The sequence below is a fragment of the Colletotrichum abscissum genome (genome assembly GCF_030869225.1).
Source record: "Colletotrichum abscissum strain IMI 504890 chromosome Unknown Scaffold_22.1, whole genome shotgun sequence".
Lineage (NCBI taxonomy): Eukaryota > Fungi > Ascomycota > Sordariomycetes > Glomerellales > Glomerellaceae > Colletotrichum > Colletotrichum abscissum.
In genome coordinates this window covers 424-132,744 of record NW_026850121.1, presented here as the reverse complement: position 1 = coordinate 132,744, position 132,321 = coordinate 424, and the positions used below count along the sequence as shown (strand labels likewise).

The following is a 132,321-nucleotide window of genomic DNA, read 5'->3' as shown; positions in this document are numbered from 1 at the left end:
GCTGCTTCGTCTTCCATTGCCTGTGGCCACCGCACACCGTTAGTGAGTTACCTGCCTAGTCGTTACCGCTGGCGTTCCGGCTGGCGTCTACGGTTTGCATCCTTCAATACGCGGGCTGTCTTCTGCTCTGTTAATTCTAACGATAAATGGGCGTTACATGATGCACTTGACAACGACCTGTGAGGAGTGGATTCGAGTGCCAATCAGTAACATGAACAGCAGATTGTGGACACCAGTCGACTGGAGGAGCGTTCCAGGTTGAATGCGGTGCAAGTGCGGTAACAGATTCAAGACAGTCGGGGGACTATCATGATGCCCGGATGGAATTGGACGCAAAGATGCAGCCAGTTGGTTCGCAAGTACGGCACCGTACGGATAGGCTGGCAGAGATGGTGGAGTGGATCGCGACGGAGACTGTTGAAAATTCCCCCGGTAGCCAGTCAGGACTCAGGAGGCCGTCAACCACACCTCACAACTCACGCTCCAGAGCGAGCACAACTGTAGGGTACAACATCCCCAGCTGGACGAGGCAAGAGAAACACGGCGGACCACTCGGAAGCAAGGGAAACGGGAGAGAAGACATGTACCGGCGAGTACCTGCCGATGTACATCCACTACCTACCTCACACACACACACCTTACCTAAGAAATGGATGAAAGGCACTACCACAGTTCCAATTGCTGCTGTGTGCTCCTTCCCTTCTGACTCTGACTCTCACTCTGTCTATGTCTCCAGACGGAACCCAAGGACCCTTTCGTCTACCCTACCATCAGCAAAGCACCTGGATTTGGACATTCACAGATCATTCCTAGCTTCCCGTTCCTGTGACTGCTCACGGGAGCTGCTTGCCTCAGCCAAACGCCCCGCACAACATGGATTTAATCCATTGCGCGTGAAGTGTATCGAGGCCCGGCATGCACCAACTCCAACTGCATCATCCCAGCGCATTCGAGGAGCCGAAGAACCGAGCTCTTATCACGACACAACCACCAGTGACCACAAACTCCCACACAACTATTACGGGATGCCGGCGGGCAGATAAAACCAACAACATTTTCAACCACCAAAGCGGCTATTGTCTATACTATTTTGGCCCCAAATAGCCCCAAAGACCCTGTACCTGCAGCCCTGCATTTGCTCGCGCGACTACACTGGCACTCGAAAGTCGACGTTGACACGCATACAGAAAGAAAATGGACAAACCACAGCCGTTTCCATCTGCAAATCAATCATTTTGGTGCCGCTCTTGCCGTTGGTGTCGGTCACCGCATGCCACAAACAATCAAAGGAAAAAGTAAAACAGTCTCATTACATGTCCCCCGCCGTGCCGTCTTAGCCTGCACATCACACGCCCACGGATACACGGCATCCCCAGCCCAATCCCTCGCCCGACGCCCATCGGATCGCATGTCATCATGGCTAAGCTTTTTCGTTGCCTCGATTCCCTCGAAAGCTTGTCTGATCTTCCAACGACCTACCCAGTTCCCCCGTGCCGGCTCCCGCTTCCCACCCTCGCCAGATCGGCTCAAATCACTATGGCACCCGCTTGCCTTCTGCCTTTCTCTCACTAGCTATGAAACCTCATAGGCTGACATGATGGGCCCGTTCCACATTGATAGCCCCAGGAGAATGGTCTTCCTAGTCTTTCTCATCCGGGGAACGATTCGTGGCCTCCTTCTGATTCCCTCCCGCTAAAATAGCAGGCTACTACCGTCTACGTACCACATGTCTTAGCGTGGAAGACAGAGATGGAAAATCAAAAGGGTCACCAACTGCTCTGGGCCTTGCCGCTGCCGCCTTCGGATACGGACGCCAGCATCTCTCCGTGCAGGCTGACCAACAGAGTTGTCGAGTCTTCTCTGGTCCATCGTCCGTAACGACGGTATCCGTGACACGATGCCCGATCTGATTACGACCAGTCCTCGACGGTCGAGATTTTCCTCTTAGCTTCGTCGCATCGAAGTCTCTCACACCTCCCCTTTTCCACTTGGGATTTTGAGTTTCTCCCACCACACGGGCCCGGTCTACAGTCATGGGCAAGTTGTGCCGACAGTTCCAGACGTTTTGCACCAGCCGATGTGCGTGACAGCTCGACCACGCCCGCCCGGTCGTTCTCGGCATTCACTCTCTCGGGTCTCCCGGTCTGACGGCACCTTTCGCATGGCTGTCTACTATACGATCGACGGTCGTTATACATGTATAGCGCTTCACTCAATATCAACAATGCGCAATTCGCGTCTCGGGAAGTATTCTTCTCAGCGCCACGGAGTTGACAGGGTTCTTGCTTCTAGAGGAAAAAACATGGGCGGCTTCGCATCATTGCTCCAAGGCACAGCGTAAGATCGTACCATTTGGGCGCGTAGTACGACGCCAACCAAATTGGTGGTCTGCGGCTCAAGTCGACGCCTTTACCAAACAGCACCGCTGCAAGACGCTCGACTGCATATGGCCGCCAATAGCCTGGACGTGTACTCTCAGACCGCCCACTTGGCGCTCGACCATGGGAAGCGCACATTGCGTGGCCTGCGTGCTGCTGTCCTCCACAAGGGCCAGTGCCTTTCGCTGTACCAAATCGGGATGGTACTGGCCGGCACCAACAACAGCACCCGGGATCCTACGATGTCTCTCCCGCTGCAAGTCAATCAGCGGGAAAAGCTTCTAGCCACCGGACCCTTCTCTTCTAGTCCCGATGACTCGACCTCCGCCCGTTCTTGGCATCCCGACTTCATACCTCATCAGGTTCGCTATCCCTTCAGATGGCAACGAGCCTCTCAGAGACACCATGTCTGCATTCAACACCCCTGATCAATTCGGAATCACCCAGCATACCATTTGGTTTTCTGACTTTCCCACTACTCTTTGCGATGCTACTCTGCAAACTTCCTCCGGCCTCCGGACTTAGGCTCCCTGAAGCAAAGGTACATGAAGAGTACCAATGCTAGGTTCCCCTCACAAACGCGGGTGCCCAGACAGACGTCATTGAAACATTGGCTGCTCCCTGGGTCAGATCCACCGGGGACAGGGGCCATCTCCCACACCTACGGTTGGCAATTTTACTGCTCTACCCTTGCCGGCAGAGAACACATTTTCCGGCGAAACTGGTCTGGTCTCGTCCGGAATGTTGCGTGCTTCACCAATCTGAATAATTAGTTCTTCAACAATCACCCTGACTCCTTCCATGCCAGCCGAAGATGCCGGACAGCCGCTCTTGGTTCCCCAGCGCCGCTCTCGGCAATCTGGAGGCTCCCGGCCGTGGCGGTCTGGCGCCGTTCTGTTGTCTCAACCGGCAAAAAAAGCCGATTGACCCTCTACGTCACGTACTAGTCCGTCGTGTGATTCGTCAAAGCATCTAGGCTGGCTGCGACATTGATACGCCCGAGAACAATGGCAACGCCAGAGGAATCTTTTGACGGGCTGCCACTGAACCCTACTTTTGACCGCGCGTCTTTTGCACAACGTTGGCGGATTCCACGATATGGCAGGTGTTCGCCTTTTTGTGGCTGTGTCAAGATTGCTGAGGATTCTTGGGCAAGATTTAATCCTCAGGTGAACATCTTGGCTCTGGCTTGGCTTCTTGTAATCCGCAATGCCATGGCCTCAAAAAAATCAGGCAGGACGGTGCCTGTTACCTGCCCAGCACACAGCCACGGAGCACAGCCAACCTTGACAGCGCTCATTTCAGGAGGCAACAAAATGGTTAGAGGAAGTATGTTTCAATTGTGTTGCGAGATCCATACGTCTGTTTGGCCGCGCTACGAAAGATCAACGGCGGAAGGGGTCAATCTGCTCGCTTGTGTTCATGCGTCGCCACCACCAATGTGAGATGGGCGTCTTAGATGGGCTGATTTCACCCCTTTCGTGGACTCATTTGATGACTCTGTAAGCTCGCTACGAAGGCTCTCTCACTCAACATTGACACCAAATCCTGCGTGCGAGGCTACGAGGTAAGAAGGCTTGCCGATGTGTTCGAGCCCCAGGTCGCCCAGGAACATCTCTTGGCCTTTAATTCCAGATGGCATATTTGACTTGCAGCTACGGACGTAGAGTAAATATACGTGCTCCGGCCTCGACGGTCAACTCAGTGTGGGCTCCGAACTCGCGGAGCAGATCGGAGTCAACATCAGCGCTGGAACTTGAACTTGAACATTTCCAAGTCCCGGGCAGCGAATTACTTTCCCCGGTCCATCACTGGCGCCTACAGCCGCTCTTATTGGTAATCTCCGCCGGACAAGTCACCTGGCGGAAGGAGACGCTCGGGTTATCGGCGCCCTTGAACCAGTCGAAGCGCCAGTAGCACCCGGCCTTGAGCTTCGCGGGGAACCCGTCGCACTCGGCGCGGGAGCTGACGCCGCCGTACCGCTGGCCCCACCCGTTGGCCGGCGCTCCGTACTGATCCGTGCAGGCGTTGAATTGGCCCACGCCGCCGCCGGGGATCTGTTGAAGCAATAACGTCAGCATACTTCTCGTCTTTGTACAGCACTCTGTGCTTCGGGGACAGGCAGTTCTTGTATCCCTGTATCGTATGAAGGGGCTCGTCCTCAACATGTTGTGTCCCTCCTGTAAGTTGGTTTTCGTGATGTACATAGCCACCCAGCAAGGAAGCATCAACAACATCCTCTCGTCTCCTCTTGCATCTCCGACAGTTTCCGGCATACCTTGTAGTCTCCAAGACGAACAGGCCGAAGGCCGGGTACCAAAAGAAAAAGTTCAAAACGGAGAAAAAATAAAACGAAACTCACCGCGATATCAAAATGATTCTGCCCCAAATCCCCCCCCGTATTCGTAGCCTGCACGACCATCCTCTTCCCCGCCGCCGCGCCGCTCGTGAAGGTCAGCTCGTAGCACGCGCAGCACCACTGCGCCTCCGTCCCGCCCGAGACGCGCACGGCGGCGAAGCCGTAGGCCAGGTCGTCCGAGACGGCCCAGGGGGACTGGGCGCTGCACATGTAGGCCCCGCCGCCCGAGTCGCACCCGCTGCGCGTGGCGCCGCCGTCCGAGAGGGGGTTGTCGCTGCGGTCGCAGGTCGTCACGGGGCCGGCGGCGAGGGAGGAGGCGGGGATCTTGCCGGGCCAGGCGCAGGAGGGTTTGCAGCAGTCCCAGTAGCGGGTTGTTGAGCCTGTGGATGTGGATTGGGCTTGTACTTGGTGGGAGAGGAGGATGGGGAGGAGGAGGGTCAGGGGGCGTGTGAGGTGCATCTTTGGAGAGATGGGTTTACGGCTTGAGTTCGGATATTGGTGATTCAAGGGACGTGGATAGTTTCTCCGTGGTACGCGGTGAGATGTGTGACGAGGGGCCCGGGTTCAGTTGGATTCTCGTGGGCGTGACGGCAAGTGTTATATACGGGTTGAACGCGATACTCTTGAAGAAACTCGAGGAGAGTGGTGAGCTTGTGTATCATATATTGTACATCGTATAATACAAAATAGCTACGATCCTATGGCTAATGACGGGGAAATGAGCAGGAACAATATACACAACACCAAAAAAAGGAGAGCTCGCCGCCGCTCCGTTCGTCACCTTGTTAAAGATCCCAATCCTTCTCTTTTTTCCCCTCCGCTTTTTCCTCTCTCGTTCAGATGGTACCTTATCACCAGGTGTCAAAGTCAAAGAAAGGAGCGGGATCCAAGGTAAAAACGACCATTTACCCAAATTTAACCGTACCAAAAGAACAACGATGATCCCCCATCGTTCACCCTCTCTAATGTTGCATACAGTTGACCAGGCGGGTTAAAACAGGTCTGGGTCAATTTACCAGAAACGAAAAAAACCACCAGGCCAAGACATGGAATGAAACTCTCACTAGGATCTTACTGGTGTTTTTTTTGTGTATCGTCAAAAATCACCTTCATCAAATCCATAACCTAGAATCTCCCATTCTCACCACCTACTCGGTAAAGCAACTTGGCGAGAGGAAGAAAAAAAGAATTCAACCGTACCGAATGCTTCGGCATCGCGGCCACACGTCCCGGCTCTAGACCAGGTTGACCACGACTCTTCCCCGCAAAACCCGTTCGCTGGCGATGGCTGCCGTGCCCTCCATCTGGACACTAGGCAGGGGGGGTTAGAACGAAACAGAGTCACATTCGGAACGTCTCTGCCATGTCCTCCCTTCTCCATGTGGTAAGGGATCAATCAGTTCGGCTCAGCTGTCCCGTTTCTTAGTTGGCGCGTGGGAGTAAAGTCACGGCACTTGATAGCCGTGATCAATGGTTGACTTCCAAACCGACCATCATCCGAGCTGTCAACGATAGTAGAAGACTGATGCCCGGAACCAGCAATTCGTTTACGTGTTTAAATGTCACCAACACATTGTGATCCTCACCCTGTACCCCTCAAATCACATGACACGCACAAAACATCGGGACTCACAGTTAGAAGCAAGACTTTTTGTTATTGTTCTTCGTTATGCCTGTATCCGTAGCTTAAACCCCAAAGCTACTCCTGTTCATGAGCCAGTCGTCATCATCTGCCAGAATACAACCGGGCAGCAATCTTTGCCAAGAATCAAGAGAAACAGCCGCAGCGGTCCTACCATCTGCGGTTATTGTTGTTGTTGTCGCCAAACTGCTCAGCGACCTTGCCGATGAAGTCGCCGAAGCCGCCGCCGCCGCCCTCGCGGCGCTCATCGTCATCGTCACGGCGACGACCGTGGTGCTCCTCCTGGCGTCCATAGCCGCCACCCTCGTTATCGTCGCGTCTACCGCCGCCGTAGCCGCCCTCGTCTTCGCGGCGGCCACCCCCGTAACCACCACCGCCGCCACCATATCCGCCCTCGTCGTGACGACGTCCACCGCCATAGCTCTCCTCTTGGCGTCCACCGCCATAACCACCCCCGAAGCCTCCCTCATCTTCGCGGCGCCCACCTCCGTAACCACCACCGCCACCACCATAGCCGCCCTCGTCATGACGACGTCCACCACCACCATAACTCTCCTCTTGGCGACCGTAGCTGCTCTCCTCGTGGCGACGGCCACCGCCGTAGCCGCCCTCGTTATCATCGCGTCTACCGCCGCCATAGCCGCCGCCACCACCGTAGTTGCTCTCCTCTTGACGACGGCCGCCATAGCCGTCGTTCTCGTCACGTCGGCCACCACTGAAGCCAGACTGGGTGTTACCCTCGTAACGGTGAGTCTCGGTGCGCTGCTCATAGCCACCACCGTAAGAGGGACGGGTCTCCGTGGTTTCCTCGTACTCGCGGCCGCTGGTTCGGCGTCCGCCAGAGCTGTCTTCCTGCTCATACTTGCGGTACTCGGTACGGCTGCCGCCACCGGGGTACTGGGTCTCGCTGTACTCGGCCTGACCATACTTGTTTCCGTGGCGGCCGTACTCGGTCGTAGTCTGGGTGTAGCCACCATCGTCGTCACGGCGGCTGCTGTGCTGTGTCTCCGTTTCGTCCTTCTTGAAGACACCTCCGAGAATGGATCCAATAAGACCACCAGCGCCACCGCCGCCACCACCGCTCTCCTCCTCCTCTTGCTGGTGCTTGTACTTGGGGACCTTAACCCCAGTCTGCTGACCAACAAGGTTTGCGATGGCACCGGAAGCACCTTCGAGAATGGCGCCGGCAGCTTGGTCGGCAACCTTGTCTTCCCAGTTCTTGGGCTCGCCGAACTGCTTGCGCATGTGGAGCTTTCCGCTGCAGCCGTGGCCGTGTCCAGTGTCGTGGACACCCTCTTTGTGGTTCTCACCGCGCTGAACACCCTCGCGACTCAGCTTGCGGCGGTAGTCATCCTGCTGGCTTCTGTCCATGTTGCTCCACCACTCCTCGAAGAACTGGAAGATTTGCTGACGGCCGTCACGAGCGCCATCGTCTCCCATGTCACGCTGTGCAGGGTGGTGCAGAACACCAAAGATAATGCGGTTCAAGGTGCGATTAACATCGACGCTGTCGTTATCGATGGCCTCCATGAGCTGGGGCACAACCCATTGGAGAGTCTTGGCAGCACAGCGGCCAGCAACCTCGTTCAAGATCTATCAACATGTTAGCCACCAATTTCGCCTACTGAATGACGTTTTCCTTACGTTGGTGAAGTGGTCCTTGGACAACATGGAATGGGTAGGGTCAGTGCTACGGTCATCGTCAAAGACGACGTGCTGCTCCTTCTCACTGCTCTCAATAATCTCAGCAGAACCAGTGCGCAGCTCGTTGCGGATCTGGCTGATGACAGGAATAATGAAGGGGGCGATGACCGAGAAGACAAATTTGGACAGCTGCTCCTCAAGCTGCTCAAGAATCTTGGGCAGAACGGGAATCTTCTCAATGGCCTCAGAGATACCCTGCAAGATCTCGTCGTGGAACTCGATGGCAGGCATGATCTGCTTGAAGACATCCTGGATGTACCGGGTGTACTCCTCAGGCTCCCTGGGAGAGACCTGCATGTTCTGGAGCTGCGAAGAGGTCGCGTTGCTCTGAAGCTCGTCCACCCGGTTGCTCTGGTGCTTACCGCCAAAGATACCATCGGGAATCATGTCCAGAAGGTTACGCAGAATGCTGGTATCGTTGTTCTTGCTCTCCTGAAGAGTACCCTCGAGCTCCTCAATCTCGTTCTGGGTCAGCTTGTCGGAGACTGGTCTTGTTAGCTGCGATCTTGTGTTGAGCATTTCAAGAATATGTACCTTCGCCAGTGACGGAGTGAAGGAAGTCAACACCTCCAAAGGTGCCGGTGACAATGGGGTAAACATCGCCTCTAGCTCCGTTCAGCTGGATCCGAGTGTCACGGCCGACGTGGGGGAAGACATCGCGCTCGCCAAGCTCAATCAGGGCAAGCTCGCAGTAGTTGCTGTGGGCGAAGAAATCTGTACCACACTTCGTTAGCGATATTCTCTCATGGTTTCATGAATCATGTGATCGAGCAACGTACCCTCCAAGCAGTGAAGACCAGTACCCATGAGGCGCATGGCCTCGTAGAGATCAGCCTCATTCTTATTGCGGGAGTATCCGCGGGCCAGCTCGATGCAGCGGGAAAACAAGTTGCGAACGTGGGCGGCAGAAGTCATGATTCCAGCCTGCTCGTTCGCAATGTAGTTCTTCATGCCGGACTCGCGGTCAATGCCAAGCTCGACGTTCTCATCGACGGGGCCTCTCAGACGACGGTCGTACTGGCGGGCATCCACGTTGTCGGCATAGTTCTTGGGATTGTCGATGTGGTCTTCGGGGCGGTAGCAGCCAAGACGGTCGGCCGTGACCTCGAACTCCTTCGATCCGTAGCCAAAGGTCAAGAAGCCCAGGACACAGAGAAGGAGACGAATGGCCTCGGCGGAGACGGACTTGACGGTTCCGACATCGATGGCCTGGGAGTAATCCCTGAGCCAGTTGCCAAAGTAGACACGGGAAACCATCATCTTGCTGAACTTCTTGCCGCCGATGGCGCGGGCCATAGCAAGGGTAAGGAGGGCATCTTCAATATCGCCGTGGCGCCCTGTGTGACAGAAGAGTTAGCGGACCTGCTCTCCCCATCAGACAATGGCGGGTGGGGGGGAAGGAGCTCACAGTTCTGGCCCTCGATCTTGGAAATGCTGGCAATGTTACCAGCTCCGAAGGCGTAGGTTGGCTGGGCAAGGCAGACCAGCACAAGCAGGCCGACCAGCAGCGGGTAGGACCTGGCGTCGAGCATGTTGATTGACTTGTACCTCTCGTGCTGCTCTTCTCTCTCCTCTTCTGATACTTAGTAGTGTTTATCTGTTGTAAGTCTGTAGAGACTGTTTAGTGACTTGGTCAAGGTGAAGTGGGGTTTGCGCAGAAGCAAAACAAAGTTGTGATGACGAGAGGGAGGGGGAGGTCATTGAAATAAGGAGGAGAGATATGACACAAGCAAGGGGCAGTAAAGAAAAGGAGGGGCCTTTGATGAGGGCTGGAGGCGGTGGAGGGGCAACACGACGGCGTAACTGCGTTCTTCCAAGCTTCGGGAGCATGGGGGAGGGGGACTGGAACAGGAACTTGATGGAGCTATCAGAAGCCAGGAACAGGAGGCGGCTCGAGTGAAGAGGAGGGCGCCGACAGACAATCTTGGAATCGAGACCAAGCACCATACTCCGTACACACGTCTGTGAACGCTGTGTGACGGTCTCGCCATCCAATCTTGACCAGCCCAGTCCAATCCGCCGCCATCTGAGGCTTCCATCTTGTCACTGCCCCTCCTTCACGCGCACACACGTTCCTCCCACCTTGGTTCCCGTTCTCTGTTCGCAGCGTGTTTTGCGGGTGGTTTGTGGTCCAAGCCCCCAGGTGCCATGGCATCATACTACTGCGCGATAGCTGCTGCCAAGAGCTTCCCCCACCAATGCCAGTGGGCGGTGATGGAGGGGCTTGCGGATGCCGATTGGGAGCTCGAATCAGAGACAGGGGGACGGTTGCCAGTAGCGCCATGGGTTGGGAGTTGGGAAGATGGTTTGAGGTACTTGGAGAATGGGTGGCGAACACGTACAAGAGTGAAGTATCGGTAACGGGAGAAAGCCAGGTCGGACGGGGCAGGGGTCTGCATCAAGCTCAACGCAGCTGTGTGGATTCGATTCGGCAAGGTAAGGTAGTTGGGTAGCTTGATCGCCGGTCCTTTCGGGAGGCCTGGTTCACGGTGGTGCTAACTGTCCGACGTGCGGGTGCGGGTGTGGGCGCGCGTCAGGCAAAGACCTTGGCCAGCTGAAAATAAACCTGCGGCGACGATGGAGGACGTGGTTGCCTTTTTGGCTGGTGATATGGACTATCTGATGTTTCTGTCAATGTTGGGTTTGGTCGAGTATCCGAATTGGAAGGAAAAAGAGTAAAAGTTCGGACGTCTGCAACAAAAGTGCAATGAACTATGACGCAGCCTTCGCCGACAAGAAGTTTGCTTCCTGAGGTACCTGGTATTGAGGGCAGTCGTTGCTTGGGCAGGTGCAGATAACGTTGAATGAAGTGGGAATTGGAAGCTGCGGCCTTGTCCAGATCCTTGGCAGCGATGCGAGAGGGGATCCATACGTACGAATATGAGTACGAATACACATCACTTTCTACGGAAAGTTCCCAACTCTTCATTGCTAACGTGAATACGAATGCTTAACATTGCAAGATCACACTCACACTGGCATACCCTGATCGGATGGGGCACCGGGTAGGCAATCAGGCTTACACCTCTGGCCGGCGCTCAGAAGGCAAGGAACCAAGCAAGAAACTCATGCGAACTCGATGCGCTGAGAATATTCGCAGGCATCTCAAGACTTGAGAACTGCTGGAATGCTTCACTGCTCCGCTACACTCTCCTCCACTATTCCACGTCGCCTTTTGGCACCTGGGTGGAGGCTCCTCACCGGGGCCGATCCGCTGCCAATGGAAATCGGCGACTGGGCTGGGCTGCCTCCGGCCGCGACTTTCTTCCTCTGTCAGACCTTGGACGCCAGTCGTCACCTCAAGTTTCGATGGGGAGGCCGGGAGGGGGGAGACCCTCGTTTCAAAACGGGATGAGACGGTTGGCGGTCAGGCCGGTTTCTGGCGGCGGGGTCGGGGGCCATGAGGGATGAGAGAACTATTGGGAACTCTTCCATGTGTCACGGAGAGGAGACTTGGAGAGGAGAGGGGGCATCATTTTTGGTGCGGGGCTGAGCTCAGCTTTCCAGTGTGGAACGGCCGCTCAGCTTTCTGGGCCTTTCTATTGGCGACAGCTCTACGGCACCCTAGGTACCAGAAGCTTACTGATCTCATCTCGTTCTCATCTATGTACCTACCATGGGCGCGTAGGACGAGGATTCATGTCGCGGAACACTGCTGCAACTGCTCATCGCCGATTTCTTGGGGCCATGCTGTCAATGGTGCATCCTCTACTGATCTTGCTCCTGTTATAACTCCCTGTACTGATACCAAAAGTACCCAGTGATGATGCCGAGGATTTACTGCTGCTCTCTCTCAAGCTTTGATAGCTAAAAAAAAAAAAAACAGTTTCGAAGCGGGACTTGAGCTACCCCGTCATAGCTATCCTGGGAGCAATAGCTATCGATGAGTTGAACAAACTCACCAATTTGTGAATCTAGCCACCTACTGTGTAGACAACATGAGACATACTGCAAACCCCCTTCCAGAGACACCTAATGGATCCAGTTCCCATGTTCTGTGATTGCACAGGTTGGGATGAGACAGGCCGTTGCAGAACGTCTACAAAGTCGCGTCTGAGTTGTTATGATTAGGCGAGAAACACGCGTTGGTAGCCGTTGATCAACGCCTCGCAGGGGTGCGACTCACCACAGCAAAATCAACTGGATTACCTATGGATGGGCAGTCCCGCATTGCCTGCGTCTGATCACTGGTCAGACCTGCCATCTAGTAAAACGTAGATTCACATTGTCTATCGTGCGCCGTGAAATGATTGTGTACATTGCTCATCCCACCTGGAAACCGAGGCTTTATATGCCAAACAATCACGAGCTGCAGTGTCAGAATTCCGTTGCTCATTCTCATGGATCAGCATCTCCTGTGAATTTACGTGAGATCAAGACTCTAGTGTCTTTCCCTGACACAAAGATTGAGTTGAATCAATTCCATACTTGATCTAGTGAATAGAGTTCCACGTCCCGTGCCTTGAAACTTATTCACTCTCGAGCCTCATGAACGGCACATGTGTGCTCGTTATGAGGCCCGTCGGAGTCTTCGGCCTGGGCTCGGTGTGCCGTTTACAATGGGTGCTCTGCAACAACACCATGCCGAAGGCGATTCTGTGGCCACGAGTGTGTAGGAGGCCCTATTGACTTGACTTGATGTACGTGGTGCAGATGGGCATGTCTTTCATCAACACATTTGGGTATTGTGTACTCTTCGTATGCTGATATGCTTGTCAAGACAAGCCCGTCACGCTGTCTTCAACATAGGAACGGGTGAGCTCTGCAAATCGATAAGGTATCGTGCGAGAGCTTCTCGTGCCTCTAGGGTAAACCATCGCAAGCTGGACACCAGTGGTGGACGAGTACCGTGTGGTCGTCCAGTCGGAGCTACACCTCCCGAGAAAGACCAGAGGATGGGAGTCTAGATGGATGTCCGACACCTCATTCTAAGGGCCTCAGAGAAATGGTGGCCGCCTGAGCTCCGTAGAACACGGGCAGTTGTCAAAGAATAGAACAGCATCATGCCCGAAGTCCCAGGCGTCCGTACAAGTGTTTGCTTCTAGTGCGTCAATGTAAATGCTTGCTGGATGACGGTGAGCCTTTGAATGACTTCTGTGGGAGATGCTTCTTAATAGCCAAGGCCACATTGCTTGTGAAAACTCTCTAGGTGCCCAGTGAGTCTTGACGAGAGCATCTGGCTTCAAGCAGGGCTTTTCTGCTTTCCAGTAGTTGCCAGCGCATGAAGACCTCTCAGGCCAGGAGACAGTTGGTTCAGGGTCATTTACAACACCACCGGTGATGATGGTGCCCCAGGCTGGTGAAGAGCTAGAGCCGTTGCCCACCAAGCAGGTTTCTGGAACTACCTTAGGTACAAACGGCGTTGACGGAGTATTACAGGGAAGCACCGAGGGATAGGTCCAGTCTCTTGTGGACGAGAGAGCACACTGGGTAAGGTGACCTTGGACTGTTCGGACATGAAAACAAGTCGCGGGTGTACCAGCTGAAGCGACGGCGGGGAAAAGGCGGCCACTCCAATAGTGCTGGGAAAATAGCCTCATGAGAACTGAGACTGCCCGAGAACCAGAATGGATTGCTGGGCGGCCGGTTAGAGAGCGCTCGCTGTCATCGCTGGAGCCGGAAACACGTAAACCGAGATGCTCGGTGCTGAGTGCGAGTGAGCGGGGAACCCTCCGTGCTGGACTTCTTGGGGGTCCAGCGAACACCGCCGACGAGACTACGTCCACGGTCTCATTCTTTCTTTCTGAGGCCTAATGGCTGCTGAACGACCGACACGATAACCAAGTGTGAGAAGCGCGGCAGTGGTGGGCGAGAATTCAGCACGTCAGTGCCTGGCAGGACCACCTCACTGATGATGACTGGGTTCCTGGTATTTGGCCGAAGGTACCCGTGATTTGGGAAGGGAAACACGAGGGGGGCCTCGGCTGGAGCAGGCTTTCAGCGTCCTCGGTGTCGACTCTGAAGTCAGGTTCTGAGCAGACGGGAGGATGAGATGGGTGGGCAGCCTAGAGTCCAGAGTCCATACTGGCGGTCCAGGCCAGCAGAAACGGAGTCGGACAGAGCCAGCTGCGATAACGGGGGCAGAAGCTCTGAAGTTGGCGACAAAGAGGGATCTTCAGGCGAAGCAGTGGGGAAAGGCCTGAGAAGATGGCCGCTGTCGGGGGAGGCAGACAGACGAGGAGAAGAACGAGAAGTTCCCGGGGACCAGAGCGAGTTGAGAACGGCGGGGGGTGCGGAAGAGTACGGTGATGGATGGGGTGCCGCTGCTGCTGCTGCACCTGGGAGTCCAGGACTGGAGGTGATCTGGACGTGCCCAGTCAGTTTCAGGCAGACATAGGCGGGGATAGGCACCCGAGTCCCCAGAAGCCTTGCTGCTTTTACAGCCTGGAGGGCACAGCACTGTGAACCTGTCAAGCCGGCCGATGGAGGACAGCCCGACTGACAGAGGGAGAGGAGTGAGGGATCACAATCAGTGAGTAACGGGAGGTGGATGAGGGGAGTCAGAGATTGTCGGTCGGGGATGGGGGCAGTGCAATCACCGACGGGTTCTAAGGTACGGTACGGAGTAAGGTACCTACCTACCTGAGGAATCCTATCCCCCCGGTCATTGTTTCCCCCCCCTTGTGCACAGAATGCAGGCACGCTGTGGGCGTTGTGCTCTTTTTCTCACGAGGCCCACGGGTGGCTTGGGAAAACGGGCGGGACCCGACGCTCGCTCGCTGGCACTGGGCAGAGAGGCGAGTGGGCGCCCCCGATTGCAGGGCCCTCATTGGGCGACAGGGCATTACCGCTAAATGATGGGGAGGCGAGGTGTGTGTGTGTGTCATGGACGGTGCACGCCGCAGGTTCACACACAAGAAAAATGTGGGCGCCCGCCGCCGAAAATCAGCGATCGAGGGAGGAAGAAAAGGGTGCAAAACTCCAAGGCATCCCGTCACCACCCAATACCACGTCGCTAAAAGTACAGTGAGAGTACCGCCAGAGCATCACAGCGACAAGCAGCGCACCAGATAGCGCGATTGGGGCACTACAGTGTCCGCAACGACCACGAATAAGCCATGCAGATGCCCAGAACAGGTCGGGGATTAATATAGTAGCAAGAAAAGCATAGCCTTGCTCCCAAGAAAGAGGATTACTCGACGACCAGTTAATTGACTGACAATAGCAAAGTACAGCAAAGAGACAATCCACGAGGCTCGATATATACTCAGGTCGAGTCCAGTTGTGCTGGGCGGCAATCAACACGAGCGCCGATGCCGAGGGGGGGAGCTGATGGCCAGCGGTACCTTTTGTAGGTACCTTTTTCGGTGAGGTGAGGTAACCAACCTAGGTAAGGGAACGAGAGGAATGGCGGGACGCAGAGGAAAAGCTTGTAGACCGTAAGGTACCTACCTTACTTATCCTAAGGTAAGGACGGTATGGATGACATGTGGCCTCTCTGGTGTTCAAATTGTCACTCTCTTCTGATGCCTCTTTCGTGTTTTGGCGGCCGGTGCTGAGTGGGCTGGCGCTGTATCATCTCTTTGCGTGAAAGTGTTCGTTTATTTTGCTTCACGGCTCTGGTAGAGTGGATTAAAGTGTCCCATCGGCCGTCATTGACAGTGGAAAACGCTGGAAGCCCTGGGCTGCCCTGGGAGTTTACAAGGTCTGCAGGCAATGTGCTTACCACATTTGTGCACAAAAAGATGATGCTGAGAATGGCATAACCTCTCCAGCAGCCAGCTGGCTTGGCCAGGCGCGCTGAGGTGGGCGAGACTGATCGGGCCAGGCTGGAGAGGAGCCTTTTCGTTTTCCATTACTGATTAGCAGCGCTGCGGTGGATGCATCCCCTTGAGTGTTGCAGGGGTGTCGGGCACTTTTTTTTTTTTTCACGCGTCGCATGATGTGATTGAGGGAAGGTGCCAAAGGTACATGAGCTGCTAAGGTAGGTAGGTACCTTGCCTCAAGGCTCAGAGGCTCAGAGGGTATTCAATATTGGCGCAGAGAGAGTGTGGGAACATGGGAACCAAGGTTTGCATTAGGTGGCACCAGTGTAGACAACCTACCTAAGGTAAAGTATGCAGTGAGAGACGGTAGACGTGGAGACTTTGTACTTCCCGCCCGAAAGGGACGGGAGAGGGCAGTCGTGGTTTAACGGTTTAACCGTCTGGCGGCACGGGCGACAACTGGAGCGACATCACCGCGGATTCGCCAGCAAGGTGGAAGACCGGGAAAGAGGGGGAACAAACCTACAAGCTGTGGGCTGGATCGCCTGCTGCTGCTGCTGTTGCTGTTGCTGCTGCTGGAGCCTTGGGGGGAGAAAAAGGACAGGGCAAGAGAATGGGAATATTTTAGGTGAAAGAGAGGGGGGACAGAGCAGGCCCCCCAAAACTCGTCCAGTTGGCTTTTTTTTTTGGGCCGGGCAAGAGCGAAGTGCCTGAATTTTTTTTCTCTATTCCCCTCTTCCCCTTCCCACTTGGCCCCCCCGGAAAGGTGCCAAATCACTCCCAAACCCCTCCCACCCCGTCTGCACTACATATTCGGCTCAGGCCCTCCCCCAAACCTCCCATCCCCTTCCCTCTTTTTCCCCCATTTCTTCCCTTTCCCAGGCACCAAACCCCCCAAATCTCAACCGCCCTTTCCTCCCAACCTTGCGCCACTTTGTGAGTGCCAGAAAAAAACAACAACTCCACCAAACACCAGCACACCCTTTTTTGCTTCTCGCCATCGTCGCGTCAAAGCACCACTTGATTTACAGCGCCCATCGGCCCTAAATCCTCTCTACCTCACCACAACCACCAAAAAACACAACCATCACAATGCCTCGCCCCTCAAAGAAGGCCCTCGCCGCCACCCCCAGCGCACCCGTTGCTGCCGTTCCCGTCGCGCCTGCTCAGCCCGTGCAGCCCCTCCAGATCCCCCAAAGACACATTGATGTCGAGGGTTTCATTCGCGTCCGCGACTCGGTAAGATACACCCTTTCCACCATTCCCTCAAAACCTCAATTCTCCGCCGCCATGTTTCCCAAGCTTCACTCTCCGTTCCACCACGGCCCAGCTGGCTATCCTGGAGTCGATATCGCGCCAGTTTCTTCACTGGCTTCTACTGCCATGAGAATTTCAAGCATCTGATTGTCTTGCTATTTCTTCGACGCGTTTCTCGGCCTGAACTGTCAGCCGCGCGTGCTTGTGTGCTTGCTATCTATTCAGATTCAAAGCCGGCACCGCGAAAGACGAAACGGGCACATTTTGCATTTGATACGCCAAATGTGCTCCGAGAAAATGGCAGGGGAAAAACACGCTGCGTCAGAACGCTCGTTTTTGTTTACATGGACCAATGTGACCCCGCGTCTGCCGCGGGAGCTGTGACCCACAGAAGCTCTTCAAGCTCAGCTCAGCTAAGCTTGGCTGCCCATATCCCACTACATCTTTCCTGCTACACACTTTACGCATCTCACCACTCTTTGCTCAAGCGCATCTGATCAGACAGAATGCTAACACCACTGTCAGGTTCACCAGCGCCTCATCACCATCTTGGAGTTGATCAAGAACTTCTCCGAGGACTACTACCGCCAGACCAGCCTGCTTCTTGGCGAGTCTGCACACGAGGCTATCCCGGGCATTGACCACCCTCTGAACACCTTGGAGCATGCTGCCCAGAGCATCGCTCCCCTGGCCCTTGGTCTCCAGCCCGGCGTTGCCTACCACCCTGCCCCTGTTGAGGAGAAGAAGGAGCGCAAGAAGCGCACCCACGACCCCAATGCTCCCAAGCGCCCCCTGACCCCCTACTTCCTGTACATGCAGACCGCCCGTCCCATAATTGCGAATGACCTTGGTGATGCCGCTCCCAAGGGTGCTGTTCAGGAGGAGGGCCAGCGCCGCTGGAAGGCCATGAACCTTCAGGAGAAGGCCGGCTGGAACAACGCGTACCAGTACAACCTCCGCCTCTACCAGGCTCGCGTCCACTCCTACAAGCAGGGTGGCAACCTTGAGGCCAGAAACATGGACGATGATAGCGCTCTCAAGTACGCCGAGGAGCACAACATCCAGATCAACCCTGTTGATGTTGTCCCCGATGTTGAGGATGCCATCGCCGAGCAGCTCAACCAGGCCAACACCGTCGATGCTCCTGGTGAAGAGGAAGAGGAGGAGGAAGTCCCTGCCCCCGTCAAGACCCCCAAGAAGCCCGCTTCTACCCGCAAGCGCAAGACTGCCACTCCCGCTGCCGAGCCCGAGGCCAAGGCTGCTGCCACTCCCGCAAGCCCTGACAAGAAGCGCCGCCGCACATCCACCAAGGCCGCTGACGCCACTGAGTCGGCGGAGCCAGCCAAGAAGAGCAGAGCGAAGAAGGGCAAGAACTAAGCATTCTGCTTCATTCGACCCCCCTCCTTCTACTCATTTCTTCTTGTTTCTAGGTTTCTGGGTTTTTGCAAAGATGATACCTCGTTGCGCGGCGGCTTGTCGCTGATCCTTACCCCCTTCACTGTCCCTATGTTGGCGCAGATATACACGGGGGTGTGAGGTTCTGGACTGGAGGGGGAAAAAAGGAAGGACCACATCTACTTCGGTCCTCTGTCGTTGCGTGTGCCTGCTGCGCGCGAACGCGGTGTGTATGATTTCACAAGGCGTGCGGTTTTGGGACGGTTTTTCCAACGGACACAATACGCGTGAGAGAAAGAAAGGAATACAAAACTCCCGACTTGAGTGTGGGCGGTTTATGGATCCAATGGGCTTTCGGTTTGGGCTGGCTCTGCTTGTTTTCCGGTTAGTCCTGTATGTATAATGACGGACATGAGAGAATCAAACAATATTGATCTTCATATTGACAGTGCTTGCCTCCGATGAAGAATGTGACATGTATCGTGACGAGATGTAGTGTGTATCTTCTCGCCCTGAGAAGATAGCCTCATGGACCAGTGTATGCGGAAGGAGTCTCAAGCAGAGACGCTTCTACCCAGGTCTATTGTACGGCAGAGTCAAGAATTCAATACGTCCATCTGTCACGTTGACGTATTCAATGTTCAATCAAACTCTAGACGCATAAGTACGCAGAAACGCTCACCCTGTTGGCAATTTCCCTGTACGTAAATTACGTTTTTTGTTTTTTTTTCAGTATAAAGTAGCAGATACGTATCCCTTCGAGTGACCAAAAGAAGTTGATACATCTCACCTATCCAAGTTCGCTGCTCGACAAGTCTGAAAACAATCAGACGCCTAAGCACGATTCTACGTACGTCCCTCGCACACATAGTCCATACACGGACGCGTACATGCGACGCGCGGATCGTCGAATCTGTCCGTCGACCCTGTAGGCTTTTGGGGGGAAACGAGAGAGGGTGTTGGCATTACTCTATCAGAACGACGGCCAAGACTTTTTCTTAAGCGCCCTCCCCCCCTCATGACACTCTGACACTGTACTGCATGCTTTCTGATGTTCTGGTTTTTAGTCATGAAATAGAAAATGCTGTTGCTTTTGCTTTTTTGGAAACCTTTCATAACCTAGCCAAGGTAAGGTGGCTTCTCTTATATGTCATTAATAATAAGCACCACCCGATATCCCGTCCCAACTACCCGCCCGCATGCCGCTATGCTTTGAAATGTTTCTTCCCTTCCCCCTCACTACGACGTGCCCTCTCATCATACTTTCATCTTCTCATCAACGCCAAACCTCTTAAATACTCTGTTGATGTCCATCCCATCAACACCATAAAAAGTCCGCCGCCGTCGTCGTCATCATCATCACGCTCAGTAGACGTAGAACGCCTGCGTCAAGGGAAGCGTATCAGACGGCTCGGCGGTACACACCTCGCCGTCCGCCTCGACGGTGTAGCTCTCCGGGTCGACCCTCATCCTTGGCATGCTGTCGTTGAACCGCATGTCCTTCTTGCCGACCGTGCGGCACCCCTTGACGGCCTCGACGCGCTTCCGGAGGCCGTACGACGCGATGGCGCCCGAGGCGATGGAGGCGGCCGAGACGAAGAGCACCGACGAGGCCGGCACGAGGGGCGCGAACATGGGGCGCGCGATGATGGGTTGGACTGTCGGGATGGAGGCGTTGGGGTCGCCCTGTGAGGGGTTGGTTAGTTGAACCTTTTTTTTTCTCTCTTCTTTTTTTCTCGATGAAATACATGAGAGATCAGAGGGGGAGGGAAACTTACCATCTGCGCGGACGCGATGAGACCGCTCTTGATGACCAGGCTGGGCTTCGTGCCGAACCACGCCGGGTCCCAGACAACCAGGTCCGCAAGCTTGCCGACCTCGATACTGCCCACCAGATGACCGAAGCCCTGCGCGACAGCCGGGTTGATGGTGTACTTGCTCACGTAGCGCTTGACGCGGAAGTTGTCGGCGCCCGTACCCTCGTCTTCGGGCAGGAACCCGCGCTGGACCTTGTTCTTGTGCGCCGTGTTCCAGGTGCGGAGGACGACCTCGCCGCAGCGGCCCATGGCCTGCGAGTCGGACGACATCATGCTAATTGCGCCGAGGTCGTGGAGCACGTCCTCGGCCGCGATGGTCTCGGCGCGGATGCGCGACTCGGCAAAGGCGACGTCCTCGGGGATGTTCTTGGAAAGGTGGTGGCAGACCATAAGCATGTCGAGGTGCTCGTCCAGGGTGTTGCGGGTGTAGGGCCGGGTCGGGTTCGTCGACGACGGCAGGACGTTGGGGTGCTCGACGACGGAGATAATGTCGGGGGCGTGGCCACCACCGGCGCCCTCCGTGTGGTAGGTGTGGATGGTGCGCCCGGCAAAGGCGTTGATGGTGGACTCGACGAAGCCCGACTCGTTGAGCGTGTCGGTGTGGATGAGACACTGCACGTCAAGCTCGTCGCAGACACTGAGGCACGTATCGATGGCCGCGGGCGTGGTGCCCCAGTCCTCGTGGAGCTTGAGGCCGCAGGCGCCGGCGATGACCTGGTCGCGCAGGGCCTCGGGCGCCGAGTCGTTGCCCTTGCCCGTGATGCCAATGTTCAGGGGCAACGTGTCGCAGGCCTGAAGCATCTCGCGCATGTAGTTTTTGCCGGGCGTACAGGTCGTGGCGCTCGTGCCGGCACTATAGGAGGTTGATTAGTCGACGGAACAAGCTGACTTGCTCTTCAGGGGAACGCTCTCTCACCTTGGTCCCGTACCACCTCCGAGCATGGTGGTGATTCCTGACGCGACGGCCTCGTTTGCCTGTTGTGGGCAGATGAAGTGGATGTGAGTGTCAATGCCGCCAGCGGTGATAATCTTGCCCTCGCCAGCGACGACATCTGTACAGCTACCGACAATCATGTTCGGGGTCACGCCGTCCATGACATCCGGATTACCCGCCTTCCCGATACCCACAATCATACCGTCTTTCACACCAATGTCGGCCTTGTAGATGCCCGTCCAGTCAACAATGAGCGCGTTGGTGACGACCATATCCAGAGACTCCGAATCCGGCCGGCCCGTTGCCTGACCCATGCCTTCTCTCAACGTCTTGCCGCCGCCAAACTTACACTCGTCGCCGTATACGGTGAAGTCCTTCTCCACCTTGATCCAGAGATCGGTGGTGCCGAGCCGGACCAGGTCGTCCACGGTGGGACCGAACATTGTCGCGTACGCCGCCCTCTCCATCTGGTAGACCTCGGCAAAGTTCATGACAGCCTCGGGCTCCGGCGCATGGGCGAAACCGGCCAGCTGAAGCTTCTCCACAATCTCCTTTGCGCGCCAGAGCTCGACGCCGCCTGAGGCGAGCTTGTTGCCACCGCGGATGACCTTGTGGCCTCCAATCTCGACGAGCGTCACCGTCTTCACGTCACCGGGTTCAAAACGCACCGAGGTTCCGGCGGGGATGTCCAACCGGTAGCCGTACGACTTCTCACGGTCAAACTCGAGCTGCGGATTTGTCTCGATGAAGTGGTAGTGCGAGCCGACCTGGATAGGGCGGTCCCCCTTGCTCTTCACCCTGAGCCTGATGCGGTTGCGCTTCTCATTGAGCGCGACCTTGCGCACCGCGGTGACAACGGCGCCGGGTGCCTTCTTGGGCTCGTACGCCGCGACTTCGGGCATCGAGAAGAGGTCGTTGCTGGGCACGGGGAGAAAGCTGCCGTATAAGGCGCGCGCCAGGTCACCATCGTCCGTTGCGATGGGGTTGTGAACAGTCACAAGATAGGTCCCTGAGGGAAAGGTGCCCTCGACCTGAATCTCATGAAGGGTACTGCAGACTGTGGGGAGCACATGCCTCCTCCCCAGCATGGTGGCACCCAAGCTCATGAGATCGGCCACGGTGTGGTTACCATCGCGGATAAGCTCTTGCAAGTTGCTGGCGATGAGTGCCTGCGGTTGAGTCGTGTTAGTGCATACAAACTCTGAGTGCGGTGATAGCACCGCAAAAGAAGGTATTCGTACCGTTGCTTCAGAGTGGTTCAACTTGACGCCCCGGGCAAGCCGCCGTTGAGCCAGGGAGCCTAATTGAGAGATGACGAGCTTATCGAGCTACAATCACGACGTGCCGCGTTAACACTACTGTCTCTACCAAATTCTGCCAAGGCGACAGGGATGTGTAAGAGGGAAACTTTGGGCACAATGGGCAAAAAGTACATACCTCCTTAGGAACGAGATGCATCCTGACAAGATTGTTGGTGACTCTCGGCCAGATCAACTCGTCTTCATGAGCTGTTGTAGGTGTCGGTGAAAGAAAAATCCCAGATTACGGGTTTAGAAGGACTCGCTGGCGCCAAAAGGGTAGTTAGACATTACAGGTAGGTGGTCGTCTTCGATAGTGAGGAAGCGGCCGTTTGCGCCGCCCACGGGCCTGGACCGGCGGCCACCTGCGAAAAAGGTGGGATGATGATAAGGACCAGCCGCTTGGGATACGTCCCCCCAAATGGAGGCTTGATTGGCCCTCCACTACCCCGCACAAGGAAGGTCCCTGAGGAAGTGACTGCCAAACCGCCCGCGGACCAATACAAGGCTCTCGTTTGTCTAATAGGCATTACGTCCAATTTTAGGCGATAAGCTAACCAAGAAGACTTCCATATGAACCGCCTGCAGAATTGTATGTAAACTCCCCTGCCGTTCCACCGAGCCGCTGCAAATGCCGGTACAACATCGTGGGGATGTCTGTAGTCTGTATGCCTCATCACGAGAAGTCGGTCTCGTGACTCCAGTCATGATCAGAAACTGACCTCTCAAAATTGAGGTTCCCCATGAATCCTACATTGTCTGGTGAAGAAAAAATTGGAACTGAATGCAACGACTTAGTACGCAGACGCACGTCACCACCCATCTGTAGGGACGGTTTCCAATATACGGTACTATGACAAGTCGGCAACTGTTTAGATCCTCGTAAACTCCCACACTACCTTAGCTAGACATACCATGTGTACCCAAATTTTCGCAGCTTGAAGAAAGATGAAACTCGCAAAAATTGCCGCCCCAGCAAGCTCGTTCCTCCTCCCCAGCAGCCTACAGACCAACGCAAAGGACAGAGCCCACACGAAGAATTGCGCCCATCTTACGAACATGGAGCTCTCGATGCGGCGCGTGTGAGAAGGTGCCCATTGCGAGAAGAATCCGAGGTGGGGCGGGATGCCGAGGAAGTTGATTTGCATATCATAGCCTCGCTCTGCAACGGCGTCGTGGACAGAGGCGCTCTCGAGACCGGTGAGGAGGGCACCGTAGCTCAGGTAGTCTATATCGAGAGACTTTGCGAGAACATTCATTGTGTGGCTTTAAGCAGTAGCGGTATAGATGTGAGGAAGCTCAAAAGCGCCGGATGGCTACGCTCGAACCATCAAGCGCAATTTGCTGGGGATCAGATATCACATCTTGGTTGATGAGAATCAAGCCTCTGACGTTTCGGAGAAAGCGAGGACGCGGTTGGCTCGACAAGGCTCGCAATAGGGTAAAGTTGTGCGCTAACTTATTGGATTTCAAGAGAGGCACCCAGGTACCCAGAGATACCCGTTTCCTATGATTCAGTTGATGGAGATTATGGCCGTGTAAGACCAGGGAAAATATTGGTATCTCAGTCTTTTCATTCACACAACCAAGTATTGATCTGGCTACAGGCTAGCCTCATCAACTCCAGGGCAAGGCCTTGTCACATCCAGTCCTCTATGCTGTTCCTAACGCCGTCCACCGAGTCCAGTCCAATGGTCGACTGCCACTCCAAAGTTTTACCTCCCAAAACCGAGAACCCAGGATACCAAAACATGTACCAGTGCTAGTCGTGACATATTGACAATCATCCCATTTTCCTCAGCCGGGTGAGCTGAATACCTTATTCCTCCTCGACCTCTTCGTCCCACTGCGACTTCTCTCTCTTCATCAGATCAGCCATGACGGGAGCCTTGAAGATGGAGGATTCGGGATCTGAGCCACGCGGCACCTTGCCAAGGCTCTCGTCGTCGAATACAGATCCAATGGTATCGATCCAGCGCTTCCGGCGCTCCATCAGTGTCTTCGTCATGTCGCCGATGCCTGGTCTTGCCATACCAGCCGCACCACCAACCGCGTGGCTACCGCCTCCAGCGCCGCCAGGTCGCTTATTCTTCTTGCTCTTGCCCATTGTACGGGTTCGCTTGAGATAGGCAGCCTGCACTTGCGTGTCGAGATCCTCCAGAATTGTTTGGTATTCTTGGTGCGCCATGCGCTCCTTGACGAGCTCCGTGAGTCGAGACTTGCGAGCGCCGTTGATGAGCATTTGCTCTCGAAGGCGGCCTTGCAGCAAGCGCAATCGTGCTGCCACCTCATCGTCGAATGCGCCATCGTATTCCGTCTCGAAATTACCTTCCTGGGGAAGGAAGCCAATGTGCTTCAGTTCCTGCTTGATTCGTTCATCGACCTGGGTGTACTCCAACTTTGGATGCGAAGCCTTCTTCCATGCCTCGGAGTTCGATTCGGGCATGAAAGATGCAGGCGGCACAGTCGGCGGGGCCTTATCATCGACGAAGCTCTGCTGCGTATCTCCATTTTCTCCGTTGACGCTGCCGCCATTCATGACAGTATCTCCGTTGGTGATGCCGTTAGGTGCTTTCTCTTCGTCTGCCTGGGGTCGGTTCTCGGGTCGCATCGCTTGCATCAATCGCGACAATAAGGGGCCGACAGAGAGTTTGTCGGTCTCGGCAACCTCGTCGTCCATGTTGTCAATCGCGCCACGAGCCTGGTTGGGTGCCAACTGTTCGCGCGCACCTTGAGGTTTGTCGAGTGCCATGGCGCCATCCTCCTCTTGCCAGATCTCAGTGTAGTGCTTCTTGCCTCTCTTAGGCATGTGGAAAGGTGTGACGCGATCGCCGCGTTCTCGAAGGAAGCCGAGGTCTTCCTCAGCAAAAGGCCGGAAGTAGGGTTCCATGTACGTTGAGAAGGTCGAAAAGCTGATCTGGTTCGTGGGCTTGGCACTACTAAAGTCCTTGTCAGGAGGATCACCAGCAATGAGATCCGCCAGATCAGTCTTTGGAAAGACGGCGACAGAGAATATCTCCTTCAATTCGTCCTCTGGCATGCCTGAGTGTGTCGGGCGAATTTCGTAGACGGTCGGGTCGGGGAAGGTGGAGGGATCGTCGCCGAAGGTGTGCGCAGCGGGTTGGGCCTTTTTGGGCGGCGCGCCCTCGTCTTCCGAACTCTCCTCTTCCTCCTCCTCCTCTTCGGCCTCTTCTTTTTTCTTCTTCTTCTCGTCGACTTCCATTGCTGATGGTGTTGCAGGCGCGACGGGTGACAGGGAAGAACTGGCCGAGTCGCGCGAAAGCTTTCGTGGTTTAGTGGATTCCCTAAGCGGGGATGATCGCTCTGTAGTAGCAGGCGAGGTCAGTACTCAGATTTAAATACGAGGAATCCAGGTTAGTCGTGCGGTGACGAGGTGAGCATTCGGTGAGCATCCTATGCCCCACGAACAAACCAAGAAAAAGCGTGAAAGAGCACTAGACCGCACAGGGCCAAAGAAGGGTAGTGACCTACCGACTCCCCCTTCCTGGGGTGGTGCCAGGGTATCGGCCGCCTTTCTCTTCTTCTTGTTGGTCTTGCCCGTCTTCTTGCCGTCCCCCTCGGCCTTCGCGGCGGGTTCAGCAGGCTCGTCGACGTCGACGTATTGCTTGCGCGTGCTGGCTAATATGCGCATACCCCTATCGCAGAAATTGCTTCGTCTGTCGATGGTTTCCTGCAGGCGCTGCAGGCGGGCAATCATGCCATCGAGACTCTTGGAGTCGGGCATGACGGCATTGGAGGCGCCTTGGTCTACGAGGTCATCGTAGTTAAGGTTACGGAACTGCTCGACACGTAGCTCGAGATATTCGGTGTCGACAGCTTCGATAGGAGGCAAGCTGGCGGAGGGCACGACGGAGCTCGGGGTCGTGTTGCGGCTGCGCTGTCGCATAGCACCGGGCCCGGCTTTCTTGCCGGTGCCCTTTTGGCTCGCAGCAGGCGGCATCGCGGGCAGCCTGTGATGAGCGCTCGCAGGTTTGGTGTGGCTTTTGATGAGGTTGGATCTTGCGCGTCGTCCTTGTCGAGGGTTGAGATGGATCTGATATGTCGAAGTGAAGGTTGGGCCTTTGATGTCAAGCGTCGACTGAATGGCACTCGAGATCGCGCCGCCCTGTATCGGTAAGGTACGCCTAACCTGCTTACTGGATTGGTCACCGGTCGCGGAAGTATGGGTCGAATCGCCCGAGCTCGCCTGTTGCACGCACCCTGGGGTTACCCGCGGAAGTCTGGGGGAAGGTACATGTGGAAAGTGCTCCGCCAGCGCCAAAATGGGAAGTGTCTCTGTGAACCGGGTACCTTACCTAAGGAAAGCACAAGGACCAGGCAAGCTTCAGTGCCTTGGCTCCATCAACTGCCATCTCACGAAACCGACATCTTGCATCCCATTCAAAGAATCAAGATCTAAGTACCCCCTTTCTTAGATCAGTAAAGTATTGGTCTATGGCCATGACGTGACTTCTCGCCTTGCCATCTTTGCGAGCCAGGTTGATTCTCTCTTGGTAATATTACCTTAGTCACCGTTACTCCCAGCGCTTGTAGTGAAATGCTATGCTCTCTCATAACACCGGAGCACAAAAGCAAACGATCACGGGTAGGCAACAGTGCTGATATCATACTATGCCGCCATCGACCAGCAATATCATAGAAACTGGCTAGAGCGGTGATTCGATTACGATGGAATATGAGATAATCTTGAGAAAAGCGTGAATATGAGGGCATACACGGCCAGGTTTACAGGAAAGAAGACTCCTGCACACTGATATGGTTCCCCATCTAAGAAGTTTGACGATCTCGATGGGTGGGCAAGATCAACCGAAAGTGAGAACTGTGTTGACTTGTATATGGCTCATTGATCAATCAGGACTATCCAATCTACCTCAAGGCGAGTTGATCAATGAAGGTACGCTGTCCGAGTAGAAGGCGTCTCTCAGGTCTTTCTTTCTCTAATAATGCAGCCCGTGGACGAACCTACCTGAAGAAGTCCAATTTTGCCGAGAAGGCCATTCTCATTCTTCCCTCAAATGACTTCCCATAGAAGCAAAATTGAATCTCAATTCGTTCTCGTTCTATGTTGCAAGCCCTGCTTATGATGCTTCTGGGCCTTGCGAGCAGATTACCCCAACAGGCACTACTTCAAGGTGTGATAGAACCTGTTCACCAAAGTACGGTAGGTACATCTAGCTACACGTATGTCATGAAGTCTCTCAAGCCAATAGGTCTAGATTTGGATCTTTTGGTCGCCGAATTGCCACGTCCGTGACCTTCTGTACGTGTTCTAATGCTGCTAGATCAGATCTTATTGCTCCCAAGAAGCGAAAGTGCATTGAGTATACTATGCGATGCAGACCTATCTAGCGATTTAAACAGTAGAGAAAAGTAAAAGAGCCGCCCCAACTTCACAGCTCTCTCTCACTTCCAAGCGCAAATTTGCTAATTGCTGATGCTTATTCAATCTTTTTGTCAAGAATACCATCAAAGCCTCTCACACTTTTGGATTATTTGGTCGCGGATAGCAACATTGGAAGTACTGCCACAGGCGGTGATATTTCGGCCAGAGACCTCCCCATAGGCTGACAAAGACGCGGGTTAAGAGCGACGGAGCAGACGAAACTGAGGCCCATGGCAGGGTTGCCACACATCGATATGAGGAACATCAAGCGCTTCTTGCGAGTGCAAAAATAAGTCAACAATGGCCGGCGTGGCTACGCGTTCGCAGATGGCTTCAGGAAAACCGGCTATCACGTCTAGTTGAGTCGGTAGTGCCCAAGAGCGGAACTTAAAACCCCTCTCTCAATACTCTTTGGATGATCATCAAGGTAGCATGAAGCTCCACAAGAGATTAGGGATTCTCGCGGGATGAGGATGTCTATGAGCTCCTGAGTGGCGGTCGATGGAGCCATGTGCTCTGGGGCGCTTCTCTCATTGGCATCGTATGGTACTCACCCAACCCTAGACAATCTGTGGTCTGCACATACCGAAACACTACGTTCCGATTTATGCATGGCAACAAGTAGTTTCCTAGTTCGGTTCGAACGGACGATCTGTCGTCCATCGATTGAGTGGCTTTAAAGACAATCTGGAAAACTAGCATTCATTCGCAGGAGCCTTGCCCACTGAAAGAAATCATCCAGATTGTGAGATGGTGCTCACAGAGTAATCACTCACTTGACTCTACTCCATAAATTCGTCATGAAAATCAACTTGCTCGAACTTTGAACAGGGTCGAAATCACTGCTAATTAGCTGAATTCTCAAGCAGTTGGCTTCTAGGTGATATATTCGCTGATAAGAACACTGAAGCCTTCGTCACAGGCAATGCATGGGAGTGCAAGGTAAAGGCGATGTCATTGTCCCCACGCATTAAAGACCCAACACCCCATGGGAGCGGAAGCAGAAGGACTGATATGTCTCGCAACCTCCCGTGCCAGTAAACTAACAGAGGATTGGCGCAGGCGTGTTGGCTCTGGCGAATTCCATTCTACGAGCACCAGAGGCTGATGCCCAGATGGTTTGCCCATGTGCTCTGGCCATTGGTCGACACGACTTGGTCCACAGGCGCTGGCATGGACAAGCCGTGTTTTACCTCACCCACGCGGCCGCGCTAGGAGCTCGACAACGAGCTGGCGGGGTTGGCTCAATTGAGAAGCTCATGGTGGGGTTCTCCCTCTTTCAGGGTCCTAGGCCTCAACCACGATCTTCTCCTGAACACTGCGGTTATGGTACCAGCGTTTCGTTGCACGCTTCCAGAGCGACTCACGTAGATACTACTTCACCCTCCGCTGTATTGTTCAACGCTATCCAATGTATACCATACAACATGTTCGGTCGAGTGACCATCGAAATATAACGCAGCCGTTTTGTGTAGAAGTCTATATAGCGCTGCTGTCCTTTTGCGATTTGTTAAATGCTGCTTTTTGCTTCTTCAACGTATACGCTTTCTTTAACAATTCAACTTGCCAAGAGTCTCGAAACCGCTTCAACGCAATCTTCTCTTAGCCTCGAGCAATGAGAGAATACCATGGCTTCTCTTGGTGGTAACATTTTGCCCCTCGACCTTGATCTCAAGACTACCTTTGCTGGATTAAGTGCAGTAGCCCTTAGCGGCCTGCTCTTTTCCAAGCTTCTTTCAAAGAATGACGCGGAAAGCCTAGAGGCACCCGGACTCTTCAAGTCTTTCCTGCTCTTCTTTTACTCCTGCTTCATCAAGCCGCACAATGGCGACAAGAAGGGCAACCAGCAGGATGCCCTAGAAAGCTTCTACAAGAAGCAAGCCGGCGCGTATGATGCTACCAGGAAGGTCCTCCTGCAAGGCAGAGAGGACATGCTTGCGCTCGTCGCAGCACAGCTGAAGGCCAAAGGTCCCAAAAAGGGCAACAAGGCCAGGCGAGTCTGGGTTGATGTAAGTCATCCTAGCAGTCACATTATGTTTGTCGAACCTCGACTGACAATGCTTAGGTTGGTGGAGGAACGGGATGGAACATTGAAGCTATGTCTAGCTTTGTCAATGTGCCTGAGTTCTTCACAAGCGTCTACCTCGTGGACTTCTCCCCGTCTCTATGCGAGGTCGCCCGACAGCGCTTCGAACGCCTTGGCTGGAACAATGTTAAGGTTGTTTGTGAGGACGCGAGGAAGTTCCGACTGGAAGATTATGAAAATGGTCTCCCAAGTAATCGCGTTCCTCCTCGCTCACCTGTGCTGAGCTACTTCTCTCAGAAGCGTGCCGAGCACGGCGGCGCGGATCTCATCACCATGTCTTACAGCTTGTCCATGATCGTGAGTCACCTAAAGACGTACTCTCTGAAATGACTGTAACTGACTGTGGTCAACAGCCCGACTACTACTCCGTTGTCGAGTCCCTTACATCACTTCTATCTCCAGATGGCATCATGGGAGTTGTTGACTTCTACGTGCAGTCTAAGACCGACTTCTCCTTCCGCAACTTCACTGGTGGACTGGTTGGGCGTCACGTCAACTGGTTCTTGAGGACCTTTTGGCGCGCCTGGTTCGACCTCGACCGTGTTGGTCTCGAGGCTAGCCGCCGCGACTATCTCGAGTACAAGTTTGGCAGTGTCCTGAACATCAACACCCGTAACTACAGCCTTGGTCACATTCCCTACTACATCTGGGTCGGATGCCACAAGAAGCCCTTCTCAGCTACCAGTCTGCCGCATGAGATCATTGAGAAGATCGATGCCCTTGCTACAGAATCGCCGTACCTGTTGCCTGCTAACGCGGGCGATGCTCTCACCCGCGCCATTGATCGATCGGCCCCCGAGATCCGTTCCAAGGCTTTCATGGCAGCCATCCAAAACTTGTCCGCAAGCCTCCCACTGCCCTCTTTCTTCTACCAGAACCACCACTGGCGCATATACTACGATGATCAGCTTCAGAAACACACTCAGTTCAACGATGAGTACATCTACGCGTTTACATGGGAAGACTCGAGAGTGGACGAGCACCTTCTGAAGCTCGGCTCTGACGACGTGGTCCTGGCAATCACCAGCGCCGGCGACAACATCCTCTCCTACGCAATGCAGAGCCCTGCCAGAATCCACGCTGTCGACTTGAACCCTACCCAGAACCATCTCCTAGAGCTCAAGGTTGCGTCTTACACTTCTCTTCCCTACGAGGATTTCTGGAAGCTGTTTGGAGAGGGAAAGCACCCTGACTTCCGCTCTCTGCTCCTGAACAAGCTCTCCCCCCACCTCTCCAGCCGTGCATTCCAGTACTGGCTCAACAACGTCCACGTCTTCACCAACACCAAGGGCTACGGTCTCTACGACACTGGCGGCTCCCGCCATGCCATTCGCGTCTTCCGCTGGATCTCACGTGTCTTTGGCTGCCGCGCCGCCGTCAAGGAACTCCTGTCCACAAAGACCCTCAACGAGCAGCGCGAGGTCTGGCGCACCAAGATCCGCCCCGCCCTGCTGTCCAAGCTCGTCTGCAAGCTCGTCGTCAGCCAGGAGAGCTTCCTTTGGGCGGCCCTCGGCGTCCCCAAGAATCAGCTGGCCATGATCGAGAACGACCACGCCGAGAGCGAGGCCGTCAGGGGACCCTCCCCGACCGCCCGCAAGGTCCGCTCCCACGCCATCTGGCGCTACATGGTCGACACCCTGGACCCCGTGGCCGAGCAGACGCACATCGCCGCCAATAACCCGTACTATCACGTCTGCATGACGGGCGACTTCACGCGGCGGTGCCATCCAGACTACCTCTCGGAAAAGGCCCACGCCAAGCTCTCGCGCGCCAACGCCTTTGACGGCCTGCGCATCCACACGGACGAGATTGACGAGGTTATCAATCGCATCACCCCCGGAACGCTGACCGTCGCCGTCATCATGGACAGCATGGACTGGTTCGACCCCGGCGCGCCGGCCGCGGCGGCGCAGATCACCAAGCTCAACCGTGCCCTCAAGATGGGCGGGCGGGTGTTGCTTCGCTCGTCGGCGCTGAGCCCTTGGTACGTCAAGGTCTTTGAGGCCCACGGCTTCTCGCCCAAGAGGGTCGGAGCTCGTACGGACGGAGCCTGCATTGACCGTGTCAACATGTATGCGTCGTGCTGGATCAACACCAAGGTTGAGAACCTTCCACCTCCGACCCCTGAGATGGACCATATGGGAGGTTCTGAGATCACCAGTTTCTCCCTCTAAGTGTAGAAGAAGTGCGTCTTGGGAAAGAAGTGCGAGCGAGATAAAAGTGATGATTGATGAGTAGGCTGGTGGTTGGAAAGTACTAGTTCGAGATATGTGACCCGAACATGAATTAGCGTACAGTCATTTTCTTAACAATGATACTTATTGGAATGTTTCAATGTTGACCGAGCGCGTTTTTGGTCCGAGGTTGGTGATTTCAGCATTAAATTTGCTTCTTAGAGACTTTTTGCGAAGAAATGTGAAAGCTGCACCTCAATACGGGATTAGACTCTCGAAAGCTTCGCTGACACACGCAAAATCTGCACTAGAGACCAAGATCTCTAGCAAGTTGTCATTGCGGTTACTTGTTCAGTCGATTTTCTCCTCCGTTGATTGCTTCCGACCTTACACACCGCATTGCGGTGATTAGATCTGCCTAACATCGAACACCTCATCCATCTCGGATAAACATTTAAGCTGTCATCCTAGAGCCGACTCACATTGAATTTCACTTGCAGAAATGTCGCACCAGGTTCATTGACAAAGAATCCAATTTTGCCTAGACTGGTGATTATACACTGGCCGTCCCAATTCTAAACCCTGGCGCCCCCTGAATCACATACAGTAAGCCGACTTCAGCGCCATTTCTCTGGTACTGATATCCTAGCACGACGTCTCCGCCTCCTCTGTCGCATCCTCAATCGGATATTATTCCCAGGTGACCAGCCTTTCATTTGCTGTCAAACAGGACAAAACGACACCTCTCTCCCATCTCTCCCCCGAATTAAGCCTTCCACAGACGCGCGACAGCCTCAGTAACACCGACGTCGCTGGTCTCGAACTCGTACAGGCCGAGGCCAACCAGTGCGGTGACGACGTTGAGACCCCACATGGTCGCCTTGCGCGACTTGGGGTAGTGCTTGGTGGGGACGTAATCGATGATGATGTTCTGGAAGCCGGTGTGGGAGTGGATGAGGATCATGGCGCAGAGGACGGCGTCGGTTGTCGGGTTCAGGGAGCCGGCGGCGAAGGGGGCGATGGTGATGGGGACGAGGCCGGCAGCGAGAATGCGGTCGAAGCTCCAGTGGTAGGAGCCATGGGCGGGACTCGGGGGAGGGACGGGGGCAGGGTCGTTCACTGGAGGTTATCACGGGTTAGGATGTCTTGCGTTTTTTCCAAGTTTTGACTTTCACATGGGTTTTCGTACCTCCACCCTGAATGACCTCTGCAGTGAATAGGTTAGCAATGATTCGATTATAAATGTATAGCATGCAAGGTGACTGCGACGTACGAGGACCGACGGGCAACAGATCCCTCTTGGCGGTTGTGTGGAAGGCGGCGACTCTTGACGAGTTCTTGACGAAGGCGGAACGGATCGGGGTGGCCTGGGCCATGCGGACCGCCGTGGCTGTTTGCCGGAGAAGAGCAGGGCGCACAATTGAAGCCATGGTGATCGCTGGTATTTCACGGGCGGTTCAATTGGTATTCGCGGGTGGAGGGAGGCGGGATGTCGTTGTTTGGAGGCTTGGAAGTTGAGAAGGAGAGCTAGGTTTAGAGTGCCGGAATCGATGATGTCCACTTAGCCGAGGGTAGGCACAGGTTCCGGATCGCGAAGACGGGCGTCTGACATTGGAAGGGCTGTGATTGGCTAATGAGCCCCCGATGGCTCCACGTGATTTCGGTCGACGAAGAAAGTCGGCATGGGCCGGCCATCGGGCCAACGTACATGCGTGACAAGTCTTATCGACATTGCGATAAGGGAAATTTTTGGAGCTTGGAGTGGGATCAGTTGCGCGACAGCTCTGAGTGACCTGTGTCAGTCATTCTGGTTGCTGGCAGGGTTGGTTTTCACATCCTCAGACTCCTATCCAGTGCTGAGCTTTTCTTTGCCGCTCTTTCTTCAATGCATTCAAAATTACAGATCTTCTAATTACCAACACACATACCCCATCATGTCGTCGACATTGGTGGCCCGCCTCCCCGAATTACGGCGGAATATTTGCGTTCGATGCGCTGCGCTCCCAGTAGCCCATTTCAGACAAAACCAAGCGAGATGGGTATCACAAAAGGTCGTGGAGAAGCGCAAGACAGGGGAGGAGGAGTGGGCAAGACGCGCCACAGCAATTGAGCAGGGTGAAATTCAGAACATCTGGGATGTATTTGAGGAGCGAGGTTACGTCAAGGACGTCGCAGGGTGAGTCGAGGCGCCCCCCCTTCGCTGTCGCTACTCGAGATAATGTTTGCTGACCTGACCGAACTCAAGGCGCACACCGCAGGTCAAAGAACTCTTGCGGACCAAACGAATAGGCGCATACGTCGGCGTCGATCCCACGGCGGCGTCCCTCCACGTCGGCCACCTTCTCCCCTTTATGCCCCTTTTCTGGATGTACCTCAACGGGTACACGGCCGTGTCGCTGGTCGGAGGCGCGACGGGCAGGATAGGTGACCCGACGGACCGACTGAAGACGCGCGAGGTCATGGCGAATAGCGAGGTCTCAATGAACATCACAAAGATCCACTACCAGCTGAAGAAGATTTGGGCAAATGTGGAAGCCCTGGGGCGAAAGTACGGCCATGAGGCGGACTGGGCGGCTAAGAGGCATCTCGTGAACAACAACATGTGGTGGCAAAGCTTGCCATTGTACGATGTCATGAAGAGACTGGGCCGCTTCATGCGGATAGGGCCCATGCTCGGCCGCGATACGTGAGTCCTCATATAGGAGAAGTCCCCCTACCCCTTTTCGACAGAGTTGCTGACCCCCTGTCTAGAGTCAAGAACAAGATGGAAAAGGGCGACGGCATGTCCCTCGCAGAATTCACCTACCCCTTAATGCAAGGATGGGACTTTTGGCACCTGTACTCCAAGCTCGGCGTCCAGATGCAAATCGGAGGCTCAGATCAGTTCGGAAACATCGTGACGGGCATCGAGGCCGTCAAGACGATCCGCGCGTCCGAGGAGAACCCCAACATGCGCATGCCCGAGACCTGGAGAGACGACCCAATCGGCTTCACGGTGCCCCTCCTGACGGACAGCGCGGGCGCAAAGTTTGGCAAGAGCGCTGGCAACGCCGTTTGGCTCGACCCCTTTATGACGAGCGCCTTTGACCTCTACGGCTATTTCGCCCGGCGGTCCGACACCGAGGTTGAGCGGCTCCTCAAGCTCTTCACCTTCCTGCCCACCGCCAACATTGAGAAGCTCATGGTCGACCACGCAAAGAACCCGCCCGCGCGCGTCGCGCAGCACACCCTCGCCTTCGAGGTGCTCTCTCTCGTCCACGGCGCCGACGTTGCCATCAGGGAGCAGCAGCAGCATCAGTTCATGTACAGCAAGGGATCCGGCACCCAATTCGCCGGCGCCTCGCCCGAGAAAGCGGGACAGGACAACACCGTGGCCCCCTACAAGGCCGTGGAAGGCCACCCGACGACCCTCAACAACGCGCCCAAGATGGACATGCAGCTCCCCGAAAACCTCATCTACAACCAAGGCATCGCCCGCATCCTCTACGCCGCAGGTCTCGCCACCTCCGTCAGCGAGGGCCACCGCATCGCCCGCGCCCAGGGCGCCTACGTCGCCGCCGCGCCCGGCAAGGACATGCGCGGCCTCGTGCCCGGAAACCTCGACTGGACGCCCGTCAAGCTCTGGTACCCGCAGGACGTGCCCAAGTTCCTTATTGACGGCCGCGTGCTCATCATCCGCAAGGGCAAACACAACGTCCGCATCATCGAGGTCGTCAGCGACAAGGAGTGGCAGGACAGCGGCAAGGCCTACCCGGGCGAGCCCTTCAAGGGCAAGACGCGCGTGCTGATGCAGCAGCTCAAGGAGCTCGCCGCGGCCGAGGGCCGCAAGCTCTCGCGCCGCGAGCTGGAGCAGATGGTCAAGGAGAAGCTGGCCGCCGAGGAGGAGGAGGTTACCGTTGCGAATAACCCGGATATCAAGTTCCCCAAGAAGAGCGAGCGCCAGCAAGCGTTCGAGGAGGGCAAGTCGCGGGAGTAATCGAGAGACTGCCGCAGTCCTTGTCGTCTTTCGAAATATTTTGATGTATCACATCCGATACCATGTGCAAATATCTGTACAATGACCTGTACACTACCAAAAACTTAGAACAATGTAAAACCACCATGCTCATGACAACTTCTTATAAAGACACCCTCAACGATAAAACACAGTCAGATCCCCGCTCGGCACCGGCAAAGCCTTGAGCTTCTCCATAATCTCCCCATCCGTGAGATTCTTCTCCGTAATAATCTGGTCAAACGAGTGACACCCGTCCGTATACACCTGCAGCGCGTCACCTCCTCCCCCGCCACCAGCCCTGGGCCGCGCCTGGCCCGTCGCTAGTCCCGCGAGGTAATGCTTGGACACGACGTACTTGTGCACGCGGTACAGGCACCCCTTGATGACGCCAAACTGCACCAGCCGCCTGACGTCCACGTACCTCAGCACGTCGAACCCGGCCTCCTGGTGCGTGCGCAGCCACTCCATCACGCTCTTGCCCACGCAGAAGCTCGTCATGAGCTTGATGAGCATAAAGTTGCTGACGCGCTGCCGGGCGTGGATGCACACGTACGCCGCGCACTCGTCCACGATCCCGTCCCGGTCCGCGACGAAGTCGTGTATCCCGGGGCGGGGCGCGTAGCAGCTGCCAAAGAAGAACATGTCGAGCAGCAGGACGGTGTCGTAATACAGCAGGTGGCGGAGGGCCAGCGTGGCGAGGTCGAGCGAGACGTCGGCGAGCCAGGCGATGCGGCGGACGTCGTTCACACCGTCAATGTGCGCGACGACCTTCTGCATCGTCAGGTCCCAGGTCTGGTCGACGATCTCGGCGAATTTCATCTTGGCGACGGGGACGTGCCAGCCGCGGACCTGGGGCGGGCTGGCGTGGTGCGGGAAGAGCTTCATGTTGATGGTGTTTGCGTCGTCTTTTGGGACCCTCTATGGTCAGCGATGTCTCGAGACATTGGCGATGCGCGGAACCGGAGAGCAAAAAAGGGGAGAGTGTGTAACTTACCAACAGGAATCATGCACTCGCCATAGTTGTTCAAATCCTCCTTGACAATCTCCAACAAACTCTCAATCGGCCTCCTCTCCCTCATCCCAGCCGCTCCTGACCCTCCACCGCTGCCCTCCTGGCTCAAATACTCATTCTGCTTCTCCATCTCCTTAAACGTGACCGCCAACCGCCGCACAACGGGCTCATACTGCGCCAAATCCGCGTCGGCGTCCAGCACCAGCCCAAAGTTGAAGATGAACTCGTTGCGCTGGTACTTTTGGTGCGGGATCAGCACGGGGAACCCCAGCACCGCGTACTTGCCCTCGGGGTCCTGCACCGTCATGTACCGGTTGAAAAAGGCCTTGCGCGGCACAATGTACTCCTGCATCACCTCCCAGTCGATGAGCGGCGGCTTCATCGCGGCCGTCGCCCCAGAGCCGGGGGGCGGCGTGGTGATGCAGCCCGGCGGCGACTGGGCCACGATGTGCGGGCCTACATCGTGGAGGTTAGTTTGAGGTGCGTCGTTGAGTAATGACCTTCTGCAAAGTTTAAAAGAGCGAGCGCGTTGCAGCCTCTTTCAAAAGGAAAAAAGAAAAAATAATACATACCCTCCTTGGGAAAGAACCTAGCATAGAAGATTCCTTGAATCATTTTCGCTACAGCTTATCCGAACACGTTGTTGTGGAGGAAGGCTGATAGACTCAAGCCGCCATGAACCATGGTTTGTGGTTGGTGGTGAGTTGAGTTCCTTAGCCTGCAGACGCTACGGCGCCGATTTCTGGGCCGGCACACCTCAATCACCCGGGGCCGATCTAAGCCGGATCGCGCCGGAGCTTGGGAACGACCATTCAATCAAACCACCACGTTTAAATCAAGCGCGGTACAAGACGTTTGCTTGATCGGGATTAATAGCAAACGCTCTCCGTATTTCTACTTCCGTCAATAACAAGGCTTCACGTGGTCTCCTTAGTCACGAGAGGATCCAAGATATTGGGTTGTGAACTTTCATAAACATCATGCCTGGATAATTTCCATATCGCCTCGGAAACTGCCAGAACCAAAGCGCGTGACAACTAGGTATGGTATGTACTTCCCTCCGTATCCTGTTCACAGGGCATTAAGTCATGCGTCCTCGTGAGACGCTTCCTGCTACTACTCTGCTCTCTCTCTCTCTCTTTCTCTCTCTACCCCCCGGTCATGTATTTCAAGTCATAATCAACCACTCAGAAGATGCTCAATCGCGCCTTGCACGCTGCCACCGCTACGACGCAGAGCGGCTACGTTCCTATCAAAGTCGAAAAAGCCCATATCGTTGAGCTGGCGCAGTTGCTCGGCATAACGCTCCTCGGGGGGACGGTTGTCTGGGGGAGCCGGAGAGCCTCCACCAGCACCGCCGCCTGCACCGAGACCCCACATGCTCATCATCTGCTGCATCATCTCTGGGTTGATCTGACCAAAGGGCGAGGCGCCAAAGGGGTTTGCGGGTGCCTGGCCTTGGCCTTGACCCTGAGCTTGGCCCTGAGCTGCGTAAGGAGGAGGGGCGAACAGAGCAGCAAAGGGGTTGGCCGGAGGTGGACTCGTTGTAGAGTTTGCGCCCTGTCCACCTGCTGCCGTGCCTGTCGTCCCAGTAGCTCCGGCACCAGCTGTAGTCTGGGCACTATCGCCAGTCGCCGCTCCCGCACCGGGAGCTGCACCTTGAGCACCGGGTTGCTGAGGCGCAAACGGACTACCAGGGCCAAAGAGCGCACTGAGATCACCGAGTCCCTCCATGCCCATTCCACCAGCGCCGCCACCAAAGCCTGGGAAACCTGCGGGGAAGCCGAACGGGTTGGGGGGCTGACCCGTGTTGCCGCCGGCAGCCGCAGCTTCGGCAGGAGTAGTGTCGGTGGCGCCAGGCGCAGGGAAGGCAGCGTTGCCGCCTCCGCCGGCCATGTTGCGCTGCATCCTCATGACATTGCGAAGCATGTCTGGGTTGGTCATCATCTGGCGCATGAATGGCGACTGGATGATCTCTCGTGCGTTGGGGACATTGCGCAGGTGTGGGTTGCTCTGGATCATGTAGTTGATGAAGTCGGGGTTGTCGAGGGCGGCGTTCATGGTCTGGAGCATGGAGGGATCGGAGAGCATCTGGGCCAACTGGTCGTCGGATGGCGGGGCACCCATCTGGAAACGTAAGATTAGTTTATGCCACGCAAGACTCGCCGCGGCATTGAAAGAAACTTACTCCTCCGTCAGCTCCAAATGTCTCGCGACTGGGCAGGTTGATGTGTCCGGCGTATCTGGCTCCGGTGAGGCCAGCGAGAATGTTGTTGGCAGTGCCAGCGGCCATGTTGGAGGGCACGGCGGGTGCGGCAGGCGTGGAGGCTGAAGTTGCGGGCTGAGGAGCTGGGTTACTGGCTGCGCTCTTGACCATGTGGATGGTGTTGTTGGGCTTGATCTTGTAGGTGGCGAGTGTGTCGTCGTTCTTCATTACGCGACCAGAGTAGATAAGACGCTGGCGCTCGACGGGAACGTTCTCGAAATCTTCGCCGGCCAATTTGGTCTTGAGGTCGAGTACGGAGGCAGATTCAGACATGGTGATGGTATGGTTGCTATCCTGGCCCGTCTTCACCTTGAAGGTGACCTGGGCATCGGCGGTGCCCTCTGCGTTGTCGGCCATGACCTTGTGTGTTGCGGGTGCGTGGGCGCGATCGGTGGAGGTGCTTGATGGTCAGGCAATGTCTGAATGTGTACCTAGTATATGACGACGACTTGGTCTCTGGAAGGCCTGAGAATGGCTCGGAGGGGTGGAAGAGAGGCAAAGGCGTGAGATGTTGGAGGGAAAGAGAGAAGTTGTTGGGAGTATGTGGACAAGACGACCGAATGCGAGGTCAAGCTGGGGCAAGGTGCAAGTCAGTTAGGCAGGTGAAATATGGTAGGTGGCCGGAGGGGAGTTGCGCAGGATTGGGTGTTTGTGTCGTTGGTGACGGTTGGTGGGCTCCAATGATGGCGTCGGGGAGGGGCAGCAGCCAGCAGCGAGCAGCAGCACTGGAGGCAATGAGGTGCCCAGAAGCAAGCATGGGCCAGTTCTACGAGGTGCGGCGGAACGGATCCAATACCTTACGCAATGGAGCGGGAGAGTGAGATAACTACGGTTAGCGCTGGGTCGTGCCCACTGAGGGTGCTGTCGCTGTGCGGCGTCGGGTACTTTGGGTGGTGACTCGTAGTCCTGGCAGCCTGGACTCAAGGATGGTAGTCCATAGGTAGGTGGGTTGGTAACATCAACAGCAGGTGCCTCACGAACGGAACAGGTCGAATTAGGCACCTTTTGCCGCAGCGCGCTAACGCTGGTGGGAGCGGAAGGTAAGGTATAGGTAAGAACAGGGGGGTTCTCAGCTAAGGTCACTTTTGACAGCGCTGTCAAAATCGACGTCTCTGCTGGCGGCGCACTCCCTCCCATTTGATGCAAGACAATCCGCAGGAACTACATTGGCACTCTATTATCTCTGACATCAAGGGCAGAGAAATGATTCTATTGGGGAAGAAATCAATGCTCGCCCGCGATGATCGACCAAGCCGCATTGTCAGGATTAGGTGTAGGTATCGAATTCCACGTCCCTCAATTCCCATGCGCCAAACGACCGCCCCCCCTGGACGACCCCAACTTAAAAGTAGCCTCAGGTCATAACCACAGTCATCTCTTCCATTGTCATCCATTGACTTCTACCTCTAATTCACGATGGCGATACAACTCGGCAACAAATAGCGCGCGAGCAATCCGGCGTCCATCCACAAGGGCCTGGAGCTGCAATACCTAATCTCTTGAAGGGAAAGTTTGTGGCCAATTTTGGAAGTGTGCCTACCCTCGAGTAACGGAGCAGCATCATTCAATCAAACATTCACAACAAGTGTGAAGTCGTCGATGACAATTCAGGTAGTCCATAGGTACGGAGTATTGATAGCGCAGATACAAATACGACCTCAATCAGATGCACAGAGCATAAGCAACTACCTATTGCAACCAATTCATCTACTAGGGCCATCCACACGCCACATTTGTAGCCAAAATGACGACAACAGCTGATGCCGGTGGGCTGGATCCCTCTGATTACCTAGATACCTGCCAAAGAACCTCCAATCTGCATCTAGATCTTGTACTCTAAGGCAGGCGCTTGGGCCATGTCTCTCTCTGCTGCTCACCGAGCCTCCTCCACATCCCCGGAATTCGCACACCGAAAAGGCCCCAAATCTAGCCAACGAGGGGCCACAGACGTTGCCTCGGCTCCCCCCCTCCTCGGCGTCTCCAAGACCCCCGGTCCGGGGTAACAACGTGTAGAGAAGCTCGAGACTAACGACAGCTCATATCCTCAATCTTAGGTTCATACAAACTCACAATATTCATCTTCCATCTCATCCGGCTCTTACGGTAGTTTCTTACGTATAACTTCGGCCAGCTTTACCTCACATCTGGCCTTCAATCTATCTCAAATCAAGTACCTTACCTACGAAGAGTACCAGACATCACAGTAGAATCCATCTTCACAATGCGCGGCATTCAGATTAAGGAATATGTCAAGGTGAGCTTCATCACCATTGAGGAACGATTCTCCCTAAACGAGCACTCGATCTAACGATTCAAAAGTCTCCCAAGGAGCTCCGCGTGACGGATCTCCCAGACCCCGTCCCCAAGAAGGATGACGAGTACCTCATCCAAGTCCACGCCACGGCCGCCAACTTTTTTGACATTCTCCAAATCCAAGGGAAATACCAGACTCAACCTCGTACGGTCCTCCCCTTCCTCTCCTTCAGAGACTTGGCACACATACATTTCAGTATACCATACTAAACCGAAATACCCTAGCCTTCCCCTGGACATCGGGCTGCGAATTCGCAGGCATCGTCCTCAAAGCCCCCTCGTCAAACGCAAAATACCCCGTCGGCGCCCGCGTCTTCGGCGCAACCCAAGGCGCCTTCGCCTCCCAGTGCGTCGCCCGCGAAAAGGAGCTCCTCCCCATCCCAGACGGCTGGTCCTACACCGAGGCCGCCGGCCTCTTCATCACCGCGCCCACCTCCTACGGCGCCCTCGTCGTTCGCGCCGGCGTGAAGCCCGGCGACATCGTCCTCGTCCACGCCGCGGCCGGCGGCGTCGGCCTCGCCGCCGTGCAAGTCGCAAAGGCCTTCGGCGCCACCGTCATCGCCACGGCCTCGACGCCGCGCAAGCTCGACGTCGCCAAAGCCTTCGGCGCGGACCACGTCGTCGACTACCGCGAGCCCGACTGGCCCGCCAAAGTGAAAGCGCTCACGCCCGGCGGGCGCGGCGTCGACATCGTCTACGACCCCGTCGGCATGGTCGACGCCAGCACCAAATGCACGGCCTGGAACGGCCGCATCCTCATCATTGGCTTCGCGGCCGGCAAGATTGAAAAGGTGGCCATGAACAAGGTGCTCCTCAAGAACATCAGCCTCGTCGGCATCTTTTGGGGCCAGTACGCCGTCAAGGAGAAGGAGACCGTCGTCGAGGTGTGGAAGGGCATCATGAAGCTCGTCGCCGAGGGGAAGCTACGCGGCACCGAGTTCACCGACGAGGAGTTTGTCGGGCTCGAGCGCATCCCAGACGCGCTTATTGCTCTGGGCAGCCGGGGGACCTGGGGTAAGGTCGTTGTCAAGATCCCGCAGGACGGTCAGAGCAAGTTGTAGAACCATGTTAGTGCGAGAGTGTCGTTTTCTTGGCGATTAGAGCGAGGCATATCTAGATCGACTTTTGAATCAGTCACTTATGCCACCAATGTAAGTCTTCAATAAACACTAGTTCTCTTTGGACGGGTGCTTCCGCCATTAGGCGTCAAGTCGTTCTTGTATTCACATTTGCCATTGCCAGGAGATACGCCATGAGCACCTCTCTTTCTCTATCTGACAGCCTCGTCATGAAATCATAATCATTCCCATGTTTTCCCGTCTATTACAGCTCAATCCCGACGAACAGCTCACGCAGACGCTGCTGCTGCAGCACTGGCTCCCTAAGCGCCAGTGATCTGCGTCAACGACCAAAACTTCTGCAAAACGTCCTTGTCCACATTGGCAGCCCACTCCTGCTCAAACTGCTGTTCTCCACCGGAGCGTTGGACGATGTCCTGCAGCCTCTCCTTGACGAATCTCATGGCGTTGATCGTGTGGACGGGATCCTTGGCGCCAAACTCCGTCTCCTTGATGCTCTTGGGTGTATCGTAATCCGTGGGCTCGAGTTCGCCCCAAATGAGCGAGTCGGTGCCGTCCGTCGTACCGTCCTGGAGCTCGGCAATGGTGCCAACCCACAGCGTGAAATAGTCTTGCAACTTGCTCAGTGTGAGGTTCTGCATGGGCTGCGAGAGCTCCATAAGGCGCGCCAGGGCCAGGAGGGACAGCTTCTGCCTAGGAAGATGGTCCAGCCCGTCGAGGTGAGAGAACCACTCGCCGCTGAGCCAGGCCCAAACCTGTTCTAAAGGCCCGAAAGATGTGAGCATGGTGACGAAGAGTGTCGGGTCGGCGATAAGGAGTCGTGAGAGAATTGCAAAGTAGTCGCGTTCTGTTATCGTGTTGAGCTTGCTGACCTTCCTGTTCGGTCCGGTCGTCTGGTGTGCCTCCCAAGCATCGTGGAGAGCCTCCATAATCTTCTTCAAGAAACCAAGTTCGAGAAGATCCTGCATAATCACCTGGGTTCCGCCGAGCTCGGAGGCGGCCCGAACCAGATATTCAATGCACACGGTGCCGAGCCTGACCTGCTCTCGGCTTCTAGAGTCGAGAACGCCTGACAGAGCGACCAAGAATGGACGCCGCAGTCTATCTTCCATGACAGCTTGTGTGCCAAGGAGAATGTAGGACTCAACCACGGACAACGCCTGCGCAGCGGTCTCTGTTTGATACTCCAGCAGGGGAAGTGATAATTCCGCGATGCTCATAATATCTGCGGATAAGGGCGGGTTGCTCTGCATGAGAACAGAGTTCCATAGCTCCAATGCCTCGTCGATCAGGTACGTGTGCAGGTCGGAGCCCGGTTTGGCTGCTTCTGAGAGCAACGGGACCATCAGGTGATGATACCTCTGAGAGTCGCTGCCCATGGACATAACCAGCGCGGCAAAGATGGCGATGATGGCCTGTTTAATCATGTACTCCTCCGTTCCAGAGTTTTCCCAAATGCTCGGTAGGCTTGACATGATAAAGTCTGCGAACTGAGAGACGTAATTCTCTAGTCTCGTGACCAAGATACGCATGGACTCCAGCACGGCGAGCTTGGTCTCGTCCACGTCAACATTTTGAATGAGCTGAAGTAGCTCATTAAGCACATCGGCTGCGTAGGGGAGGAAAGCCTCTGCGCTGAAGGCAAGCTCGTCTACGATCCACCGCAGCTGACGCGCGGCTGTGATTCTGACGACAATGTCGTTGTTCGGGTCCGCGGGGTTGAGAAAGTGACGGAACATTTCGTAGATGAGTGGTCTACTGTTGTCGGCAATCTTGACCGTAACCCATTGGCTGACCATGATTGCGATGCGTCTGCGGAGAACCTTATACAAGGGCCCTTGTTGCTGCGCATCTTGAAGAACAGTCGAGACCAGGAGACTATCGAAATCGAACGCGTTCATGACGTTAGGTGCAGCCAAACCCATAGCCGTATACACTGCTTCCTTTGTAGCGATATCTGACTGTGAGTTTGACGCGGTTTGGAAGTAAGAAAGCAGAGGTGGTATCATGAGATCCTTGAAGTTGACAAGCAAATCAAGGAAGAGCTTCTCAGCGCAAGGGCGGACTTCCCATTCGTAGGCGTTACCCTCACTCTGTTCCTGTTGTTCCCACTCCTCGGGGTCTTCCTCCCATGCATCGAGATCTGCCTTCCGGAAGACGAAGAGATGTGTGATGATGATATTCGCCATCTGGACCACGAAATCATCCTTGAGAAGCTCTTGTTTGATGAGCGCAACAGCATCATTCTCGTCCTTCTTAGCTTCCGCACTCCGGAATTTGAACGTCTGCTTGGGATAAAATGCAATTCTCAAGCATGCTCTCATCAGCAGCAGGCCCCTCAGGGCCAGTCTTTCCAGCAAGGGTCCCTCGACTTTTGACTTTGATTCTGATGGGCCCGAATCACCGGAAGACTGCCGGATGCCACCTGACTTTTCGAAAACTTCGGCAAACTTCGCGACGAGATCCCAGTAGGCGTGGACCAAGGGTAAAGAATTTGGTAAAACGGCGAAACTGGCGGGATGCGCCTCGGACATGTCGATATGCAGCTTTGTGAACTGCAGGAGGTGCTTTCCTACAGTATCTTGATAGGGTGCCGGGACTGGCGAGTCGTGGCTCACAAAGCCAAGAAATTGGCCAAAGTGATTTTGAGACACGGTCCAAAACTGTTCGACCGTCTTGTCGTTATGAGGAGCCTCATAGCCTACCACGAGCAACCGTCGAATGGTTTTAAGAGAGATGAGACTGTTGAGCATAGCCGCATCGGCCGTATCCTCCTCGCCACGACCACTCGTGAGATAATCAACCCAGACTGCTGACTTTTCGGTGTAAATCTCTCCCAGCAAGTACACCATTTCGGGGGTGACAGACTGGAGGGCGGTTTGGGATCTTCTGAGGCGAGCGGTGCCCAGCTCCTTCACAACGCGAAGGAGGATCTGGAGAGAACCATAAAGATGCTGCTGGTTGCCGTTCTTTGAGGACCTGACCAAGCCGATAATTTGCGAGAGTGCTTCCGGCCAGTGCTGCGGGTAGTCAATCCTAATGACTTTGGCGGTGACGAGGGAGTTGTGCAGCGACAGTCCTGTCTCCTCCTCTTCGAGCGTGCCCTGGAACAAGCGTTGCCGGACGACATTCTTCTCTTCCGGGTCCAGACCACCTTTGACGTGGGGGAGCAGGCGCCAGTATTTGTCGATGCCGTTCTTAAGCTGAATGACGGCTAGGAATCGAAGCTCGTGAGGAAGGGTTTTATCGAGAAAAACGGTCTAGGGATAGCGCGTCGGTGAGTTACTTGATCATATCGTACACAAAGGGCGGATTTACATACCTGAAGGGAAGAGAAGTATCCCTTCTCCGTTTCCCATGATGTCAGCTGTTGCCCAGCGGCCTGTCTGCGCGCATAGTCGGCCGAAGTCGCGGATTCGAGAACGCGGCAGAGCTCCTGCAGGCTGAGGGGGTTGGCATCGCCGGGCACCTCGATCGCGAAGCTCATGTTGTGGTCTTCCTGGTGAGCGACCAAGGTGTCGATGCCACAGTCGTTTCGGTCCCAAGGAGTTTCGGGTTGGTGTTGACGAGAGGTTGAAGTCTCGTATTCGAGAAGGCGGCGTGAAGTACGAAGAAGCGGTTGGAAATTTAGACCCAGGCCCTCTTATCGCTGTGGCGGGGCACTGTTGTAGAGGGCGGTCCATCGCGGGGTAGTGGGGCGTTTGAGGAGCATGGGCGCTGTTCGCTGTTGGAAAGCGCAGGATGTCACTCCAAGCGCCCTGAGAAACTCTCCCGTCCTGACGACACACCTTACAAGGCGAAATAAGGTTACCTGTACAATGGCATTCCACAGGGCCAAGAGAAGAAGCATGTGCTTCCAGCAATGCAGCAGCATTCATACAACGAACGTTTGCCTTCAATGTGTGCCACAAGCTTTGCTTCGACTGTCACGTCAGTTAAAAATTTCCTCTGTCTATGGTCAGGCGAAATTGATTCTTAGGCGGAGACAAAGATGAGAAACCATATCATTGACGCAGGGATATCTAAGCGCTGTAGAAACCAAACAGGAAAATCAAGCCTTCCTCGAATCATCCGATGACTACCAATCATTTTTGATCCTCTTCCTAATGCATAGCTGGGCCTCTGGAGAGAACATCCTAAAGAGACAACCATGCGCCTAGCTCATCATCCCACTGCTATCATCATCTCACAATCCCATGTTCATGATTCCGGTGCTCCAGTTGAACATCTCCTCCACTGTTCTTGGCTCAGGAAATGAAAACATGCCAGGATCTGGGGCCACCGCAGGCGTTGACATGTCAGTGATGAAAGCATCCATGCATGAGTTTAGCTGAGTGACGCTGTCACGATTGTTGGTCACATTAAGCTCTCTCAACACTTCGCTAACTTCATTGCCAATGCTTCTTGCGATGGGCCACATCTCACCGGCAACCTTGAGTACGCCGAGCAGGAGATCAAGCTTCTCACGCAGAGCTGGTGAATCTGATCCGCCATACATTCTCGCATCGAGTAGTGCGAGAGCGGCCCTTCGCAACCCGATGATGCATGCAGGGCTGTATCGGGCCGGTGGAAGCGAGAAGTTGAAGAGACCGATTGTCGACAGGCCTGCTTGTAGGGCGGTTGAGCATTCGAGCCATGGATAAGTCGAGCTGGAGCATCGCGGCATCCGAGGTAAGGTCATGTCGCGCGCTTTGAAGAGCGGGCCAAGCGTGAGCAGGTCCCGGATCCCAAATCCCGACGCTTCCATGGGTAGTTGCATCTTGATCCTCAGGCTATCTTTCGATTAGTATTATGGAGCCTTAGACTACTTTATGGATGAAGCATACTCACCTATACGCGTAGGCCATCGCGTGAAACAGAACCATGTCAACTGCACCCCCCGAGTCCACCAACTGTTGTTTCCATTTAGGTAGGTTGATGAGCCAACTGACCAATCTGGAGTCGGCTCTATCGATGGTATTAGACAATAGTCCTGGTGGCAGTGTTGGCATGGGGAGTATCAACTCCGTGCTCAACCGGCACAGATCAATGAGATACGTCCACGACGAATGGCTCGTTTCATCCATAGGATCTCTTGCGTTGTACTTCTTAAGGGACAACGGTTGTGGAATCTCCTGGTTTTTGTTAGTACCAACATCAGATTGGCGGTAATAGTGACTTACCCCTGACTGATATTCCCATTCTTCACATGGAAGTTCAGTCGTTGCGACAACGCCGGACAACATGAAAGCGGGCGAGTCCTCGCGCATCGCTCGCATGTTGCCTTGCCAGTAAAGCGCCCAGTAGGTCCTTCGTGAGCTCTCTGCAACGAAAGGATCACCTGCAGCATCTGCAAACGACTTGTCTTGCATGCCGAGATCGAGAGCCATCTGAGTTGCAGCGTCCATCCACCCCGCACTCAAGTCCAATCGTCCCTCGCCAAAAGCAGCAACACTGAGAACGAGGAGACCCTGTACAGTCCAGCAAGTCATAGGCAAGCTGCCACTTGCGAGACTGAATGCTTTCTCTCGAAGCTCCTCTGATGAGACAGCATTTGAGAAGAGTGATCCCACGTACGTGATACAGCTTGTGAGGAAATGGAAAGGCTCAGGGTCTGACCGAATACGACTCAGGAGCTGGTTCCTGGGCAGGAGCCACGGATGGGTATCGTGAAAGTTGGTGAAGTAAAGATCGAAGAGCAGCGAAGTCGGTGATGCGGTGTTCAAGTCAGGGAGATGAGAGCTCCTGGCCAGAGACCATCCACAGGGTAGCTTGTCGACTACGTGAATGGGAATATCGAAGCTCGCCACCTCGGGAGATGGGAAAGAGACTGGCGTGTCCGGCGAGGCTGAAGGAGGTGCGATAGGATCGTTGATGAGACTGCGTTTCTTGGCATCCCGAATACCTCGGCGAGACTTTGCGTAGTAGCAGGTCTTCTCCTCCAAGCGGCATCTTAGGCAGGTTGGTAAGGCCGAGTCACACTTGACGTGCTTTGATCGACAGGGCACACAGGCGAGAGATGCTCTAATGGTGGCTTTTGATTTGGCGGCCCCAGCACGTTGCTGCGTATCTCCCGGGCTATTGGCTTCCCTTGGGCTGGTGTTTGGCGTGAGCTCCATCGTGAACTACAGTGAGCTTAGTTTGACGTCGTGATTAGTTGTGAAGGGGAATCTGATCTAGTACATATGCCAGATTGCTTCTCTGTGTTCGGATCGTCCAAGGCCAAAGGAGATGCTGCTGGTGTTTATGTAAATCTTTGCCTTGACAACTGACGATGGACGAACTCTTAACCGTCTCTGCCCCTGTCGGTAGACTGGATGCCTCAATGTCACGTTCACATCTTGACCAGCCCAATTTGGGCATGCAAGACATCGACCGGGGAAGGAAATGGGTGAAGAGAGATGACATAACAGAAAAGCGTTCCGTAGTTCTCAATACGCGTTGGTTGTTCGGGCCGCCCGCCACTTTGCTATGCTCCGAGCCTCTTCGGACACTGTTTCTGGAGCTGGAACCACAAAAAAGCGCGGTGAGAGAGTGACTCTGAAGCGACAAGTGAAAATAGAAGCATCTTGGTAAGCACCATTGTGAGAAGCTAGGTATGGGCCAGGTTGCGTCGAAGCCGTGTTGAGCCACGCCTGCGTCCCGGTCGATTGGGCAGAGGATGCTTAGGGTGTACACTTTTTCCGAATTAGGAATGCCTGCATGCAGGTATACGGTTCCTAGCAAGCCCGCTGCACGATGTCTAGTCTGAGCCTCCCGCTCTACCCGTTTGTCGAACCAAGAACCAGTGTTTTCAGTTGTCTCGATATTGGATCCGGCCAGACATAGACTCTCATTGCGTCTCCAGCAGGTTTGAGTAGGCAGCGAGATTTGATGGAAGCTTCTAGTGCAAGGCACGAGGTTGGTGTTCTACTCCTTACTCTTCCGGCCTACAATGCTAACAGAAAGATAGATCTCGTCACGATAGGCGAGCTCCTCGTTGACTGTAGCCCTTGATCAACGAGTTTTGAAAGATTGTGTAGTACGATCAAGTCAAACCCGGGGCGCTGTGTATACTGAGGTTGAACGGGCTTTTAGTTACTGGGTAACGTTACCATCGACGATGTGATGTGGTGAAGGCTTCATACACGTCCAAATCACGATGTGCGTCATTGGCCTCGCTCAACTCCGGCGGTCAGATTAGCTCCGTGTGAGAAAGATGGGCTTGAAGATGTCAATTCAGGGTAATCGCAAAACGCTTGAGACAACAGGGCAAGAATTTGACAAGCGAAGAATGCCCTGAGAATGCCTTGCAAGCCTCTCAGACTCGTAAGGCCGATAAGATGGGTTGTTGGCGCTAGTCGACATAAGCTTGACCTGATGCTGCAGCTGTGGTGGCCGGACGTTGGCGAATCGAATGCAAGATTTCCTTCTTCTCTCCTTCTTGTCACACCCCAAAGCTGCGGAGATGTCTGCGGGTAAGGCAAGGGTCACCTCCCCGTCTCAGCACAGTGCTATAGAATGGCGCATGGTGTGTCGGGTATGTCCGTTCGTGTTCATGTCGACAACCTTCAGTGATGGCAGAGATGCGGAGACGACGACTATCTGCGGTAGTATTCCGTCCCTATGGCGGCAAGGGTTGGTGATTGAGGCACGTTCATCTCAAGCACTCAACCTCCTCCCGCTCTGCGGTTGTACAGGGGTCCAGGTTGGTGACACACCGTCTGATGTAAGCCTGTCTTCTGCATCGCATCTGCAGAGCAATCAGTAAACAGCATGACAGAGATGTATATTGGTTTGTAAGACCACAGCCAACTTGCTCAAAGCAGAGTTGCTTTGGTAAGGTAATGAATAAGAGTCGGAGGCTCAGGAAGCTGTGGTCGTACAAGAAGGACAGGGGACCTGACCTCCACTGGAATGGCACGGGCGCCCCGGGACGTCAGACTCCAGCCTCCGGCCGATTCTCGGCTCAGGCCACTCCCGCCCAGGTCATGGCTCAGGTAATAATCCCCAGATCATCCGCGGCAGGCAGGGGCCTCGGGGACTTGAGCAGCGCAACGGGTTTGGTGGCAGCCGATGCAGGTGAGCAGAGCGGACCTCGGCTTTTCCTCCACTTACCACTCTTGAGGTGCCAGAACTACCGTCACCTTATCATCAGCCACTTGATGGAAGAGGTGTGATGCATCGCAATTTGCACCTCACCACCACCTTTCACCACCCAATGCTGCCCAGATGACATCGACCAATTTTGCGCAAGCGCAGCAGCGCCTGGCAGCACGACGACAAGCCCGCGAAGCCGATAACGCAGCACGACTCGCCGCCCAGCGTGATTCCTCACGCGCCCGCGCCCAGATTGATCGTTTGCCCTTCCCTTTCAGCCGCCTCGGTTCAGCATGGGACTCGATTTCAACGCAAGACGGCACTCGCCCCGCCTTCAGGGTCGGGCAAGTCGACGCAGAATTACTCGATGACGAACTATTGGAGTTGCTTCGCGGCCAGGTTGGCGATGCACTCAAGTACTTCGCTGGCGGCCACCTGAAAGACGACTGGTCTGCTGAGATCCTTCTTGCACTTCGCGCCATCCTATTCAAGTTGACAGTCTGGGACAACGACGCGACATATGGAGCAGCTCTACAGAACCTGAAATACACGGATGCGCGCAAAGATGGATCCGTCCTCGTTGCGCCATCTAGGTGGCAGAAGTCACTATACGGATTGGCCACCGTATTTGGGAAATACGGCTGGGAGAAGTGGGAGAACTGGTTGCTCGAGAACGACGATGGTTACAGCGATGAGCCCAACCCTCGACTCCAAAGATTGTCGCGGCTGACGTCTCGGATAACGACGCTCCACGCTGGAGCAGCCTTCGTTTCGTTTCTCGTCTTTCTACTGCAGGGAAGATATCGCACCCTTCTCGATAGAGTCTTACGAATGCGCCTGGCTCCACCAACCAGTCAGGTGAGCCGAGAGGTCTCTTTTGAGTACCTCAACCGACAACTTGTTTGGCACGCTTTCACGGAGTTTCTGCTATTCATATTGCCGCTTGTTGGCATCAACCGGTGGAGGAGGTGGATTTCAAGGACATGGCGCAAGACGAAAGAGATCATCACCACAAAGGGAGACGAAGATAAGTCGGCCAATGGTGAACTGGGCTTTTTGCCCGAACGCACATGTGCCATATGCTACCAGGATCAGAACGCCCTTGCGAGTACAGAGACCGAGATCATGGCAGCGGCCGCATCAAGTGGTGTTATCGGCTCATCCCAAACCGATATCACCAATCCTTACGAGACCATCCCTTGCGGCTGTATCTATTGCTTTGTCTGCATCGCAACGCGACTAGAGCGCGAAGAAGGTGAAGGCTGGACGTGTCTCAAGTGTGGCGAGCTCGTCAAAGAGTGCAAGCCATGGAGCGGCGACGTTTTAGAGCCACCAAAGAAGTCACCAACTGCCAAAGTTGTGGCCTTTCTAGATGACGCCAGGGATTCCCAGAGTGGAATTGGCACGGAGGGCAACGCTGATAGCGAAGAGGGCGAGGGCATGAATAGCACCGAGTTTATTGATGTTTCTCAGGATAAAGACTATTCTGACGATACGGATACTGGCGACTCAGAAGGGTTCGAGGAGACAATGGACCAGGACGAGTAAAAAGGCTACAAATAATCACATTGTACACTATTGCACGAATTAGCACCGGCATCATGAGGTCTTCGTCTTTTTAGGCAGCGTCTTCATCTGAAGACAGCACAAGCAAGCGATCATCAATACGCATACGCAAGGAGTTGCTCAGTCCTTAGAGACATGGATGGATATGCGGTAGTAGCCCAACCTCTAGGAAGTCACGAATGCAAAGCTTTATCGTCTTATCATCTTGACATCGCATTACAAGCTCATTTCCCCTGTTCCGTTTGGTATGCGAATGATTGATGCATCCGTCCTCTTACGCCATCAGTCTGGGGCCGGGGGCACATCGGGAGGCAGAACGTGGCCGAAGCCCCCACTGCCAACGCACTCCATGTTCCGCCCAATACGTGCTAGCGCCCGCTGTACAAGGACGTTGGATCCGCCATGCCCACCGAGATTCCAGGGACCGTCCCAGGCACATGGCGGCCTTAGCGTCATAAGCGCACTGAAATCCCAATTTACACAGGACTGTTGTCCGGGATTCCTTCAACTCACACCACGAGCTTCCGACGCCCACACGACGAATTCGAGATCCGCCCTTGTGCATTTGTGTAATTCAGCGCAGCGTCTCGAGACAACAACGTGTTAGACGAGTTTACAACTGCTTTTCTCCAAAGAACATAGAAATCGCATCGAAACAAAGTTGGAAATCAGAGAAGGAAAAGGCACATGACGAGACTTTTCCCCAAACCGAAGAAACAAAACAACAACAACAAGACACCCCAAATGTCGCAAAGATAGAAGACCTACCCACCGAACCTCACAAATCCAAGCGATGCCGAGCTTCTTCCAATTCACCCAAGGCAACGAGTCCCGCACCCGCCTCACGAGCGACGCCTCCCCTCTGCTGGGCCGATTCCGCGCCGTACCCCCGCGATCCGACGTCCCCGGCCGCCGTCGCCGCTCCAGCACCCTCGGCTTGTTCACGTCTAATAACCGTGGAAGCGTATACGTCGGCTACGGCGCGCTTCTGTCCGCCTCGGGGCTCGAGAACCACGATAATGATGCTGCAAGGGGCGGCGACTGGGAGGAGTTGGGCGCGTGGGCGCGCACCTGGCGCAAGATCTCCAACGTCTGGGTCGAACCGAAGCAGAGTGCCGTCAAGGGCGTTGTCGACGTGTGGTGGAGTCGGTATGGAGTCTTGGTGCTGATGCCTGCTGTTCTGGTATGTTTGGCAATTCCTTTGACAATAGGACGGACGGATCCAAGAGTTGGCGAGTGATTGGGACTAACACGGGAGGGAAACCTAGGCTATTGCATGGTGCGCGATACCGTTCCCAAAGTACTCCTTTCCCGGTGAGGATGACGATGATCGAAGTGATCCCCTGCCAGGGTCTGGGCGTAAGATACCCGGCCACGGAGAAGCAAGAGTACAGATCAACTTTTGGTTCTTCCTCTTCGTGTACTACGGTTTCTATAACGTCACGGCTCTGATATGGATCACCAAGGTCTTCAACTTGTACAGCTTGAATTGGTACGTCAGACCCCCTTTCACGCTTCTCAGAAGCACCTAGATATGCTTACACTCAAATGCAGGTGGCCGCAATCCTTTGGATTTCCAGTTACGATGTCCATCATCGCCCTCATCTCGATAGCAGTCCCAATCCCCATCTACCTGGTCCCAGAGACGCGCTTCCTCACCGCCCACAACACGGCCTGGATTTCCTGGACCTTCATCGTCATGGCCATGCCAGTTGCCATTGCCTTTTGCATCCTCCTTACCTCCCAGCGTCACCTGAAGCTGCGCCAGTCGCTCTCCGAGACCCAACGCATCTTCACCACGTCCTGGTGGACAGGCGAGGCCGAAGGGAGCATCCCCCGTCGCGATAACCGCCGGCGGCCGAATCTTAGCAGCGACGCCTTTGACCCGGACGCGACGCTCCAGGTCGCCGCTGAGCAGTCTCGCAATATGGGCGGCGTCAGGATGCGCCGTAGGTGGCTGCCCGCCAGCTTCGTCCGCTTCATCTGGTTCTGCTTGGCCCTTTTTGTCGGGCTCATGGCGTACGTCATAGGAGAGGCCTACGCCGAGATATACCTGCGCACGCTGCCTCATAACAACTTGGAGACCATCGTGTACGTCTACAGCTGGATCATCACGGTGCACCTACTTGATGCCCTCACGGGCTGGCTTCTGGGTATCCGCGAGGGCGAGCGAGTGGGAAGCTACCCCCTGAGCTGGGTCTTCAAACTGTGAGTACTCCTTGTCTAGGCAAGAGTGATTCAACATCAAATTGACACCAACCATCCAGATACTTCATGCTCACCTACCAAACCTACGTCCGCGCTCTATACGCGCGCCTCCGCTCCCCGGAGCAATTCATCTACCTCCAGATCCTCTCCAGCAGCACCCTCATCATCCTCACCCCGCTCACAATGTCCCGCCTCTACCACCGCATCACCGTCGCCCTCAACTTCACAGACCAGTCCTACGCCTCGTACCAGAAAGTGTGTACTCGCAACGTCTTCATCCGCTTCCTCGCCGAGAACGTCTCCATGGCCGCCTTCCTCGGCAGCGTGCTGGTCCTGCACTTTGGGCCCAACAAGGACGTCTATCCGTACTTTGCCTTTGACGGGAAAGTGACGGGCGACGACTACGACTACGATTTCCGGCTCACCTTTTGGGCCTCGTCCGTCACCTGGGCCTGCGAGCTCGTCGCCTCCGTCATCGTACGCGGGCTCATCAGCTGGTTCTTCGGTGTCGATGTCGGTATGGAGGGCAAGCTCGACCTCGCCGTGTGGCCGGAGCTGCTCCCGACCAGCGTGGCTGTCATGTTCCACGTCCTGCAGAACATGTTCTTCTCCATTATCCGGCTACAATTCCACTGATGGAAAGGAAGCGCAACAATCAGACGCAAACGCCCTCAACCCCAAGCTCGGCTGGTTCCCGCTGGCTCTCTCTTCGGCTCCTACATGCCGATATCGCCCTATCTTATCACCATTACATCCAACCATCAAACTGTTTCCCCCATTGCAGAGGCGTTATCCGAACTCATTGAGCGCTTTCATTTCTTTCGGCAAGAGATTGCACTCTGTCCAGGGTGTGTAACACGGCATCCTGGGTTACTTTTTTCTTCTCTCTCAGCATCGAGCGATAACAACAATAGCCGGCGTACCACCTTTTCTTTCTTTCTTGGATGGATAACGAACAACTTTCTTTCTCTTTCGCATACCTTGGGCGTACATGTTGTTCTTTATTCTGTTCTCTTGCCGCGTCTGCTTCTTTGGCTATTGGTGCGGAAAGAACTAAGAAAGATACCCCCCTTCCTCGTCTCGTTTCCTCCCTCTATTTTCATACCCCATGCTCGCTCACGTTATTCCAAGTTTCATTAGATTAGAGATACCACACTCATCAAGTCCCTTCCTTGGCATGATGGTTACGAAAGATCGGATATTAGTTTTCTTTTCTGGGGGTAGAAAGAGAGATTCAATGTTAATACGTAGAGATTAATGATCATCATGTTAGACGACTCAGCAATCATTGTTGGTAGCTTTATATGACGGCCTCCTTGGTAGATACATACGACCTGCAGGAAGACAAGAGGCGAACTAATAAGAGTGACAGTGACAGTCTGCTTATAGAGTAAACTAGATCCAGTGCAGAGTTGGAAAAAGAGAAAACGTGATACTGCCAAAGCCCTTGAGTAGCGCAGTCTGCTTCTTGTCTCCAAAGATCCTCATTTAATCGGCCATCTGGCAATCTCATTGGTGCCGTCAAAATCGAAATCGGCTACCTGCATGATGCCGTCCTACCACCACACTCCTCCGTCTTGGAGCCATGACACACGCGGTCGACACCCTCTTCACCCAGAGCATCGCGACTCGGTCAAGCTTTGGTGCGGCTCGCTCTGGCCACTCGTGGAAACTGAAGCCGCTCAACGGTCTCTGCAGAATCCCGACATTTTCCATGGAACCAGCGAGCTTCATTCCGGTTTTGGGTAGGGTCGGCCACAGCGGTAACCGTGGTTGCGTCTGCGAGACGACGACAATACCTGACAGGCAGAGAGAGAAAAAAAGCAAAGAAACACCATCAGCGCGCAGAATTGATCCACGGATAGCCGCTTTCCCCGGACGAGTTGGAATGGGGGCTGATTGCAGCCGACCAACAGCCATCAGAGATACCAATGCCACCTGGCACGAATAGGACATCGACCCGGATAGTCTCTGACTGCATCTTCCCTACAAAGATTTGAGCGACGTCAGCAAATAGTAACCCACAGTTGCATATTCTTCTCTTGGGCCTTTCCCTTCTTTCTTCAGATCACGGAGCCAATGATACCAGAGTCGGACAGTAGCGGTGAGGGATAGGTCGCTCGATGGTCGGCCATGAAAGACTGACTCATTTGCATCGACTACCCGCTAGCGGCGCCGGAGCTACGGCATCATCAAGCTTCTCAAGGCCAAACGGAAAGGGTAGGGGCCGTCAGTAAGGCATCCGGTTGTGAAAACCTGCTGCCGTGAGGTTGCGTCAACGGGTCCGTTTTCACCTGTGCCGGAGCGTTTTGGACGCCGCTAATGCACCCAATTTTGGTCGCCGCTGGCCCCGGGCATGTGAACCTTCCCGTCTCATGTTGCGGCTACGATAATCCCCGGCTCGTATGGAAGGAAGTGCTTCCACAGTTTGTTCCGGAGTCATAGTGTTGGGCTGTTGCAGGAAATTCCTGATGACTACCGGATGACCGAGAGAGCCTGTTATGTTTCGTTGGGAAAGGCAATTGTCCTTAGCATTCTACAGAGGCATATTAGTTCCAAAGAACCCGAGAAGAGACCGTTTGCCCGGCAAGGACACCACGGTACAGCGGCTGGCATCTCTGTCCGAGCCGCCCGATGAAATCGAGTTCCACTGTCCGTGGGGAGGCCGCGTCTCGTCCTTGGCTTGAACGGGGCCCGATGGCAAATCGATGACAAAAAAATATGTTGGTTTCGGCCACTCAGCAGAAGGGCCAGGGTAGGCACTGTTTAAAAGCGTTTGGCGGAATGGCTTCCGACCTGGGATGGGACGCTACATGTCTGTGCATGTACTATGATTATAGACAGTGATTCTCGTGTGTTATAAGGTAGTTTACCACTTGGTATCTATATCGGAATCGCATGGCTGTAGGACGTGTAGTGATGCGGTGGAGACAACGGCAGCAGCGGTCGCGATCCAGACTCAATCGACCAGGTACATCGTTCACCAGCTTTCCCAAGCTCCAGGCGAAATACGGACGAAGATCTTCGAAAGTTGACGGGAAACAGGATCGAAGCTCAGGTTCCAGACTGGGCCATCGGTGACATGCTAGGAATCGGAAAGGAAGGTTCCAGGATAACGGACGGCGGGGCGGAAATGATCGGATAAGATGGTCTCGAAACATTCGGACAGAATCTGATGGGGTTGCCAAGAAGATGGACCCGTCCATGCCAGGGCTGAGTCCTTCGTATGTCCTGGTAGAGGCAGATGTACACAGGTATGCGGATACTAAGGTTGGTACTATGCATTGGTTCACTGAGGTGCCGAGTCTCGTTTGGCAGAATTCGCGGGTGGTCAACATTGTGGTGTGGTAGTGGGATGAGTCGGCGGCTGCTTGGATCGCGGTATGCATTGGCGCGTGAGATCAACGGGATATCCCAAGTGATACGGCTCGTTTCCTGTCGAGAGCGCGGGGGCACATGTCGTTCACAGGGGATCTTTGAAGTGTGATTCGACGGCGACCCTGGTCTCGGCCGTGACTCAATGCGAAGTGATAGCAGGATGTTGCGGCGGCGGTTTGTCTGTCTCTCGGAACGTTTTGGCTCGATGGGAACAGTGAACGGGCGAGACCCTGCGACGTAGTGGGTGGGGTGGAAGCTGATAATTGACGGAATGGCACAGCGGTAGGACCCCATCGTTGCTGGTGGCCGAAGCTCATACATACGCAGTAAGGTGAGAGGACGCGGAACCATGTTGCCTGTCAGACAGGTACCGGACAAGTGGGCTGTGATATATAAGCCCTCAACAGAATCAAGTACGTTAAGTAAGTACAAGTACAAGCTGTGGGTGCAGATACAGCACTAAGGAGTACTCCTGAACATCTGCCGTAACAATTTGATCGTTCCGGTTTGGCTCAGGTTTGAGCATTGTTGGGCCTGAGCAAAGTGTTCTATCGAGGCCATGCCGTGAAGTGTCTCGATATGTGGAGGTTTTGTGATGGCTGCCGTACGTAGTACACTCCCTTGGCTGGAGAGGACGAAGCTAGGTTAGCAGTCCAAGGACGTGCTCTGTATGTACAGCCAAGGCACTGGGCCGACATTGTAGTGTCTGTACGCTATGATTGGCTTTGCAGAGAAGAGGAATAATGCATGGGCTGAATGCATCTAGAAGCAAAATAGGAGCAGGAATGGTATGTTCTACCTTAGAAAATGGGTGGAGTGGAGGGACAGCTGCCCGTAAGCCGCAGTTCGCCTCAAGCGGCCCGTTTAATTTGAGCTGGGGGCCGTTTGAAGGAGCAAGTTCGAAGAATCTTGTACATAGGCAAGAGTACCACCCATACCGACCTTACCTTTAGCAAAGGCTCCTCAGCAGTAACTACTTGCCTCGAGACCAAATGGAGCAGGAAAGAGCCCATGAGCCTCGAGGTACCTTAGTTACTTGGGTGGTTCCTGCTTGCCATGGATGAGGATAATCTTCCAGGTTGTCAGGCACGTCCCTACCTACCTACCTTACCTTAGATGCCTCGGGCGGAACATACCTAGGTAAGAACGTTCCTATGCAAGTCAACACTCCAGTATTGTTACCAAATATGTACTCTGCATTCCCTCTCTTTCCCCTACCAAAGTACTTGCTTCATAATCACTTGGTACCTCTTCCACTGTGTGCTCGAGCGAGCTTCTCGACCTCCTCTGCCACATCGACAGCTCATCTGCTCCACATCACCACATTCGTGCCTCTCCTATCATCCACCCTTGACCTGTTCACCCAAAGCACAATAATTTGGACGTTTGAAACGAGCTGAGATGTTTCCGGTATCATCGGGTCTTCAGGGCCCTAGTGCCTACCTACTTCAAGCTTCAGTCACTAACCTGGAAGGTAGCATGATCCACAGAAATCGGCACCAATGCTATTCTCGCTGACGGTATTGAGAACCACCGTCGCCGCAACTTCACCATGGCGCCTGTATGTGCAACCAAGCCGTTGACAGCCCTCCGGGTTGTTCAAAGTTCGAACAGCCTGCCGCGCCTGCTTTGCCTCGTGCTATCCGTACGGGACTGTACGGGTATTGCGGTGATGAAATAGCATGGCATGTTGGTACCACCTACACGCGCATGCAGGACTCTGCACCACATTCGCCATTCATCGCCGCGCTCCTCCTCATCGGTGTTGGACAGGGAAAAAAGACAAGGGCCCTGGTCCAAGGCTAAATGTCTTCCGGTTCTGGTACTTCGTCTCTTCAGAGCAAACCATATTCACAACCAAAGTTCATGTCGTCGACCTGCAGACTACCTAGACAGTTTTCTCTGCAGCGCTTGACGAAGCTACTCACCGAAAACTAGCTCACACCCTTCAGGGCCGTGACATGATATCTAGGTATGTGCATGACCGTTCTTGATGAGGGAAAGGGCTACGACAAGAAGGAGAAGACAAGGGATGCTGCTATCATTGATTCACGGCTCGGATGATAACGTGCCATGCAACATCCAGAGGCTTCCTGACGTTTGTGCTGGGCTGCCTGGCGAGGGTGAGACAGAGACAGCTTGTGTCATGGTCCCTTTCTCGGAGGTGGTGGCATAGTGGGGAACTGCTTCTTGCGCTCGTCCGTTCGTCCACGGCCCAAGGTCCCCTGCCTTGGGATATGGAGGGGTCGTTGCTGCTACGATGGAGGGGCAATCAATTCTGGCTGAAAGACATCCCACCTCCCACCTGCGCCGTTGCCGGCTTACCATTTGCTATTACAGCCAGATACGATATCGCGCGACCTGAGGGACGAGAAACAGCCCAGAAAGGAATCAAGTGTTTCCCAGCATCTGTTGGCCGCTCATCTGCGGAAACCACAGCACCTCTCTGGTGTATTCCCGAGTCAACATGAACTTGCTTGAGCAATATGTTTCAACACAATAGGCTTCCCAAGTTGGGCGGCAATGAAGAGACAGAGAAGGCATCAAAAGGCAGCGCTCGGAAGTCAGGAGAGACAAAGGAAAAGTAAAGATAATGAATGCTCGCCATCCTATCTAAGGCATATCCCGAAGCGCCTTAAATGAGCTTTTCCTATCAAGCCTTGGACTAGCTTGGCCATGTACCCTCATCGCTGTCATTTTCGTCGCGGACCACTCTTGGGCAAGTTGGAATCGACCTGCCCACTTCGCACCACACGTAGTGACACCCTACCCGTATCACAACTCTCCACTTCCTAATCGATGGCGCGTTCACACTCACACTCACTCTTACCACTCTCCGGAGTCTACGCTACCCAGTCGCTCTAGTAGATTTTTTCTTCCTTATTTTTCTCTTCTCGCCTCTGCTACCTCCAGACCCCTGGCCATACACAGTTGATACTCTGTACCTAAGGTATCTTATCACCTTCCTGCACGCCGTCTGCCAGCCTGCTTTCGTGATTTCATGCCTTGTCTTACTCTCCACCCCCGGCGAGCCGAGCTGGACTAGCCTGCCATTCTCTTTCCCACACTCTTTTCTCACACACCTCAGTTCAGTCCCGATGGGTACGAAGTATCTTACACACGCTGGCACACACGCACACCTCCTCACCCCTCCACGACCCCTCGGTCAAAATAAGGAACCGGTACCTAGTAACTCCGTTGTCTTAGCAGCTCCAATACAATCTCCACGTACCCTCAGCACCTTGTCTACCTTTGCGTGCTAGCCAACCTAACCTTACCGTTGTTTTTTACCACCTGCCACTTGTTCGTGTCCCACACCCCTCCTCTCTCGCTCACACTCAGTCTACTCTCCGGGATCCGACCCCAAAATTTTCTTCTGCCAACCTAGATACAGACAGACTCATATCATTGCTTTCCAACCCGCCCAGAAGACCTTCTTAACCCGCCTGTTCCTCCCCTCTCCTCTCTTCACAATGTCCTCCGAACAACTCCCCCTCTCAAACGACGCCTCTGCGGCTACAATCAACCCTTTGGCCGCACACCCCATCCACCCTCAAGATGCCCAGGGACGACAGCCCGCCGCCGCCTCCGCCGCCTCCCCCGAACTCGCCAGTGGGAAGGTGAAGCTCACGGGCGCTCTGCGTCACTTTGCTGATTTCCCTATCAAGGGAATCGACTTTGTCGACATCATGCCCCTCTTCCTCGACCCCACCGTTCACCAGACTCTCGGCGATGCCCTTGAGTTGCAGGTCAAGGAGGCTTTCCCGACCCTTCCCGACGTCATTGTCGGTCTCGACGCCCGTGGTTTCCTTTTTGGCCCCGGCATGGCCCTCCGTCTCGGCACCGGCTTCGCCCCGGTGCGCAAGCAGGGCAAGCTGCCCGGCCCGTGCGTTACCGCCGAGTACCAGAAGGAGTACGGCTCCGACTTCTTCCAGATGCAGCAGGATGCCATCAAGCCTGGCCAGAAGGTTCTGGTCGTCGATGACATTATTGCTACTGGTAAGCTACATACTCTGTGCTGAAATGCGCAACATTCCCCCGAGGCTAGATCGTACAGGTCCACTAACACGAAATAGGTGGTTCCGCAAAGGCTGCGGCCGACCTCATCAAGCAGCTCGGTGGCGAGATTGTCGGCTATCTCTTCATCCTAGAAATTCCCGGTCTGAACGGCCGTGAGAAGCTCGGCGACACCAAGACCGTCATCCTCCTCGAAGACGCATAAAGGACACTATGGGAGTGGACCGTATGGGCCTTTCATAGAAGCCCGATGATCAGCACATATCTTCGATGGGCGGGCTGTTGTCTCCGATTCAACTTGGCACGGCCTGAGCTCTCGAAAGTACATAGATACCTGTCGTGGGATGACAGGCTTTGATACCAACCAAAAGAGGTGTCAAGATCAACGAAAAGTGGTCTCTTTCCTTGGAATCTGATCTATTTCGATTTCCTTACACAAGGACACGCGCGAAGAGTGACATCGCGTCGGCGTTTTGGTTTACAAAAAGTTGGATGGCAAACTGATTGGAGAGATGAAAACACATAGACGATATGAGATGAAAAGACTCGGGTTTGAACCCGTAGTCGAATGGGCGCGTTCGCGTTCTTAACAACGCGAACGCCCTCAAATATAATGACGAGCAAACACCAGCATAAAACTTTCGCCAATGTGCCCATACCCAATGTCTGTGGTTTGAAGTCGCCGGTAGGTACTCTTGAAGGCTCACTCTCATCTAAATGCTTGATATGCATGTCTGAGACAAGCCCGCGGGGTCGTATAAGTCGTGTAAGTTGAGGTTGATTCGTCCGGATCAGGAGGCACGGTGAGTTTGTGCAGAAACACCTGCAAGCTAGGCTGAGAAGATGGGAGCAGCATCCATAGATACTTTGTGAGTCACATTGATATTACGCGAAATGCTTGAGATTCCGGGAATGACCTCAGTTCATTGCCAGTACCTGACCTACCTTAAATACTGAGCCGGCGACTTACTTAAGAAGCTCTTTCGGGTAAGTGACACCCGATTTCACTACAAGATCCTACATCTCTCTGGTAGCATTCACATTGACTTCCAGGCTGACGAAGTCTCCTTTTGAGACAGCGAGTCCCTTTGGCGATGCCCGTATGCGGACAGCAAGAGAAGCGGGGGCCCGATGAACCAGACCATTCCACGGATCGTCGACCCGGATCTACCAGCACAATACAACACAACCACTACGACATTGACAAGCTCCAACCAGCTCGCAGTTTAAGCAGCAAACAAAGAGGCGGGACGAAGGCGCCATCAGAGAGGGAAAAAAGGCGTGCTGATCCATGATGTCACAACCTGTCGACCGCAACCCCTCAATTGCTTCTAGGTACAGTCGTTCGGGATGACCCCACTGCATTTCTACACGCGAGAACGGCAGCTAAGCGGGCACGAGCGGGTAGTCTCCCAAGTTTCTAGACATCCATGTTGAGATCGTACTTGATTGTCACCGAATTGGGATAGCTGTCTTGTTGGGGGAGCCACGGCGTGCGTTGCACGGAACGTGGTTGCTAAGCGGTTTCCGCGTGGAATTAATAAGCTGTCTTGAACTCTCGTAGGAACGACGTCCAACGGAGGCGGGGTTGCTTGGAGTTTATAAGCTACGAGACGGGCAAACTTCTTCATATTTGTAGACTCTTTTTTTTGGCATCGTCTTACTGCCTTTCGACGTATTGAATCCTTTTCATCAGACACAGATATTGCTAAATTGACGAACCATCTAACATGACTGTCAAAATCTTTCTGTAAGCATGCCCATAGTGTCCATGCTCTCTCAAAAATCCCATAGCTAATGTATAAATCAGGACGGGCGTCACAGGTGCGAAGTGACCTTTATTTCCGACATGCAAATGTCCGAGGCCAACGATTTATTTGATCTTCTTGCTAACACAAATGGTCAGGCTACATTGGCGGCGACGCCTTTTACGCCCTTTACGAGAAACACCCGGAATACGAGTACGCACTCCTCGTGCGCAATGAAGAGCGTGCCGCTCCCGTGAAGAAGGCGTATCCCAATGTTCGCATAGTACTCGGCGGTTTGGAGGACGCGAGCGTAATCGAAAAGGAGGCGGCTGCTGCTGATGTAGTTATTCGTATGTTGCCGTCCGTTTCATGCTTCTCCCTTAAACATATTTCAAGAAAAGTGTCGTTGACTGAGGAGCCAAAATGCGATGGAATGAGACGCTAACAATGAGGGACTAAGACACCGCTGGGTCTGCTGATGATGAGCCATCCGCAAAAGCCATCGCAAAGGGGCTGGCAGAGGGACACACGCCTGAGAAGCCGGGCTTCTGGCTTCACATCTCGGGTACCGGTATCCTGCAATGGGTGAGACACATACAGAGAGAGATATTCTTCTTTTTCCAATACCTAAGCAAATGGCCACTAACACCCCAACCACAGTACGACATGAGGAACAAACGCTACGGCGAGGCCCCCCTCCCAGACCAAGACTACCACGACATCCGCGACATTGACCGCATCCTCTCCCTGCCCGACGACGCCATCCACCGCGACATTGACAAGATTGTCCTCGGCAGCAACTCCCCCAGCGTCCGCACCGCCATCGTCGGCCCGCCCACAATCTACGGCCGCGGCCGCGGCCCGACGAACCAGCGCTCGATCCAGGTGCCCTCCCTCGCGCAGGCCACGCTGGAAAAGGGCTTCGCGCCCATCGTGGCGCCGGGCAAGGCCGAGTGGGACAACGTCCACGTGCACGATCTCTCACGGCTGTTTGTAAAGCTCGCGGAGGCGACGCAGGACGCGTCCAAGAACGCCGACCCGGAGATTTTGGGCCCGCGGGCGTATTACTTTGTCGAGAGCGGGACGCACGCGTGGCGCGAGGTTGCCGGGTGGGTTGCGGAGGAGGCGTTCAAGCAGGGTTTTCTGCCGGCAGCGTTGACCAAGGAGGCTACGATGAAGGAGGTGCTGCAGAGCGATGGCAAGGCGAACGCGACGTGGGGGTTCAATTCCAAGAGCAAGGCGGAGAGGGCGCGCAAGTATTTTGGGTGGGAGGCGGAGAGCAGGAGTTTGAGGGAGGATATTGCTGATACGGTTGCTTTTGAGGCCAAGAAGTTGGGCATTCAGCCCAAGGAGAAGAAGCAGTGAAGTTGAGCGTGCTTGTCAGTTTTGATACGACATTGTGTGGGGATACTTATTGGAAAGAATGCCCTTGAACCCGATGGAGAGTCTATTTCTTCTCGATGATTTTGATGACCAGGGGTAAGCTCACACATCGAATGGACTGAAGATGGGGCATCTACACTTCCTGGGCTTCCTCGTGATCAATGGCAAATACAACCGACATCTCAACCTCGTTGCCCCAGCCGGGGTGGAGACCCATCTCCTGCCACGCCTTCTCAATGTCGATTTCCAGGACGCAATCGTGGTCCTTGCTGAGGGACACCGTGTGGACCGGGATCACGGAGTTCTGGATGGTGACGAGGAAGTCATCCTCGATTGTCAACTCTGGTAGCTTCGAGATGTACAGACCTGTTGTTTTGGTCTCGTCAGGATTTGCTCTTATACCTTTCAGGAAAACATCACCACCAAGTACTTACCAAAAACGCCGAGCGCCTTGAGACGAGTCTTGAGCTCAACCTTGCCGTCGTGCCGCAGCATAAAGTCGCTATTGAGTATGGCGGCCGCGCCAGTCATCTTGCCCACCAGACCCAGGTTGGCGGTCCACACCTTGCCCTTGGTCTCGCTGTCGAACCCGGAGAGCGGGTAGGCGGTGAAGATGTCGTATCCGCGCACGTCCAGCGACACCGTCAGCGAAGATGCGGCCGAGCCGGAGGACACGGGCTTGCTGACCTTGCCTGACGAGTGCGCCCGGACGACGTAGCGCATGGAGGGGAGAACGCCGGAGAAGGCGGCAGCGAGCGGGATGATCTCCGTTAGGGCGCGCGCGGAGATGTTGAAGACGCCGAGAATCGGGGTGCCCGTGACGGCGGCGCCGTGGTAGCTGCCAATCTTGAGCAGGCCGTCGTCGTCGTAGCCCGTGTAGGGGTCAATGGTCTTGCCGACGACGCTGGGCCGGAAGATGACGGTCTTGCCGCGGATCGTGGGGCCCGTCATCTGCTTGATGAGGTCCAGATCGTACTGCCCGGGCACGTCGGTGATGTAGATAGGCCCCCCGCTGACGCAGCGTGCGGCGGCGTGGAAGCCCGAGTAGTCGTGGACGGTCTGGAACATGTCCCAGTCGGGCAGGATGTTGAGATGCTGCGTGAAGAGACTGTTGTGGGCGTTTGTCCAGACGTGCCAGGGGTGGGAGGCTGGGATTTCGGGGAAGAAGTCGTCCGAGTTGCGGCAGAGGATCGCCGGCCTGTGCCGGGGCATCTGGTTATAGAACATGATCTGCGGCGTCTGCGACATGCAGGAGATGGCCTTGATGCTGAAGTGCCGGAGGGAGGATATGGTCCAAGCATCTAGGTAAGCGTCGATGAGCTCGCGGCGTGCGCTGGCCGAGACCCAGGTGTCAGTCATGAACTGGGCGTCCGTCTTCACGCCGTCGATGCCACAGTCAACGAGGAACTTGTAAAAGTCGTTATAAAACCTGTCGACATCGTCTTTGTCGACTACGGTCATCTTGCCTCCGAGTGGTAGGTTGCGTCGCTCGGCATCCTCCCGGATCACTTCTATCGTCTTGTACTCTTGAGCAATCTTTCCGTCCGGTGAAATGCCCGCCCAATATCCTGGTACAGTCAGCATATACTGTGCTTTGAGATGCAACAAGACGACTGACCTAGAAGAGCGTGCCAGACGGCAATGTGCTGGATATGCGGATGTTTCTGGCGAATGTGCGCCACGGTGGCCTTCAAGCCCTGAGGGAAAGCTTTCGGTTCAGCTTCGAACTCACACCAACCATGCTGAAACTGGCCATGCCCTCTGTAGTCGATTGTCTGCCAGTTATCGTCAATGATGAGGCTGGAGACTTTGATATCATTCTCGGCTAGCTTGTCGACAGCGTCAAAGACCTTTTCGTCCGTGAGGCGTTGCCCAAGAGCATTCCAGGTGCCTATGAAACGCGTTAGACATTAATCAGGGGATTAGGGAGAGTTGATGGTGTGAAACGTTACAAACTTACAGTATCCGAGTCCATCATACCAGTTCTCCATCCACTCTGGTTTAACCCCTTCCTCAATAGCCTTCATTTCGGCCAACAGCTCATCACTGGCCTTCTTCTCTTGAAGAATGTACTGTCTGGCTTGATACATCACACAGGCATTTGCGCTCTCGAAGTTGTCTCCTGTTCCAACCAAGACAGTAGCAGGTTCTGGCTTCGTACTATCGTTACGGGCCTGTGACCAGTAAGCTTTATACTCACCGAGCAGGATGGGGTCCAGCGACGAACGTGAACAGACAATTGCCCAGACTCGCCATGGCGGAAAACGGGCAGAACATGGTTGCCTCCGCTTACTGCGAGGAAAACAAGATGCTTGCCCTCGGAATTCAAAAATGAGCATAGGACGCCGTCTTTGTCGAGATGAAATGAGTCTTTTCCATGGCGAGGGGCCAGCCATGGCGTCCAAATACGGATAAGAGCAAACCACCTATTCTTGTCAGCATCCCACTCCGCTAGATGAAGTTGGAACGGAGGGAAGCGAGTCCTCGAAACGATTCTGATCCTGATAGCGGGCGGGCTTCTAAAAATCAGACATACCTCAGAAACCCTCCCCAAGGCACGCCTAACGAGATGTCGGCAAACTTCGACTCAACTCCTTCAACGGCATCTATAGTAGCTTCAAGTGACCAAAGCCGAGTTCCGGGACACTGGCTCATCATCGGCTTCACTTTCCATGCAGGATTCAGATCAGACACGACGTCATCAATGCTTTCGGAAACAGTCTCAAGAATGGGCCTCGAGTTGAGCACCACAGTGCCATCACCAACGCCTAGCTCATCGCGAGTCCATCTCCATGGCTCGTCTGACGAGTGTCGGAACTTGAGTGTGAATTGGAACGATGATTTGAAAGGAACAGGAGCGGAATAAAACAACCGTCGTACATCATCTGGGACAGCTTGCAAGGTCGTCGGGGCGTCTTCGTCGGCGATGCGAGCAAGAGCAGTTTCGCTCCAGTCGGCTCCATCAATCGAATGCCACACCGCAACCTCCCAGGATTCGCCCGCACGTGAAGCAGGTATCTCTAGGACTGCGGTGATAGGGAGACCACCATGGGAAATCTGCGTATATTGCCCAAGAGGTGGGTAGCTCTGAATGACGGCCTTCATGGTATCGGCGATGGTTTCTGGGGCTGGTTTTTGCTTTGAGACGAAGAGAGACTGAAAGACTTCGGCAAAGTTGTAATTGTCTGATGGCATCTTAATGTCATAAAGGTACGAACTACAAAGAAAGTATGTAAGTGACGAGGCAATAGTTGATGAATGTCTTATTGATGGCAACTGAAGTGAGGAAAGGTAAGAGGCTTTTTCTCAGTTGCTCAAGTTGAAGTGCTGTAGCATGCTTTCATCCCATGTAGGAGTCTGTGAGACTGGCATATGCAGTGAAGTCAAAAAGGCAGTCCTGTGACCGACCTGCTGCACTAACAGCTCATTCTAAAGGTCTCAGCTGCACGACTAGGAACTTGACGCAAGAGCGGCTGTCGCCTGGCACAGGACAGGATCCGCTTAATTGGCCAATTGGCATTTGCGGACAAAAGGGAAAGGAGGATGATTCATCGATTGAAAAGGGACAACTTTGCGCCATGAAGCGTAAACTCAAACAAGACAAGAATCGAGGTGTGAAATACCACGAAGGCAGGCTCAATCAAGTTCTCTAAGCTAGTGTAAGCTGGTTTCTCACAATTATTCTTTAGCTGCTTCCGGGTAAAATAAGTCAATGACAAAATAAAAGATAGATTGAACACACGGTGGATCTGGTAGTGCCAGGATACTGGGGCCTCAGATTAGTTACGTACCTCCTCTGATTGGCTCCAGTTGCTGGGCCGGGGCATTCCGGAAGCCGATTTCGCGCCTCGATTCCAAGGCACACACAGCCTTTCGAAAGGCGAAAGCTTTCTGAGCCGAAACCTCATCGAAAGATTTCATCAAACACCTCATATCACTCCCCATCCTCCACAACTCCGCCATGGCGTCCCGGAGACTAGCTTTGAACCTCTCGCAGGGGCTGCGAAGCCGGGCTGCTCTTTCCAGAGCGAGCCCAATTACCCGGGGCTTCGCTACGCCTTCCAACACCCCCTTCGGCAAGACTCAGACGACAACATTGAAGAATGGACTGACGGTATGCAATCCCAATCCACCCATCCGCTCTATGGCTCAATTGGCCTCGTAAACCGCGTCGCGAATTCCATTTGACAATTGAGATTTAGGTCGCCACCGACTACTCGCCCTTCGCCCAGACCTCGACCGTCGGCGTGTGGATTGACGCCGGCTCAAGGGCTGAGACCGACGAGACCAATGGCACCGCACACTTCCTCGAGCACCTTGCCTTCAAGGTAGGCCAAACAGTGACGACAATGCGATGAGATAAACCTGCTGATGCGAATATTTAGGGCACCACAAACCGGACGCAGCAGCAGCTCGAGCTCGAGATCGAGAACATGGGTGGTCACTTGAACGCCTACACCTCGGTTCGTTCCCGTCGACCGAAATCATCAAAATTTCCTCCCATTGACATTGAAACAGCGCGAAAACACCGTCTACTTCGCCAAGGCCTTCAACTCCGACGTTCCCCAGACCGTCGACATTCTTGCCGACATTCTCCAGAACTCCAAGCTCGAGGAGTCCGCCATCGAGCGTGAGCGCGATGTCATTCTCCGCGAGTCCGAGGAGGTCGAGAAGCAGATGGAGGAGGTCGTCTTTGACCACCTTCACGCCACCGCCTTCCAGCACCAGCCCCTTGGCCGCACCATCCTTGGTCCCCGCGAGAACATCCGTGACATTACCCGCACCGAGCTCACCAACTACATCAAGAACAACTACACTGCCGACCGCATGGTTCTTGTTGGCGCTGGTGGTATCCCCCACGAGAAGCTCGTTGAGCTCGCCGAGAAGAACTTCAGCGGCCTCCCGACTTCCGGCCCCCAGACCTCGGCCTACCTCCTGTCCAAGCAGAAGGCCGACTTCATCGGATCTGATGTCCGTGTCCGTGACGACAACATCCCCACCGCCAACATCGCCATTGCCGTTGAAGGTGTCAGCTGGAACGACGACGACTACTACACCGCCCTCGTCGCCCAGGCCATTGTCGGCAACTACGACAAGGCTATCGGCAACGCCGCTCACCAGGGCAGCAAGCTCAGCGGTTTCGTTCACAAGCACGATATTGCCAACAGCTTCATGAGCTTCTCCACCAGCTACAGCGACACTGGGTAAGTAGCGTCCACGCAGTAAGGAGGAAGAATTGCTAACACATCCTAGTCTCTGGGGTATCTACCTCGTCACCGACAAGCACGACCGCATCGACGATCTCGTCTACTTCGCCCAGCGCGAGTGGATGCGCCTTGCCCGCAACGTCAGTGAGGCCGAGACCGAGCGCGCCAAGGCTCAGCTCAAGGCCTCCATTCTCCTCTCCCTTGACGGCACCACCGCCATTGCTGAGGACATTGGTCGCCAGCTCGTCACCACCGGCCGCCGCGCCAGCCCCGCCGAGATTGAGCGCACTATTGACGCCATCACCGAGAAGGACGTTATGGACTTTGCTAGCAGGAAGCTTTGGGATCAGGACATTGCCATCTCCGCCGTCGGAAGCATCGAGGGTCTCTTTGACTACTCCAGACTCAGGGCCACGATGAAGCCCAAGTACTAAATGTGTGGTTTTTGGCGATTTCCGGGGAGATTAGGGTATAGAGTGTATGAGATACCGTTACAGGCAGGCTAGTGTATCATAAAGACTTCCCTTGTTCATATGTATGTGACAACCGCAAGCTTAGCACCTTGACGACCTAATTTTACTATGTACTTTTGTAAGCATCCAACACTTTCGGTTTAAACCTGGACTCGATGAGACTTGCAGAGCACAACGTGACGAGGCCTGACCCTAATTGTACCCCTGCTTTCTACTGTGAGGCGACCCCTTGGCAACGTTGCCGCTTCCGTCTCAGCATTAAATATTTGCGTTGAGATGAGTAGTAGAAGACGGGGCCTAGCGGACGTTGTAGTTGATCCTGACGGTCTTGACTGTGTTCATCAAAATGAACCCGAAGTGACAGAAACCCTGATTCGTCACTAAATGGCTAAGCCAAGGGAGGATGACCGCCCCGGGGGAAGCCGAAAGAGAAGATTAAGCCACGTTTGAGTATCCCGACATCGCTATCTTCTCCAGCCGCGGTTCAAAGTTCCAGCTAGAAGTAAACTCATCTTTTCCTCGTCCCCAGATTAAGCTCGTAAGTCGACAGGGTGAGGTCGGACCGAGATTGGAAAGCTGTTCCCCCCCGAAATACTGTCATCCGCTTAGTTGTGCTATTGTAGAGGCAGTGTTCATGCCTCGGGGGCTCACACTTAGCAAGACCTTGATGCAATGCTTGCAAATAGACGGGTGTCGGGTCTTTCTACAGGTACGTAGCTCCGGAGTCATATCCTGCTACATCATGACCGTCTTCTAACAAGTCTTCGACACGTACGTTGAAGTGGGATGGGTGCAAAAGAATGTTGATGGCTAAGCGGACTGAGAGTGAATGATACGACAAAGGACGGCGTCACTGCGCGGTCTGAAATACTTGTCACCATCTCAGAGACAACATAGGTCACGAATATGCTCAGCATTGGATTCCAATATAAGAAGGTTTTTCTTTTTCTCTACATGTCCAATGACATTTTTGGTATAACTACATAAAATCATAAAACCCCCCTTGCCATTCATCCAATAATCTTGACTTTTCTTTTTGATGGTCAACGTCAAAAATCGAATGCACTTATTTACGGTTCATGTGGTCGATGCGGATCTCGACGGCTCTGCGGTGAGCCTCGAGAGCCTCCGTCTTGGCGAGCTGCATGACGGACTCGCCGACGTTGCGCAGGCCCTCGGCCGTCAGGTTGGAGCTGGTGATGTGCTTCACAAAGGAGGCGAGGTTGACGCCAGAGTACTGCTTGGCGTATCCGTAGGTCGCTGGAATCATCGGTCAGTCATGGGATATCTTTCATCGTTGATGTGGGTAGGACTTACGCAGAGAGTGGTTGACGCCAGCAGAGTAGTCGCCGACACTCTCGGGGGTCCACTCGCCGATGAAGACGGAGCCGGCGTTCATGACCTTCTCCGTCACCTTTTCGGCATCGTTAATTTGGAGAATCAAGTGCTCGGGCGCGTAGTCGTTGCTGATGCGCATGGCCTCGTCCACGGTCTTGACCTGGATGGTGACCGAGTGGGCAATGGCGCCGCGAACAATGTCGACACGAGGCAGGGCCATGGCCTGGTTGTGCAGCTCGTCCTCGATGGCCTGGAGCTGCTGCTCGTTCAGGTCAATGGCAATCAGAATGACTTGACTGTCAACGCCGTGCTCGGCCTGTGACAGCAGATCGGACGCGACAAAGGCGGGGTTGGAGTCCTTGTCGGCGATGACGAGAACCTCGGAGGGGCCGGCCGGCATGTCGATGCTGACACCGGCGTTGGTGTCGTTGCTGACGTACATCTTGGCCGCTGTGACAAACTGGTTTCCGGGTCCGAGGATCTTGTCGACCTTTGTCACGCTCTCGGTGCCGTACGCCATGGCGGCGACGGCCTGGGCGCCTCCAGCGAGGACGATGCTCTCGGCGCCCACCTTGTGAGCGACGTAGACAATCTCAGGGGTTAGGCTACCGTCAGCGCGGGGAGGCGAGGCGAAGACGATCTTCTGGCAGCCGGCGACCATGGCGGGGACACCGAGCATGAGAGCAGTAGAAGGGAGAACGGCAGTACCACCAGGGACGTAGAGACCAACCCTCTCGATGGGACGAGAGAAGCGGCTGCAAACCACGCCGGGCATGGTCTCGACCTTTAGGGGCTTGTCCTCCTTCTGAGCGGCGTGGAACTTGCGAATGTTCTCAAAGGAAATGTCAATGGCCTTGGTTGATTCGGGAGAGAGCTGCATGGCCTCCTTGGGGAAGGGAGCCTTGAGCACAGGGGAGGTGAGTGATGTCGCCTTCTCGAACTTGTGGGTGTAGGACAGAACAGCCTTGTCGCCTCCGTTGCGAACCTCGTCAATGATGGGCCTGACGATGTTCAGGATGGCGTCGGGTGACTTCTGTGAGGGGCGCTTCAGCACCTCGTCAATCTCAGCGGCGGAAGAGCTGGACAGGTCGAAGCGGCGCATCGATATTCTCTCAGACTTCTCAGCCTTTGCTGTCGGTGCCGGTGCCGGCGCCGCTGCAGGGGCGGGTGCTGTGGTAGTCTTGATGCCCTCCTTCTCAGCCCACTTGCCCTTGGCATCTCCCGTCCTCCTCTTGACCTTGAATGCCTTGGCATCCAAATTTCTCTCAATGTCAGCGAGGCTAACGCCGGCGCTGACAGCCTTTGTGAGAGCAAAGTAAATCAAGTCGGCAGCCTCAAAGGCAACCTCTTGGGGAGTCTTTGCGTCACAGAGCTCCTCGGCCTCCTCCATAATCTTGGCTCGCAGAAGTTTCTCGTCAGAGAACAAGCGAGCAGTGTAAGAGCCCGCGGGCGCGGACTTCTTGCGAGACTGCAACGTCTGTTCGAGTCTAGGGATACCGTTCAGATCACCGAAGCAGCCGTGCTGATCCAGGTGGCAGAAACCGCCAGTCTGCTTGACGACGAACTTTAACGTGTCATTATCGCAGTCCAGGGCGATGCGGATGAGCTCCTGGGTGTCACCGGACGTGGCACCCTTCACCCAGAGACCACGCTTGCGGCTCTGGTAGACGCCAGCCCTGGTCCGCAGGGCCTCTCCGACGCTCTCTGCACTGCTGTAGGCGAGGCCCATCGCGGTGCCAGACTCGTCGCACACGACGGTGGGGATCAGGCCATCCGGCCGGTCCGACTTCCAGAATGAAGCAATGAGCTTGGAAAGGGGAAGCTTCTTGGACTCCTCCTTGCTGGCCGTCAGACCGTCAGACGGCAGAACCGGGATGGCGTTGCATTGCTTGGCGATATCGACAAAGTGCTCGAGGTTGCTCTCGGGCACGGGCTTGATGAACAGGTTCGGGAGCTTCTCCACCTTGCAGTGCTCGATGAAGGAGCCAAGGTTACAGAGGGTAGGATCAAAGTCTTTGACGAGAACGGCGTGCTTGGAGGCGGGCTTCGTCGTGACATCGTCGGTGGTGAGAATGGAGCCCACACGGGATCCGAACTCCTCGTACTGAGCGAGGTTCTCGGGAGAGACAAAGACCATGCGGGCGCCGGCATCGAGCAGGGAGACTACATCGTCCTTTGCTGTGATACCCGTGACGTCAAAGTAGCCGCGGAATTCTGCGTTGTGCTGCTTCAGAAAGCTGTGAAACTTGTCCAGGGTCTGGTCGTTGGCCTCGAAGAAGGGGGCTCCGAGGATCGAGACTTGCTCGCGGTCGAGGCCATCCAGCTTGGCCAGGCCGGGCGGAACGGCCACACTGATAAGGAAAGGGAAGGGTAGTGTTGTTTCCATGGCCGTTCTTATTGTGTGTATGTTGTTGGATATGGATGTGTAACGTATGAGGGGGAGGGGTAATCTTGTAGGTATGCTCTCTCTTATCTCTCTCTCACTCGCATGAAAGTCAAAAGAGCCCAGTAGGAGGGTAGCGTTGAGAAATGAGGCAACAATAGGAAATGAAGTTGCCAAAAGGATCAATTGAGGAAAGTGGAATGTCACTTGTTTATCTAGATACGGTAGACAACCCACTGTGACTCAATTCATTCAGGGAAAGGGAACCGCCACTAAAAAGTAAAAAAATCCTCAGAGTGTGACACCACCACTCTAGCCATGTCCTGCATCGGCGGGTGTGGTGGTGGGGCAGAACAATTACCACGCAGCAGAATTGCCCCTCCATGCAAGTTTTTGGAGGTCATCCAATCCACGCCCTGCCGATTTGCCCGTCAGACACCCCGGTCCATGTGGGATTAAGCTGTGGTCAGTGCGCTGGGATTCTGGCGATGGAACGGATCAACAAAAGTCCCGTCAAGAATTCGGAGCTGAGGTGAGGTGCAGATGGGCAACTCAGGTCCTCACGCTCGACGCGCCAGGCGAGTAGCTCTTTCCGCGATCTAACCAGCCAACTACCTCCCCTAACCTTGATACCCCCGACTTTCCGGCCCCGCCTTCCCATTCGAACCCTCGCAAGCCTTATAAACGATCTTACGAGCTACATCAATTCGTCTGGGTGACTTTCCAACCCCACGCACCATCTGCACAAAACCGACAGCTACTATTTAGTCGCGTTGACGATCGTTAATCCTCGAACGGTGTCCCAAACGGGGATATGCCATCCCGCCATCAAACCACCATTGATACTTCATAACGAGATAATACCATAGTCGCCACGAACACGACACGACACCGCAATCATGGCTTCACAATCCGCCGACCCGCAAACCAACGGCGTGCCCCCCTCCTCAGGCGCCTCAGCCTCGCAAACCGCACCGAACACCCAAGCAACAGCAACGACATCAACAGCAGGCTCTCAACCCCCATCCCAAACCCAACCGACCCAGTCCTCATCCACCCAACAAACCTCACAGCCATCACAACAAAATGCGCAACAGGGCGGCCAACAACAACAGCAGCAGCAGCAACAATCATCAAACCCTCTAGCCCCCAATGCCTCAGCCCCGCGACCCCGCGACTCCCGCATGATAGAACTCCTCCTCACCTCCCAGGGCGTCACATCGTACGAGTCTCGCGTGCCCCTCCTCCTCCTCGACTTCGCCTACCGCCACACCTCGAGCATCCTCTCCGACGCAATCTACCTCTCGGCGGACCCCTACACCTCCCAAGCCGGCAGTAAAGCATCAGGCGGCGGCGGCGGCGCGGGCTCGATCCCCGGCGCGGCAGGCGACGCCGCCGTCACGGCCAACGCCGTCAAGCTCGCCATCGCCGCCAGGCTGGGCTACCAGTTCCGCGGGGGCGGCGGCGCCGGCGGCGTCAGCAAGGACTGGCTGCAGGAGCTCGCGCGCGAGCGCAACAAGACGGCGCTGCCCAAGGTCGCGCAGAACGAGTGGGGTCTCAGGTTGCCGAGCGAACGTTTTGTTCTGAGCGGCGTCAGCTGGGGTCTCAAGGAAGCGTGGGAGGAAGCCGGGATGGAAGAGGACGAAGACGAAGACGACGAGGACGGTGCTGCTGCTGCACCGGGCGGTGACGGGGCGATGGAGGGCGTCGAGGCGACGAATGCGACGGCGGAAGAGGATATCGGCGGCGATGGCGTCGAGGGCGGCACGATGGAGGACGTGTTTGGCAAGGACGTGGACGAGGATGCGGAGATGGAGGGCACTTCTTAGGACTCGGGCCACTCGGTGAAATCGGAGGACTCGGAGTCCACAATGGACGTACTTCACGGACAGGTGCCTCAATGGCAGGGTGAATGAGGGACCTTGGCAGTAACGGCGACTCAAGGTACCCTGGTTTGAGGGCTTTTTATGGTAGAGGGAGAAAGCATCAGGTTTTAAAGCCTAGGTCCCCATGGACACATATTTTGGTTCGTGGTCGATTAGACGCGCAATGATATAATTTCTTGCCCTCAACGTCCGGCGGAGGAACAAGAGGCTCTCTGGGCGTCATATCCGCCTCTCCAGAGACGAGCCCAAGAGGATGCCGCCGCCCAGAACCTGGGTTTGCTGGGAAAATTCGATGCATGGCTAGTCTGCAGTAGAGATGAAAATCAAGACAATCACAAGTATCCCACAAGTATCCCACAAGTATCATGAACCAGAATAGCGGCAGAGTTGAGTGATGTAGCGTCTTTTGCAAGATCACTATCGAGTGAGATATCAAAGCCCAAACGCCTCCCGCTATGCAAACGCAGCACTTCCCTTCCTGGAAACCTATACCCCCCAAACCCGCCCCGTCAACCATGCTCGTAACCACCAAGCCATCTTCTGAAAACTCCCGGGTCTTGTACAAGAAAAGCGCATCGACACGGAGATATTATTTCGCACCTGCTTTAACATTAGGATTGTAAACCGAAGCCTGTTCCTCCTTTTTAGCACACTATTTCTGCACGCCTTTTTCAAGGGTGAGATGATTTACCCCAGTGATCAACTCGGCGCCAATGTCTTCCACAAGCATCGTTGGTGCCGGTGTGGAAGACTTGGTTTCCTTGCCGCTGGGCTGAGGCGTTCGCTCGCGTTGTTTTCGCACTTCGAGCTCAGCCATTTCGTCTTCTGCTTCGTCGTCCTCCTCCTCTTCGGCGTCCTCGTCATCGGCGTCGTCATCCTCCAGGATGGAGGCGGCCAGCTGGTCGTCGCCGTCGATGCTTCCACTAAGGATGCTCTCGCGTTCATCGCCGTAATCGTCGACCGAGTCTCGGGAAATGTAGCTCTGTCCCATCTCATCACCAATCTCCTCGTCATCGTCAACATCTTCTTCCAGATCAGCTTGCTCGTTATCGTCATCTGTATCGCTCGCAGAGAATTCATCCAAATCCAATGGGGTATCTCTCCAATATGAAAAGTCCGTATACTCTTCTCCTCCACCCTTGACCAGAGTGCTGACGGGAGGGAAGAAGTGGTCGACGACCTCATTGATGTTGATGTAACTCAGCTTGAGTTTGTTCAATGTGAGCAAGTCGAGGGAAACCTCAGCGTTGGAGTTGATGGTAAAAATACGTTTCTTGGGAACATCCACCGTCCTGTACGAAATCTGGTCCGTGAGACGGTTTCCAAATCCAGCAAAAAATGGTGTCCGATCAGGGCCGTATAAATTGCGGATATCCCGAAGAGTGGCCATCTTGAAAACTTCGGGTTTCCTGAGGTAGACCTCGCGGCGGAGTGCGGCCATGGTCCGATCTGGGGACAAGATGGTAGGCCCCCGCGGCACCCGGTATTCTCCCTGTTGAATACCGGCGAGATACGCCCTAGTCGTATCGGATTGACCCACTGATCGACTGGTCAGGTACATGATGTTGTATCCGTTTGCGACAATGTCACTGTAGAGTTTGGCTACTCCAGCGTGCGTCCAGTCACGGCCAATCATGTTGAGAACGTGGCCCAGAGCGTCCGACTTGGTAATCGTGCCATCAATGTCCGAGATGACAACGGGCGTCTCATGCCTCCACAAGTACATGTTGGCCTGGCACGTTGCTCTATTGACGGTGAAGCTCATAGTGTTCTCTCCAGGCTTCAGACACAGGTCTTTCAGCTGATCACTAGTCAACCTCAACGTCTTTGCGTAATTCAAGTTTGGGTCTCCAGCCGTCGATTGAGGAGGTGTCGTAGGAGGAGTGTGTAGGCCAGATGCACCGGCGTCTGACTCGGTCCTTCGGTGGTTTGGAGGAGGCACGGTGGTAGTCACATCGCTACCGTCGCTCTGGTATCCCGGGTCGGACGCAGCATCCGCCGCGATCACGGAATGGAGGCGGTAGCCAGCTTCCATGGTCTTCTTCTTCGCAGCCTCTTTGGCCTCTTCACTGCTGTAGATCCAGATGTTTCCATGCTCGTCCATGCCGAAAAGCGAACCAATATCGTACGGGCCCTCGAGCTCCTCGGAGAGGATCTTTCGCGCAAGAATCTCGGCGCGGAACACATCTTCTTCGTTGCTCTTGAACCCAGTCATGTCAAGCATGAGGTCACCGCTCTCGGTCACATGGCTAGGAATGTTGTTGGCCGATAGCTCCTTGGAAAGCATAAGAGCGCGTTCCAGCGCTTCTTTGGGTGCCAACGGAGGAGGGCTTTGTGATCGCTCGGACATGGCGAAGTCGGTCAGGCCTTCCCCGAATACTCGGTCGCTCGTACGAGCTGATTTGCGCAACACATCATCGCTGTAAGGGCGCTGGGCGGCTGAGGAATCCCAGTCTTCCGATCGCAGTCGTGCGTGGGATGAAAGGTCAGGGGACGTTGACAGAGGTGTGTTTAGCCCTATAGCAGTTAGCATTTTCTGCCTTACAGAAGATCAATAAGGGTAAGGGCAAGTGAGGGACAAACCATGGGGTCCGGGTCCGAATGTTGCTGCGTGCAGGACAGATGGAGGCGGTCGTCGAGGCTTTGAAGCCTCCGAATCCAGATCCAGAAGTTCTGGCTCCCCGAGTCCAGGCGAAGAGGGATTCTCCGGGTTCAAGGGAGGACTTGACGCTGGGGAGACTAAAGGCGAAGTCTGCAGATCCCTCGGGATAGTATCGCTTGTTTCGAAGACGAAGAAGGCCTCCCCCTCCTCGCCGAGCTTCATGGAATAAGGTTGTTTGACGCCGTTGACCTTGAATTCGACTTTCTTCTCGTAGGGCCTCAGCAGAGAGAACTTTCCGAAGCGCACGTGGAAAGGCGAACAGTTGAGAGAGCCGTCCTCCCGCTCGATGACGATGACATCGATGGCACCACTAAGGGTTGCCGGGTTTATAGAGTTCCATGTCGAAGAGACGGAGGCGCTGAGATTCCGTACGTACTGCATGGCGACTGAGGAGTTGTGTCGCCGTTTGCAGCAGGTTGGAGGGCGGGTATCTTGAAGCAGGTGAGCCGGAACGTAGGGACAGAGACGACAGTGGTTTGACTTTCTTGGCCGAGATGTTGTGGTCTCTCGAACCTAGTCGAGGCCGGTAGTCGGGTAGCTGGGTTGAGCTGTGCCGCGAGGTGTGCGGAGGCGAAAGCGTAATTGTTGGGGAAGCTCGTGGATAGTTATTATTGGGATGCAGGGGACGAGGGTGGGAAGGGATAGGGGAGGGGCGAAAGAGAGAGCGACAGTGATGTGTGAGTATCCGTAAGTCGATAGATGCTGACTGAGTTCAAGAGATGCGCGCGCACACAGCTAGGGAGTGGAAGGGGGCTAAGAGTGGTTGTTCGTTCGTTCGTTCGCTCGCGAGGGATGGGTCGGGCTGAGAAAATCACAGGTAGAAAGGACGCCTGTTTAAGTCGAAGAGAATAGGTACAGTGAACAGTGAATCACGATTAGAGTTTGGGGTTTCGCGGGGTCGGAGGCGAAGGGGAGAAGGGCAAGAAAAGGGCTTAGAAGAGAGGCATTCAAGCAGCCTTTCCTCAGTACATATGTATCCGTATGTGCCCACGCTCAGCAGTTCGGTTCGGAGAGGATGGGATGGGATGGTGCAAAGATGACGAAGCTGATTCCTTTGGGGATGGACGACTATTCGTAGACCGGCAGCTGCTGCAGCAGTAAGGTACCTTAGTAGCAGCAGCATAGGCCGGGGAGCTAAAAGGAAAGGCGGCGGCGAGCGGCGCTCGCGGGCGATCCTGAGGAGCGACCTGGACGGGAGTGTGAGGGTGAGGTACGGGGGGAGCAGGACCTGGCGCGGACAGGGGCGGGGGGGAAGCAGCCCAGCAGCCAACCCCTGCTCGTTGGTCGCCGGGCCCAACAAGCTACGGCAGGCCAAGGCTGCCCTTTTTTTTTTTTCTTCCTTCTTTACTATGCCCGCCTTACCTAACACTGGCTGCCGCGGATCATGTGAATGTGGACATTGGATTGCATCTGCCCAGCAAAAGGGGAGACCGCCTACGACCATGACCAGAAAAAATAGATTTCAACCCCCCAAAGGACAACCCCCGGACCACTTTCACCGTTTGGGGAGGAGCGCCACGGCCAAACCACCCCAATGGAAAAAAACAGCCCCTGGTCGGCCCAGCTCCTGCTCAGGACTACGGTCCACCGCGGCGCGCCGCCGCACTCACCTCACAAATCTCACTGGCATGGACCGCATTTGACCGGGCTCAGGTTCGAAAAAAGGACCATGGACGCTAACATGGCCGCCATTGCCGGCATTGAGAGAATCGGGCGAGAACGATGAGTTGGCCTGGCATTCCGTGGCACGAGGAAAAAGGGCCCGGTGCGCTTGACTTACATGAGCCACCTTCAGCCGAGGCCCTTCTTCACTCAAGTGGCATGCCTAGGTAATTACCTACTAATAGTTATCCGTACCTTCCAGGCTACTTGGAGGAATCCATTTCTGCAAGTCCAAGTTCAATTTGATGGCAACACGATTGAACTATGGAGTGCTTTCTTCAGGTGCCATTCCTCCCTCTGTCCGTGCCTAGTCGTTCCTGACTTGAGTACTTCCTCAAAGGTTTCACATGCAGACCGGAACACAATATCAATATCAATATCTTCAGCACCAACTTCTCCCATTTAATTGCCTGCCTACAGATACCTCACCTCACGGAAATACAGAGCAAGCACCCCTCGTACTCTGCACAGATCGAATACGACACTCCACACTCCTGTTCCCCCTAGACTGGGCCAGCCGCCTGACTCGGCGGTGTAACTAAAAGTACTCGTGACACATTTTTTTTTTCTTTCTTATTTGCTGGGGACTGAGTTCGTCGCTCTTCTTCCCCCCCTTCGTCAAATGACAGAAAGAAACCTCTGGAGCGAAAACAGTCCAGTCAGATTCTCTGTTTGTCTGCTGATGTCATAACCCAAAAATTTACCCCTCCATCCTCCTAGAAGTCTCTGACCGATTCTCCTTCACCCGACAACACGGAGAGCCAGACGAAACGCCTTCCTTCCCTCCCCACCAGTTCTGTCACTGTAACTCAAAAACAGCCAGGCAACTAAATCTACTACGGTCTGCTCTCTGCCGTTCTTGTCTCCAAAAAGTTTGGGCTTGATCCCCTCCTGCCGTCATATCTCCATCACCCGGGCACTTTTCTCCGTTCGTTACCAGTCAAGATGGATCTATCCAGGTCTAGGTACCTGGCTACACCCGCCGAGGAGCCGAGGTCACCTGTGCAAAAAGTTGAAGTGGGCGCATGAATCAATGCCCATGCTCTCCTTTTCCTCTTCCCCTTTGTCCACGGAGTATTCATCTTTTTTCTACTATTCGTTCTTCATAAAAATAAAAAGAAGAAGAAGAGAGAAGAGGCTTCTCGGGTAACTATCCGTAGTTCAGAAGGAGAAACCTCAGTCAAGGGCCCTTCCATGTTGCCTCTCTTTTTTTGGTGTGTGTGCGTTCATCCAATCCTGATTTACACAGATGAAATTTCCCACGCAGCCAAAAGTCCTATTCTCTGGAACTCGGGCACAGTGTGCAAGTCTTTGCATGCCACCCAATATCAGGCCTTGGCAGGCATACCCAAACCTTGAGGTGAGTCTAAGGAATTTCCAGATGCCCCTAAGATCTGGATTCGGAATGCTTGGCAACGGTGCAAGGTAAGGTAATCTTCCCGCCCTGCATTCTTTCCCTTTTTTATTACGCCTCCCATCTGCATTTCATTCGATTGGCTGCCCTGGAGATGTATTCCCTGGTAATAGCAAGCAGAACCTAAGAATCATCAATGTAAGGGGAATGGAACCAGCAACCATGCGTGCTACGATGGTATGAGAAGAATAGTTGGTTGCTGAGGCACAAGAACATTCTTCACTCATTCCAGTTCTAGCTTGGCAACGAATCAATACTTTTATATATGCTCCAGAATTCGAAGCAGCACAGTTCATTGTGCAGCCTTTGGCCTATCAACCCGGATAGTTTATCAAAACCCGCGGTTCGGTCGTAAACGCCTATCATCCCATGTCATTACGCTCTACATATTCACTCCATCTCCAACACGGCAGGAGCCTTGACTTCCTTGCCGTTGAGCTTCTCCAGACCCTCGCCGCCCTATGAACCGTGAATATTAGTTTTTGCATACACCATGTCAAGAAAGTGACGACTTACGTAGCTGAAGAGAGGGGATATCTCGACGCCATCCTCCTCGCTCGCGCCGGTCACAACAGCACCGGCGGCCTCGAGCCAGCGCTTGCCCTGAAGCATGATGTCGCGCTTGCTGGTATCGGGGTCATCCTCTCCCGTGCCGCGGGCATTCTTTAGCGGCGAGAACTCGTCCTCGCGCTTCACCTCCATGGAGGCGAACTTGCTGAGGTCCAGCATGGGGAAGACGTCAAAGACGAACTGCTCCAGCTTGATACCGTTGGGCTTCTCGGGCTTGACAGTCTCGCCGGACTTGAGGTCGGCGTAGGGAATCTTCTTGCGCGCAATGTGGTGGGGAAGCTTGTGCGCCCACTGAGGGATGCTCTCGAGGAAGCGGAAAGAGTAGTAGTGGTTGACAATGTTGGCAGCGCGGAACTTGAGGACTCCGGGCTGCTTAGTGTCCTGGGCTTCGGCCGTCTCCTTGTCAATCTCGGAATATTCGACAACGTCGGGCTTGCCATTCTTGAGCAGAATCAAACCAACAGACTCGGTGGCATTGCGCTTACGCACCACCTTGGTGGTGATGTCGACATCCTTGGATGCCGAGAAACCAATGAAGACGGGGTCGGCGACCTTTACCAGGCAGTTATCGACACAGTAGGCGTGGATGTGCTCAATACCCCTCTTGCGCATATCGCCCATGACGTCTGACACAACCAGCGCCTGGTAGATACCTCCGTTGCCATCAGGGGCAACGGCAACCTTCCCCTTAGACTCGAGCAAAATCTTGCCCTCGTTCGAGATGCAAGGCAAGACACCCTGCTCAAAGATGAAGACGTTGGCCTTGTCAAGGCCAAAGTAATTGTTCTCCTGGAAGTACTTCTCCGTGGGGCCGCGAGTGGGGCCGGAGGTCATGACGTACCACGGCACGACGGCGCTGCTGGTGCCGGCCTTTTTGGCGGCAAGCTCCTGGACCTTACGAATACGCTCTGCCTGGATCTGGAAGAGTGACTTTTGGCTGGGAAGGCCAATATCGTAGCAGCCCTTGGGTGCTGAGCTGCCCAGTCTGGTGCCCTGACCGCCTGCCATCAGCACAACGGCCACCTTATTCTGTCCAATCAGTTCGAGACCCGACTGATACCACTTCTCAATGTCTTCGGTCTTAGAATCGAGGATACTGGCGGTGGCAGACTCGGGCAACGGCTCGAGGCCGGATTGGGCGGATACATCTTCTTCGGTCTTGGGAGGGTTCAGAGCGCGGTCGGTGATCTTGTTGATGTGCTCGGGGTCGAAGCCAGACAATTGCTCGAAAAGAGTTGCCTTCTCAGAGGTAGGAAGGTCATCGTAAAAGGTGAAGACGTGGTCTTGTCCAGCTTTGGTGTACTTCTCCTTGAGCTGGGTAAGCTGCTCGGCAGAGGGCTCGGTAGCGGCAGGCTTGCTGGAGCCAATGTTGAGAGCGGACTTGATGGCTTCCATGATGGGCCAGGAGGATATCGCGATGGAAGAGGTTTCGAGCACGGCGATTAGAGCTAGAGAATGGTCAGAGGACGAGCTGATTTGATAAAAGCTACGATTTCAACGTGGAAATAAACAGGAGAAGCAAAAGGCGGAGTGGAAGTAAACAAGTCAGGTCGCCAGGAGGATAGCTCACCTTACTTGTAGTCCCCGCCGAGGACCCCTCAATGGTCCAAATATAGTGCTGGAGGGAGTGGGAGCTGCTTGCTGGGATGACAAGGTACCCGCCAAATGCCCGGTGCGATGGATTGGACAAGTCGGGTTGCTTTCAGACTTGGTGGGATGGGACCCCCTCATTCCAAGGCCGCAAGACGTCTTCAGGGCATGATAGGTCGCTTTCGTCTGGTTGCCCCTCACTCCAACTCGTTTGCAGGGGACACTCAACAACCAGCCACATCAGCACATGGCCTTGGAGGCGTCTTCAAGTGCAACATCCTGCGGGCGGGAGAGGCAGAGTTAGTGGTGTGGGAGGGTCTCGGATACGAGCAAAAGCTTTTCGGGTTGTTGTTGTTGATGATGATGATGAAGCTGATACTCGGCTCACGTAAGAAACTTGACGATGGGCGCTACGTCGGGTGTGGGAATCGGGGCTGTGCGACGTGGCGTTCATCCTTGGGTTCTAGTGAATCTAATTCATTAGCGAGGACTTAGGAGCACCAGGAACCAAAAACCAGAAAACGCCCCAGTTCTGTAGGCAAATCTTGGCATTTTGGCCATGTCATGAAGTAGTAAGATAAGTCAACCAGAGTTACTAAGGTAGACACTTGAAGTTGTCGATTAGGGAGAATGAGACGCGTTGTGGTCGGGCGGACAGGGGAATGGAAGGCGCCGTGCCATGTGTAACGGAAGACACGGCGCCTCAGGTTAAAGATGAAGGATCTGAGGCTCAAGGTAAGGTACGTCAAGACGCTTGCAACGGGAACTACCTTGGGCACTTCAACACCACAGTCTCATCGTTGGCCCTCATCACCAGCTTTCAATGAGACGGAGACATGGCAGCCTGTCATATGGATATTGTGTTCGTTGCAGTGCTCGGAGGCACGTTACACTCTCTTAGCTACTCCTTTCGAATGGGTGCATGGAGGGCTGAAAACGAGGCAGCTTCCCCATACTTCAGAGGAAGGACGAACAAGCACCTTGCAAGATATAGGCAATTAACCTTTGATTTCCGTTCGAATGCCACGAGGTTAAAACCATAATTGTAAATAGATACATGCCGCGAATTAGAGATATAAATCAACAAGATCCCGTCACTTCTTCATCGACCTTGTGTTTCCCGTCTTCCCCCTCCCTGCCACTCTCTCCTCCAGACACATTTACTAACAATGCACATCACTTAGGTACATCGTACACACACAACAATAGAGCACACTCTTTCTCTCTCTGTCCGGCATCGCTCCTCACGGGGAAAAGACTCTCGTGCCTCCCTTCTGCACCCCTGCCGGTGTCCAATGCAATGCGGCAATGCCCCTCCCCATCCCGATCTTTTCGAGGCGGCCGGCACTACTTGCCTTACCGCCCCTCCATCTCCCCCAGCGTCAGCGTCGAGCAGTACCAGCTTCCCCCTAGCTGGCCGCTGCCATGCCGCCAGGGCTCCGTGTCAGTGTCAGGTAACCCCCCAATTGCCCCCATCCACACAGTATCAGCCGCTAGCCGCGATACACGGTACAGGGGACTGGTGGACAGTGCCACTGTGAACCGAACAGCAGCGCCAGAGTCTGACGAGTCTGCAATACTGCTAGTACGACTTGTGCCTGGGCTTGTCAACATCGCCGCCGCTGAGAACACAACTGCCGAGATTTTCATCCCTCCTTCTTATTCCCTTCTTGACCGACATATCCTTCCTCCCAACCGACCGCGCCAGAGAGGACTAGCGAAAGGTTTCCTCCTTCGCTTTTCTTCCACTCTTCCGCAACTTCCACTTTCTTTTCTTTCCCGTTTGCCAGCGGCGATGTTATGGACCCTGTTCATGAAATTCCTCCTCGTAAGCTCCCTCATCGCCTGGTGGCTCAAGCGACCGAATAGCCGTTTCCAAAAGTTCGTTCTGGCCGCCGCCAGCCTCGCAACATTCTGGGTTATCGCTCCCATTTACGCACAACTTTGTCTCGCTTGGTCCGTACATTACACCCGTGAGGGTATTCGTTATTGGAGTCTGGATGAGTTGCTTGTGCGGCATGCCAGTATGCTGGTGACTCTCGCCGCGGTCATTTGGTCAGTTTCACCCACGCGCCTCTTCCCCTTCCCCGCCTTGTCCTGCTGTTCGCTAGCGGTCATCTCGACACGTGCGACTCCTCTGGCAACATTTTGCTGACAGTGTGAAGGCTGCTCCATCGCGCCTGGCAGACTCTTTGGAAACCGACAACCGATCTCATCAGCATCCTTGGAGTGGACGTTCCCGAGGCCCCCGATGTATCCTTGGCCGGAATTCGACCCGACGCGGCGACTCTCAACTGGACGCGACCGACGCACAACCGACCTGTACAGAAATTTCTGATCCAGGTCAATGGCGTAAATGGTTGGTCTTTGTTCGACGCCTTAGGTGGTCGTGGAGTACGAAACTGACATATCTTCACAGTTGGCGAATCGAGGCAGGAGGAGACGGCTATTACTGTCACGGGTCTAAGGCCCAATCACTGCTATAATATACGAGTCATTGCCGTTGGACCGAATAACTTCCAGGCAGGTAGCCAGGTCATAAGACTGCGTACCTATCGATCCGACGGACGGCCAGAACTGGGCAATTCGAGACTACCCGACAGTTTCCAAGATCAAGACCCACGACCAGGACAAACTCCGTGCGTCGAAGACAATGGCAGTCGTAGCCAGGTGCCCACCATCGAAGCGGCGCCGTCTCTCGAAGGCGGATCCGCCGCTGCGCGAGACAACACTTCCGGCCAGAGGCGCAACACTGTCAATCGCAGGCACTCCCCGTCCATAGCAAGTCAGGAGCAACCATCAATCAAGGATTTTTCCAGCGACCACCCTGAGGCGTCGCTCAAGGAACTTGCCGACACCTTGGAACGGTCGAGGAAGGAGTTTGTGGAGACAGCATCCTTACATGCAACCGAAGAAAGCGAGTTTAGACAGCTCGAAGAGCGGTTGAAAAAGGAAAAGGAGGAGAAAAAGAAGATTCAGAAAGAGAAGGACGATAACACCGCGCAGTTGAGGCAAAAGGTCAAGTCTACCGGCGAACAGATGAGACAGGCCACCAAGGAGAAGGCGCGGAAGGAGAACCTGTTGAAGGAGAAGCAAGAAAAGCGCAAGAAGGCGATGGACAACATCGAGAAATGTGTTGCTGAAGCCAAATCTATGCGCAAAACTCGCGACGGGTTTGCGTCGGAAAAGGAAAGTCTTGCGCAGAGCCGTGATCTCAAAATCAAGCACCTGGATGAGGAGAACTCTGCCTTGCAAGATGAATATTCCCAACTCGAGACCGAATACAAGGAAAAGAAGGAACAACTCAAGGAGCTTGAGGATGCACGCAGAAAGCTGCCTGGTGGCGAGGAAGACGACACTTGGCGAGAGGATGACCGGAAAATGAAGAGAGATTTCGAGATGAAGCGCCGAGAACTTCAGAGTCAACTCATCATGGAGAACAGGAAGGCTCAACAATTTGAGGGTCACATCCACGTCCTACATGCTCAGGTCTACGCCCAGAACCAACAGAGCATGCAATTCTACAATCAGGCGAATTCTTCCGGCGTCGAATTTGATCCGAACGCCTCGGCACAAATTAAGCGTCGAAGTCGCACCGGCAATGCTCTTACCAACACCGTCGCATCGCCGACGGGCCCTTTCTCAGCCTCGGATTCTCCCTTCGACCCTCCGATCGGGTTCACCAGTCGAGCCCCGTTCTCGCACTTCTTGGATATGTCTGGAGGCGAGGCCTTTGCGAGCGACCAATTCTCTGATGCTGATATCAGGGCTCTCACAGGGAACGCACCGCTCAGCCCTACGGCGGCTGCCCTGCTACCTTCTGGCATCTTGGGTGACGACGAACCTAGCAGCCCTGACTCTCTCTCGCGCAGAAGCCCGTTTGTTCCGGGGTACGAAGATGACGCTCAGTCGCCAGGATCGTCCAGACGCTCGAATAGTGTTCCTTCTAGCCCCCCTGGATCATCGCATGTCACCGCTTTCCCACCCTTTGCACCTGACAACGGTGATCCCTCGTCTCTCAAAGACATCACGTCCTCGCCCGGGGGACAGCCATCGCCAGCTGCAAATGGACATCGGTTCACGGACCTGATTCATTGGCACAGAACCAAAGGCTCTAAAGCTGCTGATGATGGTGGCCCCATGCTGGGAAGCCTAAAGCATGGCCAGAGTCAGTCCTTCCCTCGGCAGACCGATGAACTGGATGGAACCAATCGACGCCGAACCAGCTTCTCATCCTACACCCAGAACCGGAACTCTGCTGGACCTGACACTCTTGAGGCGGCGAGTGCATCGAACCTGGGACGCAGCATGTTTTCATCGGCTCGCAGGTTGATACCATGGAATTCGTACGGGGACCGAGATCCAAGCAGCCCTAGACCGGCTTCCATGGCCTCGGCGGACTTGCCACGACCGTCCACCGACAGCGGATCCATTTGGAATCATCCAGCTGATCGAGGAAACCGATTTTGGTCACCAGCTGACGGGCGTTGGGCGTCACGAACTCCATCTAGACGACCCTCCCTCCACGGCTCGCCAGCGGCTCTCAAAACGACACTGGCTTCAGCCGAAGACGAGATCCTGGATCATGAAGCCTTGAATGATCCTCAAGTCTCGCCCAGTCAGGTTGGCGTCATTGGCAGTCGACCACCAGCCAGTAAACAGAACTCAGACAACAAATCCTTGTTGAGCAAGAGCTTAAACCCAGCAGCGCCGACCTTCTCTATTGGGGGACTATTCCGCAGTAAGGATAAAGAAAGTGACTCAGGCAAAGAGAAGGACAAGTCAAAGTCCAAGGACAAAACTAAGGACAAAGCCAAAGACAAGGACGCAAAGGAAAAAGGCAAGACGAGGGATGTTTCTACGCCCAGCCTAGACCTGCCGCAAGGCTACGATGCGTCTCCAACAGAGTCCAGAAAGTCCCGCGATGCCTTCTCTGTCCACACACAGGCATCGGTCACCGAATCTCGGGAGTCTTTGACCCTTGATAGGGCAGTCTCCAATACACTTTCTGACTCCAATATCAAGGACCAGGAGAACGCCTACAGGAAGCTCTTCAGGAAAGGCAGCTCCAGCAAGTTCAGTCTTTCGTCTCGTCTAAGCAAGGACTCGAGTCTCTTTAAGAAAGGGCCTGGGAGCACTACGAACTCGGACAAGAACTTGTCTGCGGATCGATCCAGCTTTGGTGACATTGACGACTTTGGCGAGGAGGGGTTGCTTGGACGAAGCTATGAAAGCGTCACCAGCAGCCCGTCCGCAGGCCCTGTCAAATCCAGAGACGCCAAGGAAAGCAGAATTTCTGGCTGGAGCAGTAAGTTTTCTATGAAGAAGAAAGGCAAGGATAACCGAGAAAGCCTTGAGTTCCACCAGGTTACCCCCGAGGGCGAGGTCGAGGGAGAAGACAAGAAAGACGAGTGAATCCAGCGGATCTGTCGGGGTCAGACAGTCGAAGCGATGTAGTGTTTTGCAAAAATCAGTAAAAATAAAAGATTAGGCGTTCCAAAAGCAGCATTGTCTCAGACACACATAATCGAGTGAAAATGACCAGATACCCATCTAATCTACTATTTTCCGGTAACACTTGGATAGAGTAATACGGAGCACTGTGAAACCTCAATGTGCTTACGCCAAATGCTGTTCAGGCGGCTGCTTTCTTAGTGTCTAGGTATTGCGTTGATGTTTGCTCACTCACATTGACACCAAGTAAGGTAGGCGGTGAGCCCAACAGCCGGCGGCAGAAAGTCTCAATTGGCAAGCTCCTTCCGAAAGCACGGGTCACATTTCGCGAGAGGAACGAACGGATAGCTGTAGATTTACCCACCCAGATCGAACCACCCGCGCAAACCCGCCGCCCTCTGGGAATCTGCCGACGGAACCATTGAACGAAATTCAAGTGACACTATTTGTCGTCATACATCCAACGAGGACGTACAATCGAGTTCAAAGCCTCGTTGTCGTTTTGACGAATCCGTAAAACAATCTCTCTACGAACTGTCATCGGAAGAAACAAACCGGGCCGCCCGACCCTCCGAAAACGCCGGCCTTCCACCCTTCGAACTCTTTCTTCCCCGATCCCTCGACCGACCAGACGGCCGACCCGAGCAAGCGGACACTCCTTCACTTCCCATAATCTTTCTTCCGCCAATTGATGGCCGCGATGGCGGCTCAGAACCCGACCGGCGGCGCCCCCGCGGACCTGCCGATGCCCTCGCGCAACCCGCTCCCCCTCTCGGCCTCCCAAGAGGCGCAGATCAGAGACATTTACCACGCGCGCGTGCGAAACGCCTGCGCACCCGAGATCAAGGGTTCGTTCTTCCCCTGCAGTCACCTCATACCGTTGTCCTCTCTTCTTTCTCTGCAGCTCTCTCCGGAGATAATACCCTCCTTCAAGTCCCCATTCTCCCGAAGCCTATCATAGCCCGTCCCTTACAAATCCTCCACGTCAAGAAGCTTCCTTGCAAAGAAAGAAAACGCCGGAGAAATATAGATACTAACAAACAAAAAAACCAACAGCCTTTGCAGACTGCGCCCTAAACCGCACCTTCACCGTCTCCTTCGTCTGCCGCACCCAGCTCCGCGCAATGAACGGTTGCATGAAGGCCCACGCCACCCCGGAGGAGCACGACGCCGCGCGCGAGGAATGGTTCGCCAAGCGCATGGAGCGGCAAAAGGAGCGCGAGCGCAAGGCCGTGAAAAAGGCGCAGCAGGAGGACTTTATCCGCGAGTGGTGGGGCCTGCCCGAGAAGGACGCCGAGACGAGGAGGAAGGAGGAGGAGAAGATGAGGCTGGGCGAGCGCGTGGGCGGGTACGCTGCGAGGGATCGGAAGGGTGTTGCGGCCGAGGAGAGGCGGTGATGGCTGGAGGACTGACTGATATGGGGGAGGAGGGTCGTTCGGGGAGGGGGCGCGGATTTTGCCCGTGTCAAGGAAGAAAAGGGGGAGGGAGATGCATATGTTGGGCGTTCTGGATTTACGGTTTGGGACACCCTGCTCTATGGCGCGGCCATTCGGCTTGTACAAATACACACACAAACACAACATTTCACATCATGTAGACTATATCAATCCAAAAAGGGGGGGCCGAAGCCTAGAGATGGCGGTCATTGTCACGGATACCACAATGGCCTCAAGTTTTCAGCTCTAGCTGGGTGTATCATTCCTCGAGTCTGTTCGCTCATGATCTAAGCTTTTTGATCTATTTGGCAACCCGGCTTGGGTATGCCCGTTTTCTTCATAAGATCCTCCACCCCTGAAAACGCCGAATTCCATTCTAGAAACAAAAGTACGACCGAATAGGGGTCCACTAGGCCTCTCTCTTCTGAAGCTCGGCGGGGAGCAGGGCGACCTTGTCCTGGAAGAGCTTCTCGGCGCGGGCCCAGACGGAATCGTTGCGCCAGTCCTTGAGGTTCAGGAGGGTAGGCAGCAGGTCGTTGCTGAAGGCCTCGCTCTGTCATTCATGTCAGCTTCACTTCCCGCGAATGCATTTCCAGCGTTGTCAAACTTACAGACTCCCTCGGCAACAAAGACGGAAGGTGGTCGATGGAGATGACGCTCAGGGGAGGGTTCTCCAGTCCCTCGACGGGGACGGTGGGCTTGTCGAAGGTGGTAGCCACGGTGTAGACGGGAACTATGAGTAAATGCATTGTCAGCATTGTCTAATTGATAGAGCCGTCTAAAGGTGACTTACTCGGGTTGTGGGGGTTGGTGGTGTCAGCAGAAACATCGCAAATCACGCTGAGGTTTCTACCGGGGACCTGCAGAGACTCGCGGTTGAGGAAAGCTAGAAAAGTATTGTCAGCTTACGGCCCCGCCAATCGTACGCTGTGTCAACCGTTTCATGATCATGACTCCACGAGTTGATCATGTTACTCCTTTTTCAAGAGAGCATGCCAATAGATGCTTGACACCGGATTGAAAGGGTAGTAACATACGGGGAATAGGTTGGCTATGGGAAACATGTGTTAGTACAAGCTCAAAATTGGGGTTATTCCCAAAGAGACGTACCTGAGGTAGATGCAGTTGACGAAAATGTCGGCATCCGTGATCTCCTTGTAAGGGCCGGGGTTCTTGGTCTCCTCCATATCCTGCAGCTCATGTTAGTGCGTGTTGCGATGACCAAACTGGGAATGACTTACCCAGCGAACGATATCCTCAACACCGGCTCTCTTGGCCATCTCAACGGCACCGGAACCGCAACGTCCAAGAGCACCAATCACAATGACTCTGGGCTTGCGACCAGCCTTGGCAATACCCTCGTCCAAGGCCTTCTTGACATCGACGATGAGAGCATCCTCATTGGGGTACGCCTCGACGGCAGGGAAGGGCTCGCCAGGGTGGGTGAGCTGCCAGGCCCAGTTCTCGAGAGCAAGAGCAGCGCCAGAGAAACCAGCGTGGAAACCGAAGGCTGCGACTCTGCGACCGGACTCGTTGGCCAGGAACTCGAGGTCGAGAAGAGTGCCGCCGCCACGGGGGAAACGGCCGAGTGTCTTCTCCCAGCCACCTTGGTTCTATAGCTTGGTTAGCGAGCTCTCTGGTGGTATCCAGCTCAATTGGGGCTTATATACCTTGTAGACGTGGAGGAATGTGACGTGGACGTGCTTGAGAGGGAACTCCTTCTCCTCAAGCTCCTTGAGACCGACGATGATCACGTCCGATGGGGCTGACTCCCAGGAGTATTCGGGCACAAGGGTTGCGCCAGCGGCTTCGAACTCGGCATCGTCAAAGATGCGAACCTGGGGATCGTCGGGTCAATGATTCGTCCCTCACGAAAGACGGATAGTACATCGGCGAGAACGTACGGGACTCCTTTCAACTCTGACTTCGTAGCCGGCCTCGACCAGCTTGCGAGTAGTCGTGGGGGTGAGGGCGCTCCTGTGTTCCAAGGGCTGACGTCAAAAGTTAGCTATCTCTGAATACTCAAAGTCAATGTTGGTTTGCAGAATCATTGCACACCTTGGTTTCGGATCGGAGGTGAAGAATAGTGTGGGCCATGTTTGCGACTTGGATTGAACTGTTTGCGACTACAATTGATTGCTGTTGCTGGAGAGGAAACTACGAAAGTTCGAGGCGGGAAGGTTGAGGATGATGAAAGTTGAGTGTGGGGCAATGACTCCAAAACATCCCACCTTGTGTGTGACTCTTCTGTCCTGTATCCGTAGGGGACCGATTATTTCACCGCTTATCGGAGCGCGGGGTAGGCCCGGTACCTATGGGATGGCAGTTGCTAGTGAGGTGAACCCAATTTCTTCGCTTCTTGTTTTTGGCCATTCAGGCGAATAGAATCTCTGCCTCCAACAGTTGAGATTTTTATTTTTTCGATTTTTTTGCGACATTCTGCCAAGCATGAACTTCCACCACTCATGCAACAGCGGGTGACGCCATGCAGGTACCGGCCGAAGCTGCACCGTCGTCTCCAACGCTCTCTCGCTTCCGGGCAGGTCACCAATGAGCCAGTCAGACGGCCTCGCCGATATCGCTTGACCTTGACATTTCCATGCTTTCCATGGCACTTGATGACCATGCATAGGTATTGTACATTGAGAAAACATTGATCGAGGTTTCCTGAATCGACGTTGTCTAGATTTGCTATTCAATCTCTACACCGATGCTCTAAGGTAGCATGGTGCATTCCTATCTAAAGCCGCGGCATGATTTTCGAGTCTCCCAATAATTCAAGTACACCCTCAGCTACACCCCAGGACATCTCGAACCCCCTGCCCCCCAGACCATAAGCATGGATTATGGTGCGCTTCTCTCCCACCTCTTCTCTTTCCAGCCTCATGCCGCCCTTTCGAGTCGGCCGTCGGCCTACGACATCTTTGAGGACGCGAAACTCACCATCGTCCCCAAGGATCTTAGGATATGTAGCAGCGAAGTGTTTGAGGAGCTTTTCCCGCACTTCTGGCGACGGTTCAGTGTCCCAATTGTCAGTTTCCTTTGTGCCACCCACGATCGTGCCGCCATCGAAATTTCGAGGCACGCAGAAAGTCCAAGATCCATCAGCATTCTGTCTTGTCACGGTTGCTGGGCTGAAGTTGGCGACAGCACACGTTTGACCTGAAGAACCTCATCAGCAAAGTCGCCAAAGTAAGTTGGATGTGAGTGGCCGATATACCTCTCGTGATGAATGAGTTTGGGTCACCAAATCCGACACCAGAGCAGTTGACTACATGTCTCACGTTCGGCAACTCTTTCAGTGAGAAAGCCTCACGGGGATCCCTGAGTTCTCTGCGGAAGATTTGGCCGCCATTCCAGGAGAACTTGCGAAGGAGGAAGGAGCAGTAGACCATGGGGTTCACACACCATGTCTTGTACTCGCATCCCCACTTCACCTTGTCATCTGGGTATTCGGTTGGGTTCAGGAGCCGGAAGTCTACCAGTCCCAAGCTCTGGGCCTTTTCCTCGCTGAGAGCTTGGTATTGTGGCGGAGGATCATCGAGGTATTCGATACCAGGCATGAAAGTAATACCGGCTTCAGGATTGCTCTTCGCCTGGGACTCCATGTGCCGGAACGTTCTGAGGGCCATCGCATGATCGCGCTGTTCCATCTCGTTGGCCGGTATGACCCAACGGTTGTGAGCGCCGCCCCATTGTGAGGTGTAGTTGATTGAAGCTTTGCTGTCAACGGTCTCAAACGGACTCGGGAAATCCTTGGCCACTATTGCTACTTTATGGCCCTCTTGCTGAAGCCTTACAGCAGTGCTCAACCCGATCACACCGGCTCTGTCTTATGTTAGCGGCCACTCAGATCTGAAGAGGAGGAAGGGTGCTTTGGTACCCAATCACCACGATTTGTGCCATCTCGCAAAAGTATAAACCTGCTGAATACTGGACGTCAACCGTGTCAAAATGGTCGATGACAAAAGTTGTGAGTAGTACCATGAAAACTAAGTCGGCTTCTTACACGGAGCGAAATCGACCTACTCGGATGGCGGGCCCACCAACAATAGAATATAGTGCGCCGACCATCGGAGGCAGTATCGGCGACGCCCGGCCCCAGAAGCATCGCCCGAGCCCGGGGACTCCGGTCAAGAAACCGACAGAATCTCTAGTTAGCCAACCGATCACGGCCGGTCTTTTTCCCGATCGCCTTCACCTTCCTCCCACCCATTGGTGCTTCACGGCAACCTTCGAGCTAGGCGCTGAACCACAGTACCCCAAGACACCTCCACCCTTGGAAATGTTGCTTGCTTATGACCGTCTCATCAATCCACAAGACGCAAGACCGAAACCTATAAGTTGTCTCACGGGCAGACCCATGACTTCCTGGACCGAAAAGTTGACCTTTGTAAAAACAGAGATGGGTCGATGATTTTTTTCTTTCGAAGCCATGTGGAACGTGGACACGCACTTTGAGCACTTCCCACACGATCGGCGGATGCAATGTGCCTCAACGGCCCCGGCTGGGACAGGGTAGTCTCCCGCGTTACATTCTCGCTTCGATGCCCGAAGACCTTGCACCGTCGGCATTCTCGCAAATCTCCAGAAACCCCATGCCCAAAGGAAACATCAAGGGCGGTCAGAGTTCAACAAGATCAATAGAGTGACCAGCCAATTTGGGGAGCTTAGCCAATGGCACGAAGTCTCCCGCCGAGCCAACCCCGCGCGCCTGTCTCTCACCACCCTGGTCTCGGCGCCTAGAATGCAGTGTGATTGTCTGGCTGATTGGCCCAGCCTGCAACCTTTCACAATCTATTTTCGTCTGCCCATTTCGACCACCACCATCCTTTCCCCCCTTCCGGCCGCCCCTCCATCCTCTCTTTGGCTTCACGGTTCACCCACTCACCGCGGCCCGTCTGTCGAGAAGCCCAGCGCTTACACTGGCCTTCCCGTGGGTGACCTGCCGCCCTGTACCACGCGCAATAGTGCCGCTGTTTCAAAGGGGGGAGGAGAGTAAGGTAATTCGTATATACACTCTCTTGGTATCTTTGGTAGTCGTATGTTTACACGGCTTTTCTCTTCCTTTCATCTGTGCTGTCTACCTAGTGCTGCAATAATAAACTTGTTTGTTGTTTGCTTGGTGCCCACTGGGTTGGATATCATGCATCGGTAGCAGCTGGACTACCTGTTCTTCATTCCTTTCAGGCCACTCCCCCCTACCCCCATATTTCGTGACCAGACTTGAATATCATTAACACGCCGGGTGAGAAAAAAATCAACGACAACATTCGATTCGAGATAATCCGCCCCAGCATAGCCCAGTATGTCGTCGTCGACACAGCCACCCTCTGGAGGGTACTCACTCTTCCCGAACCCCAACTCCAAGCCCCCAACAATAAGGAGGCCGGCATCTCGAACTCGAAGATCAGAATCGCGTGAGCGGCCCCGGGCTGTGTCTCCTGAGAGCGTTCACAACGTCGATCAAGCGTCTCCACCGCGTCACGGAAGACAGACGCCGCAACAGAGAGTCCAAACACCGGTTGAGCGATCGCAAACTCCACAAAGCATCCGCCAGGCCCCATTAGGTGAACAGCAGCAGCAACAACAGCAGCAGCAACATCAACAGCCCTCGCCGCGTAGTCGCGAGCTGCCGGCCCTGCCCCCGCCGTCGGCCACGGAGGCTTCGCCCATCCAAAGGCCCCCTCCCGTCGCCGATATCCCGCCCCGGTCAGATACCGCCTTCTCACAAGCACATACGCTTGTACGGAATAATAGCACGCGGTCCAGAAGCTCGATAGCAAAGCTTCCGTTCCCCGAGGAACCCTCATCGTCTTCACAAGAACAGCCTGCTCTCCGATCCATCTTCCCTCAGTATAACCCGGAAAGGCCTCTCAACCAACAAGACTACTTCCCAACGCAAACAAGCCCAACTCATATCCCACGGGCTGTGATTAACCGGACAACATGGTATCCGAATCCCCAGGAAGCGGAAGGTCAAAATGATCAGCACAGGAGTCCTCCCATGAGGAGTCCCCTGAGCGGGGGCTCAGCGCAGAGATGGCCAAGGAGACAGATCGAGCCTCCCATCATCCCAAGTGTCTCATCAAATGAGCACATGAAGAGCCTGTGGAAGGTCTCCAACGGATGGAAAGCACCTCCTTCAGAAGGCAGAGTGTACTGCATGAAGCTGTCCCAGGAGAAGGACGCACCCGTGTACACACTCTCCTCGACATCACAGCCCTTTTACAACATCCGCCTCGATCCCACGTCTGCATCAGCATACGTCACTCTCAGCCGTCACGACCCGGCCAAGGTCTACAAGGCCCCGAACCCCATGGCAAGCTCGTCAGCGAGCAGCATCCTCTCCGGCGTCGTCGGCCACAAGGACAGCAGCAACAACGGTAAAGGCGCCGAGAGCAAACACTGGCAGGAAGTCCTCACCACCACACTGGAAGAGGAATCCCGCAAACACCCGCCCAACGACGGCCTCGTCGCCCTCCTCTACCCGCTGGCGGCCGCCAAGATGGCCCTTGACAAGCCGGGCGACATGAACGCCATCATGACGGCCGAGACGGAGTGCGCCCGCCTCGTCTGGGACGAGGACTCCCGCTCGCACTTCCTTGTCCACCCGGCCCTCGCCACCCCCTTCTGCGTCACCATTGAGCGCTCACCCGCCTGGAGCCGGGTCGAGTACACGCTCGAGCACCACGAGTCGCCGCAGCACCTCGCCAAGCTGACGCGTGACGGCACGGGCGGCGGCTACCTCGAGGTCGACACGGCCATCGCCGCAAAGATTGACAGCTTCTTCATCGTCGACGTCGCCGTCGCGGCGCTCATGCTCGTCGCGGCGGCGGACGAGAAGAACACCAAGGTGGAGACCTTTGAGCCGCCCCCGGCGCCGCACGATCCTGTCGGTGGCAGCGGCCGCGACAGCCGGTTGAGCAAGAGGGAGGAGAAGAAGAGGGCCGCGGCGGCCGCGCGCAGGGGCAAGATGGAGGAGTTTGAGATCGACGTCGAGAGCCAAGACAGCAGCTTTGCGAAGCTGGAGCAGGTCGGCAAGGAGACGCGCGACAGGCTGCCCTGGCCTTTAAGAGCGCTGTTCAAGGTTGTAGCTGGGCTGTTCAAGTGCCTCGTCTGGCTTCTGACGATTGGCTTCAAAGCCCTCGCTGCCATTGTCAAGGGGCTTGCTAGGTGCGTTGGTGTCAAGTCCAAGTGACATCCGAGCAAAAGAGCAAAATGATGAACACGGGAATGATAAGGAAGGAAATGAGATACCACTTTTGAGCTGATGCATTGTTCTCGTACTGGTTTCGTCTCGCAGGGTTTAAGGGGTTGATGGAATAATGGGAATTTTCCTTATGAGACCCCTATCCAGGAATAGGATGGGGAGCGATGATATTCCTTCTTTGTACATGTAGATCTATACTCCTGGGTGTCCTTGGGTATCGCATGACGACTTCTCTGAGCAAGGGTAGGAGGAGGTCCATCCTTCTCCGTAGCCGCCGCTCAGAATGTTAGGATTTGAAATGAAGACACGATATAAAAACAACCAAAAACACCAATTCTCAACCATGCTTTTTGTGTTCGCCAACCATTCTTTTGAAAGACGCTGAATTTGGAAGAAACCTTTCACCTCTTGCGTGCCCGGACCATAATCTTCTTGCCCTTTCTCGTCGTGCCGCCCGAGGTTGCACTTTTGGCCATCTTTGCCCGCTGTATCTCAAGACCCTGCTCCGCCTTGGTCAAGACTTTGAGCTTCTTCTTGGCATTTTGTAGTTGCAGCCGTAACCGCGCCAGTTGCTTTTCCCTGCTCTCTGCGGCATCTTCGTCGCCATCGTCATCCTCGGCGTCATCGAACCCGTCAAACTCGTCATTGTCCTCGTCGTCCAGGTCCATCGCTGCCTTCTCGGCGGACTTTGCCTTGGCTTCCGCCTCAGCAGCATCCAGAAAGACAATCTTTCTCGGTCCGGTAGGTTTCCTGGCACTTTCTTTGGCATCGCTGTCGGAGTCCAAGTCGTCGCTGTCGTCGTCGCCGTTGTGGTTCGCCGCATCGATGCCGCCGATTAGGACAATTTGCTCCTCCAGACGTCTCACCTCCTTGGAGATGACGTTTCGCGTGGTGCGTATGTAGCCGACGTCTTGTGTCTTGAGAAGCCGCACCGTGTCCATGTCCATGGCCTTGTTGCCGCGGTCACCAGCGACGGTACCGGACCACTTCCTGCCGTCCTTGAGGCGCGAACCCATGGAGTTGCGGCTGAGCATGCCAAAGTAGAATTCATCTTCGTTTCGGTCGGCGGCCTTTTCGCGCAGAGATTTGATCGTAGCCTTCTTCTTGTTGTAATCCTTGGCACGGAGGGAGTAATCCTGTAGGCGTAGAATGAGTAGTTAGTAAGACTATCTCGACAAGCAGTTGTTGTAGAGCGTCTTAGACGACGAACCTTGTGCTTCTCGAGGAGGCCAAAACGTTGGCGCTCCAGAGGCTGAGCGCGCTCCCTGTGGGAGCGACGCTGAACGGCATTCCGCATAGAAGACATGATTGTTTGGCGTTGAGGTTGTGCAAACAACAGAATCTCTTTTCGCGAAAAAAGCTGCTCGGCCGTTCCCTGGAGGCGACGAAAGTGCACCGACGATCCTGGGCCGCCTGGGCAAGGTGGGATGCGGCAGAAATTTGAAAAATTTAGGCGGTCAAGCAAGGTGGTTCAGGTAAAGCTCCAGCCACAGGCTTGCGAGAGTGTGGCTGACGGCTACGGGCCCCCGAATTCGCTTCCGTCAAAAAGTGGAAAAGACCGAAAAAGCTCGGCCCGGTGGGGTATGCCAACTGTCTCAGATTCGGGACCGCCGTTTTCAGCCACTCTCCCCCACAAGTCGCCTTTTCTTCCCACTTCCCATTCTCCACTCCGTATGCGCCTTCGGCCGACGTCAACTCAGTTAAGTCAGTTTCCTCCCAAAGCCCACGTTCCTTGAAACATGTCAGGTGCCTTGAAACGACGCGCTCTTGTTGGCTTGAGCCATCACCTCCACCTACCTGCCTAGTCAGAATGCGACGGCTCGTGGTGAGCATTCTATCTAGGTTTAAGGCAGTTGGAATGGCACATTTTGCCGGCCTCTAAGAAGTAGTCAACGATTCATAATGACATGGGTGGTCCTCCCTTTGGATTCTGCTTTGGATTCTTCCCTAAACAGTTGTCTCTTCCGGAAGCATTTTGTGCAACGCTTAGGGAGCCATGTTGCATGTCATTCGCGGAGTTGACTAGAGCTATCTGCCTTAGCCTCGATCTTAGCCAAACGTCATTCCAGTTCGACCCAAGTCTACTCAGCCTCCCAAAGGGAAAGAGGTCCAATCGCGTGTTAATTCATAGCATCACACACGGATTGAATCCTTAACAGTCCGAGTGATCTACTCCCCCTCCATCCGTACAGGAGTACCCCCCCTTAATCCCTTTGCACAGACAATCCAAGGACGCAGTCAAGCACAAAATCATGGGTCACCCCTCGTGTTTCATGGAAAGGGACGCATCAGAGTGACAGCCAACCTTCGAGACGTCAAGCGCCGCAAGAAGCAACAGGAGCTCCAAATTCCCAAAAGGTCCTCTCTCACGGTCGATATCCGAGTGACGACAGTCAGCTCCTACTACATAATGTCTGCCACGCCTTTTTTCCCCTCCCGCCGCCCGTGGTCCTCCGTATGTCACTCCTGCCTCGATTTTGTCCATTCTTCGTCCAATATGGTCGCCAAATTTCAGTTGCGAAACCACTCCCCGCCGACCTACCGGGTACTCGCGCTGCTCGTCGTCTTTGTAGTGCTCTCGGTTTTACTTTTACGGGATGATACTCCGGTGCAGGTTGAGGAAGTTCTTAGCAGCAACGAAGATATCGCCAAACCTACAATCAGGAAAAGCTATGACTGGTCTACACATCCACAGAGGCATCCAGTCCCTCTGGCTGAGATGACGAGGCTCCCCAACGGCCAACCTCTCTCACTTCCGAAGATACAATATGAGTTCGCCGCAGACCGTTCAGACAGTCTGAAGAAGAGAGACATCGGCCTCGACATCGGCCTCATGGCCTCTCGTCGCAATGAAGTACGGAACGCCTTCAAGAAGAGCTGGCAATCATACACCAGGCACGCTTGGGGTTACGACGAATTGCAACCCCTCTCATTGAGGGGAAAGAATCGCTATAACGGATGGGGTGCCACCCTGGTTGACTCTCTCGACACTCTTTGGCTGATGGGCATGTATGACGACTTCAATGACGCCGTCCAATACATCAGCACGATTGACTGGAACAACGCAACGGAGACGAGATGCAACATTTTCGAGACTAACGTCCGGTACCTCGGTGGACTTCTATCCGCATACGATCTCAGCGAGGAGCAAGTCCTCCTCGACAAGGCCGTTGAGCTCGCCAACATGCTCTATGCGGCATTCGACACGCCGAACCGCTTCCCTCCTTACAGCTTCAGCTTCGAGGAGCTCCGCGCTGGAAAAGTCCTGCCGGACCCCTACCAGAGCGCAGCCTCCATCGGCAGCATGTCTCTCGAGTTCACCAGACTTGCGCAGTTGACCGGCGACTTCAAGTTCTACGACGCCATCGAGCGCATCAAGAAGGCCTTTGACCGAATTCAGGACGAGACGCTACTACCCGGCATGTGGCCCAATTTCATCAACGTTCGCGACGACTTCCAGACGACCAACAACGTCTTCAAGCTCGGCGGAGACGGCGATTCGCTCTACGAGTACCTCCCCAAGATGCACGTCCTCCTCGGCGGCCTGGACACGGCGTACGAGAAGATGTACAGGGGCGCGGCGAAAGCAGCAAAGGGACACCTCCTCTACCGGCCCATGACGCCGAAAAAGGACGACATCCTGCTCCTCGGCACCGCCATCGTCAACGAGAAGCTCCGCAAGATCGACCAAATCTCGGAGCTCGAGCACCTGTCCTGCTTCGCCGGCGGCATGTTCGCCATGGCGGGCAAGCTCTTTGACATACCCGACGACGTCGAGCTCGGCGACAAGCTCGCGCGGGGCTGCGCGTGGGCGTATAAGTCCTTCAAGAGCGGTCTCATGCCCGAAAAGTCCCAGGTCGTGAAGTGCGACACCGTCGAGGTGTGCGAGTGGGACGAGCAGAAGTGGGTGGCGCAGAGCAGCCAGCACGCGCCCAGGGGTTTCTGGCGCGTCGACGATGCTCACTACAACCTGCGTCCCGAGGCCATTGAGAGCCTCTTTGTGCTGTACCGGGTCACCGGCAAGGCGGACCTGCTGGATATGGCGTGGGACATGTTTGAGGCCGTCCAAAAAGCTACGCAGACCGACGACGCCCACGCTGTCGTCGTCGATGTGACGTACAGCCAGTCGCGGCAGGAGGATACCATGGAGAGCTTCTTCTTTGCCGAGACGTTAAAGTACTTTTACCTCATCTTCTCCGATCCGGAGCTTATGAACTTGGATGAATGGGTTTTCAACACGGAGGCTCATCCCCTCAAACGGCCGACAAAGTCTTGAAGCGAGGAAGACTTTCACGATGACGCAGAGATGTGACAGATCAGTTAGTAATATTAATAGGCGATCCCTTGGGAAAGATATCAAGAGGCATGTTACAGGCACACGCAATACCCGATGGTGGCATCTCCTTCACAACGGATGATGTCGCAGATATCTTGGAGTCATCAATACCCGCAGTGCACGTGTTTGGGGACGTTGAATGTTACCTAGGAGTCAGGGAGTTTTCTTTACATGAATAAACACTATACACAATATGATCAGAGCTTTGAGGTCTACTTAGGGGCATTCCAGAAGACGACGTCGCGATTGAACACGAATGGCCCTCGGATTCAAAGTCAAGGAAGAATAAGTTACTGAGTGCAGCCAAATACCAACCGTACCTCCCTTTGGCAAGGAAATTCTACACATTTACAGTCAAATTACCCCCCTCAATGGCTTATTATTTCGTCCTCATAAGATGGTTACACAAGAATATTCCCATTCCATGCCAAGCCCATCGCGTCAGTCTAACGCCCTGTATATGTTACACAACCACACAAGCACCTGGTAATGTTTCTGGATCATCTGAGATACACTTAGTTCAGATGCCATCATTGTCTCTCTTCACCGGTGCCCGCCAGACGACCCCTTACATATCGGCCCGGGTCAGCTACCAAGGCTACCTACGGGACCCCCTCCCCCCCTTGCCAAGCGCGTGATACCCGTTCCCGCAGACAGCATTTTTCGGGGCTCGTGGCTTTTCAGCCCCCGAGACTCTTGTGCTATCCTTGGCGTCTGGAACTACCTAGGAGGTACAGCTCCGTCTTGTCAGACTCCGACCGTGTGGTTCCGTGAAACAGATCCGCCCAGCCATTATTTCTCTAGACAGTATATTCATGAAAGCCGACATTCAGCATATCGCTGATAATTTGGTGGAGTATGGATGCACAAAACGACCAGCTATTCCGGATCAGAATAATAGCAGCCTTAGAAGAAGTACTCGGATGAGAAGCGAAGGCCACTGTAAGGATACGCAACCAATTTCAGAGAGTCGTTTCGGACCGAAGTCTTACATCAGCAGACGACGGGCCTAGAAAGATGCCGGTCAGCTCTCCCTAAAGTCACAGTCTCCCTGAGGTTCCACGCCCACATTGCTGTCAGAGACGGTGACTAGCAGCTCGAGTAAGATGGGGACAGTAGCCTCGGTACGTCGTCCTTTCATCTGGGCTAATTTACCCTCTGTACCTTATATGGATCGTGCAGATGAGGGTTGATACAAGCTGATTTGATGCTGGTTGGCTGCTTAAAGGTCTTTGTGTGAGTGACGCCAAATTCTGAATTCTCATTAATAGCCAACTAGTACTGTGACAAAAGCACAGAAGCAGGAAACATTTAGGCATCAAAGGATGGAATTTAGAATCTTCAGCCACGAAGAAGTACCATCCACCTATCAAGGAGGCAGAAAGGAAGGGCTTATCTTACTCAGTTTTCCAAACCAAGGTTGAGTAGCACGTCTATTTGGATTTAGATACGTTATTTTGCACGAAGAGATAATCGATAGCAAGGTTCTGTTGTTGACGTTTGCCAGTAGACTTACTGACTCGGCGAAGGAAATGCGAAAAGGTACCTAGTCGATGATAGAAGACTACCTTACGTTACCATTGGTGACAGAAAGCCACTGTACAGAGGTTGATGTCGTTCAGCATTTCCAATGACGTGACTACTCATTGGCAGTGTGTGTAATCTGTGCTTGGGATTGGCGAGTGAGCCCGCGTCAATTGTGTTTCACTCATGAGCTATTGTTATGCAGTATGTCCGGCTTTTAGCTGTATGTCGAGATGAAGCTCATTTCATCATCTAACTTGAAGGCCATAAACTAGGGCATCTCGTCAAATTCGGCGCCCTCTCTAAACGTGTTTCCTCCTCGTATTAAGGAGGCGGCCGGGGGTATGTAGCAGGTCTTCCTATTCCATCTCTGTTTTCTTTTTGGGCAAACCTCTCACATCAGGTCCTCTTCTTCGTCCTCTGCGACCTCCTCCTCATCCTGCTTGAAGATGGCCTTCTCCGCCAGCGCCAGCGTCTGCCGCACCGGCAAGCCAACCACGTTATCGAAGCTGCCCTCAATCTTCTCGACGAGCAACATGCCGCCCATGCCCTGCACGGCGTACCCGCCCGCCTTATCCGCGCCCTCCCTCGTCTTGACGTACGCCTCGATGACGTCGTCCGGCAGGCCGTTGGCCTCCTGCGCAAAGTAAACCTTGGTCTCTTCCGTGTGTTGGCAGATCTCGTAGCCCGGCGACCTGGCGTCCTCCCGCGGCGCGACGACGCACACGGCCGTCAGGACCCTGTGCACGCGGGTATCCCGCAGGTGGCGCAGCATCTTGATGTGCTCGGCCTCGCTCCTCGGCTTCTCGAGGACGCGGCCGTCGCGGGTGACGATGACGGTGTCGGCGGCGATGACGAGGTCCGGGTCCGGGATGGAGGCGAGGTGCGTCTGCAGGGCCGTCTCGTAGACGTCGAGGCACTTTTGGCGGGCCGTGGCCGAGACGTACTCGTAAGGGCCGTAGGCTGACTTGTCGAGGTCCTCGGGCTTCGTAGAGGGTGTGATTTCGAGGTCCTTGAGGCCGATCTGGGCAAGGAGGGCGCGCCGCCGCGGAGAGGCGGAGGCGAGGATCACGCGCTTGGTTTTGAGGTAGGAGAGGACGGGGAGGTTGAGGGGCAGCGGCCCTCGTGGGCCGCCGGGACCGCCGGCAGCGGCGGAGGGTGCTCGTGGCCGGGTGAGGTGCTCGGTGGCCTTTGTGTAGTCGGGTGGGGGGTCGGAGGAGGTCTTTACGTCGGCCATGGCGGTGTTGGTGGTGGGCGTCTAGGTGTGTGTTTTGTGTGGAGAGTGAAGCGCTTGATCTGTGCGGAAGTTGGAGACGTTTCGGTGTCAATTGGGTGTTCTGAAGGGATCTTGGGTTTGTTCCTTTTGAGAGTATGTACTTGTAAGGCTAGAGTGCAGCTATCGGAAAGAAAGGAGGTCGACTGCGTACGGATAGCGGATTGTGGGCCGGCAAGCTGTAGAATTTCTGGATGAGCAATCAATCCCGATCCAATGCCAATGAGGTCACACAGCCTTGAAAGCTTGGGACGTACCGACCCCGCCAGATCCACGCAGTTCCATGGTGATTTCTTGGGCTTATCTTATCTGTCTTTACTGTGTGCCTTCTGCGCTAGGTAGGTACTTAAGGTACCATACTTTGAGGTATGAAAAGATAAGGCATGATGGCATGTATGTATTTCCCCAAGGAGCGTTGGGCGACAGGTTCAGCTCCTGTTCCCGGTGGCAGCTATCCGTAGCCCTGCGGGCGGAAACAAACGTGCTGCAGGAACCTTACTGGACAGGGGTGGTGGTGGCTTTCTGCGAATCCCGCAAATCGCAATGCGGAGGAAAGTCTGGAGGGGGATCTGATCTCAGAGCTTTGGTGCGAAACGGCATGTGATCGTGCGAAACACACACAAACTCCTTCACTCATACACACACTCACATATACCCCAATCTCCTCTCTTTTCGACGTCAACTCCCAAGTAAAGGCACCAACAGCTTTGTTACACATGGAGCACTTCCACTCATAATACCCCCCTCGTTTGATGCATCCGCGCGCCTATAGAAACTGAGTGTGCCCGCCGCAATGTCTTCCCCAAATAAGTCCAATTCCCCTTCAGCGGCCGCGGATGCCGAGCAGCCAGAAGAGAAGCCGCGCCTGACCGAGGCTGAGAAGAAGCAGAATCACATCGCATCCGGTACGTCTTGACGATCTCCCCTTTTACAGTAACTGCAAAGCTTTCATACACGTTGCGCGCACACACGCCTTTACACTCCCCTTCACGCCCTTTAGCGCATTCGACGAAATCCGCTAACACGCACTGCTCGCTGGCAGAGCAAAAGCGACGCCAGGCCATCCGCGAGGGTTTCGACCGCCTGACGGAGCTGGTCCCCGGCCTCGAAGGTCAGGGCCGCTCTGAGGGTCTCGTTTTGAAAAAAACTGTGGAGTTCATGAAGGAGCAGCTCAGGCAGCGTCAGGAATTGGTCGAGCGCATTGAGAGTTCTGGAGGCGAGGTTGACGAGAAGTACAAGCGGTGAGTGAGCCCCGATAATGCGATGATCCTTTCACGTACTAAAGTCTGTTGTAGACCACTGTTCCATCAGCAGGCGAACAGCACTTCCAATAGGACTAGGTGATGGAACGGGAGGGCGGTGTGTGTGTTGCGTTGTTGAATTTTTGTTCTTTCAATGGGATTGTTTCATGGAGTTGAGGATGACCGGCGAGGATATACCTTGGGAACGGAAGTGTGAATGGAGGTGGATCCGTTGTCGTAAGACGACTAATAAAGGCTGGAGGAGGCTTGGCCTGCGTTCATCATGACTATAATACAAAACCCGCTAAGCCGGCGTTTGTTGTAGTGGTAGTGTACATTTCTACATCTGTTATACATGGGCGGACGCGCGCACGAACAACCATCATCTACTGATACGTCGCCACCTTTTCCTGCATCTTCTCCAGCAAAGCCAGGGGATCCATCTGCTGCCGAGCTCCCTTCGAGACGCCCGCACCCGAGCCTTCTGAAGGGCCGTCCGTCGCCTCGACAGTCACCTGCTTGGCCGCAACGTCGCCCTTACCCACCACTAAAATGAACCCGGGCTGCTTCTCCCTCGCCTCCTTGAGCTTCTTGGCCAGCGACCGCGCGCTGGCGTCGATCTCGACCGCGAAGCCCGTCGGGCGCGGCTGCCGCGGGTTCGCCGGGTCCCGCACGCGGTCGTGGCCCGTCAGGATATCCTTGACCTCGGACGCCCAGCTCATGACGGGTTCCGTGTCGTTGATGGTCAGGATCACGCACTGCCGCGGGTTCAGCCAGAACGGCCACCGGCCCTTGTACTCCTCAATCAGCAGCGCCATCAGGCGCTCGACGGACCCCAGGATGGCCCGGTGGATCATGACGGGCGGCACCGGTCCGTACGTCTCCAGGTCCGCCGCCGACACGTCGGCGCCGTCCAGCGGCAGGCCCTGCGCCTCCAGCGCGGGAGCGGGCGCCTGGTACTCGAGGTTGAAGCGCTGCGGCAGCTGGAAGTCGAGCTGGATCGTGCCGGCCTGGTGCGACTTGCCGTGCGAGTCGTGCAGCATCACGTCAATCTTGGGGCCGTAAAAGGCGCCGTCGCCTTCCTTGACGGTGTACTTCAACCCGGCCTGCTCCAGCGCCTGGCGCAGCTGCGACTCGGCCCGCGCCCACTCGGCGTCGGTGCCAATGTAGTGGTCCGCGGGCCTGGTCGAGAGGGCAAAGTCGAACTGCTCGAGCCCGAGCGCGCCGTAGACCGTCTTCATGAAGTCGAGCGTCTTGAAGACTTCTTCTTGGATCTGGATCGGGCGGCAAAAGACGTGGCCGTCGTCCTGGTGGAAGCGGCGCACGCGCGTCAGGCCGCTGAGGGCGCCCGAGATCTCGTTGCGGTGCAGCGGGCTGAAGTCGGCGTAGCGGATGGGCAGATCGCGGTAGCTGCGGTTCTTTGAGGCGAAGATGAGGCAGTGGCCCGGGCAGTTCATGGGCTTGAGGCCGTAGTCATCGTCCTCGCCCTCGGCTTGCCTGGTGGCCTGCTCGCCGCTGGCTCCCTCGTGAGGCTGGTCTCCGTGAGCACCGCCGCAGCAACTCGTCTTCTCCTCGGGGGCGCGCGCGCGGCTGGTGACGGTGTACATGTCGTCGGCATAGTTTTGTAAATGGCCCGACACCTCCCACAGCGACTTTTTGTAGATATTTGGCGTGATAACCTCGTCGAAGCCGTAGTGGACGTACTGCCGTCGTAGGAAATCGACCAGTCGGTTGAAGATTCGCGTGCCGTTCGGGAGGAATATCGGGGAACCGGGGCTGTAGATGGAAGAGGTGAAGAGCTCCTGCTGAACACCCAGCTTGCGGTGGTCGGGGAGGTCATCTTCGGCGACGGCGGCCGGTGATGGTAGTGGTGGTGGTGCGGCTTTCTTGTCGGCGTACCATCGTCTCTGGAGGCATTGTGGTCTCGGTGCCGCTGCCGGGCTACGGAAGAAGATCGGTACCGCACGGAAGGCTGGTCGGAGAGACCGTGCGGGAAGCATTGTGCGGGATTGCTGACAATCGGGAGTGGGAATGTCAGTCGGCCTTGAAGATTCTCGAGATGCGACTCGAATTTGTGATGCAAGGATCCCGAGAGCTTGTCTACCAAATGGGTTTAGCGTCAATTCTACCGGGAGCTTGACAGGGTCCACACGGACGACTGCTGTTCAGCCCAATCGTCTTATCGCTTTTGACCTTTCTATTAGGTATGTCTTCATTGCTCCCATTTACACACTTGGGTATCAGACTGCCGGCGCATCTCAACACAAAGCCCACGAGAAGAGACTCGGCCCACATGCCCAGCTTCACTTCTTGCGTTGGAAACGTGCGCTTTCCCTGAATATCACATGGGTATCAGGGGAGTTAGGGGATATAGGGTCCTACTCCATCTGACCACATTTATTCAGGGGCACACACCTCACCCGGGGAGTTAAGAATCAAGGTGCGCAGTTGTCGTATTCATTGTGACATGTCGCGAACTTTTCGGCAGGACAAAATCTCCGTTTCTGAACCCACGGCAACGAAGCCGCAAGCAATTCCCCTCGAACTCTGACTCCAGAATTGCAATTGCGGGGAGGAGGCGTACTGGCGATGGCAGACCAATGGTTGAAGTGTTGCTGTCAGCAATATGCCGCCCGTCTTTATGCAGCATGCTAGAATTCAGTTTCCGCCAGTGGCTGAAAGTCAATTGGGGCATTGAAAGCTATGTCCATGTTGACCTACCTGCGCCAAGCGAAAGTTCCCGTGTGTGTTGTCGCGGCTCTTGTCGTTGCCGACGTGGCTTCCCACCTATGATCGACCGCGGAATTGAACTGCCCAATATTCTGGAGGGGTGGAGGGGCAAAATATGAGTGCGCCGATCGTGTAACGCAACGAGGTAGCCAAAGTCGAACTATGCACTCACGTGGCACTGCTTCCCCATGATCGTCATTGGCTGATAACGATCAACACCACTCTATTGACACCTCATCGATTTTTGGGATAGTGAGAATTACGGAGTAGCGTCTGGTCTATGAGATACGTGGGTTCTATTCGTAACAGTGTTGTCATACAATCGTGCCGCAAGATGCGAGGGAAACCAATAAGTCATTGATGGATACACAGCATTTGCATCGGAACCTGATAGAGCCGTGAAATAAGCCCCTTCTTTCCATTCAGACAGGGTCAAGGTATCTAGACGCTATGAAAAGCACACCACCAAACTTCAGTTCCGGAAGGTAATCGTCTTGGTCCTCACCCACTCGTCCAGACCAGAGGAGCCGAACCTGCCAAACCCGCTCGACTTGACTCCGCCGTGGGGCAGGCCAGGCTCGTCGTGGACCGTCATGTTGTTGATGTGGACGGCGCCCGACTCAATTTCCTTTGCGAAGCGGAGACCTGTCCGCAGATCCTCTGTGAAGACGGCAGATGTCAGGCCGTACTCTGTGTCGTTGGCGAGCTTGATCGCCTCCTCCTCGGTCTCTACCTCAAAGAGCGCTACGGAAGGGCCGAAAGACTCCGTCTTGTAGATGTCCATGTCGGTTGTGACGTTCTTGATGACGATGGGCCGCAGTCTTGTCTTTGACGTCTGCTCAGCGTCAACGTCGCCGGCAACGAGGCCAGCGCCCTTGCTGACGGCATCCTTGACAAGCTTCTTGTTCTTCTCAACAGCCACCGCGTTGATGAGCACAGGCGCATCGGATTGCGACGGGAAGATCTTCTCGATCGAGGCCGACAGCTTCGACTGGAACTGCTCGCTAATCTTCTTGTGGACAATGATGCGCTCAGTGCTCATGCAGATTTGCCCTCCGTGAAGGAAAGAGCCAACTGCGCACTGATCTGCGGCCAGCTCGAGGTTGGCGTCATCCCATACGATGGCCGGGGCCTTGCCTCCCAGCTCCAACAGTACTGGCTTCAGGTTCTCACCTGCCAGCTTTGCGATGATGCGGCCGACGCCTGTGCTGCCGGTGAAGTTGATCTTCTTGACCTCAGGGTGGGCGATGAGCGATGATGTAATTGCAGCAGCGTTGGCCGGCTCGTGAACAATGACGTTCAAAACACCCTTGGGCAAGCCGGCTTCGTGGAAGCAAGAGACCATCTCAACCAGGGTTCGAGGGGAGAATTCTGAGGCCTTGAGAATGGCAGTGTTGCCAGCGGCGATGGGGAATGCTATTGACCTTGCTCCCAAGATGTACGGGGCGTTCCTGATTGGGTGTTAGCTGTTTAATCCCTTACAAGTATAGCTGATATACTGACCAAGGGGCAATAGCGAGGACGACCCCGTAGGGTTCCTTGAGGACCATTGCGCTCACGTTCGGGTCATTGGTTGTTGGGAGAGAGCCCTGGATGGTGAGGAGGCGTCCGCCGACGTCTTTGAGGCAGCCGATGCCTAGACCCAAGATGAACTCTGACCAGCCTGCAGCAGCACCCGTCTCTTCAGACATGACGCGGGCCAGTTCCTCTTTCCGAGACTCCATGATAGCAGCAGCCTTGAGGAAGATCTCCTGACGTTGGCCGAGCGTAGTCTTCTTCCAGCTTTTGAAGGCTTTGGCTGCGGAATCAACTGCGGCCAAGGCATCTTCCTCAGTTGCGCTGCCACACTTGTGAATGACCTTTCCGGTAGCGGGTGATACAACGTCAAAGGTCTTTTTTGCGATGACCTTTTCTCCATCCAGGAAGAAGGGAACAGTGTAGTCCCCAGCTGGGGTGTCACCGTTTGTTTGCGTCGACATGGCTTGAAAAGAGTATGAGAATCGAGCCGAGATTCTTGATAAGGGGTATCGGAACTGAGGTAAGGTAGGTGGAGGCAATGGGAGAACGCAGGTAGGTTCAAGGGCAGGCAAATTTGAACCAAACTCAGCTGAGCATTGGATTCTTATACTGTTGTGAAAGGTAGCCACCCGACCTACGTGGAACACTTTGTTAATTCCAAACCCATGCCCTTTTCGACATGCCGATGGTCAACGCCACGCTCTCTAGTGCCCGGAACCCCGCACGCGGAAAGTGGACGCGGGGAGAAACTCTGAGACGACCTGACTAGGGAAATGCTCACCCTCGATCCTTCGAAACCAATTCTACCAATTGCTTTGAAATCTGCGTATAAAGCTGGCTTATGTCCCCCGTTTCACCCCAGCTGGAGTGGGCATGGTGGGTCGGTTCCGGGCAGGGACCCGGAGGGTGGATACTACACTTCTCGCCCAGTCAAGCAGCATCCCCGGCCGATAGCCCGCATTGTGCTGACGGTGTTCGCGGGAAGTGCTTGAGAATTGGGACTTTGGAAGTTGGGACTTTGTTCAGATGTGAGACTTTAGCGTCCTGTGTGCAGTCGCGAATCCTTTCGTGCTCAAAACAGTGACGGCGATGCAGTAAATCCAATCCTAATTATCCGTCGCTGGATGAATTCCAAATTTGGGATGAAAGTTGTGACGGAACCTCTGTGTGATAATACCGATCTGACCGGACGTGGGACTGTTGCAACTCCAAATCCGAGGACTTGGCCCCACGTGAATCCCGACGTTCATCAGTCTTCCTTGAAGAGTGGATCATGGCCAAGCAGGTCTCAAGCCGAACGGTCCTAAGACCAGACAGCGGATCGGATCCCAGAGTGGTCGAGATTGAGCCGCGGGGAGGAATTCTGGGGTTTTGAGATGCCGGCCACAGTTACCGGAGCGCACGCGTGCCCATATTTCCCCAACTTTATTTGCTAGAGCGCCTCGAGTTTGACAGATGGCGGCGGGCAGAGGCACATGCTTTGTTACCGGGCCTAAAAAGGTTCCGGAACAGCCACCTAGCGCTCGGATCCGGGATGAAGCATCTCTGCCATGACAGTGATGGACAGTCGCAATCCCGAAAGTGCATACGATAAGATCGGGGTTGAGTTTCTATAGTACTACTTGAGGCGACGTAGATATCAAGACCTGTCGCTCCATTTTTGAAAGACAGCCGGATCAATGAAGGGTTGCGATGTAGCCGTTGAGTCTACTTGGAGAACGTCGACTGCAAGAATGATCAGTTGCGATCTGGTTGCCTCGATGGGCATCGAGAAACAAAGCCTCGCTCACCTTGCTTAGGCCGTGATCCCGGCATCACAATTTGGACGTCCCGGACCCCTTTCGAGCTTTCAGTGTACGAGCCGTGTCCCTGGTATACGGCGGGTAGTGCAAGTTCGACTTTCAGAGGCGGTTTGGCCGCTTTCTTGGCTTCGGATTCGGGCATTGCTACAACTTGTAGGTGGTGACGCGATATGGGCGATATTGAAGATGAGCACTTACGAAAGGGATTGACGACTGAGAAGGAAAGCAACTTTTATTTTCTGGAAATCCGCGAGTCGGTCTCTCCACGTAATTGCTCAGGTACGAGTGTTCGTCTGATCATGAGCTTTTAAGATTCTTCGGCAGGTTAATCTTGAGTTCTGCCACGGCCACGGCAGGGAGGAAGGGCCAAACGTGTGTGCAGCAGCAACTGCACACTGCACCTACCCATCCCATGGCCACCATATATGATTAGTCACAGTCCCACGCCTTTTGACCTCAGAGCAGCCACTTAGGCTGGTGCTCACCTGCTTGGTGACCCAATTTTCACCTAGAATTTCCACTTTTGGGTTTTCTGTCTTGTCATCAATGGAGACTTCCTCTTGGCTACTCTATTCATGCAGTGGACAGCGTGGGAACAGGTACCCAGATGCAGGGCGAGTGAGGGTGGATAAAGGCAGAGAAAGAGGACGATATCGGACCAGCAGCTATCGTGAATATCGACTCTGGCTATCTCTGTCAATTCAGATTGCTATCTCCTGGGTCGGAGGCTTGGAAGTTGGGGTGCCGGGAAGTATCCCGCCTGTCTGTGCACTATTCTGACAGCAGCCCGGGCACGGTCTGGGCAGATTGGAAGAGCAAGAACAAACAAGAACCGGTACAAGTCGGGTCCGAGTTCCCGATGCGCCTTTCCCGGTTGGGAAGTTGTCATGTGTAAACTGGCAGAATTGCTCAGTACTCTCACAGACTCTGTCACCCACCCCGCCCGCTGCAGAAGCACAGAAGGTGAAGGGCGGGGAAACTGCAGATCGAGCCAGCCAATGGGATGACACCTCCCAGCCATTCACCCCCGTTGGTCCCCCTCCAAAAGTCCAACGGCTGGGCAGGCGCAACGAGGTCCCCTTCCACCTTCCCACTGCAAATCTTGCCTCGCTCCTCAGGTCAAAAATCAACCTTCTTCCCCGCCCTCCGCATTCGGCCGCGCCAGCTCCCACCTCACATCAACAATTCCAACACGCACCTCGCGACACCGGACCGCCGCCCCAGCGAGTCTCGCTCACCGTCCAGGACATCTCCGATTGCCGAGTTCTTCCTGCGAGCTCCGTTCGCACCTCACGCCACGCCCGGCCCGGGAGGGGTCACCCGCGCCCGCCTGTGCCGTGTCTTGTCTTGTCTCACCGCGACTATCCGTCCCCCGTGCCCTGCATGGACGTCGTCTCTGCCGGCGGGGCGACGCCCGTCTCGCCCACAAGTCCCATGAGCGTCCGTCATGCGCCCAATGGGCCTCCCAAGAGGAAGCACAGCAGCATGGCCCTCGATAGCAGTCCGGGCAGCAATGCCGGTCACGACGATGACAATGGCGAGCCTGATTCCAAAAAGCGCCAGCCCGGCGTCAAGCGCGCATGTAATGAGTGTCGACAACAGAAAGTGAGTCAACCTCCCGGCCAGAATCATGACATGAGTCACCCCCACTAACCATGCTTCCTCTGGAATAGTTGCGATGCGATGTTGTTCAAGACCCTTTCCAGAGCTGTTCACGGTGTAACCGCCTCAAGCTTTCCTGTAAGATTGAGTCCAACTTCAAGCGCATAGGCAAGCGGTCGAAGCACGCCGAGATGGAGAAGGAAATCGACAGGTTGCGACGCAACATTGCACGCGCCCAAAATCAGGGTTACACTGTCGACGAGGACGAACAGGACCTTCAATCCCCGGTTGCGACAAGCGTGTACACACACACTAGAAACCCTTCCCTAATGGGCTCCGACGAGGCTGTATCCTCGCTGTTGCACCTCAAAAGAGGAGGGTCGTACAGCCTACCACGCTACACTCACGAGCTGGAGAATGTACGCCTGACCGAGGAGTCAGTCAATCAGCTCTTCAGCCAATTCTTCGCATACTACCACCCTTTCTTGCCTTTCCTCAACCCGCAACAGACGCCTGATCAGTACTTCCAACAACACGCCCTTTTGTTTTGGTCCATCATTTCGGTTGCTGCTCGCCGGTATAGCGCAGATACTACGTTGTTGACCTCGATATCTGGACCTCTGACCAGATTGCTGTGGTCAACCATTGGAGATGTTCCCAGCAGCTACTTTGTCGTCAAAGCTCTGTGTCTGCTATGCACTTGGCCTCTACCAACAAGCACGACAAGTGCCGATCCTACGCACATTCTTTGTGGTGTTATGATGAAGGTTGCGACGGGCATTGGCCTACATAGACCAAACCACAGTCAAGACTTTTCCAGAGTATCGGTCGACCTCAACAAAGAGCAGCTGCATGACCGTGTGTCAACATGGGCTGTCTGCAATATTGTGGCTCAGACCATTGGTACTGGCTACGGCCAGCCGGCATCGACCCTGTACGACTGGACTTTGGCTGTTCGACGAGGCGAAGATGGTCCCTTCCGATTGACGCCGGAATTGGAGGCTAGACTTCAAGTCGAAAGATTCTGCGACAAAGTGTCCAAGGAAATGTACAGCAATGCTAGTGATCCTCGCGGGGTTGCCGGTGACGAACATCGAGCCATGTTGATGAGAGTCTACAGAAAGGACTTTAACGAACTTCAGGCGTCAGTCCTTTCGCAGCATCTGGGGCCAATCGTCAACTTACATATGCGAGCCGCAGCACTCCATTTGCGTCTAGCTGGCTTCTTTGACTCGAGTACCACACCTGGCTACATCGATGATCTGATGGGTCTTTGGAGGGCTACCACAAGCTTCTTGGATAACATTCTTGAGGTCGACAAGGTCACATCACCCGGACAGAATTCCCCAGGAACAATTCTGCTTTATGCGACGAATTACATCCAGCAGATGTTGATCGCGGCGGGTTTTGCCCTACTCAAGCTCATGCGGTCGTTCTTCGCCAAAACGATTGATTTCGATCGTGGCCGCAATCTTTTCCACCAGACCATCAATGCCATTCGTGCTACGAGCGTCGTAAACAACGACCTGCAGTGGCGTCTAGCAGAGCTAATGGTGCAAATGTGGAACGGAGCTCGGCTCGATAACAACAGCACGGCTTCCTACGACAATGACGATTCACCACTTCTCATTGACGACACCTTACAGCTCAAGGTGCGCTGCCGCCATAGCATGAGTCTTGTATTCGACTCTGTCTGGCGATGGAGGGAAGAATACCAAGCCCAAGGAAGAGGTTCAATTGATGGTAATTATAAAGCTCTATCCCCTCCCCACCCAGTGCTCGAGCCATTGCATCCACGTCTCTCTTCGGTGTGACTGTGATGACTGACCTACGTGCCACTCGAAATAGCCATGAAACAACCTACTAATCCAGACTCAGCGAACGAGTCCTCAGCGTCATCGACCCATTTGGACAGCACTCTCATGCCGGCAACCCAAGGACTGCAAGCGAACAGCCTGCTCGCTGCCAATCGAGCCCTTACTCCTGGCAACTCTGGCGGGATCGGAAGTCAACCACCTAGCAACAGCATGCTGAGCGGCATGAGCTACGGCGAGACCAATTACGATTTCTTTGACCCACAGCATTGGATGCTAGACGGCCTCTTGGACTTCAACTATAATTTTGTGCAACCACTTGAGGGTGCATAGAAGTCGACAGAGATACAATATGGGAGAGCCACTGCGTTATAACATCCCCACAGGAGTGCGAATGAAGGCAGAGCATATACGTTGGGGCGAGTTTCAAGATCTGCAGATAAGCAGCGGACAGCTCGATCACAGCTTGCCAGAAAGGAGTGAGTGAATGCCCCTTCGGCAGACGTTTGTTAGGCCCCTCCGTTGGGGTCCGGGGATGAGTGACTAGGTTTGCAGCTCTCAGCGATCCTTCCATGCTCCGAGATGCGCAGCATTACTGCTTTGCGACTGCATTGCAACCGGATATATTTGGACCAGCGAAAGACGGAACTCTTTCTATTACGTTATACACCTGCTTTTGCCATTGGTATCCCAGAATGGAAGCTCTCGACCAACAAGCGATCCTCGTTGGTACACTACACTTATTTGCCTCATTTTTTATTTTCTTTACATCTCGGGTTTCCTAGCACAGTCTGTTGATGACGGTATAATTACGCGTATATTCGACAATGAGCTCCACGACATGATCAGGCGACATCGGGTTGCGGCTTCGGCTTCGGCGGTCGTTTTGTACGTTTTCATTTCTTTCCTCGGAGGCTCTAGTGTCTGGTTTCTTTTCTCCTTTCTGGGATCATCAAAGCATTGGCAATAGCGGGTGAAGGTGTAGGTTTCTTTTCCATGGGCACACACTTGCGCAAAAGAACGCTGTGATTAGCTGTAGCTTTGTTTGAAATTCCGAAATAAACAAGATTAATTCAAGCAATTCTCTGCCGTAACACCTGTCGATGCCTGTGTCTGAGAAGACTGAAAACACCCCACGCATACGATGACAACCCCCTCCAATCCTTGGATGTGTCGTCAAACAATGGGGATGTATGAGTGAGGTGTCTGACATGTGTCCAGCGGTGAGTCAGTATTCAGACGATGCCCCCTCTGAGTCTACTTCGAACTACGTATAATCATGACCTCACTGACACCGAGACTGTAGACAATGCGTAGGAACACATGATCATGCCCTTCCTAATTGGACCTTCACATGGGAATCAACCAGCCCCAAGTGCTGTCAAGCGTAACAGGCATCAGCGGGCGTCAGCAGGCGAACAGCTCAACGTCAACGGCCCCATTCATTCCCCTCTGTCAGGAACGCAGTTTGGGGGTGATGATGTCCCTCAGTTCCGCCTTACGATTACGAAGTAGACGAACGATGGTCACGACGGCGATGACGATGGGCACGTTCGCGTGAATGATAGGTTCCTAGACCTGAGAGCATTCGATTGTAATCATCACATGGAGCAATGAGAGTCGCATTGGAGCGGGTATCGAGAGAAAGTCCGAGGACTCTTCTTCCCCTCTAGGCCCCTTCTTCTCCTCTGCCTCGTAAAGGGCTCCATTGACCAAGGGAGATTGAAGTCTTTTTCAAAGTAGCTCGGAGGTAGCTCCTATTCGCTAGAGAGCCGCGGGTCGCTTATGTGACGGCCCAACAGGCCAGGCTGATGATGTATGGTCAATGGTACAGGCACACTAGCCAGGTTTCCCTCTACATTCATGTTTTGTTCGACGGCCGCAACGTGGCTGTAATGGCGCGGCGGTGGGGAGAAGGAAAGGACAAGCAAGTATCTGACGATTGTGACAGTCTCCGCCCTGCCTGTTGTACTGGAAGGGGGGTATCATCGAGCGGTCAAAGAGTCAAGGAGGGGTTCTGGGCCTTGCATCTTGTATCGGTACAAGCTTGACAAGTATCTTTCTTTCTCGAGGGCGTTGGAAACATCACCATCGTCGCTTGTTTCATCGTTTGGAAAGAAAATGGTAGGGCTGGCGAGAGGGGCGGCGAGATGATGGGATCATGGGGTAAAGGGGAAGGGGAGGGGGGCCATGGTTCGCTTGGACGAGAGCGAGGGCGTTCATCCGGTATCTCCATCATAGCAGGGACTAAAGATGTCTTCTTTTCACTCCCCGTCGAATAGGAAGGCAAGAATGGACAGGTTTCACCGGTCTAGACACACACCTTTCGTCTACTTTGTCAACTTTCTACTCATGGAATAAGGGGGGCCAAGAGGTGACGAGAGAATCGAACCAGGGCGAAGGCGTGAGGGATGTTGGTCTAGCTGCTCTGATTCGCCGTGTTCTCAATTTTCGTTCGCTCGGCCCTGCGCCCTGTGACTGAGTCCGTTTCGTTCTGGCGAGGGGATCGATATGAGGCACGATATCAGGCAAACGAGTCATCATGGAAAGGGGACGAATCATTGCACGTTCCTCGAGGGTGATGGTATCCTAGCCTGGCGAACAAAGAACCAGTCATGATGGGCTTTACCAACAGCCTGCGGTAAACGCTCCGTAGACGTCTCTGTCTCTCTCGTGGTTCTGCGCCGCCCGTGGCAACGGGAGTGGCGGCCGGGATTAACCTTAGATGATGGCGGGCTGTGTCTTGTCTGGCTACTATTCTCGACCGCGTGGAGGAAGAAGGGGGGAAGGGGGCTGTCGAGTGGATGCGGAAACGATGGCTTCGAGTGTGTGTAACGTATTGATGGGAAGTTCTGCGCTTGTTTGATGCTTGTGGATACGAAAGGAGAAGATGACGGGTTCATGGTGCGCTTCCGTCGTCTATCGTTGGTCGGAGCACGAAAGGATTGTTCTGTCTTCTGCTTTGGGCGTGGTCGGAAGTCGTTGGGGGCTGTTTGGGTGTTGGTGTTGTTGGCAAATGGTGTTTCTCTCCCACGCGGGCTTCACAGCCTCACCCGTGGGGCTCGACGCTCCGCCACTTGGAACGCTTTTTTACCACAAGATAGGAATAGGACAGAATAGACAGAATACGAAATAGAAACAAGTTTGACGGGAGGTTGAAATGACGTTTCGAATGCCTTGTTCCTGCAGACAAGCTGAAGAGAGTGCCCGTTTGACCGCTGAAGCGGCGCAGCTGCAGCTCCGGGAATGCTGTAGTTGCGGAAGAGGAGGATTGCAAAAAGTAGCAAAGGATTCTGCACCCCGACATCAGCTCCAATACTGCGGCCGAAATATTGGGGTGCAGAGAGAGACCTCAAAGGCCTCAACACGTGTGTGCTGGAGGGGCTGCTGGCGATGACCACTCGGGCACCCTAATACGCCCTCGCGATAGCTTCTGAAGTTGACCGCGAAAACTGTACACTTTTGGATTGCCCATGAAAATTTTCTTCTTGGCAGCGAGTTCTCCTTCGCCGATACCCGGAGTCGCCGGGGCAGCAAGGAGGGGGCTTTGCAGGCACTTGGCCGCCTTTTCGGGCCTCTGTTGTGGCCTCGTGGATTGACGACCAGTCAAAACAACGTGATCAATGAGCTATAAGGTAGAAGGCCAAATCGAAAGAGAATGCCTTGCGAGGCGTTATTCTCTACCAAGAACAACATCGCTCAAAATCCGTCACCAAACTGTGCCGACGTAACCATATTCGTTCAACGAGGGGTAGTATCCGTAGTGATGACCAGTTCAGTGCTGGGAGTGGGCCAGACTGGAAATTGACTCAACACCGCCCTGCCCACAACTCGAGATCGGATGAGAGAGAGAGAGCTTCCCCGGTAATGTACACTCGAGTTTCTTGTACAGATTAGAGTGCTGATTATCCCCACAGAGGCGTAGCGAGAGCGCGCACACCAGCAGCGGCTTTTGAAACGACCGGAGCAATCGTTACGGCCGTTGGTTGTAGCCTCGCAGTCAACGGCTCGGGTAGAGACATGATACCGGACAGCGATGAGCAGCATTGGGGGCTGAAATTAATTGCCGAAGGTTTCGAGATGGTATTCTCCCCCTCTTCGTATGCCCATCCTGCAGATGGATGAGGTCGTGTAGTGGTGGTGGCGGCTGCGCCTTTTGCGAATCTTTCAGACCATTGTCTGGTTCGACATTCCCACGCAACCACAAAGCTTGACCCTGGAAAGGGGGGCAGAAGGGATTCCTTTCTTTCCTCGGGGACCGTTTTGCCGCTGTTCCAGATGCGACATGGAGAAAGATGTTCTTACGGGCGCAACCGGCGGAGGGCCTAACGCCCACCTTTGTCCACACTTGACCACTCCTGGCAGCTCTTCCACAGAACCACCGCGGCTTCCAGTATGTCCACCCCCTCTCCTGAACGGCGAAGTCCCGGAGAATGTCAATCCATGACAACTGCAGAATCTCGTCACGCCGCGGACCGGTTGTGCCGTCCTTGATTCGCGGGAGCCGGGGAAGATGGTAACAGCAGGTTACCGTGTAAAGAGGACCACCATCACTGAAGATAGGTGGTTTGCCTCGTTTCTCCAATGGTTGACGAGCAGGCAGACACCACAAATACAAGGCGCCGCCCCCCAGGAAGTATTTGTGTGTATGGAAACCTCGCGTGGGTGTAGCAGGGCTTGCCTATGGGGATTTCAGATCAGCGTCCGACGGGGGGGGGGGGGGCGAGGCCGTCCGGCTACCCAGTTGTCAGTTACCATCGCTGCGCCTTTTTCCAGAATGAGTAACTGTGATTGCCTTCATTGAGCAGTTCTTCAGTGAGAATGAAGCTGCCCAAGGTCTAGGATCAAGTACGGATTTCCATGATACACGCTTCTAGCCACAAAGAGCTCATGCCCTGGAAGCCGAATGGACGCCCAAAAACCCAGCGTGGAGCGTACCCTATTCCGCATGTGGCCGGGAGAGACCTTGAAAGAGTGGAAGAAATCTCCTGGTGTATCTCCTTGTACCCTCGGGCTTTTCTCACGGTGCCCTAGGAATGACCAGCAAATCCTCGTCCAGGGGGGGTGTTAGACTTCGTTGATTGCAATGGATGGTGGAGTCTCGGGGCTGCACGGTGCAGCGATGGCAAGCGTCATCGAACCACTGCCCACTAGAAATCTCGGACGGAAAGCTCACATGGCGAGCGGCAAGATCGCTGTCAGTCTGAGCGTACTTCGGTGCCTCGGACGGACACCTCTGGTCAGGGTTCTCGAATCCATAGCATGGCTTGGCATGAAGATGGAGGTTGCCACGTCCAGACAGTTTGTCACCCCATCCAACCAAAGGAAATTCGTTTACTCTCGGCTGGTTTGATACTGTTTTACCGCCAGAATGTGTTGACTTGCTTGAAGACGGACCGAGACAATTTGCAGTACCAAAACCCTAGCAGACGATGCTTTGCGGTGGATACCTGTTTCCTGGCATATCCAGTAGGACGCTTGCCGGAGACCAGCTGCCTTCGCGACCCGAGAGACCGGAAGCGCTCAAAGTGCATGACAATGCGCAATGCAACGCAAACCAGAAATTCAGGCGAAGAAGAGGCAGTGTTGGCTTGATTTGGACCTAGGTTGTGAATATGGACGACCACAACCGCGTCAGGGACAGTTACAGACGCGACCAACGGCGTGATGAGGCAGTGACGACCAATGGGGGCGACGAACTATGCGACCTGGGCGCTAAGAGCGTAAAATTCCAGGGAATGGGGATACGGCCAGTTCCTCATTAGGCTGTTTGCGGCCGGTAAGGTTTTCCTTTGGAAAAGTCGACGACCCGAGAAGCGACCATGAGCAGGGAGAGTTGACCTCGGGCTTGCAGCCATGTCGCCTGCTTCTGATGTCGCACCTCGGGACTCATCAAGCGGTCGTTCCTACAACCGAATGGGAGATATCATGGTAACGACATGTCGAAGAGAGTGGGACTGAGAGGCTAAGGCGGCACAGCGGTCTCCTCGAACCTCAACGTGGCACGGGCTGGGGGGCTTAGAAAGGCCAAAGGATCAGACTGCACCTCAGCCTTCTGTTTCGGCATCTATCCATAGAACGGCGATCTGCAAGGTACCATCGGTCTGAGGAACGTGAGGAAGGGCCGGCACGCGAAGGCAGACGGCCTCAATCGTCTCTCCTCGAGGCAGAACGTACAGGTTCAGCTTGACTTGGCTCATCAAGGATGCGTCATGGCTTCCGGTACAGTACCCGCATCTGGAACCATGGGATCGAGGAAGGGAGCGGCCAGGAGCAACAAAGTTGGGGCACGTTTCTGCAGCAAGGCGCAGGTGGTGTGGAAGAATGCGTGTGATAGCAGGTAGCTACGAGGCAGCGGCGTGTGAAGTCTGGAAGAATGTGGGTGGGTGTGTGATATCGCGGTTAAAAAGTTGACAAAAGTTGCGTTCTGTCGACCTTGCGCTGTTGGGGATGAAGTCTGGCCGCTTGTTGGAAGTGAAAATGGTTTATCTGGGAGTCACTAGCGACACCATGAGTGGTTGGATGTGCTTAAGCTTCAATTCGAAAGAACAGACGCGCGCTAAGTCCGAAGAATGGGATCGGCTTCTGACCAGTGAGGTGTGCTCGTGGAAGTGGAGAAGGCACGGTAGGGGTAGGGTGAACAAGAAGGGAATCGACGGTAGGTATGGAGTACGTACCCAAAGTGAGAGGGGGAGATATGGGGGGAGGGGTGTGATGGGTAGTATAATTGTGGCCTCAGGCTTCAGACTTATCCCGGTAGCCCTGACGAAATGCCTCCGAGGCGAGCCAATGATAGCCTCTAATGAGGGTGGGCTCTATCTAGTTCTGACGCTAAAGTAGCGCGAACCAGTCTGTCGGGTCCGCGCTAGTACTGTGTAAGGATATCCCTGACGACCAAAGAGATGAGAACTGAGCGTATTGGCTCAGCGTCCGTTTTCCCCCTCCCTCTCTGCAGCAAAGTCGCGTTCCTCTCCTCTTGTTTCGCACCGGCGGCCATACGTGGCTATTGTTCTTTCCTGCTCAATCAAAAGGCATGGTCGAGGGTCTCAAAGTTGCATGCACCGTAGTCAATATCAGCCCATTCTTCCCTTGCCTTGTGGCAACTCACCCTTTTTTCGAACGAGCTTCAAGCCAGGCAGGGGGGAGGGCATGAACGCCGGCTGTGTGGGGGCAGGCATGGCATCAACCGGTTCTTCAGAAGTTCAGAGTCGAGTCTGTGATCGGGACCCCCCTCAATTCGGCTTCCATCCCCATAGTAAGACATGAACTGTACGAAGGTACGGGCGGGATACTCCGAGTATTCACAAAAGAAACCAGTGTCTGTGCCGGTCAGCCAGATTATGCGGCAACCCTCTCGTGGCACGAAATGGATCTCAGATCGTGGCGGGCGGCAGCTTATGCCTATGGACCCTCCAGATCGAACGGTTCCCGCCTCTTCCCGCTCGTGTGTCCAATCCTCTGTCGCCTTTATTGTGAAGTTGCTGGTCCCGTGTCCATCAAGCTTGTGGGGACTGCCCAGTTCAAAGCAGAGTACTCCGTATGCCATCACTGCCTTCACTATGCTAGCTTGGATAGGTGCGTATACCAGGGTGCATGGCCTGGCATTGTACGAAGCATGTATGCTTGCCTTGATCGACAGTGGCTTGATCGCATAATAATCGCCGTGGCCAAGGAATGGGAATAACATGGAGACTCAATGCCATGGTGGGAGGCGAGAGTCGAGGCAATGTGAAAGCTTTGTTCCACTAGCGCGTGTTTACCGATGCTGCAACAAGTTCTGCACGGGCAAGGGAAGCCCCCCTGACTCTTTTCTTTTTTCTAACGAGCCATGGCCTGACATGAGCATGTCTCTCTGGACGCTGGGAAGAGAAGAGCAAGGTAGTCCAGAAAGAAGGCAATTTCAACGACGAGTACCTAGTTCTCGGATAACAGTTTAAGCAATTCCATCCTGAAGGGCCCAGGTTCTTCCAGTGACTCCAGCCCACTCCAGTGCGGTCCAGTTCGGTGCCCACTCAAGCAATGTCCAAGACTCTAAGTTGACGGGACGTGTCCCGGTCACACCCAGCGACGGGGAGTAAAGGTCGACAAGCGAGGCCTACGAAAACTGAGCCCCCGCTTTGTCCGAGGAATTGCAGCCTCAAAACCCACACGCCCAAACATCAGAGGTCTATCTTAGGGATACCCCCCGCCACCCCTGTCTCTCGAAGATTCCCACCTGGTGGTGCTGGGGGCAGCTGGGCACTGGCCGTTCTGTTCCGCGACTCTTGGCGTAGGGCGGGCCTGAGGTGACCAGACCTTAGGGCAATGCAGATTTCGGCAACGGTACCCTTAGCTATCGTAAGGGTCCCGCCCACGAAACTGATAGCAAGTAGGCAAATGTGACAGACATGAGAGAGAGGAGAGCCACAGTGTAATGTACCTTGGGAAGTGTCGCCGGAAGAGATTCTAAGTTTCTGACCTATCACTGAGTCAAGGTTTTCACAAGTGGAAAAGGATTTGGTGGTAAAGACACATGTCAGCTCTTAGGCTCATTGACCGTGTGATGATTAAAATCAAGGCAACAATGCGCCGGTTAGGAAGAGTCAGTTATCTGAATGCTGAACTCCAGGAAACTGGACCTGCCTGGACTGGAGAAGGTGAAGGAGCGGACCCGGCTCAAGGACGGTACAGTTGACGCACGCAGACAGACGGGTAAGGTGGTAGGTAGGCAGGTACCTACTTACTTGGGTACGTATAGGTGCGGTACGTCGCATGTGTCGAATGGAAGGCAGGCACGCCGCACAGCAGGAAGTCAAGAAGGCAGAAAGGCCGCAGGGAGTCGGGACGGAAGGAAAGACTCACTCAGGACCTAGACGAGAATGGGAATAAGAAGCAGAATGAGAATTAGAATGAGAATGAGGCAGGCACACGCACGATACGTACCGCAAGATGAACGTCCCCACTTGCCTTTTCCTACCCCCGGCTTTCCCAGGTTGCCGACCCCGTTGCGGCCGCTCATGGAGCCAATCACACGGTTCATGCAATGACACCCGTGGACTCGGCCGTTGTCCTCTGTTGAGTCTCTTTGGCTCGACCCCCGAAGTACAGACAGAGTCCATGCTCACCTCACTCACACATCCTTTGCCTTCCCTCTCTTCCTCTTTCTCTCTTCACCAACCCCCGTTTTGAAGTCGACCCGGACCCGAAACGCCGACCAGGGACAGCTCCCGACATCGAGTGTAGCACATCCTCACGACTTCCTTATTTTTCTTCGTTGATTATTTTACTGTGCCCTTTTTCGCGAGTTTGATTACCGGGTCATTCCAGCTACCGTAAGCGGATGGTCATTGCATTACCTGAGCCCCGGAATTATGCTCCGACATTTTCAACCTCCACACTTGTTAAATAATTGAACTCTACATAATACGCCATCGCCTCTCTTTGACACATATCACTACACCTTACCGACTGGCACTCGCATTGCCATGCCTGCCATCGCCGGGAAATGGCTAACATTTCCAAGACTTCCTCAATGCTATACTCTGTCCGCATCTCTCTCCAATCGGATCGAGATGCACTAAGAGCAGGGAGTTCACCCACTAATATAGCGTCAAGATCGATTTGATTCCTCTTTTCTCGTCTATCAACTAATCCACCACGGGAGCAAACCCGTATCAGTCCCGTCCCGGGGCAACCCCGTTGTAATGGTCCACGTCAATCTTGGCATATCTGGGTCCTTTACGTGCGTAACTACGTGCGTAATGTGCAACTCGGACGCAGATTGATAGCTCCCAGACGTCACAATGTCACCCGTTCTACTACAGTCACCCACACTTCAATCCAAGTCTGTATTTCTCCCACACCAAACACAATACCCTTCCAGCATTTAGACTTGATAACATTGCTTTTCGACAACTCAACTCCGGTAAGTCCATCTCGGTTCTGCACTTTCCAAAGTACAGCGAGAGCCCTACCATCCACTGTAACCTCCGGCTGGCGGGGTTGTCCCAAGTAACTGGTCCTCGTACTGTGTATGGGGGAAGAAAGAGCCGAGTTATCCCACAACCCCAGCAGGAGTTAGCCTGTGCCCGTGTCGTTTCTTCTGCTACAGCTTCCGTGCTACACTACTTCCTTGATGCCGCCTTGTTGCCCAAGTCTGTCATCTCGGATACTGACTACCAGTACACAATGCCATCAAGGATCATGGCCTAGGTAGACAATGCTTTCCGCCCCCATCCGAGTACATTCATCATGGCTCAAGGGAATCAGAGCAGCGGAATCGAGGGGTTTTTTTTCTGTCACGCTGAATTAGACCCCATTGCCGATCCTAATCCCTGACATGCTCTGCCTTACAGCTAGAGAGAGAGAGAGAGAGAGAGAGAGAGAGAGAGAGAGAGAGAGAGAGAGAGGGAGAGAGAGAGAGAGAGAGGAAAAGAGAGAGAGAGAAAAGCTGTGTACCGTGCACCCGTACGATCTAAGATCCATCAGAGAAGGCAGCACATCTGGCGCAGGTCAACGCTCATCCCCCCCCTCCCTCCTTTGGGATTCTTCGCCCGCGAACGAGGAGCATCACATATCGAGCGTCTCCATCGCCAATGGACGTTTAATATATTCTAGACCCCATCTACCTACCTGTCCGCGCCATTCACGTAGGTAAAAATCAGCCCAATAACTTTGCTCCTTCTACTTTACGAAGTCCAGGCAGCTGAGTGAGAGGAAGATGCTGGTAGGCCTGGATGTCGAAGCACACAGGCTCCAGAAAACAAAGACGTATCAATGTCGGACGAGCCAGGCCATAGAAACAAGCGGTTGTCCTCTTCGCTCTGTACTGCGGCCGACTTATACCCTTCGCCACTCTCATTGGTACCTTCAAATCATCGAGAAGTGCAAGACTGGGTAGGTATGTATGCTCAGAGGCTCGGACTCACTATCAAGCTCTACTATGCTGAGCCTTGCTCTATCAGACGTTCTCTTCCCCACCCGTCCCACACCTGTCACCCATTTAGGCGCTGTAAGGCGGCCGCACGGAAAGAGACAGAGGTGAGACAGAGCAAACACACTCTACTGCGTACGGAGTACATTGGACGAGTTTCTGGGAGACTGGTAGACGTCCTGCTCCGGTGGGCTGTAACATCGCTACGGATACAGCCTACTGGGCTGGACTGGGCTGCATCTGCGAGTGTGACTGTCATGTCATTGGGACTGCTGCTGCTGCTCTGCTACTACTCTATCGTGTATGTAGGTATGTGTGAGGTGTGGTTCTTGCTGGCAATGGTAGCCTCTCAGAATCTTTCGCTCTATCCCCTGCTCTTTCTCTTTTACCCCCATCCATGGAGTTGTGGATACACACGCCCCATGCCCTTTTTTCTCTCTTTCCCTCGCTCTATCTGGTCTTTCCAGACACACGCCCCCCCCCCCCCCCCAAGCCCCAAGACAAGACCCCAAAGCTGCTCGGCCGACTGAATCGACCCGCATCTACAGAGTTGCACTACTGCGTACCCGTACATACCAGCCCCGGGCGGCTATCGTCTGCGAGGAACCACCCACACCCATGCCCCCGCATGCAAGTCTGTCTCTGTCTCTGGTTCTGCCTCTATCGTTGTCGCCGTCTCTTCTGTCTGCTGTACTGTGCTTGTCCTGCCTGTCCTGCCTAACCCCTCCTCCTGCTCATCCTCGTCTCCTGCTCTCTTGGTCTGTGTGCCGGCCCTACCTACACCTACCTTACCTTCCAGACTACAACGGCCTCATGTACCTCGTGTACACTATCCTTCCCCCTGTCCCTTTTCTCGAACCCTGGCGATGGTCCCCGCTGCTTTCTATCCTGGAGAGTGGCACTCGTTCAAATCGTCTCGACTGGCAGGCTCCCCTTGCGAAAAAATACAAACCTTTGGATCGGCACCATCGCTGTCCACTTTGCTCGTCATTAATAGGCCGCGGCCATCTCGTCCTCGCGAGGCTCTCTTCTCATCCATCCCACTTGACAAGTCCAATTACGGAGAGGCAGACTTCAGTGACTCTTTGAATTCTTTATTACTGTCCATCTCCCCCCTTCTTATCCTCCTATAAGACAAGACAAGCTTCACACAACCATAAACTATCAAAGCTCTTGCCCACATCCAACTCTTTGGAATATCCCCATTGCCACTTACACACCGTCCTCTACAACCTCAATACTTTCACTTTCACATTCCACACCTACCTCGATTGTCCACAACTCCTCCTGGTCATCCACTCGATCATGACGAGCCAGAACTACGTCGAACAAACCACTATGCATTCAGACGGAATATCAGACCCCATGCCCAGCAGGCGCACCTCAGTGGCACAGCCTCCTACCACAATCTACCCAGACCTCAGAAGCCCTCCATTTGCTGTAAGTCGACATATATATCCTTGAGTGGCTCCTCAGGCTTGTCTGACAGATACAAGGTCACAACTTTCAACCATCAGCCGCAACTCGGTGAATCCCACATGTTGACTCCAGTATCTGGTGGCGGCTCGCCCTGCATGCAACAAACAACAACTCTTCCCCAGTACCCATCAGCGATGGCTCCTATGCAGCCCCAGTCCAGTCCTTCCGGGTCCTCCAGGATGACTTGGCATAACACTGTTGCCATGAGTGCTCCTCAGAGCCAGGTTGGCTCTCCGATGGCCATGAACCCTCCCACAACCGAGAGTCATTTCGAGATGAACTACATCCAAGCAGAGCCTGAGCACGAACGCGAACCTCCTGAAGACTACTACTTTGGTAACTACACAGTTTCCGCGCAACCTCAATCGGACCAGGGCTCCATGTCCCCTCAGATGCCACCCCACGGCTACTACATGTCTCAACCTCAGCAGCAAATGATGCAGCCGCAGCCCATCATGGGCGAGCTGTCCATGGGACAAATTCCGCATCCTTCGCAAGCCCAGGCACAGTACTATGCCCAGCCGCCGACTCACACTTGGGTAGAGGACTCCGATATCACATCCTTCAAGTCTGAAGCCACCAGAAGACGTTACATGGGATACGCCCTTCCAAGCACACAGATACAACGCCCCGAGGTCGTTCGAGGACCTACCCGAGCCCGTCAAAACAACCAACAAGCAGCGGGCCGGTGCCAAAGATCTCCTCGCGTTAGAGGTCGAGGGGAACAGTCCGAGGCAGAATCATCTGAAGAGCCGACCGCCGATGACGAGATGGCGCATATTGACTCGCTCCCTGATGAATTCGTCGTCAAGCCGGAATGCCCTGAAGACGTCGCCTTCCTCTTCCATCGTCAAAGGGACATGATTCTCTCAGGTAACAAGGGCACCGGAATGTGGGAAGTCATTGCGGGTGAGCACAGAGAGAGGTTCGGGATGACAAGCTCTGCTGCACGTTTGCAAATGCAGGTGACCAGAGGAAGATCCAACTTTCTGGAGTGGTCACTCAGAGATGTAAGTCATCTTCATGGTGTTGGGATATTTTTGTGAGCAATATAACTAACAAAATACCAGAGACATAAACTCAAAATGGCGTTCGATCACGTCGATGCTTACTATTTCAAGATGGTCCATCGCAAGTTTAAGGAGCTCGGCGGCGGACAAACAACTGCATGGGGCGCAAGCGACGTTGAGTACCTGGCAGTCGAGCGTGGCATGGTAGATTCTGGCTACACAGCCGAGCCTACTACTCAGCCGGGGAAGTCGCGGAGAACAAAGAAGCAGAAAACCCGCCTGAGAAACCTCGCCACGAGCAGCGCTGTCCTGCTTGACGACACAGTCGACTTACAGCAGAACCCAGAGCAGCGACAACAGATACTCGATGAAATATATGAGTACCGCGGCGAGGATCCCGAAGACGGTGTCGACGAAGAACCCATATTCAAGACGGTGGCCAGAGCTCGCCCACGCGGCCGCCAAGTAGAGATCAAGATGGAGGAGGAGAGCCCCGAGGAAGAGACGGCATCCTCGTCCAGCAAGTCCAAGGGCAAGCAGCCTGCCAAGAAAAGAGCACCAGCAAAGCCTAGGGCCGTCAGAGCACGCATGGCACCCAAGCCCAAGTTGGCCTGAAGAATCGTCGAGGTTCAGACAAAATCTACGACGCACACATCAACACCACCTGTGATGGTGACCTTCACTTCTTCCGACGGTAGCCTCCTACGAGGTTGGCCCTAGCATGCTATCCCCAAGCCCAAGCGGCTGTGACGACGTATAGATTGTTCCTTGTCATTTTGCATTCTGTTTCCTTTTGTTTTGGTCTTGGATTTCTTGTTTTGGCTGAAAAGATACCACTCATTTCGTATGGTTTCTCATCCTGGGAGGGAAAGGGGGACGACAGGCGGCAAGGGCTCTTCTGCGTTCCGCATATCATTATCTCGCGTACCTTTAAATTTCACTGTCTATATTCATGTATGCCATTTGCAACAATTACTTAAAAACATACACTCATCAAATATCACCTTACATTGAACCCCTGTGCACACAAGGCCAACTACATCAGTCGCGAGCTTCCTTCGCCATCGTCGCGAATCTTCCATGTCGATGTCCTCAGCCATTACGAATAGGCTGCCTTGATACCTACCGATGCTATTACCCGACGACGCCGTCCAATCCGCCTGCCTGTCATGACACTGTGGGATGGGCCAAAACTCGCAACTCATCTATCTCCAGGCAGGATTTCCGAGTTCTCGGGACCAAGGCAGCATTCGCACTCGCCGACGCGCCCAATGTAACGAGACTACGCTCGGAGTCGTCTCATGACCATGGACTGGGGGAAGACAGCTCATCTACCCGTACTTTGGCCCATTCATGCCATCGTCATCAGGATACGCCAAGAGAAATAAAGCGACTTGTTCTCCTCTTCTACTGCTACACCACTGTCGAACAGCAATTACGACGACGTTGAGAGACGAGTTAGCACGCCTTGTTCGTCACATCAAACCCATGTTCATGCTTCATGTCGGGCTGGAGGGAGGGTCCCGCCGGGGGGGGGGGGGGCTAGCCCTCTTCAACGGGCGCCCCGTCCGTGCCCTCTCTTCCTCCTGCCCCCCTACTGCCCAGGAACGGGCGAAGGCGAGGGTGATTGGGCTGTGGGAAGGGTATGAACGACCCGGAGACCAGGAAAGGCAGACCAGATGGCATGGAGGGAGAGAAGAAAGATGTGCCCTGCGCTGCGGTTGCGGGTGTGGCTTTTCCTCAACGGCGGCGCGGGTGGTGGTGGTGGATACCCACACCGGCAAGAAAAGTACGCTATAAAAGCACCCGCTTCGAGTTCTCATACGATGAGCAGAGCGACTACCATCCACAGCCAGGCCGTGTCTGCGGCCCTTCTGGCCCGGATGCGACATGCTGCTTTTCCGCAGCCTGAGAAGTCGAAACTTTTACCCTTTTCAGACGGGATAGTGGATATCGGGTCCGTTCAGGGTCAAGGGGGGAAGGGGAGGGGACGGGGGGAGGGATGGATCGTAGCAAGAAAGTGTTTAAAAGAGGCCATCACTGGGGGGGGGGGGGGCTTGAGAGACTGAGAGTGAGAGAGGGGAGAAGGAAAGAGGATCACAGAGGGAGGTTCAACTGTCAGAGTCCCATAGCTTTTTTGCAGTAACCGCAAAGAGGCATTGCAAGGTTATGGGGGGATTTTAGTCGCACTGTCGCAGAGGGGGGCATACCTAGCGCGGTGCCTTTATGACAAGGGGACACAAGGCACGCCGCGCAGGGCCAGAAGAAAGAAAAAAAAGGGCAGGGACAAGCATGGCGGCGGCGGCGCGCGCCAGGCAAAAGAAGGGTGGCACGGGTGGGGGAAGATGGGAGACGAGAAGGAAATGAGAACCTCACTGAAGTATCCGTACCCTCTTTGATGTTTCCCCGGGGCATCATCCCCGTAGGCTACGGAGTAGGTACACTTTTCTGCCTGCCAGACTCCCAGTGCCTGCCTACCTGCCTGCGCGCGGCCTTGGTGATGGTCCGCTTTGGACCCTGATGTGTATCGAGTACGTACGGATAGAGGAGGAGGAGGAGACGGGGGCGGAGAGACGTCAGGACGACGATACTCTCTCCGTCTCTCTCCCTACG

The 132,321-nt window shown here is 54.5% G+C and overlaps 46 protein-coding genes across 46 annotated transcripts; 21 read left to right on the top strand and 25 right to left on the bottom strand.

The window, feature by feature from the left end:
• Nucleotides 1-2,446: 2,446 nt before the first annotated feature.
• CABS01_09240 (uncharacterized protein) lies at nt 2,447-3,354 on the top strand (the record flags this gene model as incomplete). Its single annotated transcript, XM_060542597.1, has 2 exons — nt 2,447-2,740; nt 3,187-3,354. The coding sequence occupies 2 exons, from the start codon at nt 2,447-2,449 to the stop codon at nt 3,352-3,354; spliced, it is 462 nt and encodes a 153-aa protein (XP_060400324.1).
• Nucleotides 3,355-4,186: 832 nt separating this feature from the next.
• Nucleotides 4,187-5,196, bottom strand: CABS01_09239 (glycosyl hydrolase family 45; the record flags this gene model as incomplete). Its single annotated transcript, XM_060542596.1, has 2 exons — nt 4,187-4,435; nt 4,741-5,196. The coding sequence occupies 2 exons, from the start codon at nt 5,194-5,196 to the stop codon at nt 4,187-4,189; spliced, it is 705 nt and encodes a 234-aa protein (XP_060400323.1).
• Nucleotides 5,197-6,529: 1,333 nt separating this feature from the next.
• On the bottom strand, nt 6,530-9,615 carry CABS01_09238 (heterokaryon incompatibility protein Het-C; the record flags this gene model as incomplete). Its single annotated transcript, XM_060542595.1, has 5 exons — nt 6,530-7,972; nt 8,024-8,568; nt 8,618-8,797; nt 8,863-9,420; nt 9,492-9,615. 5 exons carry the CDS (start codon nt 9,613-9,615, stop codon nt 6,530-6,532), a joined length of 2,850 nt encoding a protein of 949 aa, XP_060400322.1.
• A 3,405-nt stretch (nt 9,616-13,020) lies between these two features.
• CABS01_09237 (uncharacterized protein) lies at nt 13,021-13,623 on the bottom strand (the record flags this gene model as incomplete). Its single annotated transcript, XM_060542594.1, has 1 exon — nt 13,021-13,623. One exon carries the CDS (start codon nt 13,621-13,623, stop codon nt 13,021-13,023), a length of 603 nt encoding a protein of 200 aa, XP_060400321.1.
• Nucleotides 13,624-14,047: 424 nt separating this feature from the next.
• On the bottom strand, nt 14,048-14,868 carry CABS01_09236 (uncharacterized protein; the record flags this gene model as incomplete). Its single annotated transcript, XM_060542593.1, has 2 exons — nt 14,048-14,375; nt 14,666-14,868. The coding sequence occupies 2 exons, from the start codon at nt 14,866-14,868 to the stop codon at nt 14,048-14,050; spliced, it is 531 nt and encodes a 176-aa protein (XP_060400320.1).
• A 2,013-nt stretch (nt 14,869-16,881) lies between these two features.
• On the top strand, nt 16,882-18,423 carry CABS01_09235 (HMG box protein; the record flags this gene model as incomplete). The annotated part of the gene is made up of 2 exons (XM_060542592.1): nt 16,882-17,028; nt 17,572-18,423. 2 exons carry the CDS (start codon nt 16,882-16,884, stop codon nt 18,421-18,423), a joined length of 999 nt encoding a protein of 332 aa, XP_060400319.1.
• A 1,383-nt stretch (nt 18,424-19,806) lies between these two features.
• Nucleotides 19,807-22,650, bottom strand: CABS01_09234 (urease; the record flags this gene model as incomplete). Its single annotated transcript, XM_060542591.1, has 5 exons — nt 19,807-20,127; nt 20,220-21,111; nt 21,175-22,361; nt 22,434-22,520; nt 22,630-22,650. 5 exons carry the CDS (start codon nt 22,648-22,650, stop codon nt 19,807-19,809), a joined length of 2,508 nt encoding a protein of 835 aa, XP_060400318.1.
• A 652-nt stretch (nt 22,651-23,302) lies between these two features.
• On the bottom strand, nt 23,303-23,749 carry CABS01_09233 (uncharacterized protein; the record flags this gene model as incomplete). The annotated part of the gene is made up of 2 exons (XM_060542590.1): nt 23,303-23,341; nt 23,405-23,749. The coding sequence occupies 2 exons, from the start codon at nt 23,747-23,749 to the stop codon at nt 23,303-23,305; spliced, it is 384 nt and encodes a 127-aa protein (XP_060400317.1).
• Nucleotides 23,750-24,309: 560 nt separating this feature from the next.
• On the bottom strand, nt 24,310-26,709 carry CABS01_09232 (histone acetyltransferase subunit 3; the record flags this gene model as incomplete). The annotated part of the gene is made up of 2 exons (XM_060542589.1): nt 24,310-25,814; nt 25,983-26,709. Coding segments are annotated over 2 exons (2,232 nt in total), but the record flags the coding sequence as incomplete, so codon positions are not given.
• Nucleotides 26,710-29,522: 2,813 nt separating this feature from the next.
• On the top strand, nt 29,523-32,154 carry CABS01_09231 (uncharacterized protein; the record flags this gene model as incomplete). Its single annotated transcript, XM_060542588.1, has 3 exons — nt 29,523-29,903; nt 29,960-30,277; nt 30,334-32,154. The coding sequence occupies 3 exons, from the start codon at nt 29,523-29,525 to the stop codon at nt 32,152-32,154; spliced, it is 2,520 nt and encodes an 839-aa protein (XP_060400315.1).
• Nucleotides 32,155-32,920: 766 nt separating this feature from the next.
• Nucleotides 32,921-33,584, bottom strand: CABS01_09230 (CybS protein; the record flags this gene model as incomplete). The annotated part of the gene is made up of 3 exons (XM_060542587.1): nt 32,921-33,273; nt 33,344-33,361; nt 33,428-33,584. The coding sequence occupies 3 exons, from the start codon at nt 33,582-33,584 to the stop codon at nt 32,921-32,923; spliced, it is 528 nt and encodes a 175-aa protein (XP_060400314.1).
• A 504-nt stretch (nt 33,585-34,088) lies between these two features.
• Nucleotides 34,089-36,130, top strand: CABS01_09229 (tRNA synthetase class I; the record flags this gene model as incomplete). Its single annotated transcript, XM_060542586.1, has 3 exons — nt 34,089-34,330; nt 34,400-34,840; nt 34,906-36,130. 3 exons carry the CDS (start codon nt 34,089-34,091, stop codon nt 36,128-36,130), a joined length of 1,908 nt encoding a protein of 635 aa, XP_060400313.1.
• A 156-nt stretch (nt 36,131-36,286) lies between these two features.
• CABS01_09228 (nitrogen permease regulator 2) lies at nt 36,287-37,778 on the bottom strand (the record flags this gene model as incomplete). The annotated part of the gene is made up of 3 exons (XM_060542585.1): nt 36,287-37,056; nt 37,146-37,619; nt 37,736-37,778. The coding sequence occupies 3 exons, from the start codon at nt 37,776-37,778 to the stop codon at nt 36,287-36,289; spliced, it is 1,287 nt and encodes a 428-aa protein (XP_060400312.1).
• A 564-nt stretch (nt 37,779-38,342) lies between these two features.
• CABS01_09227 (ubiquitin family protein) lies at nt 38,343-39,786 on the bottom strand (the record flags this gene model as incomplete). Its single annotated transcript, XM_060542584.1, has 2 exons — nt 38,343-39,290; nt 39,352-39,786. 2 exons carry the CDS (start codon nt 39,784-39,786, stop codon nt 38,343-38,345), a joined length of 1,383 nt encoding a protein of 460 aa, XP_060400311.1.
• Nucleotides 39,787-41,650: 1,864 nt separating this feature from the next.
• On the top strand, nt 41,651-42,803 carry CABS01_09226 (zinc-binding dehydrogenase; the record flags this gene model as incomplete). The annotated part of the gene is made up of 3 exons (XM_060542583.1): nt 41,651-41,683; nt 41,749-41,887; nt 41,968-42,803. The coding sequence occupies 3 exons, from the start codon at nt 41,651-41,653 to the stop codon at nt 42,801-42,803; spliced, it is 1,008 nt and encodes a 335-aa protein (XP_060400310.1).
• Nucleotides 42,804-43,123: 320 nt separating this feature from the next.
• Nucleotides 43,124-46,308, bottom strand: CABS01_09225 (importin-beta domain-containing protein; the record flags this gene model as incomplete). The annotated part of the gene is made up of 2 exons (XM_060542582.1): nt 43,124-46,081; nt 46,144-46,308. 2 exons carry the CDS (start codon nt 46,306-46,308, stop codon nt 43,124-43,126), a joined length of 3,123 nt encoding a protein of 1,040 aa, XP_060400309.1.
• Nucleotides 46,309-47,007: 699 nt separating this feature from the next.
• On the bottom strand, nt 47,008-48,919 carry CABS01_09224 (uncharacterized protein; the record flags this gene model as incomplete). The annotated part of the gene is made up of 3 exons (XM_060542581.1): nt 47,008-47,593; nt 47,652-47,935; nt 47,984-48,919. The coding sequence occupies 3 exons, from the start codon at nt 48,917-48,919 to the stop codon at nt 47,008-47,010; spliced, it is 1,806 nt and encodes a 601-aa protein (XP_060400308.1).
• A 2,092-nt stretch (nt 48,920-51,011) lies between these two features.
• CABS01_09223 (Pex2/Pex12 amino terminal region) lies at nt 51,012-52,427 on the top strand (the record flags this gene model as incomplete). Its single annotated transcript, XM_060542580.1, has 1 exon — nt 51,012-52,427. One exon carries the CDS (start codon nt 51,012-51,014, stop codon nt 52,425-52,427), a length of 1,416 nt encoding a protein of 471 aa, XP_060400307.1.
• An 811-nt stretch (nt 52,428-53,238) lies between these two features.
• Nucleotides 53,239-55,289, top strand: CABS01_09222 (uncharacterized protein; the record flags this gene model as incomplete). The annotated part of the gene is made up of 4 exons (XM_060542579.1): nt 53,239-53,628; nt 53,714-53,937; nt 54,000-54,653; nt 54,713-55,289. The coding sequence occupies 4 exons, from the start codon at nt 53,239-53,241 to the stop codon at nt 55,287-55,289; spliced, it is 1,845 nt and encodes a 614-aa protein (XP_060400306.1).
• Nucleotides 55,290-57,419: 2,130 nt separating this feature from the next.
• On the bottom strand, nt 57,420-57,859 carry CABS01_09221 (uncharacterized protein; the record flags this gene model as incomplete). The annotated part of the gene is made up of 2 exons (XM_060542578.1): nt 57,420-57,470; nt 57,527-57,859. The coding sequence occupies 2 exons, from the start codon at nt 57,857-57,859 to the stop codon at nt 57,420-57,422; spliced, it is 384 nt and encodes a 127-aa protein (XP_060400305.1).
• Nucleotides 57,860-61,504: 3,645 nt separating this feature from the next.
• On the top strand, nt 61,505-62,253 carry CABS01_09220 (adenine phosphoribosyltransferase; the record flags this gene model as incomplete). Its single annotated transcript, XM_060542577.1, has 2 exons — nt 61,505-62,030; nt 62,108-62,253. The coding sequence occupies 2 exons, from the start codon at nt 61,505-61,507 to the stop codon at nt 62,251-62,253; spliced, it is 672 nt and encodes a 223-aa protein (XP_060400304.1).
• Nucleotides 62,254-63,778: 1,525 nt separating this feature from the next.
• CABS01_09219 (uncharacterized protein) lies at nt 63,779-65,161 on the top strand (the record flags this gene model as incomplete). The annotated part of the gene is made up of 5 exons (XM_060542576.1): nt 63,779-63,798; nt 63,859-63,872; nt 63,955-64,146; nt 64,257-64,381; nt 64,457-65,161. The coding sequence occupies 5 exons, from the start codon at nt 63,779-63,781 to the stop codon at nt 65,159-65,161; spliced, it is 1,056 nt and encodes a 351-aa protein (XP_060400303.1).
• Nucleotides 65,162-65,312: 151 nt separating this feature from the next.
• CABS01_09218 (raffinose synthase Sip1) lies at nt 65,313-68,374 on the bottom strand (the record flags this gene model as incomplete). The annotated part of the gene is made up of 6 exons (XM_060542575.1): nt 65,313-65,545; nt 65,614-66,747; nt 66,798-67,070; nt 67,140-67,353; nt 67,407-67,605; nt 67,716-68,374. The coding sequence occupies 6 exons, from the start codon at nt 68,372-68,374 to the stop codon at nt 65,313-65,315; spliced, it is 2,712 nt and encodes a 903-aa protein (XP_060400302.1).
• Nucleotides 68,375-68,616: 242 nt separating this feature from the next.
• Nucleotides 68,617-70,820, top strand: CABS01_09217 (mitochondrial-processing peptidase subunit beta; the record flags this gene model as incomplete). Its single annotated transcript, XM_060542574.1, has 6 exons — nt 68,617-68,791; nt 69,094-69,293; nt 69,382-69,507; nt 69,565-69,642; nt 69,698-70,383; nt 70,433-70,820. Coding segments are annotated over 6 exons (1,653 nt in total), but the record flags the coding sequence as incomplete, so codon positions are not given.
• A 1,105-nt stretch (nt 70,821-71,925) lies between these two features.
• CABS01_09216 (histidine biosynthesis trifunctional protein) lies at nt 71,926-74,583 on the bottom strand (the record flags this gene model as incomplete). The annotated part of the gene is made up of 2 exons (XM_060542573.1): nt 71,926-72,119; nt 72,177-74,583. The coding sequence occupies 2 exons, from the start codon at nt 74,581-74,583 to the stop codon at nt 71,926-71,928; spliced, it is 2,601 nt and encodes an 866-aa protein (XP_060400300.1).
• An 896-nt stretch (nt 74,584-75,479) lies between these two features.
• Nucleotides 75,480-76,409, top strand: CABS01_09215 (transcription initiation factor TFIID subunit 9; the record flags this gene model as incomplete). Its single annotated transcript, XM_060542572.1, has 1 exon — nt 75,480-76,409. The coding sequence occupies one exon, from the start codon at nt 75,480-75,482 to the stop codon at nt 76,407-76,409; it is 930 nt and encodes a 309-aa protein (XP_060400299.1).
• A 709-nt stretch (nt 76,410-77,118) lies between these two features.
• Nucleotides 77,119-79,509, bottom strand: CABS01_09214 (uncharacterized protein; the record flags this gene model as incomplete). Its single annotated transcript, XM_060542571.1, has 2 exons — nt 77,119-78,983; nt 79,050-79,509. 2 exons carry the CDS (start codon nt 79,507-79,509, stop codon nt 77,119-77,121), a joined length of 2,325 nt encoding a protein of 774 aa, XP_060400298.1.
• Nucleotides 79,510-82,594: 3,085 nt separating this feature from the next.
• Nucleotides 82,595-84,169, bottom strand: CABS01_09213 (UTP-glucose-1-phosphate uridylyltransferase; the record flags this gene model as incomplete). Its single annotated transcript, XM_060542570.1, has 2 exons — nt 82,595-82,663; nt 82,721-84,169. 2 exons carry the CDS (start codon nt 84,167-84,169, stop codon nt 82,595-82,597), a joined length of 1,518 nt encoding a protein of 505 aa, XP_060400297.1.
• Nucleotides 84,170-85,664: 1,495 nt separating this feature from the next.
• Nucleotides 85,665-89,779, top strand: CABS01_09212 (fibronectin type III domain-containing protein; the record flags this gene model as incomplete). Its single annotated transcript, XM_060542569.1, has 3 exons — nt 85,665-86,419; nt 86,530-86,723; nt 86,784-89,779. The coding sequence occupies 3 exons, from the start codon at nt 85,665-85,667 to the stop codon at nt 89,777-89,779; spliced, it is 3,945 nt and encodes a 1,314-aa protein (XP_060400296.1).
• Nucleotides 89,780-90,045: 266 nt separating this feature from the next.
• CABS01_09211 (uncharacterized protein) lies at nt 90,046-90,243 on the top strand (the record flags this gene model as incomplete). Its single annotated transcript, XM_060542568.1, has 1 exon — nt 90,046-90,243. A coding segment is annotated over one exon (198 nt), but the record flags the coding sequence as incomplete, so codon positions are not given.
• Nucleotides 90,244-90,518: 275 nt separating this feature from the next.
• CABS01_09210 (uncharacterized protein) lies at nt 90,519-91,215 on the top strand (the record flags this gene model as incomplete). The annotated part of the gene is made up of 2 exons (XM_060542567.1): nt 90,519-90,666; nt 90,875-91,215. The coding sequence occupies 2 exons, from the start codon at nt 90,519-90,521 to the stop codon at nt 91,213-91,215; spliced, it is 489 nt and encodes a 162-aa protein (XP_060400294.1).
• Nucleotides 91,216-91,663: 448 nt separating this feature from the next.
• On the bottom strand, nt 91,664-93,351 carry CABS01_09209 (alanine dehydrogenase/PNT domain-containing protein; the record flags this gene model as incomplete). The annotated part of the gene is made up of 9 exons (XM_060542566.1): nt 91,664-91,807; nt 91,866-91,987; nt 92,048-92,140; nt 92,292-92,305; nt 92,365-92,444; nt 92,496-92,867; nt 92,925-93,092; nt 93,159-93,245; nt 93,313-93,351. The coding sequence occupies 9 exons, from the start codon at nt 93,349-93,351 to the stop codon at nt 91,664-91,666; spliced, it is 1,119 nt and encodes a 372-aa protein (XP_060400293.1).
• A 643-nt stretch (nt 93,352-93,994) lies between these two features.
• On the bottom strand, nt 93,995-95,160 carry CABS01_09208 (uncharacterized protein; the record flags this gene model as incomplete). Its single annotated transcript, XM_060542565.1, has 3 exons — nt 93,995-94,416; nt 94,475-95,082; nt 95,138-95,160. 3 exons carry the CDS (start codon nt 95,158-95,160, stop codon nt 93,995-93,997), a joined length of 1,053 nt encoding a protein of 350 aa, XP_060400292.1.
• Nucleotides 95,161-95,801: 641 nt separating this feature from the next.
• CABS01_09207 (uncharacterized protein) lies at nt 95,802-98,455 on the top strand (the record flags this gene model as incomplete). Its single annotated transcript, XM_060542564.1, has 2 exons — nt 95,802-95,877; nt 96,669-98,455. 2 exons carry the CDS (start codon nt 95,802-95,804, stop codon nt 98,453-98,455), a joined length of 1,863 nt encoding a protein of 620 aa, XP_060400291.1.
• Nucleotides 98,456-98,868: 413 nt separating this feature from the next.
• On the bottom strand, nt 98,869-99,773 carry CABS01_09206 (uncharacterized protein; the record flags this gene model as incomplete). The annotated part of the gene is made up of 2 exons (XM_060542563.1): nt 98,869-99,603; nt 99,678-99,773. The coding sequence occupies 2 exons, from the start codon at nt 99,771-99,773 to the stop codon at nt 98,869-98,871; spliced, it is 831 nt and encodes a 276-aa protein (XP_060400290.1).
• A 1,191-nt stretch (nt 99,774-100,964) lies between these two features.
• Nucleotides 100,965-102,743, top strand: CABS01_09205 (glycosyl hydrolase family 47; the record flags this gene model as incomplete). Its single annotated transcript, XM_060542562.1, has 1 exon — nt 100,965-102,743. One exon carries the CDS (start codon nt 100,965-100,967, stop codon nt 102,741-102,743), a length of 1,779 nt encoding a protein of 592 aa, XP_060400289.1.
• Nucleotides 102,744-104,721: 1,978 nt separating this feature from the next.
• Nucleotides 104,722-105,564, bottom strand: CABS01_09204 (uncharacterized protein; the record flags this gene model as incomplete). The annotated part of the gene is made up of 1 exon (XM_060542561.1): nt 104,722-105,564. The coding sequence occupies one exon, from the start codon at nt 105,562-105,564 to the stop codon at nt 104,722-104,724; it is 843 nt and encodes a 280-aa protein (XP_060400288.1).
• Nucleotides 105,565-106,393: 829 nt separating this feature from the next.
• Nucleotides 106,394-106,944, top strand: CABS01_09203 (helix-loop-helix DNA-binding domain-containing protein; the record flags this gene model as incomplete). Its single annotated transcript, XM_060542560.1, has 3 exons — nt 106,394-106,505; nt 106,643-106,841; nt 106,896-106,944. The coding sequence occupies 3 exons, from the start codon at nt 106,394-106,396 to the stop codon at nt 106,942-106,944; spliced, it is 360 nt and encodes a 119-aa protein (XP_060400287.1).
• A 283-nt stretch (nt 106,945-107,227) lies between these two features.
• Nucleotides 107,228-108,841, bottom strand: CABS01_09202 (threonyl-tRNA synthetase; the record flags this gene model as incomplete). The annotated part of the gene is made up of 1 exon (XM_060542559.1): nt 107,228-108,841. The coding sequence occupies one exon, from the start codon at nt 108,839-108,841 to the stop codon at nt 107,228-107,230; it is 1,614 nt and encodes a 537-aa protein (XP_060400286.1).
• A 1,202-nt stretch (nt 108,842-110,043) lies between these two features.
• On the bottom strand, nt 110,044-111,550 carry CABS01_09201 (aldehyde dehydrogenase; the record flags this gene model as incomplete). The annotated part of the gene is made up of 2 exons (XM_060542558.1): nt 110,044-111,022; nt 111,075-111,550. 2 exons carry the CDS (start codon nt 111,548-111,550, stop codon nt 110,044-110,046), a joined length of 1,455 nt encoding a protein of 484 aa, XP_060400285.1.
• A 1,178-nt stretch (nt 111,551-112,728) lies between these two features.
• CABS01_09200 (uncharacterized protein) lies at nt 112,729-113,033 on the bottom strand (the record flags this gene model as incomplete). Its single annotated transcript, XM_060542557.1, has 2 exons — nt 112,729-112,814; nt 112,880-113,033. 2 exons carry the CDS (start codon nt 113,031-113,033, stop codon nt 112,729-112,731), a joined length of 240 nt encoding a protein of 79 aa, XP_060400284.1.
• A 782-nt stretch (nt 113,034-113,815) lies between these two features.
• On the top strand, nt 113,816-116,640 carry CABS01_09199 (uncharacterized protein; the record flags this gene model as incomplete). Its single annotated transcript, XM_060542556.1, has 3 exons — nt 113,816-114,496; nt 114,565-116,236; nt 116,342-116,640. Coding segments are annotated over 3 exons (2,652 nt in total), but the record flags the coding sequence as incomplete, so codon positions are not given.
• Nucleotides 116,641-121,667: 5,027 nt separating this feature from the next.
• On the bottom strand, nt 121,668-122,606 carry CABS01_09198 (uncharacterized protein; the record flags this gene model as incomplete). The annotated part of the gene is made up of 3 exons (XM_060542555.1): nt 121,668-122,006; nt 122,189-122,213; nt 122,485-122,606. Coding segments are annotated over 3 exons (486 nt in total), but the record flags the coding sequence as incomplete, so codon positions are not given.
• A 4,586-nt stretch (nt 122,607-127,192) lies between these two features.
• Nucleotides 127,193-127,330, top strand: CABS01_09197 (uncharacterized protein; the record flags this gene model as incomplete). The annotated part of the gene is made up of 1 exon (XM_060542554.1): nt 127,193-127,330. The coding sequence occupies one exon, from the start codon at nt 127,193-127,195 to the stop codon at nt 127,328-127,330; it is 138 nt and encodes a 45-aa protein (XP_060400281.1).
• A 286-nt stretch (nt 127,331-127,616) lies between these two features.
• CABS01_09196 (uncharacterized protein) lies at nt 127,617-128,352 on the top strand (the record flags this gene model as incomplete). The annotated part of the gene is made up of 2 exons (XM_060542553.1): nt 127,617-127,929; nt 127,970-128,352. 2 exons carry the CDS (start codon nt 127,617-127,619, stop codon nt 128,350-128,352), a joined length of 696 nt encoding a protein of 231 aa, XP_060400280.1.
• Nucleotides 128,353-128,524: 172 nt separating this feature from the next.
• Nucleotides 128,525-130,323, top strand: CABS01_09195 (uncharacterized protein; the record flags this gene model as incomplete). The annotated part of the gene is made up of 3 exons (XM_060542552.1): nt 128,525-128,659; nt 128,716-129,708; nt 129,769-130,323. 3 exons carry the CDS (start codon nt 128,525-128,527, stop codon nt 130,321-130,323), a joined length of 1,683 nt encoding a protein of 560 aa, XP_060400279.1.
• Between the last annotated feature and the right edge of the window lie 1,998 nt (nt 130,324-132,321).